This window comes from Oncorhynchus mykiss, chromosome 10 (assembly GCF_057628025.1).
Source record: "Oncorhynchus mykiss isolate SJ-2025 chromosome 10, ASM5762802v1, whole genome shotgun sequence".
NCBI classification, from domain to species: domain Eukaryota; kingdom Metazoa; phylum Chordata; class Actinopteri; order Salmoniformes; family Salmonidae; genus Oncorhynchus; species Oncorhynchus mykiss.
In genome coordinates, this window is record NC_143031.1 from 47,370,485 (window position 1) to 47,511,182 (window position 140,698).

At 44.4% G+C, this 140,698-nt stretch overlaps 4 protein-coding genes across 15 annotated transcripts; 2 read left to right on the forward strand and 2 right to left on the reverse strand.

The window, feature by feature from the left end:
• Window positions 1–1,414: 1,414 nt before the first annotated feature.
• Window positions 1,415–11,838, reverse strand: LOC110534115 (dnaJ homolog subfamily C member 18). Of its 3 annotated transcripts, none has more exons than XM_021618791.3 (8): window positions 10,860–11,838; window positions 6,135–6,309; window positions 5,837–5,982; window positions 5,357–5,563; window positions 4,240–4,352; window positions 3,637–3,746; window positions 3,077–3,249; window positions 1,415–2,922 (listed from the first exon to the last, which is right to left on the reverse strand). In XM_021618791.3, the coding sequence occupies exons 1-8, from the start codon at window positions 10,984–10,986 to the stop codon at window positions 2,798–2,800; spliced, it is 1,176 nt and encodes a 391-aa protein (XP_021474466.3). In that variant the 5' UTR covers window positions 10,987–11,838; the 3' UTR covers window positions 1,415–2,797. The 3 variants fall into 3 exon arrangements, 2 of the variants coding, with proteins under 2 accessions (XP_021474466.3, XP_021474465.3); XM_021618790.3 differs by having other exon boundaries at window positions 3,637–3,749; XR_016483767.1 differs by lacking the exons at window positions 1,415–2,922; window positions 3,077–3,249; window positions 3,637–3,746 and adding an exon at window positions 3,892–3,983 and having other exon boundaries at window positions 4,097–4,352.
• An 11,900-nt stretch (window positions 11,839–23,738) lies between these two features.
• LOC110534116 (protein phosphatase 3 catalytic subunit alpha) lies at window positions 23,739–77,100 on the reverse strand. 3 transcript variants are annotated; one of them, XM_021618794.3, is made up of 14 exons: window positions 76,698–77,100; window positions 51,306–51,506; window positions 41,213–41,337; window positions 39,675–39,786; window positions 38,621–38,766; window positions 38,266–38,405; window positions 34,313–34,390; window positions 34,024–34,118; window positions 32,016–32,141; window positions 31,518–31,601; window positions 28,181–28,265; window positions 27,930–28,027; window positions 27,287–27,337; window positions 23,739–25,667 (listed from the first exon to the last, which is right to left on the reverse strand). In XM_021618794.3, the coding sequence occupies exons 1-14, from the start codon at window positions 76,750–76,752 to the stop codon at window positions 25,471–25,473; spliced, it is 1,593 nt and encodes a 530-aa protein (XP_021474469.2). In that variant the 5' UTR covers window positions 76,753–77,100; the 3' UTR covers window positions 23,739–25,470. The 3 variants fall into 3 exon arrangements, with proteins under 3 accessions (XP_021474469.2, XP_021474468.2, XP_090043014.1); XM_021618793.3 differs by lacking the exon at window positions 76,698–77,100 and adding an exon at window positions 59,971–60,987; XM_090186888.1 differs by lacking the exon at window positions 27,287–27,337 and having other exon boundaries at window positions 76,698–77,076.
• Window positions 77,101–79,245: 2,145 nt separating this feature from the next.
• Window positions 79,246–83,343, forward strand: LOC110534117 (ubiquitin-conjugating enzyme E2 D2). Its single transcript, XM_021618795.3, has 7 exons — window positions 79,246–79,552; window positions 80,719–80,782; window positions 81,077–81,108; window positions 81,202–81,279; window positions 81,473–81,578; window positions 81,775–81,868; window positions 81,958–83,343. Exons 1-7 carry the CDS (start codon window positions 79,529–79,531, stop codon window positions 82,001–82,003), a joined length of 444 nt encoding a protein of 147 aa, XP_021474470.1. The 5' UTR covers window positions 79,246–79,528; the 3' UTR covers window positions 82,004–83,343.
• A 4,048-nt stretch (window positions 83,344–87,391) lies between these two features.
• Window positions 87,392–107,035, forward strand: LOC110511048 (CXXC-type zinc finger protein 5). 8 transcript variants are annotated; one of them, XM_090186894.1, is made up of 4 exons: window positions 87,496–87,628; window positions 87,744–88,036; window positions 96,763–97,789; window positions 105,298–107,035. In XM_090186894.1, exons 3-4 carry the CDS (start codon window positions 96,983–96,985, stop codon window positions 105,337–105,339), a joined length of 849 nt encoding a protein of 282 aa, XP_090043020.1. In that variant the 5' UTR covers window positions 87,496–87,628; window positions 87,744–88,036; window positions 96,763–96,982; the 3' UTR covers window positions 105,340–107,035. The 8 variants fall into 8 exon arrangements, with proteins under 8 accessions (XP_090043018.1, XP_090043020.1, XP_090043017.1 ...); XM_090186891.1 differs by having other exon boundaries at window positions 87,744–87,816; window positions 105,295–107,035; XM_090186890.1 differs by having other exon boundaries at window positions 87,744–87,812; window positions 105,295–107,035.
• The last annotated feature ends 33,663 nt before the right edge of the window (window positions 107,036–140,698 follow it).

Below are 140,698 nucleotides of genomic sequence, written 5' to 3' on the forward strand. Positions count from 1 at the left end.
GTTCAAGTTGATGTTGTGTGACTTTATGCCACTCCTGGCGCAAAAAGCAGCTTGGCTTTGTTTGATGCCTTTTGACCATCTTCCTCTTGATCACATTCCAGAGGTTTTCAATGGGGTTCAGGTCTGGAGATCGGGCTGGCCATGACAGGGTCTTGATCTGGTGGTCCTCCATTCACACCTTGTGACCTTAATTGCCTGCCGTCTGTAAGCTGTTAGTGTCTTAACGACCGTTCCACAGGTGCATGTTCATTAATTGTTTCTAGTTCATTGAACAAGCATGGGAAACAGTGTTTGAACCCTTTACAATGAAGATCTGTGGATTTTTATGAATTATCTTTGAAAGACAGGGTCCTGAAAAGGGATGTTTATTTTTTTTGCTGGGGGTGTGTGTGTGTGTATGTATATATAAGATCGTACGTTTTGGAGAAATGTCCTCTGGTCTAATGAAACAAAAATATAACTGTTTGGCCATAATGATCATCGTTATGTTTGGAGGAAAAAGGGGGAGGCTTGGAAACCGAAGAACACCATCCCAACCGTGAAGCACGGGGGTGGCAGCGTCATGTTGTGGGGGTGCTTTGCTGCAGGAGGGACTGGTGCACTTCACAAAATAGATGGCATCATGAGGAATCAAAATTACGTGGATATATTGAAGCAACATCTCAAGACATCAGTCAGGAAGTTTAAAGCTTCGTCCCAAATGGACAATGACCCCAAGCATACTTCCAAGGTTGTGGCAAAATGGCTTAAGGACAACAAAGTCAAGGTATTTGAGTGGCCATCACAAAGCCCTGACCTCAACCCTATAGAACATTTGTGGGCAGAACTGAAAAAGCATGTGCGAGCAAGGAGGCCTACAAACCTGACTCATGTACACCAGCTCTGTCAGGAGGAATGGGCCAAAAATCACCCAACTTATTGTGCGACGCTTGTGGAAGGCTACCCGAAACGTTTGACCCTAGTTAAACAATTTAAAGACAATGCTACCAAATACTAATTGAGTGTATGTAAACTTCTGACCCACTGGGAATGTGATGAAAGAAATAAAAGCTGAAATAAAATATTCTCAACTATTATTGACGTTTCACATTCTTAAAATAAAGTGGTGATCTTAACTGACTTAAGACAATTTTTACTAGTATTAAATGTCAGGAATTGTGAAAAATTGAGATTAAATGTATTTGGCTAAGGTGCATGCAAACTTCCGACTTCAACTGTATATGAGAGAGAGAGTGAGTTGTATTTCTATTTTATTTCACTGCATGTTGAAGCTCAAAGCCGAAGATTTTCACTGTACCCTGCAATCACACCTGTAACCCTGTACATGTGACTATTAAACATTCTGAATCTGAATCAGTTGGAAAATGGGAGTATAGCATCAGGAAACAAAACAAAAGCTCCCCAGAGACACCAATAGATTGTTTTAAGATTTTATTCAACCAGCTTGAAAACCTGCTCTGGCAGCACAAATCAACGGGACACCAGAGTTTAGCCAAGGGACCACTAGGTTTCCAGTTAACATCAGGTCTAATCTGTAATCCGTTTAACGCCCCCCCCAGCCCCATCCTGTCGGTCTGCCACTAGTTTGGCCGTTAACCCTCCGTCTGCTGGATTTATGATCTGACTAAAATGAAAGGTCAAGCATTAGAAGATTGAAACTATTACTGAAACAACTGTTCCTTTTGGAGAAACCCAAACTAAAGCATGTTTAAAAGCTCTTTAGTAAAGTTAGTCGATTACATGAAATGGGCAGGATGTGTGGATTGCTCTTAATAATAGTCCTTCACAGAGAGTTGCGGTGTAGCGGCCGACTGAGCACCTGATGTGTAACACAAAAACCTGGATCAACTATGCATGCATCAGGGAATAGGGACATCGGGCTCAGAATTAAACAGCATCAAAAATGTGCTCGAGAAGGAAATGACCAAATAACGGACAATAAATACAACTAACAGCAACGCTGTCTGGCAAAGTCTTAATGCACGGCAAATGAAAAGGAGAAAAAAAAAAAGGGATCAACGCATCGGTCTTCGCATAAAACAGAGATCCGCAGTTAAATTGTACGTGGATCTAATACGCTAGAGATGTATAGCTCTTGCCTTGCTTTGTTTCTCTAACGAGCAGGCGTGACAAATCTACACATTTCTCCTTCACAGTTTAAGACCCTATAGAGCGGTCTTTTCAAATAGAATCTCTCACATCGTTTGCCTCTGTATCTGAACCTTGCCTGCCTTCGCAATTAAAACGTTCTTCCCAGTTCAAAACTAAGTCACGGCTCTAGCTATGCTCTTTCCCAATACCTACTCAATATACTCAAATGTAACCCACGCCACAGAAATCCAGATAAAAATGAGTAACCCACCAGTACTAAACATGCTTCAAACAGGTGACTAACAGAAAGTGTACGTATGAACAGAACCATATTCTCAAACCTTGTAAGCAAGCCCATATTCCTTAATGTAAGGAAGTAGAAACAAGGCTCCTGTACATCAATACAACAATCCCAGAGCCAGCCAGGCAGGGCTTCATGTTATCTACAAAGAGCCAGGCTTGGCAGCTTACAGTACATGCTCCTCCACTTTCTTCCATCCGAGAGGAGAGAAGGCACAATGTTTCAATTCAAAATGGCTTTGGCTGCCACGGTGCTCTAACCAGAGAGAAGAGACAATTCTTCTTCAAAAAAAAAAAAAAAAGTGACCCGATTTTGAATAAATAAATAAAATTAAAATTTTAAAACGAGTAGTGTCAAATTCCCAGCTGCAAAGAGATGCCTCCCTCTCCTCCTGTCTTAAGCCCCTCATTCTCCTCTCTGTCGGCCCACAAAACGGTACAGCTTGTCACAGTTGTCCAGCTTTAGAGACTCAGCCTTCGCCTTCAGCCTGTCATCACGGTACAGTTGGGCAAGGTTCGCCAAGTCCGACTCTGGAACGAGGATGGAGAGAAAAACATATCAGCTTATATATGGATCAAATTCATACTCTGCAACATGGATAAACCATGCGTGGCTGCCTCAGTCAACATGTCTCCAAATGGGGACCGTGCCAAGCTGCCAGGATCTGACTGCAGCTGGACGTACTCTGCTGTTTCTCCTTCCAGCAGCTGCTCTGCAGGTGTTCAATGTAGTCACTCTCTATGGTTTTCTCCAGCTCCTCCAGGGACTCCCCACTGTACTCCTTCTGGAAACCCTTGTCCACGTAGTAGGGCACACCCATATTCTGGGTCTCCCGGGAGACCACCAGACCCATGGCCCTGAAAGACAAATATACAGTCAGTCCCACTATAGGCAGACTTAAGGGGGAAATACACCTCACCCGCAAACGCAGGGGTGGGCAACTCCAGTCCTTGAGGTCCTGATTGGTGTCACAGTTTTGCCCCAGCTCTAATCACCTAATCATGATCTTCAGTTTAGAATGCAATTTGATTCAAATCAGCTGTGTTTGCTAGGGATGGAGAAGAAGTGTGACGTCAATCAGGCCCTCGAGGACTGGAGTTGCCCACCCCTGCTCTTAAAGGGTCCTCATGCACTCTGCACCCAGTTGTTACCATGGAACTAGTCTGAATGAGGCTCATACGCATGCAGTCTACTTTAGAGGCAAACGTGTCATCAAGAAGCTTGGTTGATTGTGGTTGACTCACGGTTTGTAGAAGAGACTGTAGGGAGGGTTGGTGGCCATCAGTTGGGTCACAACAGATATGAGGATCAGCACCAGCACAGGAAGAAGCTGCAGGAAGGCAGTGAAGGTGTTCTGCTGAGGAAAGGCAACGCCAGAAAGATATGTTAAAGCAAAAGTTTACACCAAACCATATACCTGTAAATACATGTAAAAATCAATCTGCAGTAATGTTTCTAGGACTCTATTGCAACAAAAAGAAAAAGAAAAGCTTGTTTACTCATTTTCACAGCTGGTCCGTTTCATTGGTCAACCTTTAACTGACCCTCTTGGAGCAGCATAAGGTTCTCATTTTTATTGCCTATTGTAGCACTGCATAAAGGGAAATAATATCCAAAATGGCAGAAACAGGATCAAAAACCCAATCTTAAAGAGATCTAAATGTAAGGCCCAGCATTAATTGTGAACACATAGGAAATACATACGCTGTAGCCATGCGAGTTAAACTGTGCGCCCATAGAAAAATCCGCTGTAGCTCTGTTGGGTTAATCACACAGCTACAGAACATCTATGATGTGAACTGGCGGGAGTTTCTAGGAGATTCCTCCTGATGTGGGCACTGACTGACCGGACTGCGGTTCTCCTCCACTTCCTCATCGCGCCTCTCATATGCACGTCGCCGACGAGGCTGGTAGAAGTTAGAGTAGGTGGCGCCTCTGTTTGTGTACACATGGATGTTGCCTGGGGGAGCAGAACACACGCGTAACTACTATGCAACAACCGACAAGGTGACTAATCCAAAATGAAAGGAACAAGAGAGAGAACGCACACGCCATCTCTCTTTCAGACACATACATGCACACAGTTCCACCAAGGTTATTATCGGTTTTTATTTCTATTCGTTTTTTTCTATGTTTATTTGAAATGTGAGTTTAAGTTTGTTTTCTGACTTGATTTACTAGTTTTAGTTTTCATATTATTTAGTTTTAATGTTAAGGACAAAGTAGACTAGGCGTGGGAGGCTAAGAGACATTTCAGTTTTGTAGGCCTATAATTTTGGGGGATTTGACTTCTTGCCACAGGGGCAGTAATACATAAATTGATAGGTTTCCGGCGGGAATGTTTTACACTTGGGCAACAAGCAGATACGGCGGTGAGACGCATCCCATTTGCGACTCCTCTTTGTTCCCAACTGACGCAGACACTTCTACAGACGTGTATGCAGGAACATCGGTACATTGTGGGAGGCAACCGGTCAAGTCTTGAGAGACTAGTGATGCACACGCTAGGCTTATTTCAACCATTGTCATCTCCTGGCGGCATTTACCTGCCAGATAAAGCAAGCATGAAAACGCCATTGGGGGAAAAAAAAGCTTGAAAACCCAATTTCATTTTTGCCCAAAGTTTAGAAGAAAACAAACTAAAACTGAACATAATTTGATGTTTTTCATATTTGAGTTAGTTTCAGTTTTTCAAATGGGTTTCTTCACTTTATTTCCGTTTACCAAAGTCTTCATGGTTTGTTTTAGGGCTCCATTCAATCTACCGCTGAAGCGTTACAGATTACGCAATAGAAATGTAAAGGTCATTCCCGATTGAGCCGAACATATGCAGCGTTTCCCGTGAATGCCGTCTCCGCTGACGCGGTAACGTTTCCTTTCAATTTCAATCACGCTGTAACCTTTACAGTCTACTCCTAATAACCTCGACTTCCCCCCACACACACACACACACGCAAATCATACCTGTGGGAAATCTTCCTCCAAAGAAGATATTGAAAAGCTCTTCAGGGGAGATGTCAGCCTCAAAGTTCCTGTTGAAGTTGCGGTAGTGTCCGTGGCGAGCTTGGGCTGAGGAGTGGGTGGTGCTCTCAGAGGGAGCCTGCTCTCCGTACTGGTCATACTTATGACGCTGCTCAGCATTGCTCAGCACTGCATACGCATTGCCTATGGCTGTAGAGAAGAAAAAAAAAAAACACTTATCAGGCCTATGATTGATGCTCTTGGTGTGTCGTCTGACTCGATGCACATGCAGGGCCACAATAGCATGATCATTAAGGAGCTAATTATCTGCACCAGCAGTCCCACAATATACAGAGGCCCTATTTATTAATCTATTTTGTTGTTAGAATTTTTTTTTAAATGCTCACAGAGGAGAAAGATGTGACTCAGATGAGTCCTGGATCAGGTCAGGGAAACACAGCACTAACAGAGGCATCCCTTTACCTTTAAATGCATCTGTGGCTCCCGGGGCACAGTTCTTGTCAGGGTGGAACTTCAGTGCCAGCTTCCTGTATGCCTTCTTCAGATCTTCATCGCTAGAGTCTTTAGGAACGCCCAGGATCTCATAGAAGTCCTTGCATTTCTTTATCCTGCAATGGATCAAACCCCACAAAGATTAGTACGAAATCTGATACCAAAACAGGACAATGTGCATTTGCCCTGTCACTGGGCGGACATCTTGACAAAATGTAGCGAAGGTCTGTAAGTGCTCAAAATGAACGTAGGCCTATCACTCAGGTACCTGAGAACACCCTGACGCTGATCCTCTGTGTAGGTCTTCTTCTCCTCGTTGGCCCCTTTGCGCGCTTCCTCTCGATCCCCGTCCTCTTCATTGGATCGAAAGCCACGCGGTGGGGGTATGTGGGGCTCCTCTGGAGCAGCAGAGCTTCCATTCCTCACTATGGCATCAATCAGCACTGATGGAGATATCAGGCATGGGTGCAAATATTAATAGAAGAAAACAGCCAGTCTGGACAGGTGTGTACCTGAAACATGTATTCCAGTAACCTAGTCCCTTCTTGTCAACAGAAGATGAGTTACTTATACTGTGTGTACAAAACATTAGGAACACCTTCCTAATATTGAGTTGCACCCACTTTTGCCCTTAGAACAGCCTCAATTCGTCAGGGCATGGACTCTACAAGGTGTTGAAAGCGTTCCACTGGGATGCTAGCCCATGTTGACTCTCGCAGTTGTGTCAAGTTAGCCGAATGTCCTTTGGGTGGTGGAACATTCTTGATACACACAGGAAGCTGTTGAGCATGAAACACCCTGCAGCGTTGCAGTTTGACACACTCACACCGGTGCACCTGGTATCTACTACCATACCTCATTCAAAGGCAATTTGTCTTGCCCATTCACCCTCAATGGCACACACACCATCATTGTCTCAAGCCTTAAAAGTCCTTCTTTAATCTGTCTCATCCCCTTCATCTACACCAGTGGTCACCAACTGGTAGGGATTCCTAGTTGATCACCAAACATTTCTGTAAAAACCCAACGAAAAAGCCTTGGGCTCCTATTTTATTTCTCGCGCTGTTGCCGGTAGGTGCACTTGATTCAGCCCTAGCGCCGGCAAGGCAAAGTGTTCCCATTTTGAACCATTTCATGTGTCCTACCCGGCAGGCCCAGAGAGCAAATCAAGTGCACCAGAAGGCCTACCGCTGGCCAGTCAAATAGCTCAGATCACCATGTCTGCACAGTTTGCGCCTTAAGACTGTAAAAAAAAACAAAAGCCTTGAACGCACAGCAAAGTTGATACTGTGAGATTTCAAAACCATCACTAGAGAGACAATGAATACAGCAGAGAGCCGGCTGCTGTTTTTATGAGTAACTTCATGTTCAAGTTGTTACTCAGCACCACCAACACCTTGTTCAACACATAAAATGCTACAACCAGCTAAATTGTAATGAGTATAGCAAAGAGACAATTTATGCTTGATCCGAAAATGTGTTCGGAGGCGCCGTGTGGATGGTGTGACGCAATTGCGAAGCCCCCGGAAACACGCAGAGGCCAAACGGAGCTCCTGTACCGCATGCTCTGCTCCGCTCAAATGTTTAAACAATGCGGAGGGCTCCGTATAGACATGATTGGTTGTTGGTAGGTGAGAGCGGATGGGTCCTGAATAAAACACAAACTCACCTCCTTGACAACAGCGCAGCGCTGCTCGGCAAAACACAAGTAGTACGAATGCCCAGAGTTCTGCAGAGGCCATACCACCATAAATGCTACACGGCCAATGCGGATGTCAGAATGACCATGCAGAGCCTGTAAGTGTTCCGATAACCTTGCGTTATCATTAGCAGCTTGTGTCTTTTTTAATATTGAGGACTATTTCATTTTTTGGGGGGGGGGTCATAGGAGTAACATGAATTGGTGCATGAGGGTATTTGGAGCTCTCAGCAATGTTACAAAATTTGGGAGGCGCACAGCGATGCTGGAGCTCAGTTTGGCCTCTGCATGCATCTGGAGGCCCCGCGATTGCGTCACACCATCCACACGGCGCCTCCGACCACATTTTCAGATCAAGCTTAAATTGGCTCTTAAGTTTCGCCATCAGCTGGAAGACTTGTGTCCCCCTTTTCTCAGCAGAAGGAGGGAGAGAGAGACGGTGAGAGGCAGCCTCACCACTGCTCCCTCCCCTCAGATGCAAGCCATCAGCCCAGCTCACTTAGCTGTACCTCACAAGTAATACAACAAATGATCTATGAACAGTGTGATCATATAAAAAATATTTTTAAATATAATTTCAAAATGATCTGAGAAGAACAGCATTGGCAGGGCAATTCCGGCATAGCCAATATGTAGTGATAATGTATTGGGCTTATAGCCTACTGCACAAATCTCATTGCTACAGAACAGTTTTTAAATGGTTAATGTTAAATAGGCTTACGTTTTTTATTATATGACTGATCATGGCCTGGTTTAGATCTTATCTGTCGGAAAGATATCAGTTTGTCTCTGTGAATGGTTTGTCCTCTGACAAATCAACTGTAAATTTTGGTGTTCCTCAAGGTTCTGTTTTAGGACCACTGTTGTTTTCACTATATATTTTACCTCTTGGGGATGTCATTCGAAAACATAATGTTAACTTTCACTGCTATGCGGATGACACACAGCTGTACATTTCAATGAAACATGGTGAAGCCCCAAAATTGCCCTCGCTAGAAGCATGTGTTTCAGACATAAGGAAGTGGATGGCTGCAAACGTTCTACTTTTAAACTCGGACAAAACAGAGATGCTTGTTCTAGGTCCCAAGAAACAAAGAGATCTTCTGTTGAATCTGACAATTAATCTTAATTGTTGTACAGTCGTCTCAAATAAAACTGAAGGACCTCGGTGTTACTCTGGACCCTGATCTCTCTTTTGAAGAACATATCAAGACCATTTCAAGGACAGCTTTTTTCCATCTACGTAACATTGCAAAAATCAGAAACTTTCTGCCCAAAAATGATGCAGAAAAATTTAGCCATGCTTTTGTCACTTCTAGGTTAGACTACTGCAATAGTCTACTTTCCGGCTACCCGGATAAAGCACTAAATAAACTTAAGTTAGTGCTAAATACGGCTGCTAGAATCCTGACTAGAACCAAAAAAATTGATCATATTACTCCAGTGCTAGCCTCCCTACACTGGCTTCCTGTCAAAGCAAGGGCTGATTTTAAGGTTTTACTGCATACCTACAAAGCATTACATGGGCTTGCTGCTACCTATCTCTCTGATTTAGTCCCGCCGTACATACCTACACGTACGCTACGGTCACAAGACGCAGGCCTCCTAATTGTCTAATTTCTAAGCAAACAGCTGGAGACAGGGCTTTCTCCTATAGAGCTCCATTTTTATGGAACGGTCTGCCTACCCATGTCAGAGACGCAAACTCGGTCTCAACCTTTAAGTCTTTACTGAAGACTCATCTCTTCAGTGGGTCATATGATTGAATGTAGTCTGGCCCAGGAGTGTGAAGGTGAACGGAAAGGCTCTGGAGCAACGAACCGCCCTTGCTGTCTCTGGCTGGCCGGTTCCCCTCTTTCCACTGGGATTCTCTGCCTCTAACCCTATTACAGGGGCTGAGTCACTGGATTACTGGGCCTCTCTCATACCGTCCCTGGGAGGGGTGCGTCACCTGAGTGGGTTGAGTCACTGATGTGATCAGCTTGTCAGGGTTGGCGCCCCCCCTTGGGTTGTGCCGTGGCGGAAATCTTTGTGGGCTATACTCGGCCTTGTCTCAGGATGGTAAGTTGGTGGTTGAAGATATCCCTCTAGTGGTGTGGGGGCTGTGCTTTGGCAAAGTGGGTGGGGTTATATCCTTCCTGTTTGGCCCTGTCCGGGGGTGTCCTCGGATGGGGCCACAGTGTCTCCTGACCCCTCCTGTCTCAGCCTCCAGTATTTATGCTGCAGTAGTTTATGTGTAGGGGGGCTAGGGTCAGTTTGTTATATCTGGAGTACTTCTCCTGTCCTATTCGGTGTCCTGTGTGAATTTAAGTGTGCTCTCTCTAATTCTCTCTTTCTCTCTCTCAGAGGACCTGAGCCCTAGGACCATGCCTCAGGACTACCTGACATGATGACTCCTTGCTGTCTCCAGTCCACCTGGCCGTGCTGCTGCTCCAGTTTCAACTGTTCTGCCTTATTATTATTGGACCATGCTGGTCATTTATGAACATTTGAACATCTTGGCCATGTTCTGTTATAATCTCCACCCGGCACAGCCAGAAGAGGACTGGCCACCCCACATAGGAAGAAACCTAGAGAGGAACCAGGCTGAGTTGTTCCTAGCCACCGTGCTTCTACACCTGCATTGCTTGCTGTTTGGGGTTTTAGGCTGGGTTTCTGTACAGCACTTTGAGATATCAGCTGATGTACGAAGGGCTATATAAATACATTTGATTTGATTTGATCTTCACTCAAAAGGTTGGTGACCAATGATCTACACTGATTGAAGTGGATTTAACATTCGACATCAATAAGGGATCCTTATTGGTCAGTCTGTCATGAAAAGAGCAGGTGTTTTGAAGAAAAAATAACATTTATTTTTAAATTTAACCTTTATTTAACTAGGCAAGACAGTTAAGAACAAATTCTTATTTTACAATGACGGCCTACCGGGGAACTGCCTTGTTCAACGATCACAACCAATTTGGCTGGCTGACAGCTGCACCTCCAGGTTGAGTAATAGCACGGCAAGTAAAGTCAAATAAACATTACTAGTTACAGTAACAATACATTGTAGTGTGACCTACAGGTTATAAAAAGTAAATCCACTTACAGGCACAAACATGCTATCTAAAAATATTGTTTATATTATAAGCCTGACCATGTTGTAAATATTCAGATGACATGCATAACACATTCGCTGATTCGAGGATACATTATGCAATTCACATTCACAAGATACAGACGTTGCACTTTCTATTTTAACATTCAAGTTGGCAAGCAAGGCTAACAAGACGGCCATTACTGGACACTTACCTCTGGCCCGAGTGCTGGGAAATATTTTCTGGGCTTCATACAACAGTTGAAGGGCCTTTTCTCTCCGCCCTGACCGCAAGCACAGCTTTGCTTTCTCTATCAACCGATCTGATTCCGCTCTATCCATTTTGACAGGTGTTCGATAGCTAGCTACTGTAGCTAGCTTTTTACCGTTAACTTGTTCTCACAGAGGCCTGCAACCCCAATTAGTTACAGTACGCTAGCAACACAATTGCGGTTGACTGCCTGAAATTGTAAGATTTTAGTTAAGCTAGCAATCTTATGTTCAGAATTACCTGGACGTTGTATGTCAACTCAATTAACGGTAACGAACTAGCTTTGTTTACATCCAGATAACAAGCTAACGTTAGCTAAGCTAGCCAGCAATCGGTTAGCTACGATATTTCGCCGTAACTATCAGGTATCATAGCGATGATGACGACTGCCACAATTCAGACACGAACACGGGTGCAAGCGCGCCTATTCAAGTCGACATACAAAACTGAAGTAGTACAAATCCGTGCATGACTGAGAAATGTAATACCGACATTATAGAACTGGTGTGATTTGTTTCAGGTTACCACAACACTAACCAATCACTTCCGGTGTACGGAATCTTTTAAACGTTCTAAAAAAACTCCCCGAGATGAAAGTAGAAAAGTGCCAATAACCTGTATTTAATAATTGTCTAAACAGTCAATCACATTTGATCATATGCAATTGAAATTTACTGGGGGAGGTGGAGACTGGTCCAACTCAACATATCATTAAAAAAATGCACCCCCCTCCCCAACGTAAAACCTACTGTATAAACACAAATCGTTTAAAAAGTGATCGGAATTGTGCAATAAAGTTGAGATCTTATTTCCATTGTGGTCCCTAATTTTGCAGCAGCATATGCTACAGTAATATAAGGACTGAATGCAAGTTTAATGTACACATCTCCACCTGGCTTTCCAGGGTCATCTTGTTTTTTAACATGGCTACATCTATGGGTTTTTCTGACGTGCGAAATTTGCGGTAGCCTATAACATAGTATTGGATAAGGGCACAATCATTTATTTTTTATTTTTTACTTGGGCTCATAAAATGTACTTAATGTATAGCTCATCAGGCTCAGGTAGCATCAGATTTGAATTATCATGCCGATCAAAGCTCTAATCAAATCAAGACATATGTTTTAGAATTACATTGGGATAATGTTCAACTCTAGTCTGTAGTTTATTCTTTAGATGTTTGGGGCTGCTGGTGAACCATGATGTGCAGGCATAATGAAAGTGACACTGGACTCGCGCATTTATAGTTTTTAGTGTGTCTATAGGTTTCCATGCAGTTGTCGACAGATATTCATGCGAATATTCTAAAATATGCATAAAAACAATAGGCACATTTAAGGAGTTCCTTCGGGGAGATTTTACATTGGACAACGTGACCGGGAATATTTTAATTTAACAGACATTTGGGAAACGATGGATATTGTCCAAATTAACCACATTTACGTGACATTAAAAACGGATTATAACACATGAAAAAACACTATTCATTGTTATTCGATGTGTAGCTAACTTTATAGCCTATTTTTTGGTTCAGCTGTCGGAGATTTGAGTGCTAAATGCATCAGGGCATTGCATGCATAGGCCTATAGGCTTAGATGTCCACTGTAGGATATTAATATTTACAAAAAATGATATAGTCTATATAAAGGAAGAGACGCTTAGGCCTATCCTAAGAGAGATAGATCGAGATATGCAAACTGCTTGCTAAGACACCGACATGCATTTATTTTTGTCAGATGGCTACTGCGTCTGCCATACATATATAGATTTACAGTAAAAGGTTAATTCGTTCGTTTTTGATCAGGATATTTTGCATACAAATAAGCATTATATTATAGGGGTATCTCTGATAGGCCTGAAACGTTTTTCCTCACCTCAAATTTAACTGTCAAGAGTCAGCTGGAGCCCAGTGCCAACTGCCTTCATATCATAGGCTTGCAGTAGCTAAATTGTAATATAGCCTGTCGTGGTAATTTCCTGAATTACTAAGTGAAAGGAGAGTTTACAAACCACACACAAGTCAGAGTTATACTTTGAACTTCATCTTTTAATAATATGAGCTTCACCATAGCCCTTTGACTCTCAGATCAATTCAGTGTCTATAAATGAATTCTCTGAGAGTGTCAACATAACGGCAACTGAGATATTTTATAGCAAAAGATACACCCCTCTCAACTCACAATGACGAACCACAGGTCTTAGGAAAACTGCACAAAGGAAGACTTTCACTTGAGAGAGGAGTATCCCATAGCCAGACAGCATTAGCTATAAATTATCGTTCAGTTTGCTCACTAAGACAAGGTTCTACTTCTCATTCTTGGTACTTCATATTACCAAAACATTACCTCATCCAAGGGCACATATCAATTGTCAATTCTAGATACTCCCATCTCAAATACAACCCACCCCTGGACAAGCTCCCTGAGAGGAGAGTGAGCCTCTCGGTCATATACTAGGTCAAGATAAGTTTCGACATCAGAAGGGACATACAATGGTTCCAGACACTGCCATACTCCTCCCCCCAATGGGAACAGACATTGTGGAGCCCCTCACATGGTTTAACAGATACCCTCACATATGAAGACAAGCCTGACCTCTCCCCTCTCTGGGGCCCAAGTGACTTTTCCCACATAAGCATATTTATGAAAGTAGATAAAACATCTTATATATCAATGTTACCTAACTAATTCTGATTCTGCAACGACAAGCCACACCACACCAAACATTCACAAAAGTTTCTATACTTTATTAGGGTAATATTACAAGTAAGTCAAGCCATTGTTTATATGGAATATATCTGCAGGCTATTATATTGCAGAAAACACAACATTAAACTTAATTTGGACACAGAAAATGGTTCAACTGAATGAAATAAAACAATTGCGAACAGGTTTAAACCTTCACAAAAGTTTTTAACTGACTATATTGCAGTAATTACCATCAAAAGCAAGGGCCTACCATACCCAACAAATGACAGAAATAGGCTAATGTTATTTATTTTACAACAGACCTACTTAAAATCTATCTTAAACTAAATATGGATCACAAAAGCCTGATCAAATTTATTTTAGCCAATGAAAATGTCTCAACAGAATTAAACCTTTTACCTCAGTGGGCTAAATCAGAGTCACACAGTGTTACTTGGTAGTCTTAAAAAAAAAATCTACATTGAAACCAAAGTATACACCTCACACACATGGTTATGGGCTTTAAAAAAAGAAGACACACTTATTGAGTTTGCAACCAAATATTACACTTTATATACATCAGAGAAGACTGAAATATAACAAAACTGTTTGACATAGAAATACCAGATTTCCAGCTGTTTAAAAAAAAAGGTGTATTAATCAAATCAAATTGTATTTGTCACATGCATTGAATACAACAGTGAAATGCTTACTTACATGCCCTTAACCAACAATGCTATAAGAAGTTAAGAAAAACGTGTTATTTTATATATAATTTACAAATAATTAAACAGCAGCAGTAAAATAACAATAGCTTGGCTATAAACAGGGGGTACCAATACAGAGTCGATGTAGGTAGAGTTAAAGTGACCTGCATAGATTATAAACAGAGAGTAGCTGCAGTGTAAAAGAGGGGTCTGGGTAGCCCTTTGATTAGCTGTTCATGAGTCGTATGGCTTGGGGGTAGAAGCTGTTAAGAAGCCTTTTGGACCTAGACTTGGTGCTCCGGAACCACTTGCCGTGCGGTAGCAGAGATAACCGTCTATAACTGGGGTGGCTGGAGTCTTTGACAATTTTTATGGCCTTCCTCTGACACCGCCTGGTGTAGAGGTCCTGGATGGCGGGAAGCTTGGCCCCAGTGATGTACTGGGCCGTACACACTACCCTCTGTAGTGCCTTGTGGTCGGAGGCCGAGCAGTTGCCATACCAGACAGTGATTCAACCAGTCAGGATGCTCTCGATGGTGCAGCTGTAGAACCGTTTGAGGATCTGAGGACCCATGCCAAATCTTTTCAGTCTCCTGAGGGGGGAATAGGCTTTGTCGTGCCCTCTTAACGAATGTCTTAGTGTGTTTGGACCATGTTAGTTTTCCCATCAGGCAGTCCAGGATCCAGTTGCAGAGGGAGGTGTTTAGTCCCAGGGTCCTTAGCTTAGTGATGAGCTTTGAGGGCACTATGGTGTTGAACACTGAGCTGTAGTCAATTAATAGCCTTTCTAGGGCAGGCGTTCTGCTAACGAACCCCTTGACAACATTCTGCTGAAAAGGCAGCTCGCGAAATTCAAAAATATTTTTTTAAAATATGTAACTTTCACACATTAACAAGTCCAATACAGCAAATTAAAGAAAATCTTATTGTTAATCTACCCATCGTGTCCGATTTCAAAAATGCTTTACAGCAAAAGCACAACATATGATTGTTAGGTCACCGCCAAGTCAAAAAAACACACAGCCATTTTTCCAGCCAAAGATAGGACTCACAAAAAGCAGAAATATACAGTGCCTTGCGAAAGTATTCGGCCCCCTTGAACTTTGCGACCTTTTGCCACATTTCAGACTTCAAACATAAAGATATAAAACTGTATTTTTTTGTGAAGAATCAACAACAAGTGGGACACAATCATGAAGTGGAACGACATTTATTGGATATTTCAAACTTTTTTAACAAATCAAAAACTGAAAATTGGGCGTGCAAAATTATTCAGCCCCTTTACTTTCAGTGCAGCAAACTCTCTCCAGAAGTTCAGTGAGGATCTCTGAATGATCCAATGTTGACCTAAATGACTAATGATGATAAATACAATCCACCTGTGTGTAATCAAGTCTCCGTATAAATGCACCTGCACTGTGATAGTCTCAGAGGTCCGTTAAAAGCGCAGAGAGCATCATGAAGAACAAGGAACACACCAGGCAGGTCCGAGATACTGTTGTGAAGAAGTTTAAAGCCGGATTTGGATACAAAAATATTTCCCAAGCTTTAAACATCCCAAGGAGCACTGTGCAAGCGATAATATTGAAATGGAAGGAGTATCAGACCACTGCAAATCTACCAAGACCTGGCCTTCCCGCTAAACTTTCAGCTCATACAAGGAGAAGACTGATCAGAGATGCAGCCAAGAGGCCCATGATCACTCTGGATGAACTGCAGAGATCTACAGCTGAGGTGGGAGACTCTGTCCATAGCACAACAATCAGTCGTATATTGCACAAATCTGGCCTTTATGGAAGAGTGGCAAGAAGAAAGCCATTTCTTAAAGATATCCATTAAAAGTGTTGTTTAAAGTTTGCCACAAGCCACCTGGGGACACACCAAACATGTGGAAGAAGGTGCTCTGGTCAGATGAAACCAAAATTGAACTTTTTGGCAACAATGCAAAACGTTATGTTTGGCGTAAAAGCAACACAGCTGAACACACCATCCCCACTGTCAAACATGGTGCTGGCAGCATCATGGTTTGGGCCTGCTTTTCTTCAGCAGGGACAGGGAAGATGGTTAAAATTGATGGGAAGATGGATGGAGCCAAATACAGGACCATTCTGGAAGAAAACCTGATGGAGTCTGCAAAAGACCTGAGACTGGGACGGAGATTTGTCTTCCAACAAGACAATGATCCAAAACATAAAGCAAAATCTACAATGGAATGGTTCAAAAATAAACATATCCAGGTGTTCGAATGGCCAAGTCAAAGTCCAGACCTGAATCCAATCGAGAATCTGTGGAAAGAACTGAAAACTGCTCTTCACAAATGCTCTCCATCCAACCTCACTGAGCTCGAGCTGTTTTGCAAGGAGGAATGGGAAAACATTTCAGTCTCTCGATGTGCAAAACTGATAGAGACATACCCCAAGCGACATACAGCTGTAATCGCAGCAAAAGGTGGCGCTACAAAGTATTAACTTAAGGGGGCTGAATAATTTTGCACGCCCAATTTTTCCGTTTTTGATTTGTTAAAAAAGTTTGAAATATCCAATAAATGTCGTTCCACTTCATGATTGTGTCCCACTTGTTGTTGATTCTTCACAAAAAAATACAGTTTTATATCTTTATGTTTGAAGCCTGAAATGTGGCAAAAGGTCGCAAAGTTCAAGGGGGCCGAATACTTTCGCAAGGCACTGTAGATAAAATGAATCACTAACCTTTGAAAATCTTAATCAGATGACACTCATAGGACATCATGTTACACAATATGTATGTTCAGCCCAATATGTATGTTCAGCCCAGTAATCCATCTTCATGAGGCGCGAGCACTTCGTCCAGACAAAAACTTGAAAAGTTCCATTACAGGTCGTAGAAACAAGTGAAACGATGTATGGAATCAATCTTTAGGATGTTTGTAACATGAATCATCAATAAGGTTCCAACCAGAGAATTCCTATGTCTGAAGAAAAGCACTGGAACAAGAGCTAACTCTCTCGTGACCATGCGTCATGAGACCAAGGCACTCTGCCAGACCACTGACTCAAACAGGTCTCATGAGCCTCCTTTATAGTAGAATCCTAAGACAAGTTTCTAAAGATGGCTGACATCTAGTGGAAGTCGTAGGCAGTGCAACTTGACTCCATAGACACTGTGTATTCGGTCGGCCAAGCTTTGAAAAACTACAAAACTCAGATTTCCCACTTCCTGGTTGGATTTTTCTCAGGTTTTCACCTGCCATATGAGTTCTGTTATACTCACAGACATCATTCAAACAGTTTTAGAAACTTTCGAGTGTCTTCTATCCAATACTAATAGTAATATGCATATATTAGCATCTGGGACAGAGTAGGAGTCAGTTCACTCTGGGCACGCTATTCATCCAAAAGTGAAAATGCTGCCCCCTATCCCAAAAAGGATAGCATTCTCACATAGGTTTTCCTTTTGTCCAGGTGGGAAAGGCAGTGTGCAATAGAGATTTCATCATCTGTAGATCTGTTGGGGAGGTATGCAAATTGGAGTGGGTCTAGGGTTTCTGGGATAATGGTGTTGATTTGAGCCATAACCAGCCTTTCAAAGCACTTCATGGCTACAGACGTGAGTGCTACGGGTAGTCATTTAGGCACATTACCTTAGTGCTCCTGGGCACAGGGACTATGGTGGTCTGTTTGAAACATGTTGGTATTACAGACTCAGTCAGGGACAGGTTGAAAATGTCACTTGCCAGTTGGTGAGCACATGCTCGGAGTACACTTCCTGGTAATCCATCTGGCCCTGCGGCCTTGTGAATGTTGACCTGTTTAAAGGTCTTACTCACATTGGCTACAGAGAGCATGATCACACAGTCGTCAAGAACAGCTGATGCTCTCATGCATGCTTCAGTGTTATTTGCCTCGAAGCGAACACAGAAGGAATTTAGCTCGTCTGGTAGGCTCGTGTCACTGGGCAACTCACGGCTGTGCTTCCCTTTGTAGTCTGTAATAGTTTGCAAGCCCTGCCACATCCTACGAGTTTCTGAGCCGATGTAGTACGATTCAATCTTAGTCCTGTATTGACGCTTTGCCTGTTTGATGGTTCGTAGCGGGATTTCTTATAAGCTTCCGGGTTAGAGTCCCGCTCCTTGAAAGCGGCAGCTCTACCCTTTAGCTCTGTGCAGATGTGGCCTATTTTTTTATATATTTTTTTATTTCACCTTTATTTAACCAGATAGGCTAGTTGAGAACAAGTTCTCATTTGCAACTGCGACCTGGCCAAGGTAAAGCATAGCAGTGTGAACAGACAACACAGAGTTACACATGGAGTAAACAATTAATAAGTCAATAACACAGTAGAAAAAAAGAGAGTCTATATACATTGTGTGCAAAAGGCATGAGGAGGTAGGCGAATAATTACAATTTTGCAGATTAACACTGGAGTGATAAATGATCAGATGGTCATGTACAGGTAGAGATATTGGTGTGCAAAAGAGCAGAAAAGTAAATCAATAAAAACAGTATGGGGATGAGGTAGGTAAAAGTGGGTGGGCTATTTACCGATAGACCATGTACAGCTGCAGCGATCGGTTAGCTGCTCAGATAGCAGATGTTTGAAGTTGGTGAGGGAGATAAGTCTCCAACTTCAGCGATTTTTGCAATTCGTTCCAGTCACAGGCAGCAGAGAACTGGAACGAAAGGCGGCCAAATGAGGTGTTGGCTTTAGGGATGATCAGTGAGATACACCTGCTGGAGCGCGTGCTACGGGTGGGTGTTGCCATCGTGACCAGTGAACTGAGATAAGGCGGAGCTTTACCTAGCATGGACTTGTAGATGACCTGGAGCCAGTGGGTCTGGCGACGAATATGTAGCGAGGGCCAGCCGACTAGAGCATACAGGTCGCAGTGGTGGGTGGTATAAGGTGCTTTAGTGACAAAACGGATAGCACTGTGATAAACTGCATCCAGTTTGCTGAGTAGAGTGTTGGAAGCAATTTTGTAGATGACATCGCCGAAGTCGAGGATCGGTAGGATAGTCAGTTTTACTAGGGTAAGTTTGGCGGCGTGAGTGAAGGAGGCTTTGTTGCGGAATAGAAAGCCGACTCTAGATTTGATTTTCGATTGGAGATGTTTGATATGAGTCTGGAAGGAGAGTTTACAGTCTAGCCAGACACCTAGGTACTTATAGATGTCCACATATTCAAGGTGGGAACCATCCAGGGTGGTGATGCTAGTCAGGCGTGCAGTTACAGGCAGCGAACGGTTGAAAAGCATGCATTTGGTTTTACTAGCGTTTAAGAGCAGTTGGAGGCCACGGAAGGAGTGTTGTATGGCATTGAAGCTCGTTTGGAGGTTAGATAGCACAGTGTCCAAGGACGGGCCGGAAGTATATAGAATGGTGTCGTCTGCGTAGAGGTGGATCAGGGAATCGCCCGCAGCAAGAGCAACATCATTGATATATACAGAGAAAAGAGTCGGCCCGAGAATTTAACCCTGTGGCACCCCCATAGAGACTGCCAGAGGACCGGACAGCATGCCCTCCGATTTGACACACTGAACTCTGTCTGCAAAGTAGTTGGTGAACCAGGCAAGGCAGTCATCAGAAAAACCAAGGCTACTGAGTCTGCCGATAAGAATATGGTGATTGACAGAGTCGAAAGCCTTGGCAAAGTCGATGAAGACGGCTGCACAGTACTGTCTTTTATCAATGGCGGTTATGATATCGTTTAGTACCTTGAGCGTGGCTGAGGTGCACCCGTGACCGGCTCGGAAACCAGATTGCACAGCGGAGAAGGTACGGTGGGATTCGAGATGGTCAGTGACCTGTTTGTTGACTTGGCTTTCGAAGACCTTAGATAGGCAGGGCAGGATGGATATAGGTCTGTATAATCCATGGCTTCTGGTTGGGGTACGTACGGTCACTGTGGGGACTACGTCCTCAATGCACATATTGATGTAGCCAGTGACTGATGTGGTGTACTGCTCAATGCCATCGGAAGAATCCCGGAAGATATTCCAGTCTATGCTAGCAAAACAGTCCTGTAGCTTAGCATCTGCTTCATCTGACCTCTTTCTTATTGACCGAGTCACTGGTGCTTCCTGCTTTAGTTTTTAGTTTGTAAGCAGGAATCAGGAGGATAGAATTATGGTCAGATTTGACAAATAGAGGGCGAAGGAGAGCTTTGTACGCATGTCTGTGTGTGGAGTAAAGGTGGTCTAGAGTTTTTTGCCCCTCTGGTTGCACATTTAACATGCTGGTAGAAATGAGGTAAAACGGATTTGAGTTTTCCTGCATTAAAGGCCCCGGCCAATAGGAGTGCTGCCTCTAGATGAGCGTTTTCCTGTTTACTTATGGCCGTATACAGCTCATTGAGTGCGGTCTTTGTGCCAGCATCGGTTTGTGGTGGTCTGTAGACAGCTACGAAAAATACAGATAAACTCTCTTGGTAAATAGTGTGGTCTACAGCTTATCATGAGATACTCTACCTCAGGCGAGCAAAACCTTGTGACTTCCTTAGATTTCGTACATCAGCTGTTGTTTACAAATATACATAGACCGCCACCCCTGTTCTATCCTGCCCAAAAATGCTTAAAACCCGGCATCTGTATGTTATTCATGTCGTCGTTCAGCCACGACTCGGTGAAACAAAAGATATGACATTTTTTAATGTCCCGTTGGTAGGATATACATGATCGTAGTCTATTTTACTATGGATTGATTGTACGTTGGCTAATAGGACCAATTATCCTCTCGGCAACGGATCCTAACAAGGCACCCGGATCTTTGTTTACGATATCTCTGTCTCTTTCTCCTGCGAATGACGGGGATGAGGGCCTTGTCGGGCATCTGAAGCAAATCCTTCCTGTCCGACTCGTTGAAGAAAAAGTTTTCCTCCAGTACGGGGTGAGTAATCGCTGTCCTGATGTCTAGAAGCTCTTTTTGGTCATAAGACACAGTGGCAGAAGCATTATGTACAAAATAATTTACAGATAACGCAAAAAAAACATACACAATAGCACAACTGGTTACGGGATCGTAAAACGGCATCTTTTTCGGCACCTTTCAAATCTATTAATTAAGAAATTATGAACAATATTAATAACATTCCACCCATGAGGCCACTAGTCATTTGAACGCAGGAAAGGGTTACACAAAACAGGTTTTGCGTGTATATATTTATTTTTTTGATTTGTTATTAATAAATAGGCTTACAATAATAACAACGATATACAATAATGATAAAACAACTGATTATAAATAAGTTCCAAAACTGCTTCCTACCTGAATAGGGAGTTGCACAGTAGCAGTAGTACAATCAACAGTGGCCTAGGGCAAGGATGCTCTCTTGCTCCTCAGCAGCAGGCTCACTTGCCCTCAAGGCATGAGAGAATGGTGCTGAAGCACAAATTCAGTGTAGGCTATGATAAACAGCCTCTCCTCGATAATTTGGCCAACTACAATTGTATTCATTGGCTTTTCATTTTTTTATCGGCCAAATGCCGCAATTCCCGGCTAAGGGAAACCCTGGCGCATTTTACCATCAGAGTTGTGTTTCCATCAAATTTACTTGTTGTAGATCAAAGTCTGTGCATAAATATGACATCATGACATCACGGGAAAGCATGAATCTTGATAGGCTACAGATTAAATAAATTATGATGAACTTCACAGGGTGGTGAAAGTGCATGGCGATGAGCTTAATGCTCCTTTCCAATAAATATCGAAGGTCTTATTCTGGTGACGTAATAATCGATGCTTGGCTGCTTTTTGACAAACAAAAATAATCTTGCTCTTTTGTCCATAATAATAATCTAATCATGTAGGCCAGTGGCTCCTTGTGGCGGGCCGGGCACCTGCCAGCTGGGCGGTGTTTCCTCTGAGACATTGGTGTGGCCTCTGGGTTAAGTGAGCAACTGTGTCAAGAAGCAGTGCGGATTGGCAGGGTCGTGATTCGGAGGACGCATGGCTCTCGACCTTCGCCTCTCCCAAGTCCGTAGGGGAGTTGCAGCGATGGGACAAGACTGTAACTACCAATTGGGGAGAAAAAAAGGGTAAAAGTAAAACAATTATGACAATTATTGAAATCTAAAAGAGAAAATGAAACCATCGAGCAAACTTCGATCTTGGGAAAAGGCAGCCCCTGACTGTTTTACTTGAATCATTCTCACGGTGAATGGCTAGGCCTGCTACGCTATGAAACCATAAACTGTTGCAGAGACTGATGTTACCGGCCGCAATTGATGTGGGGAGGCAGAGGCACAGAAACTCACATCAATACCTTTGTCAGATAACCTGTTAAACGAATAATTGATGCTTCTAGCAATCAAGGGGAAACTTACTTCTAGAGGGCCTAGATGCACATGCATTTACTTTTGTTCGCCATACGTGTCGGGGGATGCTATTCACGAGGACATATTGTTCTGTCTCACGATTCCCAAGCATGAAACGGCACAGTGTGCTGCATGGCTATATTCACGAAAACAGTTTACATGGGATCGAATGGTGGGCTTTTGCACAGATGGGGCTTCATCTATGGCGGGACGGAGGGCCTCTGCACCCTAGTTATGAGTATGTCTCCCTCTGCCACATGGATGCATTGTATGATACACCGAAAACATCTGGTGTCAACAGAGCTGAGCACAGAACTAGGAGATATACTGCAGCAGGTAACTTCTATTGTAAACTACATCAAACCACACTCACTGCGCCTGTTCACAAAACAATGTGGCGATATGGGATCAGAGCATGTTCTATGAAATCGAGCTGTCATCTGAATTAATGCATTCATGGTTCACTAAGGGGGAGTTTTGTTTCCTAACTCAAAAGGGAATACCCAGCAGACACGGAACCGTCTCCCTCTGAGCATTAATGCCGCATTCAAAACAACTGGGAACTCGGAAATCTCCAACTTCCGACTTCAGTGGAAAAATCTAGTCAGTTGTACAACTGAATGAATTAAACTGAAATGTGTCTTCCGCAGTTAAGCGTTCAAGTCAACTGGGAACTTGAGTAGTATGTCTGTCTGTAAGGCAGCTGGCTCAACTTGTGGCCTGAGTCTGGGTGTATGTGTTAATGAGTATGGTTAAGGTCCTGGTAGCAGGATGTTACCATCTTGATCCATATACTTGCCCCCTACAGTGGGTTCAGTGTGAGGTGGGAGTGGTTGCCATGGCCTGTGTGATGCTGTTCCCAGAGTTTCCTGTGGAAGAATGACGGGAAGCAGACCGAATGCCCACATGGAAACTGGAGAGAAAAGCACATTCGCCCACTGTATGGGATCCAAGTTGGCTGTGAAAAGCAGCTCCCTTTGAAAACAGTGAAGCTGCCCATTTTACATATGCGCAGCAGACACACACACTTCGTCCCGCAGAGCATACTGTTTAGGTGTGGCTTAAATTGTGAAAAGGCATCCTATTTACATCACGTTGCACACATTTCCTATCTATCGATAAGAAACTGGAAGCCACACTACTGATTCATGCATATTTTATTCAAGAGTAAAAAATGTGATTTGTCCCATAGGGCATGCTTACCATATGTGTATCATTTAGGAATTCAAATGCCAAAAATTAGTTCCAGAGAAAATTACAAGAAAAATTGTCACAAGTTAAAATCCATGAAATTCCTTCTTCGAAATAAACCATGTCTAGACCAATCAAGGATCAGAAAACAGTGGAAGGGTGGGGGAAAAACTGTAAGCTTAAATCGTTAGAATCATAGGAATATCATCAAGAACTAATGAGAATATACATTTTTTTCCTTTTAAAAGAAAGTGAGACACAGGATTTTCATTATGTCCAATTTGTTTACATTTGAACAAACCATGCGAGCATGCTTTGGTAGCCTGAATGCTGCTTATCACGGAGTAATAAGTTCATTCAAAGGATTGAATAACTTCTGTACACCAACAGAACAGAAAAAAAACACAAGGCTTCACACCTTAAAGAGAGCATCTGTGTCTGTAGAGCGAAACAATATAAAAATACAAAACCGTAATAAAATTAAAAATAATATTGATGACAAAATGTACAAAAAACAAATCAAAGGAAGCAAGAATGAAAAATGATATGTAAAAAAAAACAAAATATCTTTGAAGAGGGAAATAATTCAAGTCTACTCTATTGAAACACATCACAATAAAAATTGTACATATCAATAAGGAACTTAATTGCATGCATTGATGCGTTCCGTAACGTAGATGCTGTTAAAAATCATTGTCTTTGTTATTGTCCATCTTTATAATTAATTATATATATAGATATAAGATTTTTTTTTTTTTTACTGCGACAGCAGATTTGACAAACCGTGTGCATTCTCTCTCTTTAGTTACAGGCAAGTGAAAAACAATCAGGTAGAAGGTAGGTGGAAGGTAGCTGGAACTGCAGCCCCTAAACATGACAGACTGTGGCTTTGGTTGGTGGAGAGGCCACAGTCAAGCCCACGTTCCACCCCTACCCTCTGCAGGCTCATGGCGTCTTACCACAAAATAAATCAAGAAATAAGTTCTCCGGGTAAGATTGCATTGCAAGTAGTAAAATGTACATATTTTTTCTTCTCAAATGCCCTTTCTTACAAATAACATTTTCTCTTTTTGGATTTGTTTTTATTACTACTAGTAGCAAAACATGTTGAGTAGCGAGATTATTTCTGTATGAGATGAGTTCACGAGTGAAACTTAATCAAAAATGGTAAAATGTGTGTGTGGCATGGGTCTCGTATCAGACCCTTTGAGGATGTAGAGGACATGGGAGAGAGTTCGGGACTCTAAACCCTGCCTACTCGGGTCTGTGATTGGACTGAGAAAGGGACCAGCAGACACACCCACAGGACCACACCCCCTTGACCTCATCCCAACTAGTTCCATCCCGCCCCGCTCGCCTCCTCCATGTCCAATTCCCTAATCTCTGACCCCACTACCCCCTCCCAATCCACAGACCAAAGAGTGGGAAAACCTCCCCCTCTGAGCTCAGTTCCCCCCCATGTGGTGACCTGGCGTCAAAAAATATACCACCTTACCCATTTGTACAAGAGACTTAACATTTGATTCGTTTCTCTAATTGGATGTAGGAGCAGCAGCGGTAGATGCAGATGTGTTGTGTCTGTGTTTTGTTGTATCTTTATTCGGAGGTCTGATATCACGATTTGGCGATGTCTTGTCGCACAGCGCAGCAGTCGCATGAGCTCTGGGGCGGGCCTCAGCATCACTGGACGTTGCTGTTGTCATTGTCATTGTCATTGTCTTCCGTGCCGTTGGCCTCGGACATGTTCATCTTGCCCATGGACTGTCCCACGTGGTTGACCCCGACTCTGCGGGGTGGCATGCGCTCGTTGATACGGTCTAGCCCCTTAGCTTCTGCGAAGCTGGCGATCTTATGCTGGGGAGAGAACCCACGGATGGCTGAGGGGAGGGACAGGTGGGAGGAGAGAAGGGGGACACAAGGGGTCAGAATCACGGTCTCATGACAGCATTCATAAATAATAAACCTGGATTTTAAATCCTTTGAAATTCCTCTTTGTGTACGCTCATATGATACAAATATTATTGGGAAGTACCACACTGGGCCTCAACATAATAGAACATTACAATAGTTCAGTCCCTTAAACATAGCGTTCTCATGTCACATAGCAGTACAAGCTAGCATTGTGATTTCAAAGATCATTTGACACGCGTCTAGAGAGAACATCTGAACACAGCTTTGAGTAAGACAAAGATGATTTGAATAAGATTTAATTGTGGACAGAGTGATATCAGAACCCTTGGGATGTTCACAGGCTCTTCTAAGAGAAACATCTGGGATAATGAGTCATTCGACTCACCCAGCCACTCAGAGAAACAACCATGGCTATAATACCACCCTCGTGTCCTGTACTAGAATGACACCCTTGTTTACTACAATAGCACCCAGCACCCTCCTTTACTCAAATGGCATCCTCGTTTACTAGAATAGCACATTAGTTTATTAGAATGGCAGCCTCCTTTACTAAAATGGGACCCTTGTTTTCTACACTAGCACCCTCCTTTACTAAAATGGGACCCTTGTTTATCACTATAGCACCCTCCTTTACCTGAAGGGCACCCTTCTTTTACTGTTGTTATTATTATGCATCATGAAGCCAACGTGACATCACAGTACCAGCTACATGGCATAAGCATGTCATACTACATACCAGTGGAGGCTGGTGAGGGGAGGACGGCCCATAATAATGTCTGGAATGGAGTCAATGGAATGGTATCAATCACACCAAAGACTTTGGTTTCCATGTGGTTGATACCACTCCATTGACGCCATTCTAGACATTATTATGAGCCATCCTCCCCTCAGCAGCCTCCACTGCTACATACGTAGTCCTGATAGTTTATCACAACTCTGCCATGATGCAGGCAGTTGTTTAACTGCAGCTGTCAAATGGGTACTAAGTGTCCAGAGACTCTATGGTTCACACAGATAGCATCACGCTCATGATATCATTCAGTTGACATCATGATGCATACTGTATTTCACCTTTAGGGCTCACCTGTGTCCTGTTCTCCCTGCATGCGATGCATCTTTCAACCAGATGGGGGCGGAAGATAAGCCAAATCCCCCAAAATAAAAAGAAGGAATCATGCCTGAGCATAAAAAGGCACCCGAAACCATCATGCATCTCTTGGTAGCACCTCACTTTGCATGGCTTAAATTACTTCCATACAAATCCATGCGTTTATATGTACCGGTATATTTGTTAATATATGTGCATTTGTATTTTTACGTAAGGTATCAAACTTGTGAAAAAGCTTTGTTTTTCATTAAGCACACTATGTAATTATTGTTATATATCCTGGCCCTTATATCATAACTGATATAGTTGAGATATCTTGTAATCAAGGTACTGCAAAGTTCCGTGCTACCCACTCTAAACCAACTGTCCCCCTGAGATGTTCGATGCAGGCTGAATATGAACTGCTATTGTCACCGATGGGTAGTCGACCCAATGCATGTCCTGCTGAAAGGGGTGGGGTGGGGGACGCAGCTTTACCTTCTCCGTCCTCAGTGTCTGTGTCGATGGCTTCGATGGCCTCGGTGGTGGCTGGGGGGAGGGGGAAAGGAGGGGAGCGAGTTACTTCTGACAAAGCCATGCAGAATGCAGCCCCCCGGCGGTAGGTAGGCAGCTGGCCAGAGACCAGCGAGACACACATGTAACCCAGCAACACAGCCAGGCAGGCTGGATCAGCAGCCCACTCCAGTCTCTGTAGAACACAACAGACTGAGTGACCAAAGGACTGGGGAACACCCCAGGGCTGGGCTAGAGTGACTCTGGAGGCCCACAGACACCTCACCCAGCTTTTCAAATAGCAACTCGAAGGGAGTGAATGCAGGTGAGATGACTGTCTCTCTCTCTCTCTCTCTAGTGTCGAGCTATAGCTAAAGCGGGCAGAATCTGCAGTCCTCCAGAGTGGCTGCACAAAACCTGGGTCAGAAACAAAGGGACCAGAGGACGGATACGAAGACAAAGACCCAGGGAGAGATGGAGAGCGACGGAGACTGTGACAGAAAGAGAGTAAGAGTCACAGTGATAGAAAGAGGAACGGATAGACAGGGTGGGAGACGAGGAGAGGGCAGGCGGGACGGAGGGAGGGAGGATAGAAAAAAACATGGCCTGGCTTGGGCCTGGTCCTCACCACTCTGCAGGGTCTGTTTTCCCCCAGAGAGCACCCCACTGGGCAGCATGCCAGTAGGCGTCAGGCCCTTCAGCGTCAACACGTTCTCACTCTCCTCCCTGCAGGACACACACAGGTCAGAGGGCATCCACAAAGATCACTCATGTCGGCTTCTACTGTATATATATATATACACTCAATCATAATAACTCTATATTCCACATTAGAGATGTGTAACAGCTCATGTGAAGTGAGGTGAAGAACATTCTCACCGAAGCACTTTGAACATCGTGGCCATTTTCCCGATGGCGCGGATCTTGTTCCTGATGACCTCCTTCCGAGCTGCAGCTGCGTTGGCTAGAAAGAGAGAACACTCATTTTCAGATCTCAGGAGTGAGTCTATGGGCCACATTGAAGTGATCCATTGATATTCTTTACAGGTCATTCAAAGAGCCCCTCATAACAAACAAATACCCAGAGGACATTTAATAGACTGTACACATACATTGTTTTTAAATTGTTTAGCAGGATCTATGCCAGGGAGGGGAATGTGATACACTACAGCACGAATGGATTCTTAAAGGCCTAGTGCAGTCAAAAACTTGATTTGTCCTGTGTATTATATACTCTATCGTTCGAAGGTTTGGAATCACTTAAAAATGTTCTTGTTTTTGAAAGAAAAGCACTTATTTTTGGTCCGTTAAAATAACGTCAAATTGATCAGAAATACAGTGTAGACATTGTTAATGTTTAATGTTGGAAATGGCTATTGTAGCTGGAAATGGCTGATTTTAAATGGAATACATAAGCGTGCAGAGGCCCATTATCAGAAACCATCACTCCTGTGTTTCAACGGCATGTTGTGTCAGCTAATCCAAGTTTATCATTTTAAAAGGTTAATTGATCATTAGAAAACCCTTTTGCAATTATGTTAGCACAGCTGACAACTGTTGTGTTGATTAAAGAAGCAATAAAACTGGCCTTTAGACTAGTTGCGTATCTGGAGCATCAGCATTTGTGGGTTCGATTACAGGCTCAAAATAGCTAGAAACAAAGACCTTTCTTCTGAACTCGTCAGTCTATTGTTGTTCTGAGAAATGAAGGCTATTCCATGTGAGAAATTGCCAAGAAACTGAAGATCTCGTACAACGCTGTGTACTACTCCCTTCACAGAACAGCGCAAACTGTCTCTAACCAGAATAGAAAGAAGATTGGGAGGCCCCGGTGCACAACGGAGCAAGAGGACAAGTACATTAGTGTCTAGTTTGAGAAACAGACGCCTCACAAGTCCTCAACTGGCAGCTTCATTAAATAGTACCCGCAAAACACCAGTCTCAACGTCAACAGTGAAGAGGCGACCCAGGGATGCTGGCCTTCTAGGCAGAATGTCCAATGTCTGTGTTCTTTTGCCCGTCTTAATCTTTTCTTTTTATTATCCAGTCTGAGACAAGGCTTTTTCTTTGCAACTCTGCCTAGAAGGCCAGCATCCCGGAGTCGCCTCTTCACGGTTGACGTTGAGACTGGTGTTTTGCGGGTACTATTTAATGAAGCTGCCAGTTGAGGACTTGTGAGAGAAACATTGTTAGTCTTGTGGGGGTGCACATCTTGATATGTGTTTGCGTGTGAGAGACGGACACAGAAACGCAGGGACAGACAGAGACAGACACAAAGAGACAGAGACATACAGAGGCAGAGTGAGAGGGAAACAGATGCAAAGAGACACAGAGAGACAGAGGCCGAGGAAGAGACAGAGTGAGAGGGAAACAGAGGCAGAGAGACACAGATAGACAGAGGCAGAGGAAGAGACAGAGTGAGAGGGAAACCGAGGCAGAGAGACACAGAGAGACAGACAGAGAGAGGCAGAGGAAGAGACAGAGTGAGAGGGAAACCGAGGCAGAGAGACACAGATAGACAGAGGCAGAGGAAGAGACAGAGTGAGAGGGAAACCGAGGCAGAGAGACACAGAGAGACAGACAGAGAGAGGCAGAGGAAGAGACAGAGTGAGAGGGAAACCGAGGCAGAGAGACACAGATAGACAGAGGCAGAGGAAGAGACAGAGTGAGAGGGAAACCGAGGCAGAGAGACACAGAGAGACAGACAGAGAGAGGCAGAGGAAGAGACAGAGTGAGAGGGAAACCGAGGCAGAGAGACACAGATAGACAGACAGAGAGAGGCAGAGGAAGAGACAGAGTGAGAGGGAAACCGAGGCAGAGAGACACAGAGAGACAGACAGAGAGAGGCAGAGGAAGAGACAGAGTGAGAGGGAAACCGAGGCAGAGAGACACAGATAGACAGACAGAGAGAGGCAGAGGAAGAGACAGAGTGAGAGGGAAACCGAGGCAGAGAGACACAGAGAGACAGACAGAGAGAGGCAGAGGAAGAGACAGAGTGAGAGGGAAACCGAGGCAGAGAGACACAGAGAGACAGACAGAGAGAGGCAGAGGAAGAGGGAAACAGAGGCAGAGAGACAGAGGCAGAGAGACACAGAGACAGCGGCAGAGAGACAGAAACAGAGGCACAGGAAGAAACAGAGACAGGCAGAGACCCATAGAGAGATGAGATTATCCAGTCTGAGACAAGGCTTTTTCTTTGCAACTCTGCCTAGAAGGCCAGCATCCCGGAGTCGCCTCTTCACGGTTGACGTTGAGACTGGTGTTTTGCGGGTACTATTTAATGAAGCTGCCAGTTGAGGACTTGTGAGGCGTCTGTTTCTCAAACTAGACACTAATGTACTTGTCCTCTTGCTCAGTTGTGCACTGGGGTCTCCCACTCCTCTTTCTATTATGGTTAGAGACAGTTTGAGCTGTTCTGTGAAGGGAGTAGTACACAGCGTTGTACGAAATCTCACATTTAATAGCATTAATTTCTCAGAACAAGAATAGACTGACTAGTTTCAGAAGAAAGGTATTTGTTTCTGGCCATTTTGAGCCTGTAATCGAACCTACAAATGCTGATGCTCCAGATACTCAACTAGTCTAAAGAAGGCCAGTTTGATTGATTCTTTAATCAGAACAACAGTTTTCAGCTGTGATGGTTGTTGATAATGGGCCTCTGCACGCCTATGTAGATATTCTATTAAAAAACAAAAATCAGCCGTTTACAGCTACAATCGTCATTTACAACATTAACAATGTCTACACTGTATTTCTGATCAACACGATATTTTAATGGACACAAAAATAGCTTTTCTTTCAAAAACAAGGACATTTCTAAGTGACCCCAAACTTTTGAACAGTAGTGTATATATTTCCACACTCTGAGGTTGGATAATATAACTGTGAAAATTATGACAATGCTCGTTAAGTGTAAGAGCTGTATGAAAAGACCACCTGAATTCAATTCAATTCCTTAATAGACCAATAAGAAAGAGTTCCAAACCTCTCTGCCAATAACAGCTAGTTCTCAGTTCTCCCCTCCCCACTCAGACCACTCCCAGACAGTCCTAGCAAAATACTTACTTGAGAAATTGCTCTTTGCTAAGAAGCCATTTTTGTTTATTTTTGACCAGTAAGGTACTTAATTGATACCCAGAAATTATTTGATATTGAGATTTTTTTTTTTTAAATGGCTACATTGGACTCTTAACAGTACAGTATATGAGTGACTCACCATCAAGGATCTCTTGGTCGTCTCCGTCATTCATGAGCTCGTCATCAGAGCAGATGCTCAACACATTCACCAGCATCTCTGTGACTGGACAAGGGTCAAAGGTTCTCAGATGAGGGTGCTGCCGCACATATTTGTTTATGATAAAATGTAGTAAGAGGGTAAGTATAGGAAGGACACAGTCATTGCATATCGTAGCAGTCTAAGAGCCTGCATATGTCACGCTGAATGTTAGTCTATACAAACATAGTCTATACTATCAAAATAAGATGATTTTGTAACACCAAACTTGGGGTCAGGAAAATAAATATACATTTTCCAAAAGTGATCCCCCCTGCACATTTTTTTTTAGTGTGTCAATTTGGGGTTGTGTGCAGAAAAGGTTTGGGAACCCCTAACTTAGCTCAGTGTGATGAACCAGTATTAAAACACCACTGTACTCATTAGTCATTACGCTGATAAATGCGCTACTAATGAATAAGGAAAGGGTGGTAGTGGCACCTTTCTCCCCCACAAAGGGCAGGGACCAGGTGAACACGTCCATGAAGTTGGGCAGCCAGTAGGGATGAGGGGAGCAGTTGAACTGCCGGATGTTCATCACGTTGTTCTCATACTTCAGGACTGCAGCTGTGGAGGGGGAACAACTTGAGAGGGTCCCGGTAACATAAAACATTTCAGCATGGATACACACATTGCTAGACAAAACATAGATGTGCAGAAACGACACAGTAAAAATGACCATCGGTGTGTTGAGTGATACATTGCTAAAGCTCTGTATGTCTTCCAGGCTCACGGTTCAATGTCACATTCTCCATGTTGAGCCCCCCCCCCCCCCCCCCCCTCCACCCCTCTCACACCAGCGTTTCATGCCTTCCGTTGCAGACAGAACACAAAGCATCGGATGTACTTCTTCTACCAGGGATATATTCATAGTGGCAAGGAGATACTAGGCTGGAGCAACATTCTTAGTCTTGTGGGGTTGCACATCCTGATATGTGTTTGCGTGTGAGTGAGAGAGAGACGGACACAGAAACTCAGGGACAGACAGAGGCAGACAGAGGCAGAGAGAATCAGAGGCAGAGGAAGAGAGAGTGAGAGGGAAACAGGGGCAGAGAGGCACAGAAACAGACAGAGGCAGAGACATACAGAGACAGGCAGAGGCAGAGGCAGAGGAAGAGAAGAGTGAGAGGGAAACAGAGGCAGGGAGACACAGAAACACAGAGACAGACAGAGGCAGGGACACAGAGGCAGCGGGAGAGGTAGTGAGACAAGGGCAGACAGAGTGAGAGAGAAGCAGAGGCACAGGAAGAAACAGAGACAGGCAGAGACCCATAGAGAGAGATCAGATCAACCACTAGGTGCCCCTCTTGAGTCCCAGAAATGCCGTGGAGAAACATTGTTAGTCTTGTGGGGGTGCACATCTTGATATGTGTTTGCGTGTGAGAGACGGACACAGAAACGCAGGGACAGACAGAGACAGACACAAAGAGACAGAGACATACAGAGGCAGAGTGAGAGGGAAACAGATGCAAAGAGACACAGAGAGACAGAGGCAGAGGAAGAGACAGAGTGAGAGGGAAACAGAGGCAGAGAGACACAGATAGACAGAGGCAGAGGAAGAGACAGAGTCAGAGGGAAACCGAGGCAGAGAGACACAGAGAGACAGACAGAGAGAGGCAGAGGGAGAGACAGAGTGAGAGGGAAACCGAGGCAGAGAGACACAGATAGACAGAGGCAGAGGAAGAGACAGAGTGAGAGGGAAACCGAGGCAGAGACACACAGAGAGACAGACAGAGAGAGGCAGAGGAAGAGACAGAGTGAGAGGGAAACCGAGGCAGAGAGACACAGATAGACAGAGGCAGAGGAAGAGACTGAGTGAGAGGGAAACTGAGGCAGAGAGACACAGAGAGACAGACAGAGAGAGGCAGAGGAAGAGACAGAGTGAGAGGGAAACCGAGGCAGAGAGACACAGAGAGACAGACAGAGAGAGGCAGAGGAAGAGACAGAGTGAGAGGGAAACCGAGGCAGAGAGACACAGAGAGACAGACAGAGAGAGGCAGAGGAAGAGACAGAGTGAGAGGGAAACCGAGGCAGAGAGACACAGAGAGACAGACAGAGAGAGGCAGAGGAAGAGGGAAACAGAGGCAGAGAGACAGAGGCAGAGAGACACAGAGACAGCGGCAGAGAGACAGAAACAGAGGAACAGGAAGAAACAGAGACAGGCAGAGACCCATAGAGAGATGAGATGATCAACCACTAGGTGCCCCACTTGAGCCCCAGAAATGCCGTTACAGTTCCATCAGGAGAGATAAAGCCACATGGAGATAGTCAGTCATACCGACAGTCCCTCCTACGCTCTCACCATGTCCCACGATCCATCTCCACAAGCCACACATTGAACACCACCCACCAGCAAACACTTGCTCCAGCATACATTCACTACAAGTATTTACTGGTTCACATAGATTCATAAAGTAGCACCACAAATACATGGAGCAGATAGACTGACCTTTGTTGTTGTAAACATCAAGGTAGTTTGGCGCTGAGAAGATGGTGATTAGGGAGGGGAAGCCGGTGGTTTGGCTCTTCCGGTACATCCGGTAGCTATAGGGCACCACAGAGAGAGTGGGAGGTGTTTTCAGGTTGATCATCTGGATGAATCATCAATTGTGTAAAAGCTACTGAAAAGTGTGTGTGTGAGAGAGAGAGGGAGAGAAGTGTGTGTGAGAGAGAGGGGGAGAGAGAGAGAGAGAGAGAGAGAGAGAGAGAGAGAGAGAGAAGTGTGTGTCGGTACATACCCAGCATCTTGTGCTTCATGTGCTCGGATGACTGATAATAAGTTATTGTTCTGTAGGAAATCACATACAGCTGGATAACTGCAAGGCAGAAAGGAGAGAGGGTTTAGGGATGTCATATACACATTCACACTGTTTGACACATATCACAGGGCAACACAGCCTGACCTATGGAATCGAACAGCGTGCCCAAAGCAGAGGTATTGTGTAACAGAGCATACACATTACATTCAACTGAATACAAACATTATTTTCTGCATATTACATTCACGAAACGGAGCATGACCGAGCATGACACCCCTGGTCCAGCCACAGAGTAGAACATTGACATTGTCCGAAAACAAAACAGAGCAGAGCACCAGCAGTCGTCAGTGTGCTGTTATCAGATTACTGCTCAGCATGATGCAAGACGTAACAGCCCATCCCAGCCCGACACATGGCTCACAGGTCGCCCAAAGCAACTTAATGCCACTCACTGGGCCTTAAAGAACACAACAAACCATCATGTCAGCTCTCATTTGACGGCTAACTGGCTGCCACTTCTACCCGACAGGAAGTGTGAGGATTAGGACATTTTCCCCATCCTTTAGGCATACTGTTGACGAGACGGCCTGCTTGACAGCGTTGGTTCTCCGCCTCTCTCTCTCTCTTCACAGATCACTCCTTTCCTTGTAGCTCTCCCTCTTCCTATCACTCGCTCCAGTTTGGTCTGGAGGAGTGAGTTGTCATAGCAACAGCTCATTGCAGAGCCCCAGGGGGGTTGTGGGATAGACGGCAGTGTTGAGTTGATACTGGCCCTTCTTTTATTCCACGCTCGACTCCGCCTCACCCACGGTGCATTTCAACCGCCTGGTTTGGAGTAGGAGATCCCTGTGTACTTGTTCACGCCCCCTCTCATCTCCTCTACATTCCTCTCCTTTAACCTCACAACAGCAGCTGCAAGTGGAGTTGATACCCCACTAGCAGCATCTAATATATCCCCCCCCTCTGTATCTCACTCCATCCTGCTGATCCAGACAGACAGAGATGCTGATACAGATTCAGCTCGATTCCATTCCAGTTCCCAAAGCTCCAATTTGACCAATCTATAAGCTTAACAGACGTCAAGAAGCCAGGATGTGTATACGGTTAATAAATCATAGTGTGTGTCGGCGTGAGGTCAAATGTCTTCCAATCAATGTCCCCAAGACGGCATTGTTTTCCCCCCACCCTCTCACACCAACGCGTCCTGCCTCCGGTTGCAGACAGAAAAACGGAGCATCCGACGTGTTTCTTCTGCAGGCATATTCACAGGGATTGAAAGGACCAAAGGTGCCAATTCTGAAAACAGCAGTGGTTGACGTTAGCAGGGCAAGATTAACGTAGGGGCTGATTAAGGAACGATATACAGTATGTATTATATACAGTGCCATCTGAAAGTATTCAGACCCCTTGGCCTTTTCCCACATTTTGTTACGTTACAGCCTCATTCTCAAATGTATCAAATGCATTTTTCCCTCGTCAATCTACACACAATACCCCATAATGACAAAGCGAAAAAAAACGGTTTACCTTTTGCAGATTTCAAAATGCAGAATCAGGAAAAACGTACAGTTTGGAAAGCAAATGCCTACTGCTGAAAAGAGAAGACTAATCTGTCGAACCAATATAACTTTTTGTTGTAGCTAACAGCAACACTGTTGTTCAAAGTAGCTCATCTTGAGATAGGCTCGTTGTGGCAATAGCCTATCTTCATCGTGAGTTTTTTTAAAACATTTTATTTATTGAACCAGGCAAGTCCGTTAAGAACATATTATTTACAACGATGGCCAAACCCGGACGACGCTGGGCCAATTGTGCGCCGCCCTATGGGAATCCCAATGATTCAGCCTGGATTCGAACCAGGGTCTGTAGTGAGGCCTCTTGCACTGAGATGCAGTGCCTTAGACCGCTACGCCACTTGGGAGTCAATGTACAGCTGGAATTTTGATTTAGTAGCCAATATATACTGTATATACAGTATATATTGCCTCCTAATATTGTACATTCTGTGTGTCGCTTCATTGGCCTGGGCTATTGTTTGTTAAATTCAAGACCAGATTGTCAGTCTGTCAGTGTCAGTGTAGCCAGTCATTTCGGTCATTTGTGTGGTATTAGAAAAGATTCCGCTAGTGTCTTCTGTCATGTACATTACTTAGAACTGCATGAAATGCGTTTATAAAAGGCAGATTTTTTTGGAGGGGGGGGGGATCCTAAATATTCCTCTGCTCAACTGTAACCTATCTGTGTCATGGCAGGTAGCCTAGTGGGTTGGGTATTGGGCCAGCGTTGGGCCAGTAACTGAAAGGTAGCAAGATCGAATTCCTGAGCTGACAAGGTGAAGAATATGTCGTTCTGCCCCTGAACAGGCAGTTAACCCACTATTAGTAGGCCTTCATTGAAAATAAGAATTTCTTCTTAACTGACTTGCCTAGTTAAATAAATAATGGTTTTATTATATCGTATTTTTTTTTTCCCCTTCCCTTCAACAGTAAATTTACCACGCATCCAATTGCATCTCGGCGCAAGGATTTGTTTACAGAACATGATGGTGGGCCGGTTAGGGTGGAAAGGTTATAAAAAACAAAGCCCCGGGGCCTATGATTTCTTAACCTGCCCCTGGTTGCTAGCTAGCTCTCGGACTAATTATGACAGTGCTTCCCTATGCTACTTTCACTATATACATTGAGATCATGAACATGAAAAGAGACTACAATCAGCATGAATAGAACCTGCAAATTGCTGTGGTAAATGATTTTTTAAAAATCTGAAAATAACAGTAGATTACTTTCACCATGGTTATGAACAATTTTTTTATGCACATACTGATGACTCAAGCCTGCATATTGATTGTGCATTTGTACCCAAATGTGCTGCAGTTTTTTAAAATCCATGGCTCAGTTGGTCAGAGAAGGCGGTCTCTCGTGTCTGTGTCAGATTTGGCTCCTGAGGCGTTTCTCTGGACCACTGTAGTGCTGAAACCATCAGGTGCTGAAGCCGTCGGGCTACAGAGTGACGGATGAGAAGCACTGCTGAACTGTTCCCCTGAAGACACTATTGTAACTCCTCAGCGACAAACCAGACCGTAGGTCTTTCACCTCATCACATAAAAAAAAAGCACAGTCCACCACCTAACAACAAGGATGCCGGGTGGGACAACATACAGTGTTATGTGGCTGTCTGATAGTTCCCTTCCATGTATTGCTGTGGTCATTCAGAATGATACAGTCCACAAAAGGACACAAAGCCTTTACAACATGGACATAAGCCAGCTGAGATCCACCAATAACACCTACTAATCATCAGGGATCCCATATGCCCCCTCTCAAACTGACAGACCAATGGCCTGAGGTGTGCACTTGTTTATGTGTGTAAAAAAAAAAGCCTCTTATGAGGATGTGTTCACCTACCACAGCCATGTATTGCACCAAAATCTCCATCCACCCTATCCTACCACCACCATCCCCTCTACCCCTCCCTACAGCCACGCCCCATCTAAGTTGTCATTGGCGTGTGAAATATTAAAGTGTTCAAAGATTTGGGCAGGAAAGAAAATACACGAATAACGGCCAGGCTCTGGGCACCTACCTAGAGCCTACCGAATGCAGCCCCATATACATCCAAGGCTTTCTGCCCAAATACCCTCGGCCCCCAGAATGTAGGTCAGTGCAGCGGCTGTATCTCACACCGACATGACATATAAACGGCACACACTATGGCTGACAGGATACAGAACCACGGCAACACAGATGCACATCGGGGCTGTGTGCGCGCTGCATTTCCCTGTGTGTGTACAAATAGAGATTTGGATTCGTGCCGTTTGGTTTGGAGGTAATTGTTTGGTCGACAGATCCAGAGTGGGATAATTGACGACTCAAAAACACGCGGACTAGTTATGAAAGAAAGTAAGTGTTGAGGTGGAGCGAGAGAGAGCTGACCTGTAGAAGTAGGAGCAGCCTCGGACTGTGTTGTGGCTGAAGTACTCCTGGGTTTTCTCGTTGCCAAAGTCCTCCAGAGGGTCAGACCACAGTAGGTCACACATGGGCCCAAACGCTGGAGGCTCCTTGAACCGGTCTATCTACAGCAGAGAGAAACGTACTGAATTCAAACACGAGCAAATACGCAAATATTCAAAACACAAAAACAACACTCTCTCGCACGTACACGGGTACTCACGCATGCACTCACACACAAAATGCACGAGTGCTGTACTGAAGTATGCGAAGACGTGAAACACAGTTGATTTGATTTTCCTAAGCATGGCTTGTCAGTGCCATGGTGGTAGTTCAATACCTTCTTTATGTCATCTAAGTTGTGTATTTCTGGTGAGAGTCCTCCATGGACACACAGAAACTGCTGGTTCATGAGGGCAGCCAGGGGAAGGCAGTCAAAAGCGTCCATGCATGAGTCATACACCTGCTCCGAGTACTTGATTTTACCTGTCCACCACAGAGACACAACTGGATCAGTGCAATGATACAAACAGGGACCTCAGGGACCACACAAGTCATCCATCAAGGTGGAATCCTGACGTGAGATACGAGCTAATAGCTTTGACTGTTACATAAGCTGTCCGTTGACATTAATGCATGATTCACGCTTAAGAGAGATTTCAGCCTGGAACAGATAGTCCAAGTAAGAACAAACACAATATCTCACAGTCAAAAACATTTACATTTTAGTCACTCTTAGCCAGAGCAACTTACAGTAGGGAGTGCATACATTTTTGGATGTCTTTTCGTAATAACATCCAACCATCCTCTCTCAAGAGGATATACTGTATTGTGTGATCCGACTGAGCAGAGAAGAACAAGATGACTCCCGTCATGCACTTCTCCATGGATGTTAAGAGACCCAGAGAACTATAAAAAATAAAATTAAGAGTCGCACACTTCCTTATAAACTCCCAGTAATTTATTGGGTAAATCACCTAAGACCCAGAGAACACCTCTACCATCTGTCATATTCCTTCCCAGCTAAGGGATCTCGGATATTCATCACAACACCTTCTCACACTTCTCCCCGGGCTCACCCGATTTCATCTTTGTTTGTGTGTGTCTGTATGCCACGGCAGTCTTTTTTCATTAACTCCTAATCCCCAACCTTTCACAGCATTGGTAACCATGGTGATGTGCCACCGGAGAAGATACGGAAATAGGTTCCAGGTCTACCTGTACTTGTAGTACTTGTAGTACTGCTTCTCCTCGTGGGATACCTCGGCTCGAACCATCCATCCACTACTTTTCGCTAATGTATCACGCTTTCATTTTCAAGAATCCTTTCATAGCCTCTCAAGGAACAATGCACGAGATGACACAGAAATAGAACATCTCTGGAGAGTACTCACATTCTTGTTTGAAGGTGAAGTATTCTGTCAAATGTCTACATTCATGGTTTCCTCGCAGTAAATATAGCGTCTTTGGGTAGAGGATTTTCAGCGACCAAAGGTACAAAACACACTGTCAAGAGAGTAGATAAAGGGTTATTAGATCAGTTTACATACACACACAAAAACTGAATGATATGATACACTGTTCAGGACCTAAAAAAAAAAGGCCTGCATCAGGCTGCAGCTTGACGATAACAACGTCGGCGTTATATAACATTGGATATAAAATCAGACCGTATCACGATCAATGACTGCCTCGAGCTCAAACCAGAAAAGGCCTGAAAATGGACCTTTATTTGAAATATATGAAACGCAACAAGCAACAATTTCAACGATTTTACTGAGTTACAGTTTATATAAGCAAATCAGTCAATTGAAATAAAATTCATTAGGCCCTAATCTATTGATTTCACATGACTAGGCAGGGGCGCAGCCATGGGTGGGCCTGGGAGGGCATAGGCCCACCCACTTGGAGCCAACCCAACCCACTGGGGAGCCAGGCCTAGTCAATCAGAAGTCGTTTTTCCCCATAAAAGGGCTTTATTACAGAAAGAAATACTCCTCAGATTTATTGACAGTCTGTTTGGCTGGTATCAGACAATCCCCTAATTGAAGAAGCCGGATGTGGAGGTCTGGTGTGGTTACACATGATCTGTGGGTTGTGAGGCCAGTTCGGCGTGCAGCCAAATTCTCTAAAACGACGTTGGAGGCGGCTTATGATAGATTAATGAACATTCAATTCCCTGCCAAAAGCTCTGGCGGACATTCCTGCAGTCAACATGCCAATTGCATGCTCCCTCAAAACTTGAGACATCTGTGGCATTGTGTGACAAAACTGCACATTTTAGAGTGGCCTTTTATTGTCCCCGGTACAAGGTGCACCTGTGTAATGGCCATGCTGTTTAATCAGCTTCTTGATATGCCACACCTTTCAGGTGAATGGATTATCTTGGCAAAGGAGAAATGCTCACTAACAGCGATGTAAACAAACCTTTTAGAGAAATACGTTTTCTGTGCGTATGGAACATTTCTTGGATCTTTTATTTCAGCTCATGAAACATGGGACCAACACTTTACATGTTAGGTTTATATTTTTGTTCAGTATATATCAGATGAGGACCCCCAGCCATTGATTTGGTGACAGCTGATAAAGATAGTATGATAATCATGAGAATTGGTGGAGCCAGTCTGTTTGCGGATAATCAACCCCTCAGGCCAGCGGGAGAGCCTTCCTTTATGCAAATGCAACTTGTCAGCATCGATTGCATGTGATTGGATGATTCCTCCTTCCTCCTCACGGAAGATTCCGGGGGAAGCTGGCCACGTGGTGCTTTTGCGGTGCTTCAGTGCACTATAGCTCCTCCAATATAGCAGCGCAGGGACATAGCACAGCACACGGAGAGGCACAGGGAGCGAGGCAGCAGGACAGAGACGCCATTTGTCTCTCATTCCATGTGGAAACGGCAGGAATGCCTCCCAGTCTAAAGGTCTCTTACCTCGATACTGAAGTATCCCCGGTCCACATAGTCTCCCAGGAAGAGGTAACGCGTCGTGGCCGGCGAGCCACCCACCTCAAACAGCTTCATAAGGTCAAAGAACTGCCCATGGATGTCCCCACACACTGCAAAACATCAAATCCCACAGCATGAGAAAAGATCAGCACATTATTACTGGATCTGTTAGCATTACATCAAGTACACAGCGGACATTTTATATACAGTTGAAGTCGGAAGTTTACATACACTTAGGTTGGAGTCATTAAAACTTGTTTTTCAACCACTCCACACATTTCTTGTTAACAAACTATAGTTTGGCAAGTCGGTTAGGACATCTACTTTGTGCATGACACAAGTAATTTTTCCAACAATTGTTTACAGACAGATTATTTCATTTATAATTCACTGTATCACAATTCCAGCGGGTCAGAAGTTTACATACACTAAGTCGACTGTGCCTTGAAACAGCTTGGAAAATTCCAGAAAATGATGTCATGGCTTTAGAAGCTTCTGATAGGCTAATTGACATAATCTGAGTCAATTGGAGATGTACCTGTGGATGTATTTCAAGGCCTACCTTCAAACTCAGTGCCTCTTTGCTTGACATCATGGTAAAATCAAAAGAAATCATCCAAGACCCCAGAAAAGAAATTGTAGACCTCTACAAGTCTGATTCATCCTTGGGAGCAATTTCCAAACGCCTGAAGGTACCACGTTCGTCTGTACAAACAATACGCAAGTATAAACACCATGGGAACACGCAGCGGTCACACCGCTCAGGAAGGAGACGTGTTCTGTCTCCTAGAGATGAACATACTTTGGTGCGAAAAGTGCAAATCAATCCCAGAACAACAGCAATGGACCCTGTGAAGATGCTGTAGGAAACGGGTACAAAAGTATCTATATCCACAGTAAAACGAGATATATATATCGACATAACCTGAAAGGCCGATCAGCAAGGAAGAAGCCACTGCACCAAAACTGCCATAAAAAAGCCAGACTACAGTTCGCAACTGCACACAGGGACAAAGGTTGTACTTTCTGGAGAAATGTCCTCTGGTCTGATGAAACAAAAATGGAACTGATTGGCCATAATGACCATCGTTCTATTTGGAGGAAAAAGGGGGATGCTTGCAAGACGAAGAACACCATTCCAACCGTGAAGCACAGGGGTGTCAGCATCATGTTGTGGGGGTGCTTTGCTGCAGGAGGGACTGGTCTACTACACAAAATAGATGCCATCATGAGGGAGGAAGATTATGTGGATATATTGAAACAACATCTCAAGACATCAGTCAGGAAGTTAAAGCTTGGTCGCAAATGGGTCTTCTAAATGGACAATGACCCCAAGCATACTTCCAAAGTTGTGGCAAAATGGCTTAAGGACAACGAAGTCAAGGTATTGGAGTGGCCATCACAAAACCTTGACCTCAATCCCATAGAAAATTTGTGGGCAGAACTGAAAAAGCATGTGCGAGCAAGGAGGCCTACAAACCTGACTCATGTACACCAGCTCTGTCAGGAGGAATGGGCCAAAAATCACCCAACTTATTGTGGGAGCTTGTGGATGGCTACCTGAAACGTTTGACCCAAGTTAAACAATTTAAAGACAATGCTACCAAATACTAATTGAGTGTATGTCAACGTCTGACCCACTGGGAATGTGATGAAAGAAATAAAAGATGAAATAAATAATTCTCTACTATTATTCTGACATTTCACATTCTTCTAATAAAGTGGTGATCCTAACTGACCTAAGACAGGGAATGTTTACTAGGGTTAAATGTCAGGAATTGTGAAAAGCTGAGATTAAATGTATTTGGTTAAGGTGTATGTAAACTTCCGACTTCAATTTTATGATAAAGTGTGTGTGTCTGCAGTCTTGTAAGTCTGCGTGTGTGGTACTGAGAAAAAGAGAGTGCCTGTGTGATGCATGCTTTTCCTGTGTAAATTAGACAGTAGAAGATTTATGCTGTTTCTCGGTTCAGTGATTTTCTCAGAGAGTGTAAGAGAGATGAGAGAAGTTGCAAACTCCTGTTGCCATGGCGATATGATTTTTATGAGAATAAATAATTAAATAAATGGAAGTTTCTATATATCATCTCGCCCTCGCGTGGTGTTGGCATAGCGATGCTACCCCCAGTAGGAGGTGGGTGTGGCTCAGGGACCCTGGGCCTGGGGGAGGGAGCCTGGGAGGCTGGGACTCTGGGACTCTGGCTGGCTGGCTCCAATCCCCTGGAGACAATAACAACTGGACCCTGGATGCTCAACACTGTGGCTTTACAGACTAAACCTGCATCTCATTTCGTCATCTTTCCACATCTCCTCTCTTTCATCACCACTCTCTCGCTCCCACTCACCCTCCCTCTCCTCCTTCCGTCTGCCTCGGTCTCCCTCTATCAGCTCCACTGTGGCCTTTTGTCCACTCAAAGCTCAGAGCAATGCGAGTGGGAGCCTCTGCTTGTGTGAGTAAAGCAATCAACACACGCACACATGCTTGCACGCACACGCACAAATAGCATATGCACACTGCACATACAGTAGTAGTACATGAATGCATAAATACACACACACACACAAACGTAAGACTAAGCACAGACACTCTAAAACAGTGCTAGTAACAGCAAAAATACAGTCGTCTTACATAGAGATCCACACTTTGCAACTCTATTCTTAAGAATGTTGTTGCACTGATACCCACATCATCATCCATATTTCATGCTCAACAAATGAAGCATAGGACCCTCATGTTTGTGGCGCTTGTTCACCAGAGGGTCGAAGGACTACCCCATTGTACTGTAACTAAGGTATCCCGTCCCCATTTACCATCTCCCACCAACCAATCAACCATTTCGTCAGTCCGTCCACCAATCAATCACTCAGTGCCAGTGGAGGAGCCATCTGTACATTGGGATATGTCTATTTATCATGTTCCCAACTCCTAGTATATCTTGGTAACACATGCTGCACAATGGCAACCAATGCCTTTTTCAGAGCAGGAATGAAATGAAAATGGATACTAATACCAAATGAAATGAAACTAGAATTAGAAGAACCTATGACCCCTAATGTCGGTGACACACAGTGTGCCTATTTCTAACTAAATTATAGCACACGAACAAGGACAGGCAGGCACCAGCGTACAAATAGATTTCTAATCTCAATGTAATCACCTGTATAAACACGGGATAAATGGGCAGTTATCTGACAAAGCAAATGGGTCGGGACTCACATTACAGCCCAGTCCAAGTGAACACTAGCTGCTGATGTAGTATGGTAAACGGTGACTTCCTGTGTCCTCTACTGCCTTACTCCAGCCTTCCTCTCCCTCCATGGCCGTAGTATGACAGGGGATCCAGACATGGGGGAGAGTAGAACAGGCTGATGTGTACAGAAGAGAACCTCGTCTCTCTCTCTCTCTCTCTCTCCCTAAGGAAGTATTATGTAAGTTAGTCTGCATCTAGCATCCCATGAATGCTGTTCTTAATGACAGAGGCAAGACTAAATCCCGAAAAGGATGTGTATGTGAATGAACCAGCAATGTCCAATGAGTGAGTGTGCTTTTGCTGTGCTGTTGTGTTTGCAGGTTTGTGTATGCGTGCGCGCGTGAGACTCGTGCATATGGGAGTGTTTGTACAGTAAGCGACTTTGTGTGCTGGTTGTTTGGGTGCGCGTGTTGTGAGTTAGTATAACCGTATCTGTTCATAATGACTTGGTAAGATAAGCCAAAATGAAGACGAATAAAGTATGCGTGAAAGTGGTCTATTATTAATGTCATGTCCGTATCAAATAAACAAGTAGCTTTGAGAATGCTTATGGTAGATAGGTCTACCTGCTATGTGATTAGATGTAATGGTAAATAGGTCTACCTGCTATGTGATTAGATGTAATGGTAAATAGGTCTACCTGCTATGTGATTAGATGTAATGGTAAATGGGTATGCATGCTATGGGATTAGACGTAATGGTAAATGGGTCTACCTGCTATGTGATTAGACGTAATGGTAAATAGGTCTACCTGCTATGTGATTAGATGTAATGGTAAATGGGTATGCATGCTATGGGATTAGACGTAATGGTAAATGGGTCTACCTGCTATGGGATTAGATGTAATGGTAAATAGGTCTACCTGCTATGGCATTAGACCAGTGGAGGATCCTGAGGGGAGGACGGCTCATAATAATTGCTGGAACAGAGTTCATGGAATAGTATCAAGCATATGGTTTCCATGTGGTTGATACCATTCCATTGACTCCATTCCAGCCATTACTTTGAGCTGTCCTCCCCTCAGCAGTTTCCACTGGATTAGACGTAATGGTAAATAGGTCTACTTGCTATGGGATTAGACGTAATGGTAAATACTATTACTTGTATTATTGTTCTCCAGTACTACCAGAAAGCTATTTCACATGTCTATCTACAACAAACACACGCATGCACACTCATGTAAACACTCTCTGTCTCTCGCAATTGCTTCTCATGTTTACAATATCAAAAAAGGTGCCTAGTGTTTTGAAAGGGTATCTTATTCCATTTGAACCACCTGGGTGCTCCAGCAGCCAAGCAGCTTTCGCTGGGATGTGTTCATGCTCAGTAGTGTGGATTTGTCTGGACTGTCGGGCTGTTCCGCTCTACCATTGCAGTGGGCTGAGTGGAGTCACTGTACAAAAGAATGAACACTTATGAATATAACTATTGTTCCCTGAAGGAGGGAACGAGGTATAACATACCTCGAAATCAACGAGCAATCATATTCACCTGAAGAAAACTGAAATCACGCCCTACGGACCAATGGATGCTAAGCCCGCCCTCGGAAGCCCCGCCTTCCTGGCTATAATACTGGGGCTGCCAGTATTCCTCAATTGAGCCCAAATATGCCCAATTCAGTGAGCCCAAATATGTTGGACCAAAATATGTTATACCTCTTTCCCTCCTTCAGGGAACAGTAGTTATATTCATAACCGTATGTTCCCTTTCAATCGGTCACTCGGAATAACATACTAAGGGACATACAATCACGCCCCAAGCCGGCTCAGATGATACCAAACTAGGAGGCCCGTGGCAGCCCAAGCACACACACGTTTCACCGACTCCAAAAAGGGGTTACGGAAGCCATCCTTTTCCCTAATACTTACCGGAGAAGCCTGAACTGTCAGAGCCTGATGAGGACTGAACTGTCAGAGCCCCATATTAGGGAACAAGAACCTGCTGCAACTTGGCTATGTGTACTGACACGCTGCCACCACAGCCTAAGTCCACAGACCCCACGGTTCCAAGAACAATACTTCCCTTGTGAGCCTGAAAAGCCAGAACTCGTACAAGGAATCGCGAGTCCCCAAAAAAACAGAACACCTGTCGTGACTCGGTGAAGCGCAACACATGCTCTGCATAGCATCGACCGGAGTCGATGAACCACGGCAGCTGGAGGCTCAAGCCCACAGGAAACCTGCAGTAACTTGTGTACGCGCGCACTGCCACGGCGCACGTCCAAAGGAAACTATGGTAACCCGGAAAATGCGCACTTTACACGCTGCCGCTCCCACGGGCAGCCCAAGGCTCAATGACATGGGGAACTGTGGTAACCCGGATAAATGCACAACCTGCACGCTGCCTAACACCCACTCCCGGAGCCAGCCATAAGAACCCTAGGAGCCACACTAGGAGCAGTTACATCCAAGTGATAAAACCTCACAAAAGGTATGTGGGGAAACCCCAATTTACTGCAGCACAGGTATCCCCACTTGTCATGCTCTTGAACAATGCCCAAGGAGCTGTCACACCCCGAGTGGAGTGAGTATGCATATCGCTAGGCAACCATTATCCTTTGGTGTCATATGCCAGGGACATAGCCTCCACAATGCAATGAGAGAGACGCGGCTTAGAAAGGGCCCTACTCCGAGCTAGATTAGCAAAAAAAAATACAAACGCTGCTCACAATGCAGATATCCTTGGTCCTATCCGTATACACTATATATACAAAAGTATGTAGACACCCCTTCAAATTAGTGCATTTGGCTATTTCAGTCACACCCGTTGCTGACAGGTGTATACAGCCATGCAATCTCCATAGACAAACACTGGCAGTAGAATGGCCTTACTGAAGAGCTCAGTGACTTTCAACGTGGCACAGTTATAAGATGCCACCTTTCCAACAAGTCAGTTCGTCAAATGTCTGCCCTGCTAGAGCTACCCCAGTCAACTGTACCTGCTGTTATTGTGAAGTGGAAACGTCTAGGAGCAACAATGGTTCAGCCGCATAGTGGTAGGCAACACAAGCTCACAGAACGGGACCGCTGAGTGCTCAAGCGCGTAGAGCCTAAAAATGGTCTGTTCTCGGTTGCAACACTCACTAACGAGTTCCAAACTGCCTCTGGAAGCAATGTCAGCACAATAACTGTTCGTCGGGAGCTTCATGAAATGGGTTTCCATGGCCGAGCAGCCTCACACAAGCCTAAGATCACCATGTGCACTGCCAAGCGCCGGCTGGAGTGGTGTAAAGCTCTCCGCCATTGGACTCTGGATCAGTAGAAACGCGTTCTCTGGAGTGATGAATCACAGGTCACCACCTGGCAGTCCGAAAGATTAATCTGGGTTTGGTGGATGCCAGGGGAACACTACCTGCCCGAATGCATAGTGCATACTGTAAAGTTTGGTGGATGAGGAATAATGGTCTGGGGCTGTATTTCATGGTTCGGGCTAGGCCCCTTAGTTCCAGTGAAGGGAACTCTTAACGCTACAGCATACAATGACATTCTAGACGATTCTGTGCTTCCAACGTTGTGGCAACAGGTTGGGGAAGGCCCTTTCCTCTTTTAGCATGACAATACCCCGTGTACAAACTGAGGTCCATACAGAAATGGTTTGTCAAGATCGTTGTGGAAGAACTTGACTGGCCTGCACAGAGTCCTGACCTCAACCCAATCGAACACCTTTGGGTTCAATTGGAACGCCGACTGTGAGCCAGGCCTAATCGCTCAACATCAGTGCCCGACCTTACTAAAGCTCTTATGGCTGAACGGAAGCAAGTCCCCGCAGCAATGCTCCAAAATCTAGTGGAAAGCCTTCCCAAAAGTGTGGAGGCTGATATAGCAGCAAAGGGAGAACCAGCTCCATTTTAATGCTCATGATTTTGGAATGAGATGTTCGACAAGCAGGTGTCCACATACTTTTGGTCATGTAGTGTACATGTGTAAAGCGCACAACAGACACAGATCCCATATCTGCGGTTGTGGGTGCCAAACTCTCCCGTGCGCCGGGGACAATATATCCCTCCACGGGTCCCCCGCCCAACAAGCGGATGATCTCCGGGAACCAGGGTTGTCTGGGCCAACGGGAAGCGACCAGAATCAACAACAGACCCTCTCCACGAATGAGGTCCACCGGAAGAAACGTATAGAGCAGGGTCAGAGGCCACTGATACGCCAAAGCCTCCATTCCCAACAGAGTGCCCAGATCCTTCATTGAGAAGAACAGATGACAATGCACTTTTGCACGCGATGCGTAAAGATCTACGTCGCCCGTGCTGAACTGGTCCCATATCTGGGCAACCACCCAAGGGGTGCGGTCTCCACTCTGTAGAGAAAGGACTCCCCCGGAACGTATATCTGCATCCATGTTGAGGGACCTGGGAAGATACGTCAAATTGAGAGATCCGAAATGGGCACTGCTCCATGCGAGCAGATAATGGGCCAGGTTTGAGACAGAGAGACAGACACAGAGAGACAGACACAGAGAGACAGACACAGAGAGACAGACACAAAGAGACAGACACAAAGAGACAGACACAGAGAGACAGAGAGACAGAGAGAGAGAGAGAGAGAGAGAGAGAGAGAGAGAGAGAGAGAGAGAGAGAGAGAGAGAGAGAGAGAGAGAGAGAGAGAGAGAGAGAGAGAGAGAGAGAGAGAGAGAGAGAGAGAGAGAGAGAGAGAGAGAAAAGTTAGAGGTTTTCACAGGTCTAAAAAGATGGAAATGGATCTCCCATATGCATAGATACATTTTCAAAAAACAGAGACACGTTCCAAATGGACCCCAGGCGAGTCAGCCCCGTTCTGACAAGGACCGTGGAAAACAGACCGTTTGGGTCTGGTTCGCATCCGAGTGACCCGTTCAGATCCGAGAGTAGAAAAAGAGAAAAACAACAACTGTAAAACTACAATTGGGCCCTGCCAGCGCCATCAATTGACAAGCGATATTGGCCAAATGATCCACAGTTACATCTCCTTAAAAACAAAAACAAATGATAAAAAAATGATTTGTGTGCCGGTGCGCACTGCCTTTGGAACTTAATTTAGCCAACAAAAATGTCCCAACAAAATCAAACAAAACACTTTTTGCACAGGCTATTTAAAGAACTGGTTTAGATGATTAAATAGGCCTACAATAATAATTACAAAGATAATAATTTGCCAGCAGCATACCACCCTGCATCCCACTGCTAGCTTGCTTCTGAAGCTAAGCAGGGTTGGTCCTGGTCAGTCCCTGGACGGGAGACCACATGCTGATGGAAGTGGTGTTGGACAGCCTGTAGGAGTCACTCTTTCCTCTGGTCTAAAAAAAATATCCCAATGCCCCAGCATTTCGCTACACTCGCATTAACATCTGCTAACCATGTGTATGTGACAAATAAAATTTGATTGGGGACACTTCCCTGTGTAGGGTGCTGTCTTTCAGATGGGATGTTAAACGGGTGTCCTGACTCTTTGAGGTCCTTAAAGATCCCATGGCACTTATTGTAAGAGTAGAGGTGTTAACCCTGGTGTCCTGTCTAAATTCCCAATCTGTCCCTCAAACCACCACAGTCACCTACTTAATAATCCCCAGTTTACAATTGGCTCATTCATCCCCCTCCTCTCCCCTGTAACTATTCCCCAGGTTGTTGCTGCAAATGAGAATGTGTTCTCAGTCAACTTACCTGGTAAAATAATGAATAAATAAAAATGACTAAACAATTGATAATAAGTAGAAAATTGCTTCCAACCTCAATAGTGAGTTGCACAGTCCATTTGTTCTTCTCATCCACTACAATACAGAAACATTCCCCATCTTTTCACTATACTCTTTCCCCTCTAACTTTTGTTAACTTCAACAAAAAAGGACTCCATCTTCACAATCAACAGTAGCCTAGACCAAGGCTCCTTTCACACACATTCTCTCTCGCTCTCGCTCTCTCTCTCTCTTCAGCAGCAGGCGTAAGTGAGATGAGCAGCCGGAACCAGTTTCAGCTGGACATAAGCTATACGTTTTATTGAGTTTCAATTGGTTTATTATTGCGTTTTGGAGTCAAACCCTTTAAATGCAGGTGAGGTGACAAACCTCTGTACTTCTATGATTGGTTGAACAAGCCTCAGTATACTCTGGTCCTCATCATGTATAAGTGCCGCCTGTCAGAGGAATCTTCAAACAACACTCAACATTGATGCTCTGATACTTGAAAAGAAAGATAAAGAGAGATACAGTGCGCTTGAGGTGCTTGAGAAATATATTATTCTTACATGCCTGTAACACTTGAAAGTGACAGCTACCCGATATGGGACTCTGCATATAGAGAGTCCTGCTTTGCCGTCTCTACTTTTCATCTTCATTTCAACTCCAGTCAGGTGCTTTGTAGTTTATTTTTGTATTTCAGGTCATTCATTTGCACACTCACTCCCAGTCTCGCTATGCTTGTCTTCCTGTTTCACTTTCAGACACTCTACTTGCCCTCAAATATTTGCTTATAGACATAGTACAGTAAGACACCTTCACACACATACATTTATACATCAAATGAAAGTACATTCTCCCAGATAGCCAAAATACCAAGTTCTCTACAGTGCAGGTTTAATCCAGAGCTCAGACTCACTCTCACGTTAACCTGCTTATAAAAGAGTCCCTCAGTCTGAAGCACTTTAGACCCACAGACCCACTCTCACAGCAACCTAGTCACTCATAATACTCGTTCTCACTCGCCACTGGACCAAGTAACCAGAAGAAATCATATCTATTCTTCAACAGACAGGTCTGTCTTCCTTCCACCCTGTTGGACCGTGATATGAACGTTAGTCAACGTTTGTTTCGCCAAAGTCAAAAAGGTAAAAGTGATCTCTATTCCTCACCTGTGACTGGTGCTTCTATGTCCAGCATGGTTTTCTCCTGGCGCAAGATGGCGGCGCCCTCGTTGACGATGCGCAGTGCCACGGCCTCCTCCACGCGGCCCTCCTTGGTGAGGTGGGCTTTGAGCAGGTCCACCCTGGGCTTCCCCTCACAGTCAAAGACCTCCTTCAACGTGAGGCGATGACTCAGGGGGAAGGGCACGGCTGTGGAGACAACACAGTGAGGTGAGACAACACACCCCAATGGGACGTCAAGACAGTCCGTGATCACCTGCTCTGAGGCTAGGACACAAATACTTCAGACTTAAAGTTAAGCACGGGGAAAAGATCCCAGAGAATTCTAATCGCATAATGTTTTGTTACATTTTTTTTATTTTTTATCTTACTTTATGTGATAATGTTTGCAAGCTACTTTAACTCTGGTCCAGACTGATGGTGCAGAGGATTATTCTACATTAGCTAGCTTGTCCTTCCTATCACATTAGTTCCCTCTGCGGGATGTATTGTACCAGGGAACATGACTTCATGTAGTACAGTACAATCCAATCAAAACGCTGAGGGCCCCAGATATAGGGGGCGGGGCAGATGAGAGCCAATGTGAAGAGGAAACAGACCCATCAAATCAAACCATCATGAGACAGGGAACAAAGACCACTCCTCTTAGAGACCCTCACACGGTATATCAGTTGAACACAGAGCCTCAGTTGTACAGCCAGCTCACAGGGGGAAACCGTTAGACATCCTCAGATGCCGGATTCCAAATAGTCTGAGAGCAGTATGGCAATAAAAGCGTCACAGAGTGTCTATCACAGCAGACCTGCAGACAGAGCCCAACACAGGTGCGTTGAAACATTTCCTTATGAGCTGCCTGGCGCTGTTTAACGGCCGTGGTGCTGAATCAGCGACCAGCTTCTTGTTTTGGTTCGTGCTGGTGCTGAACGTTTGCGTACCACCGTAAGGACACAACAAGGGATTGCCGCAGGCTAGTTAGATGTCTTCATTGTACCGGCTTCTACAATTCATGTTACAACTAATGCCTAAAACAGATACTCTATCCTCCAATACGTTGGTTAAACTTGCTGAGCCCGTTCAATTATGGTGCTTACAGTATATGCATAAAGCTAACCCCGCCCTTCAAGACACCTAAAAGAAAGTCTAACTTTGTCTTCTTTATGCAGAAATGGCAGAGGGGAAAGGTTCTGTCAACAAATTCTTCCAAAATGTGGCCTACTTTAATTATGGATGCTTCCACAGTCTATTATCATTTATGAATCGCTGTAAATGTACAAATCGGATGTGTGGAATAAAAATATCCACGTGATTTTTTCCCCAGATAACACAACCTCTTTTTTTAGTGAGAGACAACAATCCAGTATGTATAAACATCTTAACAAATGTTTGCTCAACATAGTGATGGCAGATAAAGCCCTCTATCTGAGTAATTACTATATGTCTCTCCGATCCCTATAAAGAGGGAACAGATTGTGTTGTGTTCCAACCAGAGGGTGCCATCATTTCTAATGAGAAAGCCAATAATACTGTAATACGACAGGAAACAAAACTTTAGCCTGAAGGAATAACTTCACTGGGTCGTTAATACAAATCTAAACCCATGAATAAGACCGCACCTGTCTGCCAGACATCCTCTGAAAACATCCCATCCATTGCTTTGGGAGCAACAAAAGGATTTTTTTTTTTGCACTGAAGCTAATCTGTGTCAGTGGTCGAAAGACTTTGGTCGAAAGACTTTACCCCCTTTTCATTTTTTAGTAATTACTATCTTGTCTCATCGCTACAACTCCCGTACGGGCTCAGGAGAGACGAAGGTCGAAACACAACCCAACCAAGCCGCACTGCTTCTTAACACAGCGCGCCTCCAACCCGGAAGCCAGCTGCGCCAATGTGTCGGAGGAAACACCTTGCACCTGGCTACCTTTGTTAACGCGCACTGCGCCCGGCCCACCACAGGAGTCACTGGTGCGCAATGAGACAAGGATATCCCTACCGGTCAAACCCTCCCTAACCCGGACGACGCTAGGCCAATTGTGCGTTGCCCCACGGACCTCCCGGTCGCGGCTGGCTGCGACAGAGCCTGGGCGCAAACCCAGAGTCTCTGGTGGCACAGCTAGAGCTGCGATGCAGTGCCCTAGACCACTGCGCCACCCGGGAGGCCCGCAGCAGCCTTTCTTACTGCTGGACCTGTGGCCTTACTATGAAAGCAGGTTTGCATTCCAATCAATCGGTCGTAGACAATTATGTTTGATTCAGATTGGATACTAAATCCAACACCATTGTGCTCTTACATCACAGACCAGTTAGAATGAAAACACCACACATCAGGCAGGTCCTTTGACCCATAGGACAATGCACCTGTGAACTCACAACTATATAGGCAATATGGCCAAGTTTGTCGGCTAGAGATTTGTGTTGCTCAGTGCATGTGGCGATGGGGAGCTGCTGAGCTGAGCGCTGGGGGAATAGAAGAGAGAGAGCAGAGAGTTCTCCGAGCTGAGGCCCAACGTGATCAACATGCTGTTAAATAATGGATGCTTGACTAGAGGGGGAAAAGAGAGAAATCTCATGTTCCTGCTGCTGGGATAATGAGCCCAGGCCTGGCATGAGATTTTCACTGGGGTAAATTAATCCCATTCAACAGTGTGTTTGTGTTTTATCTGTGCGTGTGTCTGTGTGTGAAAGTTCATGTTAGTATATGTCCATGTGCGTACGTTGCACCTGAATGTTAACGCGTTTGTCTCTGTGCTTACATATATGGTAGGTGTGTATACCTGACTGTATTGTGTTTCCAAATATACACAGTGTACAAAACACTCGATGACCTAGACTGACCAGGTGAAAGTTATGATCCCTTATTGATGTCACTTGTCAAATCCACTTCAGTCAGTGTAGATGAAGGGGAGGAGATGGGCTAAAGAAGGATTTTTAAACCTTGAGACAACAGAGACATGGATTGTGTGTGTGTGAATGGGCAAGACAAAAGATTTAATGGTGGTAATCAGAGCAAATAATGTTCACTCCTCAATGCTATGAACCAGATTGTGTTCCCACAGCTAGCAGGAGCGAGATGAGGCAGAGCTGTGTGATCAAAAGAACAGTGTCACAATCTCAGTGGCCTGTCTGGTGTGTTTATATCTCAGTCTAACCTACAGGCGTCACTGAACAGCCACTAGAATACACTCAAAAAGAGCCCTAATGGTAGAACTGCAGTGGTAGGTACTGTACCTAATAAAGAGACTAGAGATACTTAATGCCCTGTATGTTTGTAGACATGTCTGTATGCGTTTGAGAGTGTGCGTCATTTCCTTCAGTGTGCGTTTTTACACAACAGACAGTACTGTGCTTCTGATACTCTCCGAAGCTAAAAGACTGAGAAGTCAGGGAGATTACTGGTGGACATTAGAGGGGGGGGGGGGGGGGGGAGAGAAAGAGGGCGAGAGGGAGAGAGATGAGAGTGTAGAGGGGAGCAAGAGAAAGAAACCGAAAAAAGGAGGGAGGATTTCGAGGGAGAGAACACCAGGTATGGTGAAAACACACGAGAGAAAGAAAGAGGGGGAGGTGGGGGGTTGAGATGGGAGACAGCTCACTTCGACTGGGCGCCCAAGCTAAGTTGAACTGTGGTGTACGTTGCCGGGCAACAGCAGCTAACTTTTGAAGTACAGCCAGTGTCAGCGCGAAATACTGCGATTTGCATGGGAGGATCAGAGACGCATACAGTATTCCCTCGTTCTCTCTCTTTATGAAGCACAATTTCCCCAAGACAATGCAGAAAGGGCAGGGAGCTTGATAATTGAGTAAGGGTTTCAATAAACAGGAGACTAACAACACAAATAATGCTTCTCACCCATTCTGCTATTCCATGGACTTATCGTCATTGCACAGCCTACAGTAATTACCACCAGACACATGTACCGTACCTTCATGTATGCCTTGTTGCCTAGGTCCTTTCTTTTTTTTTTTACAGCCACTCTACTGTATATCAACCTGTCATGAAACATTGCCAGGCTGGATGCTGCAGAGAGAGAGACGGGGGGGGAACTGTTGGTCGAACACTGCCCAGGTTTCTACCTAACTAATACAACAGCAACAGTGAATACTCTCCATCCAGCCCTGGCATCCTGTCAATCTGTCCACACGTACAGCACAATACTCATCCTCTAGGTGTGTAGCTACTGTCCGTCTGGATCTATGTGAACCTGTCTGTCTGTCTGTCTGTCTGTCACGTCTCTGGCCCAGGCTTGTGTTAGCTAGCGGCACCTGTCACTTGTCTCAGCCCTGCTTCTACCAAACCTGCTGTCCCCCCTCTATCTGGGCCTGTGACCGTCTTCATTACCACACAGGGATATGCGGCAGGGAGGAAAGTTGCTCCAGGACTAGGGCTTGTGGTTTATGTCATCCTAACGTTGTAATGGACATTGCACATAACTAAAGAGTAGAATTTACTACCTAAGTGCAGATTCCCGCCTAAGCCATATGCAGTGTTGCCAGCGAGCTTTTCTTTTATTAAATAGACAAGACTAGAGACACGTGGAGATATTGTAAATAACATGGCAAACAATGTTGCCTAATCATTTGGGTGACAAGATGTTGTGTTTGGTTCCTGTGTGCACTGTGAATAACTCTTGACCTTTAAAGAGTCCATTCAATACCAATGTTGACATTCGTCTCGTTATTATTGTTGGGATTATCACTGTACTCTGTACTCCATTTAATTGAGATTGTGTAGCTGTTGGGATAACTGAAGGGTTTGTTATCATAGCGCTCAATAGCCTGTGATGCGAATGTTAGAAATGTCTAAATGAGTGTGTTCACTGATTGGACCTACGTTGACCCTGTTTCTTTCCTGTGCAAAACCCCAAATGTGCAGAGCCCTAAAGTGCATTCTGACTGTTTGCACGGAGTCTGCCAGGCCGTATGGCAGCTTGCGGCCCACAGATCAGCCCATGCATGAAAACCCAATATGCTAAAGACTGGGAAGAGAAGGAGCCAAGGAGGAAGCCATGTTAGCGGGGATCTGAACAGAGCAGCCAGGGTAGACACTAGGCAGTGTTTGTTTGACCAGTCTACAGTACTGATGATGTCCCAAAACCACAACAGGTAAACTCAGTTGAAATTAGAGCTGCACATTGCTCTTCAGTTATGCGTAGAGCATACATTTGGACATTCACAAAATGGCAGAACTCAGTCATCGGTTCATGTCTCTTTTTGTCACCACCCCATGATGGCTCTAGGAGTTGGTTCTATGACCCATCTTCTAGGTGCTATGTTCTAGGCGTACCTTTAGTGTTCTGTCCCCTACTAAACCATGTAGGGTAGGCCTATGTCCACTGGCCATAATATGTCTCCCCCTCCAAACTGTATACTTTAAGTAGCACATTTCAGCCATCTAGTTATTGTGTTTGTGGGGTTCACTTGTCACTTACATTTCGCTGGATTGATTGCTTTCATTTCACTCCTGAGACTCTTTCATACTCTTGCTTGTGCCTGTCATTTTTTTTAAATAAACATTGCGACCGTGGAAATGTTTACCATGACCTGCCAAACACATCCTGGTAATGGCTGAAATGGGCTCAATTAAATGCATTGTTTTCCGGTTACATCTATAAGAATGCTAACACTTTGTCGGGGGTGTAACGTATTGTCTCGACACCTGCATCACAAGAAAGAAAGATTATTTTGGGTGTTCATTTTTTGTGCAAAAAATATATATAATACAGTTGAAATGTTTCCAAATTAGATGCGCTGAAATGAAAGCAACCTCCCAAAAGGAACACTTGGATTATAGTGATATTATGTGTGATTTTACAAACAATGTAAAGTATGTATAGATAGGTGTAATCTGGAGCCAAGCTTGTTGATTTTTAATCCGAGGGTATCCTGCTATTGACACACTTGTTGAATAATGCAACAGAATTAATTAACAGTAATTATTGCAGCAGTCTAGACAGCGCAGGTGAGGGCAGGTTGTCCTGTTAAAATCTTCATGGTGTGAAATAGTTCCCGATTGTTCTGATTGTGACATCATGTTGTAAACATTTTCACAGTGCACGCGCGTTTGTGTGGATGGCTGAGCTCGTGCAGATGTTTTTCTCACACCCCCTCGCCCTTGCTAGCTAACTAGCATAATTAGCTGTAAACTGGTCTTAATAATGGCTTGTTCTCAGAAGTGTGCGATTTTAACTTGTTTGTATTGCTAACAAACATTTTATTAATCCAGATTACACCTATCTATAAATATTTTACTTTATATCACAAAAAAAACTTTCACATCAACCCTCCGCACTTCGCCGCGCGAGTCCGGGTATTTATATGCTGACCTCACGTCTCAACAAGCTTCTGATTGGTCAGAGTCAATACTCCTGGCCACCATTAATTGGCAGACGTGTGAAGAAAATTGCACGTGCCCACAGAACAATGTTTCTAGGTGAAGGAGGGTGTGAGAGAAACATCCGCACGAGCTCAGCCATCCCACATAAAGAGCTGCGCGTCCAATTATTGAACTGGGAACTGGGAGACGTTTTATAGCATGATGTCACAACCAGAACACCGAACGATCAGAACTATTTCACGCTGGGGAGATTTTTTACATGACACAGGTAGGCCTAGCTCTCGATCAATGGACACCAACCTTTTCTGAGTCAAGATGACTTTCAAAATGCAAGCGATATCTACTGTTGAGATTATTATTACTATTTTTTTTTACATGATTTAAAAAATATAAGTATATGCAAAATGAATCTATTAAAAACAGTACTGTAGTAATGAGGTAGTAATTTCAAAATATACAGTACCAGTCAAAAGTTTGGACACACCTACTCATTCCAAGGTTTTTCTTTATTTTGACTATTTTCTACATTGTAGAATAATAGCGAAGATATCAAAAATATGGAATCCCACTGCTGGCTTGCTTCTGAACAACCCTAAACAGGGTTGGTCCTAGTCGGTCCCTCAATGGGAGACCAACTGCTACTGGAAGTGGTGTTGGATGGCCAGTAGGAGGCACCCTTTCCTCTGGTCTAAAGAAAATTTCCCAATACCCCCGGGCAGTGGTTGGGGACATTGCCCTGTGTAGGGTGCTGTCTTTCGGATGGGAATTTAAACGGGTGTCCTGACTCTGTGGTCATTAAAGATCCCATGGCACTTATCGTAAGAGTAGGGGTGTTAACCCTGATGTCCTGGCTAAATTCCCAAGCTGGCCCTCATACCACCACGGTCACCTAATCATCCCCAGTTTACAATTGGCTCATTCATCCACCCTCCTCTCCCCTGTAACTATTCCCCAGGTTGTTGCTGTAATTGAGAAAGTGTTCAGTCAACTTACCTGGTAAAATAATGGTTAAATAAATGTACTTACTTTAAGATATGAAGGTAAGTCAATCAGGAACATTTTAAGAACTTTGAAAGTTTCTTCAAGTGGAGCAAAAACCATCAAGCGCTATGATGAAACTGTCTCTCACGAGGACCACCACAGGAATTGAAGACCCAGAGTTACCTCTGCTGCAGAGGATGAGTTATTCGATTTACCAGCCTCAGAAATTGCAGCCCAAATAAATGCTTCACAGAATTCAAGTAACAGACACATCTCAACATCAACTGTTCAGAGGAGACTGAGTGAATGAGGCCTTCATGGTTGAATTGTTGCAAAGAAACACCTACTAAAGGATACCAATAAGAAGAGACTTGCTTGGGCCAAGAAACACAAGCAATGGACATTAGACCGGTGGAAATCTGTCCTTTGGTCTGATGAGTCCAAATTTGAGATTTTTGGTTCCAACCTCTGTGTCTTTGTGAGACACAGAGTAGGGGAGTGGATTATCTCTGCATGTGTGGTTCCCACCGTGAAGCATGGAGGAGGTGTGATGGTGCTTTGCTGATGACACTGTCTGTGATTTATTTAGAATTCAAGGCACACTTAACCAGCATGGCTACCACAGCATTCTGCAGCGATTTGCCATCCCATTTGGTTTGCGCTTGGAGGGACTATCATTTGTTTCTCAACGGGATAATGACCCAACACACTTCCAGGCTGTGTAAGGGCTATTTGACTAAGAAGTGGAGTGATGGAGTGCTGCATCAGATGACCTGGCCTCCACAATCACCCAACTTCAATCCAATTAAGATGCTTTGGGATGAGTTGGACCGCAGAGTGAAGGAAAAGCAGCCAACAAGTGCTCAGCAGATGTGGGAACTCCTTCAAGACTGTTGGAAAAGCACTCCAGGTGAAGCTGGTTGAGAGAATGCCAATAGTGTGCAAAGCTTTCATCCAGGCAAAGGGTGGCTACTTTGAAGAATCTCAAATGTTAAATATATTTAGATTTGTTTAACACTTTTTTGGTTACTACATGATTCCATATGTGTTATTTCATAGTTTTGATGTCTTCATTATTATTTTACAATGTAGAAAATATTACAAATAAAGCTTACTTCGTTGTTTTATTTTTATTATTTTCATTTTTGTAGAAAATAATAATAACAAAAGAAAAACCCTTGAATGAGTAGGTGTGTCAACTTTTGACTGATACTGTATATATTTCAATATTTGAGGTAGGCTAAATGTTCACACTAGTTGTTGAATTACTTGTCGGGCACAGCTGAGTAAGAAGAAATGTTTATAATTAATAAATAAATAGTTTAAAAAATGTTTTTATCTTACTGGGCTGATGGAATCTGCGTCTGATGGTCAGTCTCAGTGGAGGGAGAGTGCAGCAATATTGTGCAACTGCAGCCTGCAATTTGGGGTGTTCCTGCATGCATCCCATTGGTTCCTTCATGAACCCCCCCGAGCATCCCATTGGTTCCTGCATGAGTTTTTTCAATCCCACCTGCCGGAGTCCTCCTTGCTACCTAGCGGGACACCCGCCCTCACCGTCATTAATAGAACTGTGGGAAAACAGTGCCCGACAGGTGGGGGTAAAGGACACTGTCTACCGGTGTCGCCACCGCCTACCGGTAGCACAGCAGGTGAGAGGATAGGGAGACATTGTGTGCTAGCTAACTTGCTAGTTAGGGACACTGTGTGCATGCTAGTTATCTAGCCAGTACCCGGTGTCGCCACCGCCTACCGGTAGCACAGCAGGTGGGAGGATGGGGAGACATTGTGTGCTAGCTAACTTGCTAGTTAGGGACACTGTGTGCATGCTAGTTATCTAGCCAGTACCCGGTGTCGCCATGCCTCCCGCCTGGTGTGTATTGGACTGGCTGGTGAAGCTAGAACACAGTGTCCTTCGCCTCCACCTGCCAAACAACTGCCATCGCCATCATTAACAGGACTGCAGGAAAATAGAGCCCGACAGCTAGCTAAAAAACAATACTGGTGTACAGCTAGCCAAGTACCGTTGTCGCCCCTGCATCTGTGGGTTTATCGGGGACTGGCATCCAACATTATTGTGCATTAACGCCACCTACTGTACTGGAGCACCATCGCCTCCTGCCTGTCCTAGTTTAAAAAGTTACCAATTGAAGTAAAAAAGAGGGGTTATCGGAGATGCAGGAACAGCCACATGCAGGAACGCCGCCGAATTGCAGACCCCAATTGCACTCTTCGAGGGGAGCAGACTGAGGGTCTGCCTCTCAACGTCCCTCTACTCTCCCTTTCCTCCACTGACACTAACCAAAAAGGGACACCGTCTTCAAACTGATGGCGAAACTCGAGTTGCACCGCAATTTCTGCCTTGTGCACAAATTAATGTTGTTACTCACATGACCAGAGAATGTCACACCCTGATCTGTTTCACCTGTCTTGTGATTGTCTCCCACCCCCACCAGGTGTCTCCCATTACCTTGTGTATTTATAGCTGCGTCTTTTGTCTTGTCCCGCCAAGTCCTACCAGCGGGATCCCGTGTTTCCTCTGCTTTAGTTTTTGCTTTTCCTAGTCTTCCTAGTTCTGGTCTTTCTGCCTGTCCTGACCCTGCCTGCCGTCCTGTACCTGCCTGACTCTGATTTGGATTATGACTCTTTGCCTGCCTTGACCTACTGATTGCCTGCCCCTTGTACTGTAATAAACTCTGAGACTCATATTATCCACCTCCTGTGTCTGCATCTGGGTCTCAGCCTGAGCCTAGACAAAGTGAAGTATTCCACAATATTAAAAAGACCCAATAATAACAAGGTAAACCTCTCCATACACATTCCTACTCATTCAGTGCAACTTCACTGCTGTTTGTAGCATGAGTGGAAGTAGGTAGAGCGCGTATTTTATTGGCAGCTCTTTGCTGTAATTCGTTAACAGTCTCTTCTTAGTCATGGTTTTAAAAGTCTTGAAATCTCAGTCTCAATCGTGCAGCGTTCTTTTACGCCTGCTACGTTACTGCAGACACGGTAGTCTGAGCCATCCGATTGTCCATTGGTAGACCTACAGTGCATTTTATTTCCTGCTGGGCACGTGCACGCTGACTTCGGTCGCCAGGCTGTATGGTGTTTCCTCTGACACATTGGTGTGGCTGGCTTCCGGGTTAAGCGAGCAGTGTGCCAAGAAGCAGTGCGGCTTGGCGGGGTCGTGTTGACTCTCGACCTTCGCCTCTCCCGAGTCCACAAGGCAGTTGCAGCGATGAGACAAGACTGTAACTACCAATTGAATATCACGAAATTGGGGAGAAAAAAGGGGTGAAAAATACAATTACAAAAAAATTGATATTAAATGGTTCAAAATGGGAACACGTCACGTGTACAGGGCACCTACCCGATTCTTGGGGTGTTTACGTTAACCCTTTACATTAATGAATTCATACAGTATATGCAAATACACATTGTATATTTATGCAAATTAAGAACATATCATTTTCTTTATTTTTACACAAAATATTAGAAAATGACAACGTATACCTTAGTATATTCTTAGAACAAAAGTTAAATTTGACAGGAATTGAACACCTAAATCCCTGAACTCCATTCATTATTTGTCCGTGCCAGTAAAATGTTTTATGTGCCATAATTCAGTCAATATCTGATGGATAAAATAAAATAAACTTGTTGATGACTGTTGCTACTGTAAGAGCTCTCATGCGTGTGTGCAATCATGTGCAAGTGTCTCTCTCCTCCACCCCCCCCCCCTTACTCTATCCTTTAGATTTGTCCTCTCCACTACACTACTCTCCCTGACTCCATCTCCCACCTCTACCCCCTCTCATCGCTAGACCTCAGGGAAGTTTCATTATGTAAGAGGCCTGTGTGCAGTAAAACACTGCTGCAAACCAATCCTTAAATAATTCACCCACACTGCTATATAAAGCTTGTGAGTATCATGCATGCAGATAGCCTTCAGAGGGGGCGAGCTGGGCGCAGGGTATTACACCATCAAGATCCACCACATCCACACATCTCAGGGGGTGGGCTCTACGCTGTCTGGCCAATGAGCCAACCATGTCACTGATATTCTCAAAAACAAACAAAACGCACACACACCCTCTTATATAGCATCCATCATAGTAATAAAACACACAAACGCTTATGAGAACAGGACAAGCATAGGCATAGCAGAATGGTGAAAGGCCTCTTCTCCCACAGACCCTTATACGTGAACACAACAACTAGCTGTGCATTTTCACAGTGAATGTCAGAAATCTAATTGTGGGTGTAGAGAAACGGATCAGAAACGGCTGAATGTTTATTGTAAATATGGATGTCTAAAGGATGGTCACCATTTTTTAGGCAGATCTCTATCCAGCCTAAGCTTTGGGAGAGAAAAACTGAGAGACTGCATGTGTCATAATCATATTTCAGAAGAGAGATTTCCCCCTGTGTGCTTACTGACTGGCTGTCTAAATCCAGAAGTGCCTCTACTGATAGGTCAGCCCTTTCCATGATTGTCTCCGTTTTGTTCTGAAAATAAATTGGGTATTGTGAGGGTTCCCTCTCTCAGACAAAAGGCATTCGATCCACAGTGATTTACCGAGCCCCACCTGAACTAACACCTATAATGTCCTAGAATCACTCTAAGAGCCTAGCTTGCTTGTTCACACTCTCCAGATATGCCCTGACATGGGACCAGGCCAAGTGGCAGACACAGTCTCCTCTCCTCCAATAGCCAGTTCATGTCCTGGTCACAACAACCCTACTCATAGGCATCACTAATATCCTCATTCCTCTATACAAAGACTAAAATCCCCATGATCCCTGGTGGCCACCCACCCTCCAACACAGAGAAGGTACAGTAGTCCAGCTGTGTGACAGAGAAGAACAGCACCTAGGGCAGCTTTTTCAATGAACCCTCTTCCCTCTCTGTTACATTTCCTGTGTGGACCAATCATGTATCACAGTGCTGAAGAGTGAGGTCAATACACACTCCCGAGACCCTACTTGTAAATAGAGGGCTCTCCTTGAACCAATAAAACAGTACTCATGCCACTGTGAATGTAGCACATGCCATTGTGACGCTGTCCTGTTAGGTGGGAGGATGTAGGAAATGGACATATGATAGTATCCATCACTGAGTACCAGAGGGAAATGATGTGACAACATCAGAGGTTAACATCTTACCACCTGATATATAACTCTAAGAGAACATAAGATTAAGTGTGACATCGTAAAAATAAACGCTGAGTAAAATCAAACAGGAAAACAAACGCTTAAACACACAGGTGAGTCATTTATAGGCCAGTATGTTTAGCTATGTGCTAAGCTTTGCTTCAGGGCAATTCCATGTTAACTGAATGACGCAGACTCACCTTTTTCACTTTATCACTCTGCCAAACAAAAACCATTGGTTGCAAAGTTAAACGAACCATACAACTCTATGCACAAGGACTACTTTGAACCATTTCCCCCTGAACATTTTAAAACAACACATTTATTACTAGAAGAACCTGCAGATGTAAGGTTTGGTAACAGAATGACAATCAAATTTCCCTCCGATTTTTATGCGACTGTGTTTTTCAAAAACTGTTAAATATCTACTCCGAATTAAGATTCCAAGATGTCGGTAGAAAGAATGGGGTGTCAGCTATCAGCTAAATCTGTTTTGTTTATTGTACTACATTAAGTGTTTGAATATTGTTTTTACACACTGGCTATTATTCTAATGAGCTCCGCACCCAAACAAGACCAGATCAAATCAAGATTTGGTTGGTGCGGAGTGGACCAAATCTTTACCAATCATAGAAATCTGTTTCACAAGTTTGGACATTACAGCACAGTATACAGTATATAAAGTACAATAGAGTACAGTAGAGTATAGTTCAGTAGAGTTCAGTACAGTATAAAATACAGTAAAGTACAATACAGTCAATTATACTGTACTCTACTCTACTGTGAAAACAGCACCCTGCACGCTATCCCTGATGCAGTGAAAATAATAAAAATAAAACAACGAAGTAAGCTTTATTTGTAATATTTTCTACATTGTAAAATAATAGTGAAGACATCAAAACTATGAAATAACACATATGGAATCATGTAGTAACCAAAAATGTGTTAAACAAATCAAAATACATTTGATACTTTAGATTCTTCAAAGTAGCCACCATTTGCCTTGATGACAGCTTTGCACACTCTTGGCATTCTTTCAACCAGCATCACCTGGAATTCTTTTCCAACAGGCTTCAAGGAGTTCCCATATATGCTGAGCACTTGTTGGATGCTTTTCCTTCACTCTGCGGTCCAACTCATCCCAAACCATCTCAATTGGGTTGAGGTCGGACGATTGTGGATGCCAGGTCATCTGATGCAGCACTCCATCACTCTCCTTCTTGGTCAAATAGCCCTAATACAGTCTGGAGGTGTGTGTTGGGTCATTGTCCTATTGAAAAACAAATGATAGTCCCACTAAGCACAATCCAGATCTGATAGCGTATCGCTGCAGAATGCTGTGGTAGCCATGCTGGTTAAGTGTGACTTGAATTCTAAATAAATAACTGACAGTTTTACCAGCAAAGCGCCCCCACACCCCACACTGACCTTCAGTCAATCAGGAAAATGAATGATGGACTGTCGTTTTTCTTTGCTTATTTCACCTGTTCTTGCCATAATATGGACTTGGTCTTTTACCACCCCTACCTTGTCACAACACAACTGATTGGGTCAAACGCATTAAGAAGGAAATAAATTCCACTATTGAACAGGGCATACCTGTTAAATGAAATGCATTCCAGGTGACTACCTCATGAATCTGATTGAGAGAATGCCAAGAGTGTACAAAGCGGTCATCAAGGCAAAGGGTGGCTACTTTGAAGAATCTCAAATATAAAATGAGTAGGTGTGGCCAAACTTTTGACTGGTACTGTATTTGCCACAGCTGCAGCTGTGTAGGGTATTAGGATCTCAAAACAAGCACCAAGTAGTACCACAATTCCTCAATCTTCAGCCACCTCAAAATAGATGTTTTTGTGAGCAGCATGAAGATATTACTCAAATTGATTGATCGGTTAATGCATTTCTAGTGCTATGAGATTGCTGCATTTACCAGACCTGCCAGGGATGGCACAGGCATTGACATGGGTGTGGTCCTCCTGAAATCCCTTCACATTTAATACACAGTTGCAGGGGTTCATCCAGCATATCCCTCCTCCCTTACGATGCAACTGACCCACAGAAGACGGATGTTCCTGTATTAACAACTACAGTCAACTTTGAGTGAACCCATTCCACTGTCAACCCTTTGTCCTCTCTGCAAAAACACTCACTCGTTGAGATGCAGAGATGATCTCTGTATTGTCACCTGTTCAAAACAGTCCCTTTCCAAAACTACTTAGCTATACCCTCTCAGAATGGAATTGAGTACGAAGGGATCCATCCTTGCAATGCTTGCTGACTTACTATCATGCAGCACATTCTTTTGCTAACTCATTACAACTTAAATGTGTTCTGCTTCTAAAGCGATTATTATTAAATTCCCCTATTGGCAATAGCCCCAAAAAGATTAAACATATGACAAATAAATGATGATGTCTTCAATGGAACTGGTTACTTATTGTACTAACAAGAAGTTAGATAGTATGCAGGAATACATTACAAGAAGACAGCCTATGCATAATATTCACCCCAAAAGTTGATATATCCAATACCAGTCATATATGTGTAACACCCTGATCAGTTTCACCTGTCCTCATTATTGTCTCCACCCCCTCCAGGTGTCGCTTGTTTTCCCCAGTGTATTTATCCCTGTGTTTCCTGTCTCTGTGCCAGTTTGTCTTGTATGTGCCAAGTCAGCCAGTGGTTTTCCCGTTCACCTGCTTTTTGCTATTCTCCTTTTTCTAGTCTTCCTGGTTTTGACCATGAGCTGCCTTGACCATGAGCCTGTCTGCCACTCTGTACCTCCTGGACTCTGATCTGGTTTTGACTTTTTGCCTGTCCACGACCATTCTCTGTCCTACTCCTTTTGGATTAATAAACATTAAGACTCCAACCATCTGCCTCCTGGGTCTGCATCTGGGTCTCGCCTTGTCATGATAGTACGAACTGGCCATGACCGACCCAGCAGACTTGGATCAGCTCCTCCACGTTGTCTCCCTGCAGGGAGCCACCATTGGAAGACACTAGTTGTTACAGGGCCTTTTAGAAGGGCTCAGTTCCTTGAGGGAATGCCACAACCATGGGTTCAAGGCTATTCTGGAGCAAATCAGGGAGTTAGCTCAGAGGCTGCCTGCCACCTCTGGGGAAAAAAACAATCACCCAGTAATTTTTTTCCCCTATCTGTGGTGCGTTTGTACAGCCTATCCCAGCTCCCCGAGAACCCCGCTTACCACCTCCGGAGGGATATTTGGTGAATCCTGGTACCTGCTGGGGTTTTCTTGCTCAGTGCTCGCTTATTTTTGAGCTACAGCCATCTTCGTTTCCTTCAGACCGCTCAAAGATATATTATTACGCTAATGTCAAGAAGGGCGCTCTCCTGGGCTACGGCAGTTTAGGAGCAACAATCTGCCATTTGTGGTCATCTGGAGGAATTTATGGCAGAGGTGAGAAAGGTATTTGAGTCTCCGGTATCCTGGAAAAAGGCGGCCAGTAAACTGCTTGACTTACGTCAACTCCCGTAGTGTGGCAGACTACGCGGTTGATTTTCACAAGTTGGCCCCCAAGAGTGCCTGGAATCCGAAGTCCCTTTTCGATACTGCTCAGGAATTGCCGGTGGCCCTCGACTCCCATATTGCCCTTACCATTAAAATCGATGGACGCCTAAGGGAACGCAGGAGTAGGAGTTCTGGTCTCGGGCATATTCGTTCACCTCGAGGCAATCGGGAAGTTTCCGAAGGCAGCTTTTCCGAGAGGATTCGAAGCCATCCGAGCCCTCTGGTGAATCTATGACAGGTGAGTTGGATACTCCTGCGCCTATGCAGTTGGGAAGAGCTAGGTTATCAGTTGAGGTAACGCTCAGGGAGGATGAATAGTAACTGTTGTCTGTACTGTGGAGGGGCAGGACATTTTATAGCTCCCTGCCCTATTAGGAAACCCTTGTCTCTAGTGGGTACCAGTACTATGGTGTGTCAGACTGGGAGTTCCCTATTCCCATCACCCGCACACCCTTTTTTGTGCTTAGGCTGTGGGGAGACCAGTCTAAGTTTGAGTGCTCATTGACTCTGGGGCTGATGAATGCCTTATAGATGCCACGATAGCTACGGAGCTTGGTATTCACACTCAGCCTCTCTCTGTTCCCATGGATGCTAGGGCACTGGACAGACGCTCTATAGGGGAAGTCACTCATAGTACTGTGCCCGTTCAATTACGGGTTTCTGGTAACAACAGTGAAACCACGGTTCCTCCTCACATCTCCCCATGTTCCAGTTGTTTTGGGATTTTGCTGGCTCCAAAAGCACAATCCTGTAATTGACTGGACCACAAGCTCCATCCTGGGTTGGAGCCCATTTTGCCATTCCCACTGCCTTCAAGCAGCACAGCCTTCCCCAAGCCGTCTTCCTCAGGATGTTGGCAAGACTGTGGATGTCTCTGGTATTCCCACTGAATACCATGACCTCCTGGAAGTGTTCAGTAAGGCATGTGCTACTTCCCTTCCCCCACACCATCCTTATGATTGTGCCATTGATCTTCTCCCAGGCAATACACCCCCCCGGGGTTGGTTGTATTCTCTGTCCGGACCAGAGACCAATGCTATAGAGGAGTACATAGAGGAGTCTTTGGCCACTGGGACCATCCTTCCGCATCTCCTGCTGGCGCAGAGTCCTTTGTGGAGGAGGACAAGACCCTGTGTCCTTGCATTGACTACTGGGGACTTAACGACATTACTGTTAAAAAATTGTTACCCCCCCACCTCTTCTATGCATTTGAACCTCTCCAGGGGGCCACCATGTTTTCCAAGTTGGATCTTTGGAATGCCTAACCTTGGTTCGGATACGTGAGGGGGATGAGTGGAAGACAGCCTTCAACCCAGCCAGTGGACATTATGAGTACCAGGTCATGCCATGTAGACTTACCAACGCCCTGCTGTTTTCCAGGCTTTGGTAAACGATGTGGTCCGGGACATGCTAAACCACTTTGTTTGTTTACCTTGACGACATCCTGTTTTTTTTTACCACTGCCCAAGAACATGTACTTCATGTCAGACAGGTCCTTCAGCACCTCATGGAGAACCAATTGTTTGTGAAAGCCAAGAAGTGAGTTCCATCGCTCTACTATCACCTTTCTGGGATATGCCATTGCTGAGGGCGATGTTCAGATGGATCCTGGATAGGTGAAAGCAGTGGTGGATTGGCCTCAACAAACGTCCAGGGTGCAGTTGCAATGGTTTCTTGGTTTTGCTAACTTCTACCGCCGCTTCATTCAGGCTTACAGCACCCTGGTGGCCCTCCTCTCGGCACTCTCCTCTCCCAAGGTACCGTTCAAATGCTCTGCAGCTGTCGACAAAGCCTTTGTGAACCTGAAGCATCGGTTCACAACAGCAAGCCTGATGCTCTCTCCTGTCTATACAGTTAACACCCTTAACCTCGGAAACTATTCTCTCTACCTCATGCCTTGCTGCCACTGTGGATTGGGCTATTGAGAACCTGGTTCGCGAGGTGCAACGCTCCCAGCCTGGACCTGAAGGGGGTCTGGCTAACCGGCTGTTTGTCCCTAACCCAGTCTGGTCCTGGAATGGGCTCATTCCTCCAGGCTGACATGTCATCCAGGGTCCCGTCGTACACTAGCCTTCCTCCGACAACGTTTCTGGTGGCCCACAATGGTTCCTGACGTCTCTGCCTTCATTGCCGCATGCACAGTGTGTGCTCAGAACAAGACTTCACGGCAAGCTCCTTTTGGCCTCCTTCAGCCACTACCGGTCCCTCATCGTCCCTGGTCTCATATCTCTGGACTTTGTCACTGGGCACCCTCCATCTGACAGCAACACTGTCATTCTGACGGTAGTCACTCGGTTCTCCAAGACTGCCCATTTCATCCCTCTCCCCAAACTACCTTCTGCCAAGGAGACAGCCCAGCTTATGGTGCAGCATGTTTTCCGGATCCATGGTCTCTTGTTAGACATGGTCTTCGATCGGTGTTCTTGTCTCCGTTCTGGAAGGCATTCTGCACCCTTATTTGGGTTGTCGGCCAGCCCTCAAAACAGGAGTCAGCCTCTACTCTTCCCAGAACAAGAGTAGGAGGTCAGCATACCCTCGGCCCAGATGTTCGTCCGCCGCTGTCGACGTACCTGGAGAAGAGCCAGGGTGGCTATTCTCAAGACCAACTCCAGGTATCGTCGACAAGAGGACCGTCGCCGGACCCCAGCCCCCACTACCGCATTGAGCAGAAGGTATGGCTTTCCACTCGGGATCTGCCTAGGGTAGAGTCTGCCTAGGGTAGAGTCCCGCAAGCTGTTTTTGTTCATTTTGTTCATCTGTTCATTTGTCCTTTTCCCATCTCCAGAGTCCTGAGTTCCACTGCTGTCCGTCTTGTGTTACCTCGTACCCTCCATATTCACCCTACATTCAATGTGTCAAGGATTAAGCCCGTGTCTCAGTCCTTTGTCTTCTGTTTCCATGCCCCCCCCCCCCAGTCATCATCAATGGATAGACAGCATATACAGTGAGACGCCTCCTGAGGGTTCGATCCCAAAGCAGGGGTTTTCCAGTACCATGTTAACTGGGAGGAGTATGGCCCGGAGGAATGGTGCTGGGTCCCTGCTAAAGACATCCTGGACCTGGCCCTTATCAACGATTTTGACCACCAATATCCCAGTCAGCCAGGTATGCACCCAGGTAGGATGCCAGGTGGTGTCCTGGGTGGGGGGCTACTGTCACATCCTGATCTGTTTCACCTGTCATTGTGATTGTCTCCACCCCCTCCAGGTGTTGCTTGTTTTCCCCAGTGTATTTATCACTGTTTCCTGTCTCTCTGGGCCAGTTAATCTTGTATGTTCCAAGTCAACCAGCAGTTTTCCCGTTCTCCTGCTTTTTGCTATTCTCCTTTTTTTAGTCTCCCCGGTTTTGACCCTTGCCTGTTTCTGGACTCGGTGCCTGCCTTGACCACAAGCCTGTCTGCCACTCTGTACCACCTGGACTCTGATCTGGTTTTGACCTTTTACCTGTCCACGACCATTCTCTTGCCTACTCCTTTTGGATTAATAAACATTAAGACTCCAACCATCTGGGTCTCACCTTGTGTCACGATATATGCCATTTTTTCCCAAGTACCTGTAGGCAATATTAATGTATATGCCTGAGCCTGTATGACATATTATAGGCTACATCTGTGTTTTTGTAGCTTTGACCTATTGGATGTGGGGATGGTCCCACCATAGCATCATCAAATCATTTTGCCCTGCCCATTGTAGTACTGTAGGCGCACTGGGACAATTTGAAGAGCCCACTCATTCTGAAACAAATTGCAACCCTTCGCCTACCAATCCTCCATGAGGAGAGCAAACCCGAGGCGAAATTCAAGACTGGAAAATATTCCCATGTTGTATAGGCCTATCAATTTATATCAGAGGAGGCTGGTGGGAGAAGCTATAGGAGGACAGGCTCATTGTAATGGCTGGAATGTAATTTATGGAACTGACTCAAACGTGGTTTCAATATGTTCGACACAGTTCTATTTAATCCATTACAGCCATTACAATGAGCCTGTCCTCCTGTAGCTCCTCCCACCAGCCTCTGGTTTATATGTACTCTCGGTTAACCCAGAACTAAAGTCTCATGTAATTGGTCAGCTGCTTAAGTTCTGGGTCAAGAACTTAAGCTGTACCATAGAGGCACAGAATACGTTAGAAGAAAAACTAAGAAATGGAGGAACTTATTCAAGAAAGACCCAGTGTAATATATTATACAAATAAAGCCAACTGGATGGACTATGGGGAAAAATGCACCAAATTCTTTTCAATCTTCAATATAGAAATGCTACCAAAATGTGTTAACTTGTTACAAATGGAGTCACGCATAATTCACCGACTGATATTTAGAAAGGGGAAGTAAAGTACTTTAAGAATGTTTTTGTTTCAGTCTCCATCTCCACTAACTGAAACTAATTGTATGGATTTTTTTTCTAATAATGTAAAATTAACATCTGTACAGAAAGACTCATGTGAAGGCCAAATTACAGAGGAACTTCTTGATGCAACTAAAGCCTTTAAGGCTGGGAACTCCAGGGCTGGATGGCATACCAGTGGAAGTAATTTTTTTTTATATACTCAGAGGACCATTATTAGCATGTTTTAACCACTCCTATATATAGTGGGGCAAAAAATTATTTAGTCAGCCACCAATTGTGCAAGTTCTCCCACTTAAATAGATGAGAGAGGCCTGTCATTTTCATCATAGGTTACACTTCAACTATGACAGGCAAAATGAGAAACAAAATCCTGAAAATCACATTGTAGGATTTTTTATGAATTTATTTGCAAATTATGGTGGAAAATAAGTATTTGGTCACCTACAAACAAGCAAGATTTCTGGCTCTCACAGACCTGTAACGTCTTCTTTAAGAGGCTCCTCTGTCCTCCACTCGTTACCTGTATTAATGGCACCTGTTTGAACTTGTTATCAGTATAAAAGACACCTGTCCACAATCTCAAACAGTCACACTCCAAACTCCACTATGGCCAAGACCAAAGAGCTGTCAAAGGACACCAGAAACAAAATTGTAGACCTGCACCAGGCTGGGAAGACTGAATCTGCAATAGGTAAGCAGCTTGGTTTGAAGAAATCAACTGTGGGAGCAATCATTAGGAAATGGAAGACATACAAGACCACTAATAATCTCCCTCGATCTGGGGCTCCACGCAAGATCTCACCCCGTGGGGTCAAAATGATCACAACGGTGAGTAAAAATCCCAGAACCACATGGGGGGACCTAGTGAATGACCTGCAGAGAGCTGGGACAAAAGTAACAAAGCCTACCATCAGCAAGGGCATTGAAGATGAAACGTGGCTGGGTCTTTCAGCATTACAATGATCCCAAACACACTGCCCGGGCAACGAAGGAGTGGCTTCGTAAGAAGCATTTCAAGGTCCTGGAGTGGCCTAGCCAATCTCCAGATCACAACCCCATAGAAAATCTTTGGAGGGAGTTGAAAGTCTGTGTTGCCCAGCAACAGCCCCAAAACATCACTGCTCTAGAGGAGATCTGCATGGAGGAATGGGCCAAAATACCAGCAACAGTGTGTGAAAACCTTGTGAAGACTTACAGAAAACGTTTGACCTCTGTCATTGCCAACAAAGGGTATATAACAAAGTATTGAGATAAACTTTTGTTATTGACCAAATACTTATTTTCCACCATAATTTGCAAATAAATTCATAAAAAATCCTAAAATGTGATTTTCTGGATATTTTTCCGTCATTTTGTCTGTCATTGTTGAAGTGTACCTATGATGAAAATTACAGGCCTCTGTCATCTTTTTAAGAGGGAGAACTTGCACAATTGATGGCTGACTAAATACTTTTTTGCCCCACTGTAAATGGTAGATTATCAGACATGCAACAAGAAGTTCTGATAACATTATTACTGAAACAGGACCCAAGTGGTGTGTGTGTGTAGATATAAGAGCCAGTCCATTTAAAAAATTGGAGACCACTTACACTTCAGTGTTGTGATGCAAAAATCCTAGAAAAATGCTTGGCGCATAGAATTAAAGTATTGTCAGATATTATTCATCCTAATCAGACAGGTTTTTTACATGGAGATAATATAAAACATATAAGACATATACTGGAAACAATAGAATACTATAAAATATATGGGACAACAGGCCTGGTTTTCATAGCTGATTTTGAAAAGGCTTTTGAAAAATACGACTGGAGTTTATATATACATTTTATATAAATTAATATATATACATTTTGGGGAATCTCTTATAAAATGGGTTAAAGTTATGTATAGTAACCCAGGTGTAAATAATGGCTACATCTCAAAGTTTTAAACTATCTAGAGGAGTAAAACAACAAAACTTTAAATGTTTCTATTTAAATTACTATACAAAATTCTTGCAACCAATAGAATGTTATATATATGGGGGATACATTCTTCCCAGCTCTGAAGAGTTTGCTGTGAGGAGGCAGAGTCATTAGATCATTTATTTTGGTGTTGTCCATATGTAGCTCGTTTTTGGTCACAGGTCCAGGAATGGCTGAAGAATTGCAACATTTTTCTAGAACTAACACTGCAGATAGCAATACTGGATGGTTTGAAAAGCCATAGTCAGTCAATCAATAATATAAGAATTATTTTAGCAAAAATGTTTATTTTTAATTTACAATCTGTAGAAGCTATGAGAATAGAAAGGTTCAGTACTTTTGTCAATCATCACAGCACAGTTGTAAAATATATGGCAAATATAAATCCAAAATGGATGGGATTGAGAGAGAGATGGGAGGGGTTGAATGGAGCTGAAGGGTGGGACTCATAACAAGATAACCAAGGTAAAACATACCCCCTACACCCCTTTAAAAAAAGAAGTTCTTGGCCCATACCTTCTCAAGTTACCTTCCCTTCCCAATTTTATTTTTTTACCTTTATTTAAATAGGCAAGTCAGTTAAGAACAAATTCTTATTTTCAATGACAGCCTAGGAACAGCCTGTTCAGGTGCAGAACGACAGATTTGTTTGTACCTTGTCAGCTTGGGGGTTTGAACTTGCAACCTCCCGGTTACTAGTCCAACGCTCTAACCACTAGGCCACCCTGCCGCCCCAAATTTGAAAGATGCTAACACGGAACCCAAACCGGCTGCGCATGTGCTCCATCGTGCATAAATGTATTTTGTCCCACACAACAAACGTGATCCCGACATGCAGGTCAAAATATCAAAACAAACTCTGAACCAATTATATTAATTTGGGGACAGGTCAAAAAGCATTAAACATTTATGGCAATTTAGCTAGTTAGCTTGCACTTGCTAGTTAATTTGTCCCATTGAGCTAGCTTGCTGTTGTTGATTTGTCCTGGGATATAAACATTGAGTTATTTTACCTGAAATGCACAAGGTCCTCTCCACCCGCCTATTAATCCACACATAAAACGGTCAACTGAATCATGTCTAGTCATCTCTCTTCCTTCCAGGCTTTTTCTTCTCTTGACTTTATATTGCGATTGGCAACTTTCATAAATTAGGTGCAATACCGCCACTGACCTCATTCGTCTTGAGGAGATGGCACGTGGGTACCTGCTTCTATAAACCAATGAGGAGGTGGGAGAGGCAGGACTTGCAGCCCGATCTGCATCACAAATAGAACTGACTTCTATTTTAGACCTTGGAAACACAGACACTCATTGGTGCCACAAATAGAACTGACTTCTATTTTAGACCATGGCAACACAGACACTCGTTGGTGCCACAAATAGAATTGACTTGTATTTTAGACCTTGGCAACACAGACGCTTTCTACATTTATTTTGCGACGTGAGCGGTGTAGTCAGCCTGTAACACCTTGGAAATCGTGATTTGTCCAAATAACCAGTGAAGACAAGCAAAACACGGGAACTAGTGCTGTTCCTTATCCTACCATCCCATTAAATCCAAACAGATTAGTTTGGTTTACAAACAGAATCTTCCACAACAGATTAGCATATGCCAGATTTTACAATGCCTGGATAGTTATTTTACTTCTAAACTAACCACATGTTATAGCAATCTGGTGCCTGGCATAACAGTCGATGACGTGACACCCAGACATTGGTTGATGCATGCAACTTCTGAGCAGGGGCACGCGACCTGTATGTGACAGTTGTCAGGGGCTTGGTGGGTCTAGCAGGCAGTGATCGTCTTGAATTTATACTTTTCACATGTTCTGCAAGAGATTAGAGTCCCCTATGAAACACGGACCACATAAGGTTCCCACCCTTACATTACGATAAACCTAAGAGTAGATGTATAGCCCTATTTTCAATCAAGTGCTATAGTATTTTTATTCTAAACAATGCATATTCAATATATCACAATGCTGCTGTCCGGGCCTGGATAGCTGCAGCACCGAACTCGGGTTTACATTAGATTAAATTGCAGACAAGTGCCATGGGGTTGGGTGTGCAATTGAGACTCGATTTGTAAATAAAATGCGTCAGAAATAAACTATTCCAATATTGGAAAGCGGCAACCCCAAGGAGGAGCCCTGACGCACCACCGTAAAATGACTAAAACTGTATTATATCCCACGGGATGGCACATTTATAATAAAAAGCCATTTAACATGAACGAGACGGGAAAGACAGTGACTTATTATTGAAGCTCAGTCGACACTATTTTACTTGTAGCATAGCTCCTATACATCATTGCAGACGACAGCACTTTTGACGCCAGAAAATGATATTGCAGAGAAAATAGGGCTATTGAAAGAAAAGGCTACAGGTCTACATTATGTTATATGTTCTATGATATGCATACTAATAGCCTACATCATAGCAGCACAGACGTTATGGCACACGTGCCAAAGAAACGTGAATTATAGGCCTAATCGAAACGAGTGCGTACTTTCAAACTCAAGATCCAAGCAAAGATAACCTATATGTTTTACTCATCCACAGTGAAAAATGCCACATACAATTCCAATATAGATTGCAACCCTCCTCATCCCCCCAGTGAGTACGTAGATCCACGTATTCACCAAGCGCCCTCTATCACAGTGCCAGCGAAATCATGCTGCATCACTGCCTCAACCGCAAAGACCTCCACCGCAACACTGCCTCATTTAGTATCTTCTTCTGCCTGTCCATGACTAAATACAATCACATTGGGACAGTGCAAAACATATTGCCGTGACACGATTAGGAAGAGTACCCCCCCCCCCCCCCCCCCCCCCCCCCCCGACACACACAGTCTGTAGGCTATAGCTATTAATACAGTCACTGCCTTTCACTGTTTATCAACATCACAGGTCCCGAGCAAAATACAATTATTTATGTAGCACATCAGACATCCACATGACGCAATACCCAACCCTAAACGAGATCTTAAACGGCACACAATTAATAGCGTATAGCTCTTAATAGCCTATAAAATCATTTAAAAAAACAAAGAAAATGCACTCACTTTTTACTACCCGATCCGTGGCGTTTAAGACCATGTCAACGTTAGACATCTTCATGGGCAGTTGCGCTCTTGAGGCAAACTCGTTTTTAGTCCTCCTTGCGGAAGTGACTGTTTATTCTCGGTGTGTTTTCGCGGTTGCGAGATTTGGTTGGTGCAGTGGCATCACTTGGATACGTCCCTCAGTGTATCACTGCCTGCGCTGGGGATGACTACTGCTACCCAGTTAGGGTGGATGCTGCTGAGGAGGGTGCTGTGCTAAGCTGTCGTGTGGCGGAGGATGGAGGGAACGAATTAGGAGGGGGTGGCAGAGAGACAGAGTGGGAGAGAGAGAGCTCTGCTCAGGAGATCCTCACTGCGCGCTGCACCACCCCGACATGGCGTTGAGGGGAACTCCTACGCAAATGTTTCACGGGGCTGCCTGATGCTGCCATCAGGTGGAGGCAAAGCCGGGGATTCCCAAAAACACGCACGCGCCATGTTTTTGTATTCTATGCACTTGCTGAAAGGGGTGGGGATGTGCCCTGAGACGCATAGGTCTGTCGCCTACTGTATTTAGTATGGTTGTATCAGTGAAGGTTCCTGGGGTAAAACATTGTGCCATTGATTTTTTTGTGTGTGAGATGTTATTTCTCCAACATTTTCAAATATTCAGAGAGACCTATGGGAGAACAAGTGGCATCCATAGAGGAGATGACAAGCCCAAAATGTGTGTGTGTGACAAGAACACATTGAATACCTAACCAATCAACACAGAACATTTCCTGGAAGTGTTCACATAACCATGGCATGTGGTTGCGCAAACTGTTCTGCCTCTCAGACCAAATGTGTCTGGATGCCAAACAATCTTGGATCAGTAGGCCTGTTAGAGGAAAGTGGAAATCTTAACAGCAGAAGGTTTTCCTGCAGCCACAGGCCCATAACAGGTGGTTTGAATGAATATCCTCATTATATGAACTGCCAGAGCGCGGCGCTGTTCAGTGTCCGTGGTTCTGAAACCATCGACCTGTCAGACCGCGCTCATCGCAGCGCTGTCCGTAGTGCTGAATGTTTGGGCGCAGGTAGGGCATCTTCCCGTAGGCTCGATTCACTGCGGATTCTAAAATGTAAGTTACAAAAGACAGACAACTTGTTTTGCCACCTCAACAACACACTGTGCTGTGGTGTCACAAGCACTAGGAAGACTATTTTTTATTTATCTCAACTATCTTTTTAGCAGCCTATAGAGACCTACTTGTATATTGGGGATACGCTTTACAATAGCATTTACAATTTACATTATAGACAGGTGGTAGACATACAGTGCAGCCTATAATGTGGCCATATTGGCCATGACATTTTATTTTTGTTCTAGTAATTTCTAGAATTTGCAACTCATAAGAATCCATCTAGTGAAACAAAGTTTCATGACGTAGCTCAACCAACTTGGCTTGGATGCCTTACTCATTCCCAGTGGTGTAAAGTACTTACGTAGAAAGTACTTAAAAGCACTACTACTTTAAAGTACTACTTAAAGTACTTAAAGTACTACTTTTTTTTTGGGGGGGGGGGGGGGGGGTCTGTACTTAACTATTTATATATTTTTCCACAACTTTTACTTTTACTTCGCTACATTCCTAAAGAGAATAATTCTCTTTTTACTGCATACATTTTCCCTGACACCCAAATGTAGCCGTTACATTTTGAATGCTTAGCAGGGCAGGAAAATTCTCAAATTCATGCACTTATCAATAGAACGAACCTGGTCATCTCCCCTAATGCTTCTGATCTGGTGGACTCACTATACACAAATGCTTCGTTTGTAAATGAGGTCTTAGGTTTCGAGTGTGCCCGTGCCTATCAGTACATTTGTTAAAAAAAACAGGAAAATTGTGCTGTGGTTTGTTAAAGATAAGGAATTTGAAATTATTTATGCTTTAACTTTTGATAGTTAAGTATATTTAAAACCAAATACTTTTACAAAGGTAGTATTTTACTGGGTGACTAACTTTTACTTGAGTAATTTCCTATTAAGGTATCTTTACTATTACTCAAGTATGACTATTGGGTACTTTTCCCACCACAGCTCATTCCCATGTAGGCCTATGGCTACAATAGAAGTCGCGGATTGGTGGGTCTTCTCTTCATCTGAATTTTGTAGGCATGACGGGCGAGGACTTTGTGATGACTGTAGAAATGTATGTGCTTGGCTAAATGTTCTATGATGTAACTCTAACTCTAACCAGTTGCATAGTACATGAACAAAATAAAACTCTGAAAACAGTGAAACAATCTCTGTAGTGCTTTTTCTTTTTGACAGCTATAAGGTTGCAGGTCCATCCCTTGCACATATGGTTCCACAGTTATTACATATGCATATAAAGTTGACCATGACACGGGTAGGCCTAATTACGGATACAAGTGGGCTATCCTATTTATACATCTAGCTAATCATTAGAAAATATAGCACAAATTAATAAAATCATGGAGTCATATGGGAGGAACCAGTGGATTTGTGTAGCCTAAAGACTCAGAAATGATGTCAGTTGCATAGCTCTAACCTGTCCCACCGTTTCCAGCGGATGTAGCGTGTCGCAAGCAGACGATTGCGTCACAGTCTACCGAGAAGTGATGCGGTGCCCACTTCCCACAGCTGCTAGGAGGAGCCGGGTGAAGCGCACTGTATTTCAGTTTCGCTAGGCTACTCCGATAGTCAGTCGCCGCATTGTACTGTAAAGACAACCATTTAAAAACTAATTTTAAACTCCGGGGGGTAAAATCTGGGTGGAGAGGCAATAATCGTTGTTTCGCAGAAGTAAACCGACCAGTACATTGACAGCGGCACGAACACAACAATGGCCCTGAAAAGAATTCATAAGGTAAGGAAGTAACGTTATCTTGCTTCCGTGCTAGCTAATAGCTAGCCCCCTTTTGGCCTTCGCTTTTTGGCACAATTACGAGCTAGGCTACTAAAGCAAAACGTCTTGCTAGCCCACATTTAGACCGCTTTCCTCACCTGCCGCCTGGTCAGGTGGCTAACTTGTGATCAGATTAATTTGCTTTTGGAAACTAGCGTTAGCTAGCTGGCTACTAGGCAGTTAGCTAGCACAGTTTAGCGGCAGATGACATCGATAACAGTGCGCTATGCTAGCTAACAAGGTAACTAACGTTAACTACGAGTTATTGGCTACTAGCTAGTTAGCTAAATTGATTAGCAAGCTATAATTAGCTTACTATAGTTAGTTAATTAGGTAGTTAGCATACTGGCGGTGGTAGCTAGTTAGTTTGGCTAAATAGCTAACTAGCTTTAATCATAGCTTGCCAAGTGTAACTAGCTAGCTAACGTTTTTCGGGAAATTCCTTACTAGCTAGTACTACCTACTAACGTTACTTCCTTGTAGTAAACAAATGAACATCAGCTGCTGGTATCGTTTACACCCCAACAAAAATCACGTTTGGCATAACTACCATGGTCCTGACCTGTCTAATGCCAGTAGTTACTTCAGAAACTTGACTTGAACAAACCAGTTAGCTACTGTAACTAGCTATAAAATTGTTTTACCAGCATTGTCTTCAGTATCAAAATGAAGTTGCTCTGTTGCTTTCATCTGACACTGGCTGATCAATGATTAATGAAAACGATTGAAGTTGACAGAATGTTAGACTTTGAAAGGAAAATATGTATCCGTCCATGCTATTCTAAATCCAGTATTATTTCTGTTTCATTGAGGACATTTAACTGACTTACTTTCAGTTGTGGCGGAAACGATGCTCAGTAGTAAACATGAATCCCGCTAACCCGTACAAGACAGGTCTGACCACAATGTTATTTGTAGTCCTTGAAATTAGTTACATTTTGATAGGTCTTTATCTTCTGGCAACAAATCTGAGCCTAGCCTACTACATACCAGCCCACATTCAGCATTGGAGACATTGTATGCAGTTTGACTGAATTACTCATACAATACAGGCATTGTTCATGGAAGTATTATACTTTTTTGAAGAAATCAGAACTCTGTTTATTTTTTTATTTTTTTTCTCCTAGGAGTTAAATGATTTGGCTCGTGACCCTCCAGCACAGTGCTCCGCAGGACCAGTGGGAGATGACAGTAAGTCACCTCAACCTCTATCACACAACACCACCACCCGCAAACGACTTTCACCACCTATTTCAATCAATATTCATGATGGTTCATATCTTAATCACAGAAAACAGTATTTGACTCCCAAGAATACCGTTGATGAAATGTAGCCTATAGATGGGAGCCAATAAAGATTGATGCTGGTATTCATCAATGACACCAGTTGTCATTTGTATATTGGCACGGAAATCTAATTGAAACACTATTTACTTGTAATGGTGCTCATAGTGTATTTAAACAGTTTTCTCCTCTCTTACCTAGTGTTTCACTGGCAAGCTACAATAATGGGACCTGTAAGTATACCCCCCTGTTCTGCTCTTTAAAGTTTAGGGGTTCACAGCCTTTATTCTGGGACATATAGTAACCATCAATTTTCCTTTCTGCAGAATGACAGTCCGTATCAGGGCGGCGTGTTCTTCTTGACCATTCACTTCCCCACTGACTATCCCTTCAAACCACCAAAGGTAAGGACGTATCCTGGAACTTGTGGGCAGACTTTTAATGTAGCTATGAGCTAGATCTACATTGATCGTAAAATTCCGTCATGCATGACTGTTTGTTTTCAGTGCTTGCGACATCTCGTCATTGCGGTAAAGGAGATGGTGTAAATGTAATACATTTGCAAGATACAGAAAAAAAAGCATGTCCTCTCTATAGGTTGCATTCACCACAAGAATCTACCACCCAAACATCAACAGCAATGGCAGCATCTGCTTGGACATCCTGAGATCGCAGTGGTCGCCAGCACTCACCATCTCCAAAGGTAAGTCCAAAATGGTGCTCTTGGTTTATGTTTGTATGTTGGTCTAGATCATTTGTTCCAGTTGGCTTGAACCAGTATGGTTTGAGTGTTCACAACAGATTCTGGTAAGTATGTCCCGAATTATGCTCAGGAAGAGGTCCGAGATTTACGTTGATTGTCAGAACTGTGGTGACTCTTGTTGTTGGTCGTCCTACAGTCCTCCTGTCCATCTGCTCACTTCTCTGTGACCCAAACCCAGACGACCCACTAGTTCCTGAGATCGCCCGCATCTACAAGACCGACAGGGAAAAGTAGGCCTTACACATTTTCAACATTCAACACATTTTTGTATAGCCTGTGTGCTACAAGGAAAGTGATTTGTATCCTGCTGTCATTCCAGATACAACAGAATAGCCCGGGAATGGACACAGAAATATGCAATGTAGTCGCAAGGCATAACAGCAGATAATCTGCCTTTTTATATTCGAAGGCTTGGGGAGCTTTGAACGAAAAAGAGGGAAAAAGTCTTGTTGGTTTCCATTGGAGTGATTTCTTTGAGCCACACCCTCCCTCTCCCTACGCACTTGACCTCCATTCTCCTGCCTCACCCCCTTCAACCTGTCCAGCTGCGGTGTTGTACATATTTCAGATTGCATATTGTATACCCCACTGTCTGTTTCTGCCACTATGTCCACCGGCACCCATGTAGGACCACTCTTATTTGATTCCAAGAAGCGTTCCTTCTCATTTTTTTATGAACCCAAGGTTTGCTTTCCCAAGATTGAGGGATTTGTATTTTTTTTCAAAAACTTTTTTCTTCTTTTTTTCCCTCTGTGCTTCCAGCTATCCTGTGAGATGATGGTAAGGGTGGGGAGAGATGGGACTTGGAGAGTGTTTTTGGCTATGATAAGAAATGACTTTCAATCTGTCACTATGGTTCTGGAAACCACTAGGGGACTTTTTTCTGTTTGGCTACGGTATGCCCAGGATCCCGCCTCAGCCCCACCACAATATTAATCACTGTCATTAAGATGATAGTTAAGTACCCGTGGACCCATCCGCACTGTATGAAGTGGGACAATAGAATAATGAGACGGCGATCTATTGATGGAAGTATCTGAATATAACTTCCAAATGACTGTTTTCCCTCAACTTAGTCAAATGATATACTCCTTGTTGTTTTTGCTAAAAAAAAAATGTGTGCCCTTTTAGATCGACCTTTGAGAGCCTTCATTATACAATTTTTCTCTCAATGGTGGAAAATCTGTCTTTTTTGGTGTAGGTCTGATTTGGAAACGGCCAATGTTAGGCACATAAGTTGGGTGGTACAAGTAGTTTGTGACTGAAATGGTATTAATGCAGCTTGATCGTCCATTTGATCTAGCCTGAAAGGACAAAGATTTGACATGAGTATTAAATCATGTTTGAAGGCAACTTCACAAGACAAGCTCTAAAATGTTTTAAGCAACAGTAGCACTAGATTAGACGAATATGATGAGAGTTGAACTGTACCCTCAAGTGGGCTAAGTTGAAGGAAACAATCTGATTGGGGTGTATTTTCAGTTATTTTCATAAAAAAAAAAAAAATTGAACTCATTATTCTGTCTTCTCACTTTGTATATTTGAGCAGCCATTGTTGACTTAGCTCCAATGACTCATTGGCTGGATCTCAGAACCCTGGACTCAAGGACTTGAGTTCCAGACCGACAAACTTCTGTATATTTAATTGCCCAGGAGCTCATGGAGCTTGTCTTAATTAAACTGTGTAATAAACATGATTATTAAAGTTGTGGGTTTCACTGTTTTATTTAATATCCTTGCTCAAATATGTGCTTTTACAATTTTATCTGAAGACCTTGTCAATTTGAAAAGAGGAATGTCTTGTACGGTTTGTTTTAATATATATATTTTTTAACCTTTTTATTTAGCTAGGCGAGTCTTGCATGTGTCCTATTGATGTGGGAGACTTTTGCCGATGTTTTGATAGCAACAATGAAACCTACGTAATGAACCTTTTTTTATACAACTGTGAAACATGTAGCCTTCCTATTATTCCAACTGATTCATACCACCATGTTGTCTCGCTCAGGTCCCTTTTTACAGCAAACTTTACATTAAGACTTAGGACCTGGCTGTTCTTATTACTGCCAGCCCATTCAATGAATGATTTAAGCAAAGTTACAGAACCTGCAACTACACTAGACCTGAATTCCAGTCTTATGTATTTGTGCTACGCTGCTCCAAAGGTTGTATGGAATATTTCACACACAATACATATACATTATACATATATATATATATATATACAAATAAAGGTGTCTTTATTTCCAGGCCACAAATTAGATTTTTTATTCTCCCACTAGATGGCGGTCTATCATTGGGTTTGGCTCTAATGTTAGTTCGATTTTTTCATAATGTAGGCTTAACGGCTTGTGCCATTCATTTGAGGGCCACAATCAGCTAGTCACTGTGGCATTTACAGTGGCTGTAGGCAATTAAGAGGTGGATGAGATGTCTTAGTTAAATGCCATTAGATACCGCAAACATATGTTAAATCTATATAATGACTGTCCATTTTCCGTGAATCGCAAGGGTAGTTTGCGGACTATCACATTCTGAGTGCAGAGAATGAACATGTGATTGCTTGCGGTCTGAACAACAAATCCTTGAAATCGCGCCAGTGTTGACTGCCAGCAGCCCACTGCAGCTTGGAGCGATGAGGCGCAGGTAAAGTCTACTATAGTCTACTCTACTGCATATTTGAGTCATATACCTTGTGGTGAGGACATTTACCCACACAGAGAACCCATATCACCCACAAAACTATGGTTCTTTCTTTCACTACAGGGGCTTGAGGCAGGGCCCAATATCCTTCCACATTTTGTGTGTCCTTGAATTTGGCAATACTGAGGGGACTGATGAGTGGAGGGAGGCCAGCCAGATGAATGGGATGAGCCTCTGGACTAAAACAGGAAGTGTACGGTGGGGAAGACAGCTGCACAGGGAGGTGAGGTACTGTCTTCTCATAAGGGTGTGTGGGAGTGAGAAAGGGGAGCTGCACTGTGATGTTTGGAGAATGTGCGTGTCTTGCAACAGTACTCAGTGTCTGAGAAACCGGATGTTCATCTCTCTCTCTCTCCCTTCCTCTCACCCCTCACTCCTCTTCTAGGCTTCCTTTAGAGTCTCTCCTGTGGCGCTGGTCATGTGTGCAGCTGGAGAAAGAGGCCGTGTAACACTAATCCCCCGGCCAGCTCAGGAAAGTACTCTGCCTCGCTTAGCACAGAGAGAAAACAACAAAGAGCTGAGTGTGGCTGCAGCCCCAGGGCTCAGCGCGCCCACAAGAACGTCTCCTGTGTCACAGCTTGCTGCTGCCTCCTACCCATGGCCACTCTCTCACCCATTGCGCTCTCGATGTAACACTCTCTCTGACACACCCCATACCAGTGGAAAAAAATACAATTTCGGAAACTATGATGCCCAACCTATGTGTGTGTGTGTGTGCACGTGCGTGAGTGTGTGAGAGAGATTGACTTCTGAGGGTCCAGATCAGGAATGTAGACAAGCCTAGAGCGGACAGGAAAAATGTGGTCCGTTTTAAAATAACAAGGATGCACAGGCGCTCCTCTGCACTATATGTCAAATCTAAGTGAGGGACTCATGTCTGCGTGTTTTTAATCAATTTGAAATGAATAGTCCCATGTGACCAATTACAAGAGTTCAGTTATAAGTGTTATAACCCATATTTTGGTAACGTGGTAAATATTGACCCCTTGCAGTGCATACGCGCCGTTCCTCAAATTTCGTGCACACCCTACTCCACTATGCACATGCCTCGGAGCTTAGAGTTGGTATGGCTGATGGTCGGCATGAAAGTGATTTCCAAAGGCGCAAGGGATGACGAGGGGATTGACGTCTTCTTAATATGAGATAGGGTGAGACCCGGCATATTACCAGAGCCATGCCAGACACTCCAGGGATTACGGAGAAATGCGTGTCCAATTTATGCACGGCAATGCGTCTTGGGGGAATAGATGCGACCATTGTGCACTTACCTTGAACGGAACCCTTGCTTGTTATCCCACGGCCACTCTCAGTAAACTCAGAAGCCTACAGGTAAACATGCGAATAATAATTCTCGAATGATAATAAACCAAATGGCGGAACAGCACTATTAATTTAATAGATTAATGGTACATTTAGGCCCTACAGGTAGTCTAGCAACACCAACCTATAGCCTATATTCTACTGACATGGAGAGAATATAAACGTTTGGCTTGGCTAAATTACAACAAATGGCATGATGAGTTAAACAAACAAGGAATTAAGTAATCACAAGAGACCCAAACCAAGCGATTCACAGGTGGCCATCCATGCTTACCTGTCACATTAGTGATTCCTCCACAGAACGTGAGGTGTGAATTGAGCATAATAACAATTCAACTTTGGTTTCAAACCCAGTAATTAAGTACATGTTTGGTGCTTCAATGGATAGCTCTTAAGTGCCCAAATGTGCCCTTTTTTTCAGATTATGCGAGGCTTAAACATTGATGATAAAGTTGGTAATTTTAATAGGTCGTGTCATGGACATGTCAATTACAATTAGTGTTTACTACATACATTATTTTTTTTCTTTTTGAGGATGTGAACACAATTACACATTAATGCATTACTCATTACGCATGAAATTGCTCTGCGTAATAGTGACCGCAAGGCTGCGTTTGGTGACAGATTAAGGTTTACACTGTGTGTGTATATGTGTGTGTCCAAGTGAGAGGGTGTTTTTGTGTGCGGGAGGTTGGCTGACTACTGCCAGTGTTGAACACCCCTCCCTCTCTCTCCCTCTCTCAAGCTGCCGCGTTATTTTCCAGCTCGCAACCTCAACCGCACGGCTCGATCGATTCGCATTGATTGTCCCTGACGAGCTGCTCCACTTTCTAGCCAATGTCAGCCCGTCTGCAATTGGGAAGGAGAGAAATGAAGGAAAATCTCTGCCGCCCTGGCGGTGTCATTTCCACACACTTCGGTTGGCCGCCTGCCAGTAGACAGGACATTCGAAAGAGGTGGAGTGGACTCTTGGTTTGAGCGAGAAGAGGAGCCGAGCGCACCGGTCATGGGCGATAACATAGCGAGTAGCGACTGAGCGCCGTGTGGCCACTCCTGCGCGCACACACCGCTTCGAGTGTGAAAAACAACCCATCGTCTAATTACCTAATTACTCACCGTCAGCCGCTGCGTAAAATAAACATGGTTACCATCAGAAACCACCAGTGACATGCCACACGAAAGTGTTATCATCCTAAATTAGAACATTAAAATGTCAATGAAGGACAACATGATGTCAATTTATAATAATGAAGTTCTACCATCAAGACAATTATGTTGTTTTGCAAATCAGACTCATTGCTACTGGAAAGGGGAATTGCAATAGCGCATCTTACCATGCTTTGGTAGGCGATTTTAAAAATAAGGTAATAGCCTAGACCTTGACACTTCGCATTAACAGGCTAGGTTCACACACATGTGGATGTCCATCACTGAAAATCCAAAAAGAGAAAAATATTCGTTTTTGTCCGTGCAATATTAACCATCGGATATGTTTCCATATTGACGGATTGCACTGTGAAAGTTATCTGTAAACATGAATGTGTTAAAGGAAAGTTGAGTCTTAAAGAGGTATGGCGAAATATCCACTTGCGCTCACACAGAGAGAAACAAATCATAATGTGCCTACAGCCAGCACTGATGGGAGCCACAACAACCAGTAAAATGCATCTCAAAGTCATAAACACGTCAAGCTTTAATAACAAACATGTTCTTCATTACACGCCCCTTGAATATTCAAAGTCGAGCACCTGAAAGCCTCGAGAAGAGTAATACATCGCTATATTTTAAAAAGTATAAAAGGTATATTATTTTCTGTCGCCATGCTGCCGAAAGTCCAGTTCGGTTTTTCCGAGAAGCTCCAAAAATCGATGAAATGTGTTTGCATGTTCTTCTCGGCGAGCGGGGATGTAGGTGGGATTGCGAGAATCGAAAAGGTTGGAGATCCCACACGCTCAGCTTCCGAGAAAGTACGTTTTACAATCATTTCTTATTATACTTCCCGCTTGTTCTATACAGGCGAGGACTATGTTAATTTAATTGGTTTAGTGTAAGGTTTTTTCCCTTTATTTTTTTTACATCAAGCTCTACGGTAAGCTTGGAGACGGACGGCTTGGACAGTGGGAGCCCTCCCCTACACTCGGAACCGCTTTGGTAGGTGCGAACAAAAAAGAGAGAGTGTTTGCAAATATGCAGATACATAGGAGGGAGGGGGGGATCATACTTTGTTGAAGTCCGCTGAAAGTTGGGGATGTCATCTTCCTAACGATCAAGTTAACTGGGAGAATGGGAGAATGGTTCTTCTCAAACGTGCTGGTGCAGACCATACGCTGGCACCGCAGAGACCGGGGTTTCAGATCATTGAGTCCAGACAAAAGGTATTTTTTTTGTGCTGCTTTAATGTTAGATACAATTAGGATCCGCGGGTCTCGGATGCATGTGATGCATGCACGGTTATTGGTTTGATATTTTTGAATGGCCATAATCGTCATTCTCCTGTCACATTCTATCCTCATTTGTACATTTTTCATCGATCATTTGGCAATGCTCTAGAGGTTTGTAGAATTGTGGAGAGCTGTTCTTTCATTCAAAGATTTTTGGGGTGAATAATGAAAGTGTGAATCATCTGATCACATGCGCTCCAAGAAACTCTACGCTCTCCAGAAATATTTTCCATTGAAATTATGGCAGTTTGCGTTGGGTCTTGATGACGTTTCTGGTTGTAATATTTTTAATGTCAGGTGGTGATGAGGCATCTCTTTACCTAGAGATACATTTAAACGGAACTTTTATTTTCTGCAGTGTTCCCTTGAATCATCAACAAATGCTTTTGTGAAAATGAATAGGCTAATGGCTGAAAAACGAGCAAGATTTTGGGGGATTTGTTTTCGATTTAGCCTATAGCCGAGTCATCCGAAGAACAGTATGCCAGGTGTTCTCTGAGTGATTTTATTGTAGAGCGAACGTGTTTGTTCTTCATTGTTCCGCATGCGACGATCAGCCAGTCTCTTGCGCGCGATGTCTCTGTGCTGTATCGCGGCTGCAAGCCTGGATTTACCGCGACCCCCCTGGTACTGCCGCAATCCGCCACCGGTAGTGGCGCTCTTATGCTGCATGTTTATGCAAATAATTAGTCACGATTTTACACAAATAGTTAGTAACGATTTAACACACCATCGCACGGATATACTTTTGTTTATTTTAACTCAGGAATGGGAAGGAAAATAAAAACAGAGAGACGCAGCAGGTTGGATATTTAATTCTGGTCTTTATAAACTTCCTTGGGTCTCGTGCACAAATGTTCCTGACGGTGTGTGTGTGTGCGTGCTAGTGTGTGAAGGCGGGGGGGGGGGGGGGGGGGGGGGGGGGGTTGAGACCGAGGGAGAGGACTAGAAAGATAGATGTGCGTGTCTGCGTGATCGTGCGTTTGAAGGGAAGGGAAGTGTTGTCTTTGGTTCTGCATTACCTGAACCAAGAAGTAGCCTCTAGCTGAGCTACCTTGCAGCGTCCCACAACATAGAGTTGGCATGGCTTGTTGTTAGATGTTTTGGTGTTATGATTGATGTCAAAAATTAATATTTATTTCTTAATAGGCCTACATGTTATTTTTTAGACTGGCAGCAAATATGGACCAAAAACTATTGCAATAAATGCCCTATTTTGCCATATTGACAGTATTATCTATCCCAATTTTAATACCCCAAATAGTTTAGGCCTATCTGTTTATTTGTTTGCCTACTAGACCCATTCTTTTTATAGGCTGTGGTTATTTTTTCATCGGCCTAATGAGGATTTTATGAATACAGCAAAATACTTTGAGGAATATTCATTATATGTTCTAAAAATCGAAATGATTCATTAGGCCTATATCATACAAACTTCAGTATGACTTTTTCCACTTGCAGATTTCAAAGATTGTTCAGTTCCGCTCGTGGGTTAGTCCATTTTGTTTGTATATTCCAGACAGCTCCCTTTCTCGTTGGCCTTGGGGAGCCTGTATGGAAAGACTCCTTGGGATGGTTTATTCAGCAGAGAGGGCCCAATTACCGCTGCGCGCTGACCTCCAGGGATGAAGCACGAGCTATGTCTCTAGCAGCCCCCCCCCCCTCCCCCGACGTAATCAGTGTAGACCTATATGAGCAGGGAGAGTGGGTGCTTCAGTCAAAGTATAGTTGGAAAGTATTTTTATGTTTTATTATGGCAGTCCTATTTGTGATAGGAGAAGTTAGGAGAAGTTGAGCAGGAGGAAGAAGCTGTGATAGAAGTAATAATCTAAGGCTACCTTTGGCATGATGGGTAATGACGTCATTGAGGAAGATACATTTCCCCCCAGTAATATACGTATTTTTTTTCTTTTTTTCACCAACCTGTTCCTCATTGTGCATTCACCCTTGCTTTTCTAATCACCATCATCTCAACAGTATCAGCATTTGGGATAATTCTATTCAGAGAGAATACTTTGGTCACAGAAACTGGGGGACTGTTGAGTGACAGAGAAGAGATGATCAGTCTAGGGTCTGGAAGAGATATCATTTGTCCAACTGAATGTATTCAACTGAAATGTGTTTTCCCGCATTTAACCCAAATTTCTTAATCGACATCCACGTATTCTGTGCCCGGGGAACAGTGGGTTAACTGCCTTGCTCAGGGGCAGAACAACATCTTTTTTTACCTTGTCAGCTCAGGGATTCGATCCAGCAACCTTCCGCTTACTGGCCCAACGCTCTAACCCCTAGGCTACTTGCCGCCCCTGCACAGGGGGAGTGTGTGAATGACATGGCGGAGGAGCAGAGTGAGAGTGATATTAGGAGAACGGGTGAAAACAAGAAGGAATGTGGTCAAGGGGCAAGGAGTCACTGTGAATGATATGGAGGTGGGACAGAGACTATTAGAAAGGCATGGCCTTGACATTGGAAGACGGATGGTAGAGTGAGAAGAGGCACTGAGATGCTTGGGAAAGATGGACTGTGAATGACGTGTTCATGTTTGATGGAGATGGAAAGAGTGCGAAGGATGTGGGTCAGACAGAGAGACACTCTCAGCATAGACGGAGTGAGGCAAGGACAGGAGAAAGAGAGAGAGAGAGAGAGACACACACACACACACACACACACACACACACACACACACACACACACACACACACACACACACACACACACACACACACACACACACACACACACACACACACAGGCATAGACGTTAGTGGAGCAGGCGGGCGGCCCTGTAGCAGCAGCGAGAGAGAGCAGAGCCCTGGTCAGACTCAGAGCAGGAGAGCAGGGAGAGGAGCTGAGTTGCTGGCTCCAGTCCGCTGGCGCCACGGACCCCTGAGCTGGTGAGAATGCGGGGGCTGCGCTCCTGCCTTTGAAGCTTTACCTCCCACTAATTTTGGCCTTCCAATTTCCACACACTGCGCAGACCCCATCCTCTCTCCCTCCCCTTCCCTTTGTTTCCCTTATAAGGACTGGCCCGGCCATTTCCTCCGTTTTTCTCAGGGAGGTGCTTGTTTGTGAGTGGGGACAGGTCAGTGGGGTAGTGTGTCTCTTCATAGGAGGTTGGCCATTAGGATCTTTCAGCTGTACACACTCTGGATAAAAAGTCAAATCCATTTTAGTTCATTTTAATGTATGAATGAATTGGGAAAAAATACCCAACCAGCAAATTGGTTGTTTTTCAATTCTTAGATTGTGCAAATTAAATGGTCTCATAGAGAATAATAAGATGTTCCCCAAGAGAGACTGTCAAGCAGCATTTTAACCCTCCTGTTGTGTTTGTTTCATGTTAATTAATTCTGTGTTCCCGGTTCAAAATGACCGTCCCCATTATAGCTGATTATAAATCCATAATAATACATATATTATCGCCTAATCTTTTAGATCTTTTTATCAACTTGTGAACATTACTCGTTTTGAACTTCTATTTGCTATTGATGGCCGGTAGGCTTCATTGACCTGATCTCATACAACTCGTTTTTGAGTAAATAAAGCATAATGTATGGATTATTATGACTTCAACAAATACTCAGATGAAACATATTGTGCTATTTATCACAGACTACTTTGTGTCAAAGTTTAACAAGGACTCGCTCCTCCTCACCAGTGTCATGATCAAAGATATTATCAAGAGCCTTTACATACAGTATATCGTCTGTTTCATTGTGCTGCTGCAGAATTAATTGTGAGCAAGGCCTCAAAAAAAGCTTTGTATACCAGAACTGCAAGAAAAGTTCTATATATTATTGAAACAATGTTGCGATTGTTTGTGAGAATGCCAACAGGTGTGGTTCCCATGGGGGAAAAATTCTATTGGGGAAAGGTTCTCGTGGGGGGTTGCCATGGAAGCCAAGAAGGGGAGTGAGGTGTGTGTGTGTGTGTGTGTGTGTGTGTGTTTGCTCGCTCAAACACACATGTATGTGGGGGTCTGGGAGAGGAAGTGTGTCCATCTGATGAATGGGCATGTGCCTGAACTCAATTTTATACACTAATTGTAGTCTCACCCATTCCTTCCTAATGACGGGTCATTTTTGACCGGGAACACCACAGGTGTACAAAAGTTAAATAAAACACCCAAAATGTAATGAAAATCATCCAAATGTATTTTGTGTGTTCAGATGCCCTGAGTGGACAAAGTCATGGAACCTGATGACAATCAGTTTAAATGAACTACATGTTTCAGAGATAACTTGTAAATGGGACCAATTCGACCTTGAACACAGCAGGAGGGTTAAAAGAGACAACCAACTTGACCCATGCCATGACACTGTCCTCCACTATCTGTGCACATCCTCCATTCTTTTTTGAACACAACATTATTGTTTATCATAGGCGATACCACCCTTATATGTGAACACAGCTAATTGGACCGAAAGTAGGGCATCCAGGCATAATGATGAGTTCAGATTACAACATTAGCACCTTATCTTTTGTATATGTTATTTGAGGGTTGATGATATGAAGTATGACAACCAACAAACTTACAGTGTTTGTAACACAACCTGTGTTTGTTTGTTTTTCTAAATAGCTTTTTGTGTGTTAATTCAAAATCACATTTTATTTGATTGCAACAGGTGTAACCTTACAGTGAAATGCTTACTGACAAGCCCTTAACTAACAATGCAGTTTTAACAAAATTACATTTTAAAAGTAAGAAATGAAAGTAATAAATAATTAAAGAGCAGCAGTAAAATAACAATAGTGAGGCTATATACAATGGGTACCTGTACAGAGTCAATGTGTGGGGGCACTGGTTAGTCAAGGTAATTGAGGTAATACAGTTGAAGTCAGAAGTTAACATACACCTTAGCCAAATACATTTAAACTCAGTTTTTCATAATTCCTGACATTTAATCTGAGTAAAATGCCATGTCTTAGGTCAGTTAGGATCACCACTTTATTTTAAGAATGTGAAATGTCAGCATAATAGTAGAGATAATTATTTATTTCAGCTTTTATTTCTTTCATCACATTCTCAGTGGGTCAGAAGTGTACATACGCTCAATTAGTATTTGGAAGCATTGCCTTTAAATTGTTTAACTTGGGTCAAACGTTTCAGGTAGCCTTCCACAAGCTTCCCACAATAAGTTGTATGAATTATGGCCCATTCCTCCTGACAGAGCTGGTGTAACTGAGTCAGGTTTGTAGGCCTCCTTTCTTGCACACGCTTTTTCAGTTCTGCCCACAAATTCTCTATGGGATTTAGGTCAGTGCTTTGTGATGGCCACTCCAATACCTTGACTTTGTTGTCCTTAAGCCATTTTGCCACAACTTTGGAAGTATGCTTGGGGTCATTGTCCATATGGAAGACCCATTTGTGACCCAGCTTTAACTTCCTGACTGATGTCTTGAGATGTTGCTTCAATATATCCACATAATCTTCCTCCCTCATGATGCCATCTATTTTGTGAAGTGCACCAGTCCCACCTGCAGCAAAGCACCCGGGCCACTGCCTGTTCACCCTGCTATCATCCAGAAGGCGAGGTCAGTACAGGTGCATCAAAGCAGGGACCGAGAGACTGAAAAACAGCTTCTATCTCAAGGCCATCAGATTGTTAAACAGCCACCACTAACATTGAGTGTCTGCTGCCAACATACTGACTCAACTCCAGCCACTTTAATCATGGAAATTGATGGAAATTGATGTAAAAATGTATCACTAGCCACTTTAAACAATGCCACTTAATATAATGTTTACATACCCTCCATTACTAATCTCATATGTATATGTATATGTATATACTGTACTCTTTATCATCTACTGCATCTTGCCATCTTTATGTAATACATGTGTCACTAGCCACTTTAAACTATGCCACTTTATGTTTACATACCCTACATTACTCATCTCATATGTATATACTGTACTCTATACCATCTACTGCATCTTGCCTATACCGTTCTGTACCATCACTCATTCATATATCTTTATGTACATATTCTTCATCCCTTTACACTTGTGTGTATAAGGTAGTAGTTGTGGAATTATTAGGTTCGATTACTCATTGGTTATTACTGCATTGTCGGAACTAGAAGCACAAGCATTTCGCTACACTCGCATTAACATCTGCTAACCATGTGTACGTGACAAATACAATTTGATTTGATTTGAGGAGACAGAACGCGTGTCCTTCCTGAGCGGTATGACGGCTGCGTGGTCCCATGGGGTTTATTCTTGCGTACTATTGTTTGTACAGATGAACGTGGTACCTTCAGGCGTTTGGAAATTGCTCCCAAGGATGAACCAGACTTGTGGAGGTCAGCAATTTTGTTTTCTGAGGTCTTGGCTTATTTCTTTTGGTTTTCCCATGATGTCAAGCAAAGAGGCACTGAGTTTGAAGGTAGGCTTTGAAATACATCCACAGGTACACCTCCAATTGACTCAGATTATGTCAATTAGCCTATCAGAAGCTTCTAAAGCCATTACATAATTTTCTGGAATTTTCCAAGCTGTTTAAAGGCACAGTCAACTTAGTATATGTACATTTCTGACCCACTGGAATTGTGATACAGTGAATTATAAATGAAATAATCTGTCTGTAAACAACTGTTGGAAAAATTACTTGTGTCATGCACAAAGTAGATGTCCTAACCGGCTTGCCAAAACTATAGTTTGTTAACAACAATTGTGTGGAGTGGTTGAATAACGAGTTTTAATGACTCCAACCTAAGTGTATGTAAACTTCCGACTTCAACTGTATATACGTACATGTAGGTAGATTTATTAAAGTGACTATTCATCTACAAAGATTTGATGAATGCCTATATACACAAGATATGCAAACTATGTCAACATCTTTGCTCTAGTCAATTGAAGAGTTTTGTTCCAAAACAATATACACACACGTTTTTTTCAATCAGAATTTTTTTTTTTTTTGATGGGTACCTTCATGTGTTTGTAAAATATTACTGTTCTCATATTTTTAATTCATGGATTTTAGTATTAAAATGGAGTTTGATGCAAAACGCTATACATCCATTGTTGAGTTGGAATGGATCGTCCGTATCCTGTATATTTGACTGTGATATGTGGTTGTCTCACCTAGCGATCTTAAGATGAATGGACAAACTGCATCTCACTCTGAACAAGACCTAAGTCTGCTAAATAACAAAATGTACATATTTTACATACAGATGTCATATTACTTTATTGATACTTTTTTGTAAAACTGTGGGGGGGGGGGGGGGGGAGTTTGTCACAAATGTATCATTTGTACAGTTCTTTATTAAACATGTAGTTATTTGGTACATTCTACTGTGTAAAACCTGGCAATATTTCTCTGAGAGTGTGGCGGATATATAGCATTTGGCAACAGAACATGATTATTTGCCTCTCTGAAATGAATCCATCAGGTGATGGATTACAAACAAGCACATTTGAACCACCCCCGTGCCGTCATTAGATCAAAACACACCAACCTCTTTCAGAAGTTCTTTAAACAATAACAGTTTATATCCCCGTATTTCTAATACTGGATATATTGCATTTTGGAATGAAACTCTCCAATTAAACACATAAACAAATGTTTAACATTGTCACATGCCAGGAGATCCTTCAAAAACATGAAGTTTGACCCTCACCAGCAGCGGTACCACCACTAACACTAAGTCAACGTTTCTGGGAGTAGGAGAGCGGGATGGCAACGTGGGGATTGTTCATGGTCTGAAGTCTTAATTCATGTGAAAATGGATTTCAATTGTGTCTGCATGTAGTGTGTGGGAATTATTGTTACAAATCCCTTTGATGGAAAGAGTGAGTCTCCACAGGCCAGCTCTTCATGGTTTTCTCCTGGGAAATACTATGGCTGCATTCAACCTAAACCTAGAGGGTGGGAATTAGCTCATAAATTGGTGAAATTGGAGGAGAAAACATAGCGCTGTCTGCTCTCTTCTGTCGCTGTCGTTTAGTATAATTCATGTTTGCTGTGTTCTGAATGTTCTATTGTGGGGGGGGGGGGGGTGATGAACGTTTAGTTGTGTAAGTGGACACATCTTCCCGGGCTATTACACTGTGTTCATGAGCTGTTTAGATACATACTCTCTGAGTGAGCTGTTTAGATACATACTCTCTGAGTGAGCTGTTTAGATACATACTCTCTGAGTGAGCTGTTTAGATACGTACTCTCTGAGTGAGCTGTTTAGATACATACTCTCTGAGTGAGCTGTTTAGATACATACTCTCTGAGTGAGCTGTTTAGATACATACTCTCTGAGTGAGCTGTTTAGATACATACTCTCTGAGTGAGCTGTTTAGATACATACTCTCTGAGTGAGCTGTTTAGATACATACTCTCTGAGTGAGCTGTTTAGATACATACTCTCTGAGTGAGCTGTTTAGATACATACTCTCTGAGTGAGCTGTTTAGATACATACTCTCTGAGTGAGCTGTTTAGATACATACTCTCTGAGTGAGCTGTCTCGTTTTTGCAGTTTTCTTTTCTCTCTCCATCAGCCGTGTTCAATCTAAGAAACAGGTAACATTAAGGCATGGCAGAGTTGCTGTCCCATTTATATCAATGAAGTCGGTTGTTTACTAAGATGCTGTCTAGGTCCAACACTGAGCCTGTTATTGAAGGACCCTTCTCGCTCTCCTCTCTCCCTGTGTCAGTTTTGTAGGTTGCCAGTGAAAGGATGCGGATGAGGGCTGAGGTTTAGAGCGAGAGCCAGGGCTCTAGGGCCTGCCTGTGATTGGCTGGCCGATTCGTCCACAGCGGGGAGGTGCCACCTCACCTGGGCTCAGAGCAGACTGTGAGAACCTATCGGCTCCCCCTCCTCTGCTCGCCCCCTGTCCCCCCTCCCGCCCCCCCCAGCCCTGCACGCACTGGACCATGTCTAGCGGACGGTCGGAGGGAAGCCGAGACCGGACAGCCGAGGCCCTGGAGCGGAACAGCTGCACGGAGGATGTCCCTGTCGTCGAGCGCAGGAACCGCAGTGGCATCATCAGTGAGCCCCTGAGTAAGAGCCTTAAGAGGTCCCGCACCCTCTCCCAGTACACAGCCGCCTGCCCCACCAACACTAATGGACACGCACACCACAACGGAGAGGCCAAGAGCCACCCGGCCAAGCCCCAGCCGCCCCCACAGCCCCAGCCCACCGTCTCAGCGCTGGCGGCAGCCAAGCTGGACCGGACCCTGGAGCAGGTCTTGGAGGGACAGAACGGCCTGCTGCACTTTGCCCAGGCGGCGGAGCTGCTAAAGAGGGCTGGGATGGAGCACATGCTGCTGCCGGGGGGGATGGGGATGGGGATGGGGGGTAGCGATTCAGGCTCAGGGGCAAGCGACTTGGAGGGTGCGTCTGCTGTGGACTCTGTTGGCGGTGTTGCGGACTTCCCGTACGGTGTTGGAGGCGGCTTCCCGTTCAACCCGGGGCTGTTCATCATGACACCGGCAGGAGTGTTCTTGGCCGACAGCGCGCTGCACATGGCCGGCCTGGCCGAGTACCCGGCGCAGAGCGAGCTGGCCTCGGCCATCAACTCCGGCAAAAAGAAGCGGAAACGCTGCGGCATGTGCCCGCCCTGCCGCCGGCGGATTAACTGCGAGACGTGCAGCAGCTGCCGGAACCGCAAAACGGGCCACCAGATCTGCAAGTTCCGCAAATGTGAGGAGCTGAAAAAGAAACCGTCTGCCGCTCTGGAGGTAAGAGCTCAGTGGGGGGATAGAGATGACATAGAGGGTCATAGAGTGTCATAGAAGGGTCATAGAGGGTCATAGAAGGGTCATAGAGGGTCATAGAAGGGTCATAGAGGGTCATAGAGGGTCATAGAAGGAAGGGTCAGGCAGGATGGGCTCCCGAGTGTCACAGCAGTCTAAGGCACTGCATTTCAGTGCTAGAGGTGCCCCTACAGACACAAATCCAGACTATATCACATCCGGCTGTGATTGGGAGTCTCATAGGGCGGCGCACAATTGGCCCAGCGTTGTCTGGGTTTGGTCGGTGTAGGCCGTCATTGTAAATAAGAATTTGTTCTTAACTGACTTGCCTAGTTAAATAAAATACAGTTTGCAAAAAAGATGCAATCAAGAACCTAAAAGGGTTCTTTGGCTGTCCCCATAGCAGCCCTTTGAAGAACCATTTTTTAGTTCCAGGTAGAACTCTTTTGGTTCCAGGTGGAACCCTTTTTAGGTTCCATGTAGGACCCTTTCCACAGAGGGTTCTATATGGAACCCAAAAAGGGTTCTACGTGGAACCAAAAAGGGTTCTACCGGGAGCCAAAAGAGTGTAGGTGTGGAAAGAGTGTTGGGAGTTTACCTTAACCATACACACTTACAACTCAACTTTATGTGTGTATGTATAGAGCGTGACACTGCTCTGAAGGGTGTGGAGCGTCTTTTCGATGGGGTGAGGCTTTGAGCAGAGCAGGAGAATAACAGGTGGTGATGAGGGGGAGTGTGTGTGTGTGTGTGGGGGGGGGGGGGGTAGACATGCCCCATGGGGTCTCTTTAATCTGTCCTCCACACGCACTGAGCAAACCCCTCTCCACACCCACCATACACAGCTCTTATTTTATGCCCTCACAAAACAGGTAGATTGTGCATTTCTCGACTGGGGGGGGGGGGGGGGGGGGTCAATGCATGTTCTGTTAACACAAATGTGTGTGTGTGTGTGCGTGTGTGTGTGTGTGTGTGTGCGCGTGATGTTTTGTGTGATATGTTACTAAATCAGTGTGGCCCCGCGGGTTTGTGTGTAAGGAGGAATGAGGAGATAGAACGAGAGAGAGCTGGGCTTTTTTAGGATTGTAAGAGTTTCTGTAGATGTTTGACACGAGACCGTGTGTGTTGCAGTGCGTGACATTGTGGATGTGTTTGTGTGTACATGTTTTGGATGGGTAGTATGTGTGGCAAAGCATATGTGTGTGTGACATGGTCCATCTGGCCATGGGGTTGTCATCTGGAGCACCAGGTGTCAGTGTGGCACAGGCGCCCCCCACTCGACCGATCTCTCTCTCTCCTGTGGCACGCCTGTTTTGGCTAAATTGCCTGCAAACTTCTCATCTGGGTCACCTCAGTGGCACTGGGCCCAAACTCGAATCAGTGTCGCCCTTTTGTGACCTCAGAGAAGTTCCTGTGGGATATCCGATCGTGTTTTTAGGGCACCTTTGACAATTACATTCATGATGTCAGTACTGCTCCAAAAGCTCTGATAAACATGCGATGACAAATGACATAACGTCCCTGACAATATTTTGGTGTATTACCTCAATTGTCACGATGACATTACGCAATATTGAATCGCCGTTAAGAGGGGTAAAGCAATTGACCCCCGTTAATTGTACAAAAGAGGTGAGCATCACATTCAAAAGTGTATGGTTCCTTTCTTAGATGGAAAGACAATGGTGGTGTCTTTAGGTTCTGCTGCCTGGGTATCGACATTTTCTTCTCTGTCGGCCTCTGTTCCGCCAATAGCGACGCCGGCAATATCTTACGCGGACTCTGTACATGTGCTATGCTAGTACACAATCCTGTCCTGACCATAACAAGTGGGCTCTCTACCAATGTCTGTTGCAGAATGCTGTGATCCTGAATACAGTATCTCCCTGTTGCTACAGATACACTACAATACTCACGTTCACGAGACAGTGGGGTATCATCTGGTGTAATCTGGCCATTGTGCCCCCGAGCACACATGCAACAACTCAGATTACTCAGGGCTTGACCCGCATGTGTCCCCCCCCCCCCCCATCATCGCTTTTGTAATCAAGACAGGATTCCACTTCAGATGTCACGTCAAATGGTTGCACTGTGCACAGCCCTAACCTTACTCTGAAACGGTTCTCTTAAGTAATCAGATGCTTGTGGATGTGTGATAGTAATAGAATTTCCTGTGTGTTATTGATTGGTAGTATGCCATCAGTGGTCACATGGCAGAAAAGTCCACCAGTTGTTCACGGCATCAGATCAACAGCAGGTGATTGAATATGCGTGACTGCAGCCTTCACTATGAGGTCGACGTCTGCGTTTGTTTCGCCCCGGAACCACAAGAGAGAATCGCAGCAAACGAATCTCTGTTTCCCATGGATTTATGTCCGATAGTTGTAGGATTTTATGCTGCTAATAAAATCAGATTGCTTGTTGTCGTGCTTTCCACCTGCAGCGCATCAGCAGGACAGCCTTAGCAGGGCACTTGATGTGATGTTAACGGGGCAGCTATGTACACCTGTTTAGCATTTCCATTTGGAATAGCTTAGCATCGAATGAACTGTTGACCTCTCCTTCAGATTGGGTTAGTTCTTCTATCTTTAAAAAAAAAAAAATGGTGTGCCTAATCTGAACGGGCCCTCAGCAGGCCAATGCTGGCTAGAACTTGTTCTGTGTTAGTGCCTGCGTTGGTCCACAGGCCAGTAGGCCAGAGAGTCGACTCGCACAGTCAGTCAGTAGGTCAGACGAGTTGTGCCATCGTAGTGCGGAAGGTCAAAGGTGAGAACGATGGCACAAAACATATTTTGTACAATAACACATCTGATATTTGTCCCCCAGTATCCTACTTTGATCTTCCAGATGGGCGGGTTTATAATTTATTAGGGCTTGCCTGAGAGGACTGCCGTTCATGTTGTCAATGGAGGGGGTTCGGTCAGTCTTTACAGTAGATTACACTGCTTGTACTATCAACCTATGTTCCCCTGTTAAGTATCACCACACTGTGGACAGTACAGATAATATTATCTAGTTTACTCTGTTTTATGTTCTGTAAACTGGGGAATTATGGAACGGTTCGAAAAATATTGCCCAACCCACTCATTACTCTTGGTCACTGAGGATAGGACATGTTCAGTGACACCAGGGCAGCAGCACCCGGGACAAAATGGAGGGCCATGGTCATCTGGTCCGGCTCGGAAGCAGCACGCCACAGACAGTCGTCTGCTGTTTGCTTCAGCTGGAGTGTAGTGGAAACAGCCCCAGAGTGTCACATCTCACATACACACAGCCGGCTGTCTAACAGGGAGGCTAATGGATGGGGATCACTTAGCGAGGTGGCATAGACTGTTAGCCATAGTGCTTGTAGTGTGTGTGTGTTTCCCTCTCTCTCTCTCTGTGTGTGTGTGTGTGTGTGTATTTGGTCGTAAGGATGTGTCATGGTTTAATAAGTATTTTAATGCTTGGTTTGTTTTGACCTCTTCAGACGCCCGAAATCTGGGGAAAAACAGGTTGTTTTTGTGTTTTGTATACATTTTCTCAGAGACCTCAGCGACTATCACTGCTTTTGATAGCACATTTATAATTCCTTTATTACAAATTTGCAACAGATTTTTATGAAAGGTTTTAATTGTTGGTCTGTGTGTGTTAGTTGTTCGTTTTTGATGCACGTGAGTGGACATTAGTTGAAGTTTATACAGTCTGATGTGGTCTGTGTATGTGAGAATAGAAAGAGAGGCCGACGGCTCCATGTTTTGGGGGTGTTGAAGGTTTCCCGTCGAAACCTCATGGCAGACTAAAGATGGCTGTAAAAACAGAGTTAGGGGGAGGTAGCGTGACGAGGCCCTTGCCACCTCACACCTCGCTGGCTGGAGATGTCTGGATTTATTTTGGGAACGCTACATTTGAACAGAAATAAACGGAGCCCAGGAGAACTAGTCCCTTTCTGCAGCATGCTGCAGTCTCACTGTTGACTGGCTGCAGTCTCACTGTTGACTGGCTGCAGTCTCACTGTTGACTGGCTGCAGTCTCACTGTTGACTGGCTGCAGTCTCACTGTTGACTGGCTCAGTCTCACTGTTGACTGGTTTAGTCTCACTGTTGACTGGCTCAGTCTCACTGTTGACTGGTTTAGTCTCACTGTTGACTGGTTTAGTCTCACTGTTGACTGGTTTAGTCTCACTGTTGACTGGTTTAGTCTCACTGTTGACTGGTTTAGTCTCACTGTTGACTGGCTGCAGTCTCACTGTTGACTGGCTGCAGTCTCACTGTTGACTGGCTGCAGTCTCACTGTTGACTGGCTGCAGTCTCACTGTTGACTGGCTGCAGTCTCACTGTTGACTGGCTGCAGTCTCACTGTTGACTGGCTGCAGTCTCACTGTTGACTGGCTGCAGTCTCACTGTTGACTGGCTCAGTCTCACTGTTGACTGGCTCAGTCTCACTGTTTACTGGCTCAGTCTCACTGTTGACTGGCTCAGTCTCACTGTTGACTGGACCAGTCTCACTGTTGACTGGCTGCAGTCTCACTGTTGACTGGCTCAGTCTCACTGTTGACTGGCTCAGTCTCACTGTTGACTGGCTGCAGTCTCACTGTTGACTGGCTCAGTCTCACTGTTGACTGGCTCAGTCTCACTGTTGACTGGTTTAGTCTCACTGTTGACTGGACCAGTCTCACTGTTAATTGGCTCAGTCTCACTGTTGACTGGCTCAGTCTCACTGTTAACTGGCTCAGTCTCACTGTTGACTGGCTCAGTCTCACTGTTGACTGGTTCAGTCTCACTGTTGCTATTTGCTGTCTAGGTGAGAAAGGTATAGAATTTTAGGTCACAATCTGTGTTTATATTGTGTATTTATTTTTTAATGCTAGTGTGTTTCTGTACTATGGTCTGTTGTTTGGATTTGTTTGTCAGGGTCACTTGGGGCCTGGGGGGGATTGTTTTGTTTTTTGTGAATGTTTGTTTGTTTGAAGTTTATACATCACTGTTTGATGAACATTCTGCTATGGCTGTGTGTTTACCAATAACTGTGTGTCTGTGTTGGTGCGTTTCAAGTATCATATCCCTGATGACAGATCAAGCCGACCCACTACAGGCATTAGATGTCTGGCGATATGGCCAGTTTGAGGCATGCGGACACTGGAGCCAGAGAGTTTTCACTTAGTGTTGTGACCCCCCCCCCCCCCCCTCTCAGAAACCGAACGGCAGACTGGGAGAGCAGACTGACGCAGAGACACACAGGCATGCAGACTGACGCAGAGACACACAGGCATGCAGACTGATGCAGAGACACACAGGCATGCAGACTGACGCAGAGGCACACAGGCATGCAGACTGACAAAGAGACACACAGGCATGCAGACTGACGCAGAGACACACAGGCATGCAGCCTGACATTGAGATGCACAGATCAGTAGGCAAGTTGCCAGCCAGACACAGAAACTGCTAGGAGTAGGATAGACAGGTACGGACAGACAGATGTACTTGCAGACAGCTCAACCCACATACAGCAGTGGGGTTATTGACTCCCATAGCCTACCTACGAGAGGGGAGAGATGACATCACGGTCTAAAACTGTCCGAGGTCTCTCAGCATCAAGGCTCAGGGAGAAAGGGCTCTTGTGACAAGTGGACCTGGGGCTGTCCAGTGGGAAGTGATTGATGGGAGTCTTTAGCCTAATGCTCTGCTCTAAAGAGAACACTCCCCTATGGGCAGGTCCTGGATCAGCTGTCCCCACCACAGTCAAACTGTGCCAGGACAAATAAGATAACAAATTAGATACTGGAGCCATTTCAGAGTATGACCTGTTCTGCTAACCAATTCTCTCAGTATGTGTGCTAAAGGAAGGCTAGAAGGCCCCTGGGTAGGGGAAAGCATAGGCTATATGCAGCGTCCATTGAGGAAAGTAGCAGTAGCATATTCATAGTTAAATCAATAAACAGAGATTAAGATGCTGGACATTGAAATGGACCCCTGGAATGGATTGTGACCTTGGGAGTCCCCTCCCCCTAGGCCAGACATGACAAACAACCGTGTTTATGCAGAGTGGAGGTCACAGGTGTTGGCTCAGAGTTTTTTTTCCTTTTTAAATGTGTTGGTTCCCAGTGAAAAAGGGCTTGAGGTTAGCATCTATGTGCCTGAGTGTCATAGGTGAAAGGTCATTAGTGAGGTGCTTATGGACCTTGCACCACCTTGACCTCCTTGCTTTTCTAGTGTCCAACATTTGCAACCTTCTTACTATCTTAATGGTGTGTACGTCGTTTAGATTGTGTCTGAATCGTGTGCTTTTTGTGCGGTTGTGATTTGTGCCTGTGTGTGTGGAGGTGTGTGTCTGCATGTTCATATGCGTGAGTGGAGGTAGGCGTGAGTGTGTGTGAGGGACTGTGCTTGACTCGGGCAGGAGCTCGCTGGAGCCTCAATGTTCTACTGCTTCAGCTCCTGTTCCTCTTATAGAACATTCGCTCAACAGTACTGTGGAGCTCCTACACCTAAATATGAACAACAGTACCCAAATGGAGAACCGGCACCTATTTCAGTCCAAGTCAAGCCCTGGTGAGGGAATGAGTGTGTGTGGGTGCGTAAGTGTTTGTGGCGCTACTCCTGACTGGCCCCGGGCAGTCCTAGCTAACGTGAGATTCTGTGCCGCAGTAGAGTTGTGCTTTTCAGAATGCTTGCCGTGCTGCAGCTCTGGGGACTGAGCCTGAGCCCCAGTGGTCCTCTGTCTTCTGACTGGCAGGCGACCACTGAACCCCTGCAGCTGCATTGCATTGGTGCCTGCCCTGCCTAGTGCAATGCAGTCAGAGCTGGAGATCCCACACAGAGAGGAGTGAGGGAGGAACAGAGAGAGCAGTGTCACCCGTGAGAGTGGTGTGGTGTGGTGTGGTGGGAGAGGTCTGTGACTGCGTGGTGACTAAATAATGAATGTGCCATATCGAGTTTCGCGTGGAGCCAAGGCCATTGCCCATGGCTGATGAGGGAGGAGGGTGGGGTGTGGGCCAGAAGGCCAGAGAGAGGTGAGGGAGGAGGGGAGGGCTGGGGATATGTCTGTGTGGGACGCAGTGATTTCACTGATAGAGCCTTGAGGGGAGGGGAGGGGGACAGACACAGAGAGAGACAGAGAGACAGAGAGAGACACAGAGATAGACAGAGACAGAGAGAGACACGCAGGAGAGAGAGAGAGACAGAGAGACAGAGAGAGAGAGAGAGAGAAAGAGAGAGAGAGAGAGAGAGAGAGAGAGAGAGCAGAAGACAGGAGTCGGCAGATATGGAGGGTTATGGTGTCTGTAAATGTGTTTGATGTGGAGATTTGATGAGCATGTTGTTGTCTGAATCTATTCAATCATTAGTCTGGGGGAGAAAAACGTCCACAGAGAGAAAGAGAGAGCGAAAGAGAGAGAGAGAACAAAAAACTGCAGATGTTGCAGTTTACAATGGGTCTCGGGATGTGTTTTCTTCAGCCTGTATCTACTAACCCTCTCCTTCCCTCTGCTCTCTCTGTTTTTTTGTTTCTCTAAGAAGGTGATGCTTCCTACAGGAGCAGCATTCCGATGGTTCCAGTAAGACTCTGACCCTCCTCCACCCTTACCCCCTTACCCCCTTACCTACCCAAACCCAAAGCTCTGCGATCAAGTGCAATGCCAACTCTCGCTTGGATTGTCTCGGCAGGGACACTGGCTGACAAGCAAACAAACAACAAAAATATACAAAAGAACTCAACAGAAATGATACAAAAAAATAATCAATTGAGTAATGGATGCACCTGCTTATTCCTTGAACCAAAAATTGAACATAAAGAAAAATATCTATGGCAACTTTCATTCCCTTTTCTATGTTTCCATTTTGGTACCTTTTGTCCTTTTTCCAGCAGGTTTTTTCTGTCTCTCAGACATGGAACTGTTCGTTGCCAAACAGAAATGACGGACTGAGTGTGGACAATCAACTCATTTGTGTGTTTGGTGTTAATGTTGTTCACGTGTGGAAAGATACAGTACTTGTGTAGAGAATGTACATTTACGGCTATATTTTCAAACTAGTGGCTAACGGCAGGCACTATTGTAATTTTAGCTCCATTGTTCTTAAACTTAAAGCCTTGTCTATTTGATGATTTTGTTTTTTGTTTTACAAATATTGTTTTGGAAAACGGATCGCTGGTTGTCTTGTAAAAGAACAAGGAGATATTTCAAAATGTAAAAATACTTATCGAAATGAAATAGCAACTGTTATCCCATCGGGCAGAAGTCCAGAGAACTGGAATCTCCCCAACCAACAAACCAACCAACCAACAAAGCAACCAACCAACCAACCAACCAACAAAGCAACCAACCAACCAACCAACAAACCAACCATCCAACCAACCGTGTTTTCCACGCCTGTATTTCCAAGCTTTTTATTTTGTGAAACTGGCAGCCTTTACGTTCCTGTGGCCCAAACTAGTGTGTGTCATGAGGATTCCCAACGCAGAGGGCGACAGCACTAGGAGACAGCACTTCCATTTGGAATAGCACAGAGGGTGACAGCACTAGGAGACAGCACTTCCATTTGGAATAGCTTAGCTCTGGGTCTACCCATTTGAACGCACTGAAAAAAGATTTCTTTGTTTTTTTTTTCTTTGTTTTTTTTTGGATTATGTTGCTGGTAGCTACATCTTTTAAAACAACAGCGATGTTTGTATTCATTTAGAAAATTGGACTGGTTTTGTGAATAAAAACGAATGCATGTATTTTGTGTCAAAATTTACAGTTCTGATGTTTGTTTACTTGTCTTTGCATGTTTTTTTTTCTAAAACAATGACGGAATTTAGAAAATTCTGAAGTATGAAAATGTCCAGTAATATTAAACATTTGTTCCATTTTCATATCATTGGATATAATAATAAAAAATGGATGGGGTGGGAAATACAACTCATTAAAGCAGAATCAGGAAATGGTGAGTTTCACCATGAGTCCTTGGTTTCATTCATTCATAGATAGTCAATACAGACAACAACGATAGTGTGACAGGGTAGGAACCATGTTTTTGGTCAGTGTTTCCCAGGATGCCCTAAAAAGGGTTGAACAGCTCAAAAAATATAAAAACACACATTAGTTCTCCTCAGGCAAGCTTTGTACCTAAATTATCTATAGTGCCTTCAGAAGGTATTCACACCCCTTGACTTTTTCCACATTTTGTTGCATTTAAAATGGATTAAATTTAGATTTTTGTGTCACCCATGTCAAAGTGGAATTGTGTTTTTGAAATGTTACCAATTAATTAAAAATGAAAAGCTGAAGTATCTTGAGTCAATAAGTATTCAACCCCTTTGTTATGTCAAGCCTAAATAAATTCAGGAGTAAAAATGTGCTTAACAAGTCACATAATAAGCTGCATGATCTACAATAATAGTGTTTAACATGATTTTGGAATGACTACCTCATCTCTGTGCCCCACACATACAATTATCTGTAAGGTCCCTCAGTCAAGAGGTGAATTTCAAACACAGATTCAACCACAAAGACCAGGGAGGTTTTCCAATGCCTCGCAAAGAAGGGCACCTATTGATAGATGAGTAAAAAAAAAAAGCAGACATTGAATATGCCTTTGAACATGGTGAAGTTATTAGTTACATTTTGGATGGTCTATCAATGCACCCAGTAACTACAAAGATACAGGTGTCCTTCCTAACTCAGTTGCCGGAGAGAAAGGAAACCTCTCAGGGATTTAACCATGAGGCCAATGCTGACTTTAAAACAGTTGCAGAGTTCAATGGCTATGATACAGTATATGACCTACCACTTCACGGCTGAGCCGTTGTTGCTCCTAGACATTTCAACATCACAATAACAGCACTTACAGTCGACCGGGGCAGCTCTAGCAGAGCAGAAATTTGACAAATGGACTTGTTGAAAAGGTGGCATCCTATGACAGTGCCACGTTGAAAGTCACTGAGCTCTTCAGTAAGGCCATTCTACTGCCAATGTTTTCCTATGGAGATTACATGGCTGTGTTTTCAATGTATATACACTGCTCAAAAAAATAAAGGGAACACTAAAATAACACATCCTAGATCTGAATGAATTAAATATTCTTATTAAATACTTTTTTCTTTACATAGTTGAATGTGCTGACAACAAAATCACACAAATTATCAATGGAAATCAAATTTATCAACCCATGGAGGTCTGGATTTGGAGTCACACTCAAAATTAAAGTGGAAAACCATACTACAGGCTGATCCAACTTTGATGTAATGTCCTTAAAACAAGTCAAAATGAGGCTCAGTAGTGTGTGTGGTCTCCACGTGCCTGTATGACCTCCCTACAACGCCTGGGCATGATCCTGATGAGGTGGCGGATGGTCTCCTGAGGGATCTCCTCCCAGACCTGGACTAAAGCATCCGCCAACTCCTGGACAGTCTGTAGTGCAACGTGACGTTGGTGGATGGAGCGAGACATGATGTCCCAGATGTGCTCAATTGGATTCAGGTCTGGGGAACGGGCGGGCCAGTCCATAGCATCAATGCTTTCCTCTTGCAGGAACTGCTGACACACTCCAGCCACATGAGGTCTAGCATTGTCTTGCATTAGGAGGAACCCAGGGCCAACCGCACCAGCATATAGTCTCACAAGGGGTCTGAGGATCTCATCTCGGTACCTAATGGCAGTCAGGCTACCTTTGGCGTGCACATGGAGGGCTGTGCGGCCCCCCAAAGAAATGCCACCCCACACCATGACTGACCCACCGCCAAACCGGTCATGCTGGAGGATGTTGCAGGCAGCAGATCGTTCTGCACGGCGTCTCCAGACTCTGTCACGTCTGTCACATGTGCTCAGTGTGAACCTGCTTTCATCTGTGAAGAGCACAGGGCGCCAGTGGCGAATTTGCCAATCTTGGTGTTCTCTGGCAAATGCCAAACGTCCTGCACGGTGTTGGGCTGTAAGCACAACCCCCACCTGTGGACGTCGGGCCCTCATACCACCCTCATGGAGTCTGTTTCTGACCGTTTGAGCAGACACATGCACATTTGTGGCCTGCTGGAGGTCATTTTGCAGGGCTCTGGCAGTGCTCCTCCTTGCACAAAGGCGGAGGTAGCGGTCCTGTTGCTGGGTTGTTGCCCTCCTTCGGCCTCCTCCACGTCTCCTGATGTACTGGCCTGTCTCCTGGTAGCGCCTCCATGCTCTGGACACTACGCTGACAGACACAGCAAACCTTCTTGCCACAGTTCGCATTGATGTGCCATCCTGGATGAGCTGCACTACCTGAGCCACTTGTGTGGGTTGTAGACTCCGTCTCATGCTACCACTAGAGTGAAAGCACCGCCAGCATTCAAAAGTGACCAAAACATCAGCCAGGAAGCATAGGAACTGAGAAGTGGTCTGTGGTCCCCACCTGCAGAACCACTCCTTTATTGGGGGTGTCTTGCTAATTGCCTATAATTTCCACCTGTTGTCTATTGCATTTGCACAACAGCATGTGAAATTTATTGTCAATCAGTGTTGCTTCCTAAGTGGACAGTTTGATTTCACAGAAGTGTGATTGACTTGGAGATACATTGTGTTGTTTAAGTGTTCCCTGTATTTTTTTTGAGCAGTGTACTTTTCTGCAACTGGTGTGGCTGAAATAGTAGAATCCACTCATTTGAAAGGGTGTCCACATACTTTTGTATATATACTGTAGGGGAAAACTGAGGATGGATCAACAACATTGTAGTTACTCCACAATACTAACCTAAATGATAGAATGAAAAGAAGGAAGCCTCGACAGACTAAAAATATTCAAAATATTGTGTCCTGTTTGCAACAAGGCACTAAAGTCAAACTGCAAAAAATGTGTCCTGAATACAAATCATTATGTTTGCAGCAAATCCAACACAACACATCAATGAGTACCACTCTTCATATTTTCAAGCATGGTGGTGGCTGCATCATGTTATGGGTATGCTTCTCATCAGCAAAAAATAAATAAAATGGAAACAGCTAAACACAGGCAGAATCCTAGAGGAAAGGCTAGTTCAGTCTGCTTTTCGACAGACACTGGGAGACAAATTCACCTTTCAGCAGGACAATAACCTAAAACACAAGGCCAAATATACACTGGAGTTTCTTATCAAGACGATATTGAATGTTTCTGAGTGGCCTGGTTATCAGCTTGAAAATCTATGACAAGATTTGAAAATGGCTGTCAAGCAATGATCAACAACAGAACTTGACAGAGGTTGAAGAATAATGTGCAAATATTGTACTATCCAGGTGTGCAAAACTCTTAGAAACTTAACCAGAAATACTCACAGCTATAATCGCTGCCAAAGCTGATTCTAACGTATTGACTCAGTGGGTTGAATACTTATGTAATCAAGATACAGTGGGGCAAAAAAGTATTTAGTCAGCCACCAATTGTGCAATTTCTCCCACTTAAAAAGATGAGAGAGGCCTGTAATTTTCATCATAGTTACACTTCAACTATGACAGACAAAATGAGAAGGAAACAAATCCAGAAAATTACATTGTAGGATTTTTTATGAATTTATTTGCAAATTATGGTGGAAAATAAGTATTTGGTCAATAACAAAAGTTTATCTCAATACTTTGTTGTATACCCTTTGTTGGCAATGACAGAGGTGGAGGATAGAGGAGGACAGAGGAGGACAGAGGAGGACAGAGGAGGATAGAGGAGGACAGAGGAGGACAGAGGAGGATAGAGGAGGACAGAGGAGGACAGAGGAGGACAGAGGAGGACAGAGGAGGATAGAGGAGGACAGAGGAGGATAGAGGAGGACAGAGGAGGATAGAGGAGGACAGAGGAGGATAGAGGAGGACAGAGGACAGAGGAGGATAGAGGAGGACAGAGGAGGATAGAGGAGGACAGAGGAGGATAGAGGAGGACAGAGGAGGACAGAGGAGGATAGAGGAGGACAGAGGAGGACAGAGGAGGACAGAGGAGGATAGAGGAGGACAGAGGAGGATAGAGGAGGACAGAGGAGGACAGAGGAGGACAGAGGAGGATAGAGGAGGACAGAGGACCCTCTTAAAGAAGAAGTTACAGGTCTTATTTTCCACCATAATTTGCAAATAAATTCATTAAAAATCCTACAATGTGATTTTATGGATTTGTTTTCTAATTTTGTCTGTCATAGTTGAAGTGTACCTATGATGAAAATTACAGGCCTCTCTCATCTTTTTAAGTGGGAGAACTTGCACAATTGGTGGCTGACTAAATACTTTTTTGCCCCACTGTATATTACCATTTTATTTTTCAGATGTTTTTTTTATTTTTATTTTATACAAATGTTAGAATTTTTCTTCCACTTTCATATTACAGAGTATTTTGTGTAAATTGTTGACAAAAATTGACAATTAAATACATTTGAATCCCACTTTGTAACACAACAAAATGTGGGAAAAGTCAAGGGGTGTGAATACCTTCTGAAGGCACTGTACATAGACTGTGTGGCCCATGCAACGGGTGGATCCATACAGTATTGTAATGTTAAAGTAGAACCAAAATCTAAATGAAGAATAGAGGAGAAGATTCTGTCTGGAATGTCCCTCCAAATCTATGGAGTCACCAGCTCCTCCACGCCTCTCAGCTGTCCTTCTCTCCTGCTCCCCTGCTGCCGCATGACATTTACAGGTAAAAAAAAAACACAATTAGAAAGCTATGAATAATTAATATTTACTCAATAACGCTGATGGAGAGCTTTGTTCTCAAAGCCACGAAGGAGAGGGCTGTTGAAGTGCAAAACGGAGGCTTTTTTTTGGATGGCAGGAGTCAGCTTCACTCTAGTGACTTCACGAATGCTGCTGTGACACAGGTCTGGCGTCACCTATAGACGGGGAAGCAGCAAGGGGAAACAGGAACATACTAAAACATGACTTTGTTCTTCATGGAGCAGCTGTATTTAAAGCGAGTCAACAGATCCATTCAGTACATCTCTGGGCATACCAACAATACTCTTACTTACGTTTGACTTAAAGGAGCACGTTGAGCTTCGCTTTGCATCCGACAGGGAGAACGTCCGGAAAACTAGGGATTGCCATGCGTTGTAAAACAGTGGGTTTTGACTCTTTTGCGAAAGTCGGTTCATTTATCCAGTCGCAAGCTCTTCATGAACCCCAATGTAGGCTGCAAGGCCACAGCTGATGTTATTACATTGGATTGGAGGTAATGCATATGACAGGTAAAATGAGGCTTTGATTGCGATGATGATCACGAAGCTTTGCAGAGCATATCTTAGTAGGCTGCATGGGGGCAGAGGGCATGAAGGTGAATTTCCAATTCCTGAGAATTAATTAAAAATATCAGATCACTGCAAACCCTGGCTAGAGTTAGCATTAAGGACGTAGATACAGGTTTCTACAGTGGTTATAATGGTCAGTTTTTCTAATGAGGGAGTATCCACGGCGGCGGCCCAGAGTGGTGGGCTAGCTAGTGCGCGTGTGAGCGTACGTGCACGTGTGTGTGCGTGAGCTGGTGAGCAGATTGGCGTTGCGAGGGTTGGAGAGTGTGTATTCCCAGCTTTCCCCCCCCTGGTGCCAGCGCTGGGCTGGTGCCATCGCCGTGGCTCTGGGGCTCTGGGGCTCTGGGGGGGGGGGGGGGGGGGGGCTGAGGCCCTGCATTATTAATGTGCGTCGCGGGGTCCTCCTCGCCTCCTCTGCTCCTCGCCGCCCGCACCGCTCCGCACAGCACTGCTCACTGCCCAACCTGTCATCATTGAGGGGGGTGGAGGGGAAGGGGGGGGGGGGGATAAAGAAAGGCAGCAGAACGAGAGAGCAAAAAATGATTGCGTGCCTGTGTGTAGGAGGATCTGAGGTGGAGTGGACTCACTGTTTAATTCTTATACTCCTATGTGATGCCTGCTGCTGAGAAAAACACTACTTTATGGGTTTAAATCGTGGTATGACCCAGGGTTGGGTTAAATCCCATTTGAATTCTGGTCCATTCAGGAAGTACACTGAAATTCCAATTCCAATTCTCCAATGAAAAAAAATGTGGAATTGGAATTTGGTTTACTTTCCGTATTGACTGGAATTCCAAAATGGAATTGACCCCAACCTTGGTACAAACACAAACCACTAATGGTCAGAAATTAATCGCCCCCCCCCATGTGTCCAAAACCACTAGGTGTGGTGAGAGTTGATTGAGGTTGGTGAGGTGGTACAGTATAGTTGTAGTTGAGGGTTAGGTGGTGGTAGTGGTGGTGGTGCAGGTGTTTCTCTACAGAGGGGTGGTGCTAGGGTGGGTGAGTAGGGCCTGTCACAGTGTAAGAACCCTGGAATCTTATCACCGCCTCGCAGACACTGAGCTGCACTGATCTGCTCCCCCTCTTGACCGGCAGACGTGCCCTTCCCCCATCCAAATGCCCCTGCACAGGCAGACCCCTTCCCTTCTCTCTCCGCTCCGCTCGCCTCCTGCCTTGCAAGGGGAAGATAGTCGGAGATGACGCAATTCCATTGTTGTGAGTAAAGGAAATGTCTTAAAAGAAAGAGGAAGATGTAGGCTTCCAGAATAAACAGATATTTAGGAATTGAAAATGACTATTCGGTGTGATGAAATGACTTACCTCCGTGAATATACCTGGCTGGTTTGAGAGCTACTGTGCACGAACGTCAAACTTGGCTAATACTCCGCCAATGGTCGACAGGGGCAAAGGAAAAGCCTGATTTCACTGTGACTGCTCAGTATGTGAGATGTTATGCTTTTACCGGGACCGACTTTGAACGGACCTTCGGTTAGGTGATGCAGGCGGTGGGAACTCAGTTACATCTTGATGATTGACGCACATCAATTTAACAGTGATGACCGTTTCCTCATCTCTCTTGTACCTTTGTTTCTGCTGTGGCTTTGCGGTCTGTGCTATTGGCCAGCAACACCGCTCTCCCTTATTCTTCGTGTGCATAACGGTGTCTGCTATGAGGACAAGAGGCGTCAAACTCCAGCCTCAGAATGTATCTGTTGTGATGACGAGCTTCCAGCGGCTGAACGTACCCAATTATACATACTGTGTGTGTGTCTGAAAGCTTGGGGGGGGGGTAATGCCTCATCTCTGGTGGTGACGTCATACACACCTCCCTCCCCACTACCCAGGGGACCTCCTGTCCTGTGTTTGTGTGTGAGCTGTGAGGGAGCTGCTGCAGTGAGATAGAATGGCACTAAGGCATAATGCCTCAGTGACACACTCAGGCTATTCCTGTATCCTGTTAGTTAGCAAAGATCATATTGACAAGCCTGACTTATGTAACAAGAGGACATTGACAGGCCAGGGATTTAAAAAAAAACACCACTCTGCCATATCAGTCACAGAAATGAATAATAATTCACTGTTTACAAGGACATACACAACAATATCTTAACTACTTGTTCCGGTTGTAGAACTTTGATATGGAACCAAGGACCAACTTAATGAGGAGGGACCAAACCTGGGCGTCGATAGACATCCACCATAGATGGAAATATAGATGAGACAAAAGGCAGCCTACCTGATGAATATATTAGTCATCCAAAAGCCAATCACTACGTTACTTAAGTCTGTTATGTCATGTCAGCGGTGATTTGTCATTTACAAGGAAGGAATCCGTTTCGGACATATGTTACCAAACATCTTAGAGTAGAACATTGGTGCTGAGAATATAATAGACATTTTATTCCTGCTCTTATGGGTAAAAATAAAAAAGCTATACATGAAGCCTCTTTAGTCATAAGAGTCCCACTCAGTCGACAGGTATTTAGGGGACCTCGTGAGCTGTCCTAACCTGTTACGAGTTACCAGCAGGTGTGTCGACAATGGGGAAAATGCAGCGATTCAGTGCCTCCTGCGCCGTAGACCTGCAATCACTTCTGGAGTTGTTGAAATAAAGTTTTTATATTTCAAAATGATCAACCCATAAATAATCTACACCTACATCCCACTGGGTACAGACATCAGTTAAACGTCTAGTTTTGATTTACATTCATTCGGGTTGAGATGTCAACAAATGTGAATTTAACTTGAAATCAACAACAATAAATGTCCCATACGTCATTGTATTTGGGTTAGAAGTAGGGTGGGGGAAAAAAGACAAATTGCCCTCACGTTGATGACTTTTTACAAATCCAACCAATTTTCCACGTTGATTCAATGTCATCACATTTATTTTTTTTGGGGGGGGTTGAAATGATGTGGAAACAATCCGGTTTTTTGGGGGGCTCAGTGGGATGCAACAGTATCTATTGCACTTTTGACAATTATTTTACAAGGCCTTTATTCACATGATATGCCTAAATACTGAAACCACTTTGCTAATAAATAAATCACTTTAAAAAATATATATATATATATTTCATTATAGGCCTACATGTTATTTCACGTTATCCCTTTTGGAGTGCAATATCATGTTGTTCAAAAAATATATGTCTGAATTGGGTCTATAAATTGGGCAATTGAAGGTACTGTATCCAGGGCCTGTGTTGACTTCGATTGTGATGGACCCTTCAAACGTTTTATGCAAAGTGACTTGATGCCCACTGTGCCAAAGCAATTGAGAGTTGTTGAACAGGAGTGACAAGTGTGTTGATATAACAGTAATATTATTACAAATCTGCTTTTAACATCAACCATCCCGCTGGGCACACACTGGTTATATCAAAAAGGTTGTGCATGCCAACATATTAGGCAATAATTAAGAATTGGCAAAGTGACCGTGTCAGGCGAAAGTTAGATCAAATGTTTTACCATTGCCACATTTGATGTACAGTTACATTCACCGTGATTGGGTGGTATAGTGTCCACAGATGGCGATGCCTCACCGTGATTGGTTATTCCCCATCACTTGCAACAATGTCAATGAACGTCTATCACCACTATCTTCCGTTTGCTGTACCTCAAGCTGTCGTGATTACCAACCGAGATCAACTTTTCGGAGTTGATATTTCTCCTGGCTCAGTTTGCCTGAGCAGTGTGCTAATATCCTAAAACCTACTCTGAGCTGGGAGTTATTTTAGTCTTAAAACCGGTTTTAACAGGATTCCTAGAACCTTTCCTGGACGCTTTGTAGATACGGCCACAGACCACATTGGAAACATTGATTTAATGCTCAAGCTGGCCACTTGGGACTTCTTAGTTCTTCAATAGGTTGGTGTTTATTTACATCCAGACCAATTTATCTTGTGGTTGTTATTTGAGGATCACTTGCATACACAATGATAACATAATAGTTCACCGTTAATACCTCATGATGGCAGGAGACTTTTCAGTATTGATGTCAAATGTATTTTTTTGAAATAGATGTAGTCAAAATTGGTAAGCAGCAACACCCTAAGCAGACAAACAATGCTGCATTCTAAATAGGGCATCATGTGGATGGTTTACTTCTTCAACATAAATAACAGTGTAGGTTTGCAGGAAAGGAATTAAGTATCAGGTACATGCACACCTGTTAAAACAGAGAGAGAGAGAGAGAGAGAGAGAGAGAGAGAGAGAGTAGAGAGAGAGAGAGAGTGTAGAGAGAAAGAGAGAGAGAGAGAGTGTAGAGAGAAAGAGAGAGAGCGAGATGATTTAAGATTTACCCACCCACTAAAACACGTGCAAATCTAAGCTCGTCTTGCGCACGAGCCAAACACACACACACGCACACGCACACGCACACACAGAAACAGATTAAGCCCAAATCAATGGCTGTAGCTCGAAAGGGAGAGAGATTTCGCCCAGGGTTCTCGTTAAGGCCTGATGCAGGCGGCTGAGACACGGGGGAGTGTTATTACCAGGGTGATGGCTGATAAGACGCTCGTTCCTCCATGGTGCATCCCGTGGGACAGATGCATGCATCGTGCAGCCATGGTAACCGCAAGGCTAGGCGTTATGCAGTAATTGGGCCAGCATCTTCAAATTAGAAATGTAAAAAAAAAACATGGACCTTCACCTCCCTTTCTGTTCCTGTGTAATTTGTTACGTCCAGTAACAACCGACAGGTACAGTATAGTCGGAGGATTCTGTTGGGGAATTTCAGAAATGTCAAAATACAAAATGTTGAAAGGTAAAGTCTACTCTCTTCAAAATATGACACAGAAAGATACCCGGCACAAATATCTGTATTTTAATATTGACAACAGCATAAATCGGCAACAGTCATTCAAGCATAATGATGTTCATTTGTCTGAATAAGAAATTAAAACAGACACACACAAATACAAGCTAATATACATGTAAACACACCGATGCACCCCTTTCCACATCACAAGGTTTCTCCCTGGTTTACATTTCCTTTGAAATCAAGAGAAACGCACATATGGGGAGACTGGTTGGGGATGGAGAGGAAGGAGAGTTGATGACCGTGCTCTGCTCACTCTCTGCAGCTCGCTTGATTACGATCAATTTCCCTGGTATCGACGGCTTCCCTGGCCCTGAGCTACATTGCCTCCTGCATTTTGCATGGCACGTGCTTTGTGTACCATGACACATCTTCCACACCAGTGGTTCCCAACCATGGGTACTGGAACCCTTGGGGGTACTTGGCCAATCCACAAGGGGGTACTTGAGAGGACTCATGAGACCATAGGCTTACCGGCAAAAGGGGGGACTTCGGGGGTACTCCGGGCAGAGCAAAATTCAGTTGGTGGTACAGTGACTGACAAAGGTTGGGAACCACTGTCCCTCACCATCCACCACAACCAATCCCTCACCAGCCGCCAGGCAGCCCTCAGCTTTCCCCACCTGCAATCCAGTTCAGTCCCATGCACATTATGGCCTAGGGGAGAACAACATGGAGGAACATGGATGACTCACCAACAGGGTGCTCTGCCAAGATACTGAACAGTGCATTTGGAAAGTATTCAGACCCCTTCTCTTTTTTGACAGGGCGAAAACAGGTTTTTCAAAATTATTGCAAATGTATAAAAAAAAATTCAAAAACAGAAATACCTTATTTACATAACTATTCAGACCCTTTGCTATGAGATTCAAAATGGAGCTCAGGTGCATCCTGTTTCCATTGATCATCCTTGAGATGTTTCTATAACTTGAGTCCACCTGTGGTAAATTCAATTGATTGGACAAGATTTAGAAAGGCACACACCTGTGTATATCAGGTCCCCCAGTTGACAGTGTCTGCTAATATACACACAGTGAGAGTTTGACGAGCCTTGCTCAGATGCTCTACACTAACCTATATATGTTTCCTATTATACTTTGATATTTTTTGGTAGAACTGTTTTGTCCCCTGATATAGCTTAGTGGTATTGATGTAACGGTGTTGATGTACGTTTCTGTGTGTGTGTGTGTGTGTGTGTGCGTGCGCGTGTTTACTGTGCAGAGAGGCGTCTCTCCCAGGACTGTGTGTAGATCTGTTGTATTGAGCCTGCTCTGCTCTTCTTCTCAGACACTGGGAGACTAGGGGAGTTGCAAGGCCTGGAATGAGAGAGAGGGGGAGGAAGAGAGGGGGGGTGGGAGAGGGGGGGAGGAAGAGAGAGAGGGGGAGGAAGAGAGGCGTTTGTGATGTCGCGGACTCGGAGGAGACGAAGAGTCTGGTTCTGTGTCTGTGACTGTGAGACCATACTCCCTCCTGCGTGTGTGAGGGTGCACCCCGCATCCCTCTATCTCTGCACTCTTGGCAGGCTCTATCCAAATTAATTGCATTTCCGAGAGGGAGAGAGGGAGTGAGGGAGAGGGAAAGAGAGATAGAGGGGTAGAAAGAGTGAGAGAGCAAGAGAGAGGCAGTGAGAAAAAGAGAGGTTTAGTTGTACGTACTGCTGGGCTGGTCTTGCTACGGGGGGGAATCATTTAAAATTCTACCTCCCATGTGGTTCCTGGTTTCCAGTTTAATGACCCCCCTCCTCTCCCGACTTTCCTGTGCTTGGAGCTCAGAGCTGTTTCCTCGTTCTTACGTCTCCATTGTCTTCAGAGAACACCCCTCCCCCGACACACACACACACACCACCACCACCACCAGCGCTATGACTCTCTGCTGCAGTTCCACGTAACGCCCTGCTCGCCAATTATCAGCAGTAGATCCTGCACAGCCCCCGGGGAGCATGGCTGCTGCTGCACCTGTTGTCAAGGTTTGCTGAAGGATCTCTGAACTAAAAACCTGTTACAGGGCCATACACACAGTGATATTTGTGCACCGAGATGGATCATGAAGTCTTTGGATTGTAACTTTTTATATGTCTTTGTTAGTTACTCCGTGGAAGGGACTGATAAGGGACTCATATTATCCAGGGGGTTTAATGAGAGAGAGAGAGAGAGAGAGAGAGAGAGAGAGAGAGAGAGGTCCCCTACCCTGGACTTGAGCTGGCCCACCTTGACAGTGTGAGGGGTCTGGGACCATCTGGCCTTTGCGTGTTTGCCAGGTCTCCCGTCACTTGCACCAGTGGACCTGGGTTCAGGCTGAGTGGACAGACAGGAAGTGTAGTGTTCCCCTCGCCACGCTCCCTAACTTCCATGCCAAGCAGAGAGGGGGAAGGAGGAGTTTTTGTTGTTGTTGATATGATTGCCTTTGGCAAATTCAGTCTCAGACCTTGTATGGCCAGCCATAAGACGCCAGTAATTTGTTTTGTTTCGATAAACGGTTGAGGCGGCACACAGTCCTGTGTTGAGAGCATTGCTGCAGTGTTAGTTGTCAGCAGCAAAACTGTATGTAGTCTCGTAGAGAAGACAGGGCAGGGTTAGTGCTATCCAGCACTAACCCTTGGGATGTCTCTACCCTAAACGCTAACCCTAAGCTTAACCCCTACCATTACCCTTACCCTAACCATAACCTTTATCTCATCCTAACCTTAACCCTTACCATTACCCTTACCCTTACCCTAACCATAACCTTTATCTCATCCTAACCTTAACCCTTACCATTACCCTTACCCTTACCCTAACCATAACCATAACCTTTATCTCATCCTAACCTTAACCCTTACCATTACCCTTACCCTTACCCTAACCTTTATCTCATCCTAACCTTAACCCTTACCGTAACCATTTTAAATGTCAACATCAACGGGGTGACGTCAGAGTTGGACGTCCCACGGTCCCCGGATAGCAAGGGCCGACAGGGCAGGGAGCCTCTCACTAGTGCATGATGGGATATGCCCTCGGACACCGGCGAATGAGCCGAGCCCTCCTGCCAGCTATTTGTAGGACACACACATACTGAGAGAACGCTTGTAGGACAGCGACGGTCCGCAAGGTCAGACTAGGCAGCAGCGTATACGGTTGTTTTTCTCTCAGTGTTTCTCTCTCTCTGTATCTCGGGGGGTGGTTGGACGCAGTGTGCTGCCTGCCTCCCCAGGTCTCTCCCCTATCTGGTCAATATGAGCACGCAGCTTGTGAAGATCAATTTGGGGGTCAATACCTCTCAGGCGCCTGCCTCTTTGTGTTCTCACTGATTTAGCTACCTCCAACCCCCGGCCCTCTTTTTTTACTCTTTTTTTCCCCCTCCTCTCTTTTCTCTTAACGACCCGGGCTCTTAAATACGTCGCCTTGCTGAAATTAGAGACGCAGTAGTAAATCTGGGACGCTGAGCGCCCACTCTTTCCGCCAAACACTATAAACCTAGCCCCTCATCAGGAAAGCACACAGCTGTCTCTGCTGCAATACACCCCAACAAGCAGGCAAACGCACGGACACAGACGATAAGATGGCGGCACTGAGGAGGGCACGAGCCTTGCCGGTTCCTGCTCGACTTTGCTTATTTTAATGGCTATTTTGCGTTAATTATTCCTTCGTTTGTTCAGAATGTTCGTGTAATAATTTCCTACTTCCGGATCATGAATTGGAAGCTACACACTTGTCTCTCAGCCTCCCGGGTCAGGAATACTACCTTCGCTCTTTTGTTCCGTTCCACAGCGGGCTTACCTGTTGCTCCTGGCCGAGATGACCGAAGGCTATGACCGAAGACAAAGAAAGAAAATAGGGACTTGTGAAGCTGGTTGAGAGGATACCAAGACTGTGCAAAGCTCTCATCAAGGCAAAGGGTGGCGATTTTGAAGAATCTCAAATATAAAATATTTTTGGATTTGTTTAACACTTTTTTGGTTACTACATGATTCCATATGTGTTATTTCATAGTTTTGATGTCTTCACTATTATTCTACAATGTAGAACATAGGGAAAATAAAGAAAAACCCTTCAATGAGTAGGTGTGTCCAAACTTTTGACTGGTACTGTATGTCACAGAGGACCAACAACACCACCACTGTTGTCAAGAGGGCAGCGTCTCTACTTCTTTAAGTCGGCTGAAGAAATTTGGAATGCCGCCCCGGGTTCCTCGCCAAATATTACCGCTGCACCATCGGAACCATCCTGGTCGGTTGCATCACAGCCTGGTACGTGAATTGCTCCGTCCATGACCACAAGGCCCTCCAGCGGATGGTGCAGACTGCCCAGGTCATTACTGGGACCGTGCTCCTACCCATCCAGGACATCTACTCGAAACAGTGCCTGAGGAAGGCCTGCAGCATCATTAAGGATCCCACACACTCAAGCCACGAGCTGTTCTCTCCCTTACCGTCGGGCAGATGGTATTGAAACATGAGGTCTAATACCAACAGGCTCAGAGACCGTTTCTATCTACAAGCCATCAGACTGCTGAACACTTGAACTGGACTGAACACCTGCTCGGATTCTCCACACATTAGCAACACATGCACTCACTCATGCGAATACACACACACACACACACACACACACACACACACACAGATGCACACTTATACATTCATGCTACACACACACATCACACACTGCTGCGACCAGACTCTTACTATACTGCTCAGTTTATCCCCCTCCCCCGAAAAACAGGTGTAAATATTGGACCATAAATTGTGCCTTCCTGCATTATACTCGTATTAAGATGTTTATTCTATTCCACCGAGCCATTTACTTTGTGTTCGTTTGCTCATCTCGTATGATTTCTTATTGTTGCTGCGTTGTCGGGAAGAAACCTGCCAGTAAGCACCGCGTTGAGCCGTGCGTATCCCGCACCTGCGGCGAATAAAACGTGAACGCAGCAACAACACAAAGTTTGCCGTGTTGACATGATCCTGTTGCGAATGATGGTGAGGGTTTATTGTCATCCCTTGATACTTCCTCACACGTCACTCTTAGCAACAACAACAAAAAACAGAAATACTCAAGCAGGAAGGAACCATTAATCACAATTCTACAACATGACAGGTATAGATCTACTCATTTGCTGGTCATTGCCTGCTATAATGATAGAGATCTGGATGTTTTGGCACTCACCACCTTCACCTGTAGGTGGGGCTAGATTAGGGTTTGCCAAACCCCCCCCCCCTCCGCCCCCCGGGGGAACGTTTTTTGTTTCCCCCCCCCTAGCACCACACAGCTGATTCCAATAATCAACTAATCATCAAGCTTCAATCATTTCAATCAGCCGTGTAGTGTAGGCCCCGGGGCCTAGATTAAGGGCCCAAGTCCAGGCCATATGTATTGCTGCTTAGCTGTATGCACGATGTTCCCGAGGTTGTTTGTCAGGGTTCATTGGCAAATTGCAGGCAACCGTTTGCGTCACACATCAAACGACAACACATCACAAATAGTGCCAGATACACGTAGCCACTCCCAGACAGACAGAGGAAGGACCTGTAGGGATGACGTGTTGCAAAACACATAAAGAGACGTGTCACTCATATCACTATATAACCACTGGTATTATTGTCTCGTTCAAGTTCTCGGAGCGTGTATTGAAGGGTTTTAGGTTAATTTATATGATATTTTTGGAAGATAAAGCGGCCAGAGGTTTCACATTGGGTGTTTGGATTGTTCCTGATTTCTAGAGATGTTTGGAAATGCCAGATTAGAAGTTCTGGGTTCGGTGACTGAGGGCATGGTAGCGTGCTGGCAGGTTAGGTAACGAAGCGTTAGGGAGCGGCGGGGTTGTCAGGACTTGTCAGGGTGGCACGGCCACACTTGCAAAAGCTAGAAAAACGCTTCACTTTCAACCGTTTCTCCGTCTCAAAATTGCGCATCGGCCAATTCAAATCGTTGATTTACTTTTTATTTATTTATTTCACCTTTATTTAACCAGGTAGGCAAGTTGAGAACAAGTTCTCATTTACAATTGCGACCTGGCCAAGATAAAGCAAAGCAGTTCGACACATACACATGGAGTAAAACAAACATACAGTCAATAATACAGTATAAACAAGTCTATATACGATGTGAGCAAATGAGGTGAGATAAGGGAGGTAAAGGCAAAAAAAGGCCATGGTGGCAAAGTAAATACAAATAGCAAGTAAAACACTGGAATGGTAGATTTGCAGTGGAAGAATGTGCAAAGTAGAAATAAAAATAATGGGGTGCAAAGGAGCAAAATAAATAAATAAATTAAATACAGTAGGGAAAGAGGTAGTTGTTTGGGCTAAATTACAGGTGGGCTATGTACAGGTGCAGTAATCTGTGAGCTGCTCTGACAGTTGGTGCTTAAAGCTAGTGAGGGAGATTAGTGTTTCCAGTTTCAGAGATTTTTGTAGTTCGTTCCAGTCATTGGCAGCAGAGAACTGGAAGGAGAGGCGGCCAAAGAAAGAATTGGTTTTGGGGGTGACTAGAGAGATATACCTGCTGGAGCGTGTGCTACAGGTGGGAGATGCTATGGTGACCAGCGAGCTGAGATAAGGGGGGACTTTACCTAGCAGGGTCTTGTAGATGACATGGAGCCAGTGGGTTTGGCGACGAGTATGAAGCGAGGGCCAGCCAACGAGAGCGTACAGGTCGCAATGGTGGGTAGAATATGGGGCTTTGGTGACAAAACGGATTGCACTGTGATAGACTGCATCCAATTTGTTGAGTAGGGTATTGGAGGCTATTTTGTAAATGACATCGCCAAAGTCGAGGATTGGTAGGATGGTCAGTTTTACAAGGGTATGTTTGGCAGCATGAGTGAAGGATGCTTTGTTGCGAAATAGGAAGCCAATTCTAGATTTAACTTTGGATTGGAGATGTTTGATATGGGTCTGGAAGGAGAGTTTACAGTCTAACCAGACACCTAAGTATTTGTAGTTGTCCACGTATTCTAAGTCAGAGCCGTCCAGAGTAGTGATGTTGGACAGGCGGGCAGGTGCAGGTAGCGATCGGTTGAAGAGCATGCATTTAGTTTTATTTGTATTTAAGAGCAATTGGAGGCCACGGAAGGAGAGTTGTATGGCATTGAAGCTTGTCTGGAGGGTTGTTAACACAGTGACCAAAGAAGGGCAAGAAGTATACAGAATGGTGTCGTCTGCGTAGAGGTGGATCAGAGACTCACCAGCAGCAAGAGCGACCTCACTGATGTATACAGAGAAGAGAGTCGGTCCAAGAATTTGCCTGTGATAGTTACAATATGGCTGGTCCCTTCAGATAGGCTGGGACACATTAGTCCTATCAAGTGGCAGTGATTATATCTGTTATCAAGTTCTGCATCAGATCATTCCAAAGGTTTCTATAGGTGGACATGACCGAACACTTTTTCATGAACGCGTCGTGCGTAAGGACAGGCCCTTAGCCGTGGTATATTGGCCATATACCATTTAAGGACGTCATTTAAGGACCTCCTTTATATTTCTTCGTAAAGGCACATGGATGTGTGAAACGGATGTTCCAGTCCGCGTGTGGAACAAAAGTCAAGCTGGAATTTGGAGGTTTTAAAATACACCCTCTGGTGGCCAAGTTGACTCATTTGAAGAAACCCCATTGGTTGGTGGATATAAAGTCTTTAATAGGCTGTTACGGAATTTTGTTACAGGAAATAATGACTGTCATCTGGCGAGGTTAACATAGGACTAACCTGTGCCAGGTTATCTGATGGGACCATCTACAATGTAGTGTTCATATCATTTGCAAGTAAATCAACGATTTTAATTGGCTGATCGGCATTTCGAATGGATAATGTTCGCAAGTGTGCCCCTCCAAAAGCTTTTGATTGCAGAGGGATGGGCTGCAATTACGGAGAGCCACTTGGTGAGTTGAGCAGGCATGGGTTAATTTTACAGTGCATTCGGAAAGTATTCAAACCCCTTCCCTTTTTCCACATTTTGTTATGTTACAGCCTCATCAGCCTCATCAATATACATACAATATCCCATAATGACAAAGCAAAAACTGAGTTTAAGAAAGGTTTGCAAATGTATTAAAAATGAAAAACTTAAATATCACATTTACATAAATATTCAGACCCTTTACTGAATACCTTGTTGAAGCACCTTTGGCAGGGATTACAGCCTTGAGTCTTCTTCGGTATGACGCTACAAGCTTGGCACACCTGTATTTAGGGAGTTTCTCCCATTCTTCTCTCCAGATCCTCTCAAACTCTTTCAGGTTGGATGGGGAGTGTCGCTGCACAGCTATTTCCAGGTCTCTCCAGAGATGTTCGATCGGGTTCAAGTCTGGGCTCTGGCTGGGCCACTCAAGGACATTCAGAGACTAGTCTCAAAGCCACTCCTGTGTGTTTAGAGTCATTGTCTAGGTTGGAAGGTAAACCTGAGAGCTCTGGAGCAGGTTTTCATCAAGGATCTCTCTGTAGTTTGCTCCGTTCATCTTTCCCTCAATCCTGACTAGTGTCCCAGCCCCTGCCACTGTAATACATCCCAACAGCATGACACTGACATCACCATGCTTCACCGCAGGGATGGTGCCAGGTGTCCTCCAGACGTGACGCTTGGCATTCAGGCCAAAGAGTTCAATCTTGGATTCATCAGACCAGAGAATCTTGTTTCTCATGGTCTGAGAGTGCCTTAGGTGCCTTTTGGCAAACTCCAAATGGACTGTCATGTGCCTTTTAATGAGGAGTGGCTTCCGTCTGGCCACTCTACCATAAAGGCCTGATTGGTGGAGTGCTGCAGAGATGGTTGTTCTTCTGGAAGGTTCTCCCATCTCCACAGAGGAACTCTGGAGCTCTGTCAGAGAGACCATCAGGTTCTTGGTAAACTCCCTGACCAAGGCCCTTCTCCCGCGATTGCTCAGTTTGGCAGGGCGACCAGCTCTAGGTAGAGTCTTGGTGATTCCAAACTTCTACCATTTTTAAGAATGATGGAGGCCACTGTGTTCTTGGGGACCTTCAGTGCTACAGAAATGTTTTGGTACCCTTCCCCAAATCTGTGCTTCGCCACAATCCTAGTCTCGGAGGTCTACGGACAATTCCTTCGACCTCATGAGTTGATTTTTGCTCTGACAAGCCCTGTCAACTGTGGAGCCTTATATAGACAGGTGTGTGCCTTTCCAAATCATGTCCAATCAATTGAATTCACCACAGGTGGACTCCAATCAAGTTGTAGAAACATTGATGGAAACAGGATGCACCTGAGCTCCATTTTGAGTCTCAAGCAAAGGGTCAGAATAGTTATGTAAATAAGGTAGTTCTGTTTTGTTTTTTAATTATAATTTAGCAACAGTTTCTAAAGACCTGTTTTTGCTTTGTTATTATGGGATATTGTGTTTAGATTGATGAGGAAATACATGTATTTATTCAATTTTAGAATAAGGCTGTAACATAACAAAATGTGGAAAAAGTCAAGGGGTCTGAATACTTTCCGAATGCACTGTATATAACCATACCTGTCCTGTCCTGTCCTGTACCGTCGGCTAGCCAGTGACAGCTCGAGTCCCAGTCCCAGAGACATAAACAGACCAAAATGACGCGACGTCGTTCCTCATCTCCCGCGCGGCATCTGACAAACGTCCCCTCTCCCAAAGTGTCGTGTGATTGAAAGGCCCCCGTGGAGCCCAGTGACATTATGGTAATTGTCATTACCGGGGCTGGAGTGCGTGCGTGACTGACGCCATTAGAGCGAGCGCAATTACAGTAGGCTTTGGCGACCTTGCTGACTGGAGGAGGTCAGGGCTTCTCATTAGAGTGTGGTGGAAGGCAGCCCAGTGTCTCCGCTATGCCAATCAATAAGAGCGCAGCTCAGCCCGCACTAATCACGGCCGCCACCAACCCATCACCCCGCCCCCCACCACCCCCACTCTACACCACTACCCTCCCATCAGTACCCGGCACCGCATTCCCTCTCTCTCCCTCACACACACAACTCCTCTGACTCACCATTCTCTCTCTCTCTCCCTCACACACACAACTCCTCTGACTCACCATTCCCTCCCTCTCCCTCACACACACAACTCCTCGGACTCACCATTCCCTCTCTCTTCCTCACACACAACTCCTCTGACTCACCATTCCCTCTCTCACCCTCACACACACAACTCCTCTGACTCACCATTCCCTCTCTCTCTCTCCCTCACACACACAACTCCTCTGACTCACCATTCCCTCTCTCTCCCTCACACACACAACTCCTCTGACTCACCATTCCCTCTCTCTCCCTCACACACACAACTCCTCTGACTCACCATTCTCTCTCTCTCTCCCTCACACACACAACTCCTCTGACTCACCATTCCCTCCCTCTCCCTCACACACACAACTCCTCGGACTCACCATTCACTCTCTCTTCCTCACACACAACTCCTCTGACTCACCATTCCCTCTCTCACACACACAACTCCTCTGACTCACCATTCCCTCTCTCTCTCTCCCTCACACACACAACTCCTCTGACTCACCATTCCCTCTCTCTCCCTCACACACACAACTCCTCTGACTCACCATTCCCTCTCTCTCCCTCACACACACAACTCCTCTGACTCACCATTCCCTCTCTCTCCCTCACACACACAACTCCTCTGACTCACCATTCCCTCTCTCTCTCTCCCTCACACACACAACTCCTCTGACTCACCATTCCCTCTCTCACCCTCACACACACAACTCCTCTGACTCACCATTCCCTCTCTCTCCCTCACACACACAACTCCTCTGACTCACCATTCCCCCCCTGTACCTGAGTAAGACCACCAGACCTGGGTTCAAATACATGTGTATTTGATTATTTGTTATTTAATTACTTATTATCTGTGTATTTTCAAATAATATGGCCCGGATGAACTACTCCTATAGCCAATCCTTATTTCAAAATACATTTCTTCAAATACCAAACAGACCTGGGCCCATATCCACAAAGAGTCTCAGAGTGGGAAATTGGTCGTAGCTTAGGGTAGACATTTTACTCCTACTCTAATGGGTAAAAATAAAAAGCTATACATGAAGCCTCTTTAGTCATAAGACTCCCTCCTAGTTGACAGATATTTAGGAGACCTCGTGAGCTCTCCTAACCAGTTAAGAGTTACCAGCAGGTGTCTTGATAATAGAACAATGCAGTGTGTCAGTGGTTCCTCCTGGGCCACATGCAATTGTTTTGGAGTGGTTAAAAGAATGTCTTAATATTTCTGTTTTGATTTAATCAATCCATAAATAACATAGTCCTACGTGTAACAGTAGGCTTGTTTCCACGTCAATTTCAACTAAATAAATCAATGTGATGAAATTGAATTAATTTAGAAAACTGATTGGATTTGCAAAACGAAATCAATGTAAGGGAATTTCATGTTTTTTTCAACCAGCTTTTAACCTAAATCCAATGGCGTGGTGATTTTTATGGTTGATTTCACGTTGAATTCATGTCAGTTGACAATTCAACCAAATGTAAATCAAAACTAGACGTTGAACTAACATCTGTGCCCAGTCGGCTATCTCATGCGCTTTTGACAATTATTGTCACGAGGCCTATTTCACGTTACATGCTGAAATACTTAGAACGTCTAGGCTAATACATTTATTTCAAATTACCTGTTGGAGCACAACATCAGATTATTTAAAAAGATGCCTACGTTGGGTTTACCTATAAATTGGACAATTGAAGGATTGAATTATGCTAACTTTGATTGTGTTCAATGAAAATTATAGATCTTTCGAACCATGTATGCAACATTATCGGCAAGTGACTTGATGCCTACTGTGCCAAAGCGATTTAGGTGTTAAACGAGTTACCAAGTGTGTTGATATAGGTAATATTGTCAAAGTTCCGTTTTTAACAACCTTCAGAATTAAAAAAATTTTTTTTTTAAAGATTGTGCATGCCAACATATTAGGCAATAATTAAGAATAGGCAAAGTGACCGTGTCAGGCGAAAGTTATATCAAACGTTTTACCATTGCAACATTTGATGTACAGTTACATTCATGTGTTTGTCTGAAGCGTGCTATAGAGTTCACAGCTGGCGATGCCTCATTGCGATGGGTTATTCCCCATCGTTTGCAACAATGTCAATGAGCGTCATCACTGTCTTTGCTCTGTGGTACGTCAAACATCGTGATTACCAGCTGAGATAAACGTGAATGAGTTGATTTTACTCCTGGCTCAGAGTTTTGTCTGGGCAGTGTAGTAAAGGCCCAGTGCACTCAAAAACATGATTTCTTATATTTGAAATATATTTCCACACTATGAGGTTGGAATAATACGTTGAAATTGTGAAAATGATAATGCCCTTTAAGTGTTAGAGTTGTTTGAAAAGACCCCCTGAAACAGCTAGTTATCCCCTCCCGCTCAGACCAGTACTAGACAGTCCTAGCAAAATTCTTGCTTGTGAAATTGCTATTTTCTAAGAAGCTTTTTTTTTCTTCCATTTTGACCATTTAAATTGAAAACAATCACAGTAAGGTACTTAATTGTATTCCAGAAATGATTTGATATTAAGATTTTTAAAAAACGGCTGCATATATTTTGTTTTACCCAGGTCTGAGGACCACCACAGCCCTCATTACTAAAGCTCTATACGGAAACACACCAGATATAGCAGTGTGTGAAACACACTGGACATGCTATGCCCAGACATATAGTGCTGTAGTGCTGTTTGTATTACAGTGTTGATTGGGATACAAGAGTGTTGTATGTCTGTGTGTTAAGATGTCTTGGAGGTTTTTGTGTGTAACACAGTAGTGTACTTTGTGAGGCAGTGTGAGGTATGGGGTGTGACTGTGTGTGAGGGTGTGTAAGTGTGCTCTCTGTGTTAAGTGCAGTATAATGTGCTGTGTTGTGTGTCCCAGGCGGTAGAGCATGAATTACTGGAGGGCCGTGGGGGGGGGGGGGGGGGAGAGACATAAGAGACATAAGCTCTCCTAAAGGCAACAAAAATACAACTTTGGAGGGGGGGTCTCTAAATATCGATAATTTGACCTAGATGCACACGCAAGACGCATCAACGTCACTGCCGAAAGCATCCGAGCGAGCGAAACAGTGCAAATCTCAGTGTGTGCAGACAATGTGTAGCTCCCTCAAATGCTTTCTCCGGTAAGATAGATTCAGCTACTTGAGGATTGAAGGAAAATGATGAAACATGGAGAGACAAAAGAAAGAAAAAGGATGTCATTGTTTTGCTTCTGTTTTTATGACTAAAATGTTTGGGGAAGCATGGCTTCCTTTGGCATCTGTGAACACACACCACTGTATAGGCCTAATGTCATTACACCTTGAAGGTGTTTGAAACAGATTCATCCAATGGCTGTTTGGATGCTGGAGTTCTTTTTGGAGTGGACAAATGTGCGCAGGTAGCCACACTTGGAAGTGATTCGTTTGACAATCAGATGAAGACATCGTGACTGACTGTGTTCATGCCACATTAAAATGTAATACATTTTTACCTTTAAATGACGTATTCATTTGTAGGCCCATAAAAACCTTTCACTCAATAGAGGTATAATTCACACTCTGCAGGGTGATGTGCAGTGTGTGTGATGTGTAGCACAGTTCGCTATGTGAGAGTGTGTGTGGATATACGTGTGTGTGTGCAGTTTAGTGTGCTCTCTGTGTGAGAGCGTGCAGTATAGTGTGCTGGGCTGTACGGTGTGAGGTATGCGGTGTGGCTCGGGGCAGGCAGTCAGGCAGTCAGGCTGTGAGTCAGTTGTCCTCGGAGACCGAGGGGGAGGGGTGGCCGGCCGGAGGGCTCCAGGCACCAGCACATTTCCGCACTCCAGTGGTTCAGTCACCAGCCGGGCCTATTAAATCAAGGGCCCCTTTCGACAAAGACTGCCAATTATGCCCTGCCGAGACGCAATTCTCCCCCTCGCTTGCTCTCTTTCTCTTTCTCTTTCTCTCTCTCTCTCTCTCTCTCTCTCTCTCTCTCTCTCACAGTTTCAATCCCTCCCCTGCTTTCTCTGCCTCTCTCTCTTTTTTTCTGTCCTTCTCTCACTCGGCCTGCCTCACTCTCCCGGGCTACTGTCCAACGGGAAAACCTGATCTCATCTCTGCCAATCCCTGGTTTCTGTGCGACTCACACAGCCGTGGTGGAGAAGGGGAAAAAAGCCCCTTACGTGGGCTGATCTTTGCGGTGGTGGCTGCAACTGCGGCCTAACGCTGGTGCCCCATGGCTGTTCTGGTTGGCTGCCAATGTGCCTCCCCACTCTCCCTCTCTACAGCATGTCTCCCTCCCCCCTCTCTCTGCAGCATGTCTCCCTCTTTCTCTCTCTCTCTCGCTCTCTCTCTCTCTGTTCTCCCCCTCACTGACCCTCTCTCCTCTCTCTGCCTCACTTGTCCCCTTGCTAGGATGGCCTTTAGTCACTTTGGGGACAGTGTTCTAGCATCAGGAGGGACATAAACAGGAATGGGCTTGACTTCTAGCTGTCCTCTGCAGCGTGCAGTGTATGCTGTGCTGGGAATTCGTCCTCAGTGTTTAGAAGACGTGATCAGTCTCTGCCTTGTGTTATTTTCCTTACCTGCTCAGTAGCGGTACAAAAAAAATCTTCTGCCAGGTTTTTTTTTTTTTTTTAAGATCTGAGGTTCAGCCTTTTTTTCTCCCCCAAATGACATGGAAATGACTGTACTGATATGTGAGAATCAATCAGCCTCTTTGCAAATTAGGTTTTTAGTCCCTGGGTCTCCCTTATACTCTCTCTGTATCCAGGTCCACTACACCAAGGCAAGTGGAATGGCAGTGGAATGGGGATTATGGAATGAGGTAGCCCCTGTCTGTCTTTGCCCTGTGTGTGTGTGTGTGTGGTGTGTGTATTGCGTGGTGTGTGTGTGCGGTGTGTGTATTGCCCAGTGTGTGTGCATGTGTAAAGGCAGTGGGGGGCTGGGGGGGATTGGCTCTGACAGAGATGCCACAGGGAGGTGACCTCAAGCTGGGCGCTGCTGTGTTTCGTCAACACGCCTTCCTTCTGCAGAAGACACGAGTCCCTTGAGATTGCCCCAAGCTTTTCTCCCCCCAGCTTTCACTCTCTCCCTCTCCCACTCAGTCCCCTCCTCTAACCCCTCTCTGTTTTTCTATTCCTCCACAGTCATTCTGGACAGAGAGGTAAAGGACAAAGAATACGTTTGGAGCTTTTTGCTTCATAGATTTCTTTTGAAAACGATCAAAAGAGCTCTATGTGACATGCCACTCACTCAACTCAGTCCTGTGTCAGATGCTGTCATTGTTTCCAGAGGACGTGTCTCCAATAATATCTCCCAGTTTGACCAGTTGCCGACGTGTTGATTTGATATCAGTGGGCGGTGGACCATGGCAATGGCTCAGTTGACAGAAAGGGTTGGAGAGATGGAGAAAGAAGGGAATTTAGACAGAGAGAGAGAGAGAGGGAGAAGGAGAGGAAGAAGACAACAGTGGGTAATAAAGAGCGGTATAGGGAGCTGTGTCTGGGTGAGTGTTCTCTTCCTCTCCTCTCCTTGTAGGTGGGGATGACAGATGCTTGTTTACCGGCCTCATTATGTCAGCGAAGGGCTGGCTGTCCTCGGAGGCTGTGGCAGGTCACGCCATGCCCCTCCGTCCGGCTCTCTCCCGTCGTCCACCCACTGAGACCCTGCTACCCTGACCACTCTGCCCAGACACACTGCCCTTAGGACAGAGTGAAGGGGAATGACTGTCTGTACCATTACATAAATGAACAGACGTTACCTGCACACTGTTAATACTCCCATGGACGGCAGATTCTATTGTGAACTTTGCCAACATACTCGATCAGGTGAGGCTTTTTCGTCAAGGTAGACTACCGGCCTCATGATCAGAGGTCCAAGAGCGGAACATGGTGAGAAGGATTCTTAGTTGAAGTTTGATTTAGTGGCAATGGGATGCAGTTGCTGATATTTTTGATGCAGCGGAGGCTGGTGAGGGGAGGACGGCTCATAATAATGGCTGGAATGGAGTGAAATGGAATAGCATCAAACACGTGTCTTTGACGTATTTGATACCATTCCACATTTGCCGCCCCAGCCATTACCACGAGCCCGTCCTCCCCAATTAAGGTGCCACCAACCTCCTGTGTTTTGATGAAGCGTCATTATGGGCACAATATCTAATTGTCTCCAAGGATTCTTCAGAGTTTCTCTCCCTAGAACGCCATCGTTTGTGCGGTATGTGAATGCACAGTATGCATAAATGACAAATGGTGTGATCATTCATATGAGCATGTATCTACAGTATACACATGTATCCGTGTGTGTACATTACCGAGGAAGCCTGTGTGTGTGTGTGTGTGTGTGTGTGTGTTCCTCTCCGCAGTCCCCACATCTATAATCCCTTTTATTGAAATCCGTGTCACCTGCCGCCCGTGCAGTCCAGCGCCCTGAAGCGCCAGTCTGCTGGCATAGTGACGGGCACTGCGGCGAGAGACAGAAAGAGAGAGATGGAGAGAGAGAGACAGAGAGAGATGGAGAGAGAGAGAGAGAGAGGAGAGAGAGAGACAGAAAGAGAGAGAGAAAGAGAGAGATGGAGAGAGAGAGAGAAAGGTATAACACAATTATACTGCAAACGTGTCAGTTATCACACATATAGGGAAACTTAGTTGCAAAATGTGATTAAATATTCCGAGACTACCGTCTGTGCGTGTACATAAACATTTGTATTTCAGTGATGTTAATATGCAACAGAGAGATGACAGGTCACAGACGAGAGCAGGGTTGGAGTTGGTCAAGTGTGGGACACATGACCATAACATTCAACCAACTGTTCAATTAATTTCTCACTCTAATCATGTGAGGCATGTTTTTTTTTAGTTTGTTGGACAAAACAGTCAATCCAGCGTGTATGGATAGTCCCTGTTCCTTTGTCCTGTGTAATGAAATCTGCGTGTGTTTCACATTCCCCTTTCATTGTTTTGGTAGAGTCCTATGGGCCATGTACTATTGAGGCTGTCTATAAACTGCCCACTCTCTGTTCGTCTTCGTCTAGTATGGGCTGTAGAGTCAGGGCGGCCATCTTGGATGTGAGAAAAGGTAGAGCTTGTTGTCCCTCTGGTCTCTCCCCAGTGTGTTTTACCTCCGTGCTTCTGCTCGCCTCTCATATACACCTGGGAGTTAGGCTGGCTATATATTCTGTAGAGGGAAGGAGAGAAAGATGGAGAGAAGGAGGGAGGGGAGATAGACAGTGGGAGGGAGGAAGGGAGAGAGGGAGGGAGGGAGGGAGAGAGGGAGGGGAGATAAAGACAGTGGGAGGGAGGGAGGGAGAGAGGGAGGGAGAAAGCGGCAGGCAATCTTGCAAACCTGTGACATATGAATTATTAACAAACTCAGACTAAATGCGTAAAGTCTCTCCCTCTTGTTCATTCTCTCTCCTCTTCCCTCTCTTCCTCACTCTCTCCCTCTAATTTACCTCCTCTCCCTCTCCCTGGAAAACACTCACTTTTTTCCTTCTCTCCCCTACACGCAAGCACACACACACACACACACACACACACACACACACACACACACACACACACACGCACCCCCTCCTAGCCTGCCTCTATTTTGTGGAGTTCTTCTTATTTTTTTTCACGGTGAGGTGCCGTGTGCTGCTCGTAAAATGAAGTGGAGCATGTCGGGGGGGGGAGGGTGACAAAAGTGTCAGGCATAAGGCCCATAGAGGGGGACTGGAGGGAGAGCGAGGGAGGACACAGTGAGGGACAGAGAGAGAGGTAGAGGTGGAGAGAGTGAGGACTGGGGGAAAGTGAGATCGAGCGAGGGGGGAGTGAGAGGAAGTAGGAAGAGAAAAATACAGGATGGAGGTAGGCTGAGAGTCCAAAGGCAATGAGCGAACAGAGAGGGAGAGAGAGAGAAGGGAGGCAGCGCCAGTCAGAGTGAGTTTCAGGTGCTGTTTCTCAGGTGTGGATCAGTTCATTAGTGCAGGAAACGGGCCTTTCTGCAGCTCAAAGCACAATCCAAGAGTTTCAACACACCAACACAATATAAACAAAGAAAGTATACTCCATATCTTGAGGGTGTCTGCAACAAATAAGTGTGAAACAATGAATTCATCAAAGCCATGGCTTTCTGAATGGAGGTTGTGTTGCAATTGATGTTAGGTAGCAGAGGACTGAATAGGTGAAGATCGTTGTCACTGGAATGTAGGGTTGTCCTCACTTAGAAATATGATGTGCTCCCTGATGATGTCATAGTCTATGAAATGACAAATATGGTGCTCCCTGATGATGTCATAGTCTATGTAATGACAAATATGATGTGCGCCCCTGATGATGTCATAGTCTATGTAATGACAAATATGATGTGCTCCCGGATGATGTCATAGTCTATGTAATGACAAATATGATGTGTTCCCTGATGATGTCATAGTGTATGTAATGACAAATGTGATGTGCTCCGTGAAGATGTCATAGTCTATGTAATGACAAATATGATGTGCTCCGTGATGATGTCATATTTGTCATTACATAGATTATGACATGCTTCCTGATGATGTCATAGCCGACGTAGTCTATGGTTGTCACGTGGGACTAGGTGGGTGAAGGAATCAGATGCAGAGAGAGAGAGTAACTGAGTAAAGTGCTTTACTCTTGCACACCAAAATAATAAGCCCAACACAATACAAGACAACCCAAAAACCACAGGGTGTCAAGTAAAGAAAAGACAATCCACCACGACCTAACATGCACACACGTAACATTAAGACAATACACCACTACCTAACATGCACACACGTAACATTAAGACAATCCACCACTACCTAACATGCACACATGTAACATTAAGACAATACACCACTACCTAACATGCACACACGTAACATTAAGACAATACACCACTACCTAACATGCACACACGTAACATTAAGACAATACACCACTACCTAACATGCACACACGTAACATTAAGACAATCCACCACTACCTAACATGCACACACGTAACATTAAGACAATCCACCACTACCTAACATGCACGCACGTAACATTAAGACAATACACCACTACCTAACATGCACACACGTAACATTAAGACAATACACCACTACCTAACATGCACACACGTAACATTAAGACAATACACCACGACCTAACATGCACACACGTAACATAAAGACAATCCACCACTACCTAACATGCACACACGTAACATTAAGACAATCCACCACTACCTAACATGCACACACGTAACATTAAGACAATCCACCACTACCTAACATGCACATACGTAACATTAAGACAATCCACCACTACCTAACATGCACACACGTAACATTAAGACAATCCACCACGACCTAACATGCACACACGTAACATTAAGACAATCCACCACTACCTAACATGCACACACGTAACATTAAGACAATCCACCACTACCTAACATGCACACACGTAACATTAAGACAATACACCACTACCTAACATGCACACACGTAACATTAAGACAATCCACCACTACCTAACATGCACACACGTAACATTAAGACAATCCACCACTACCTAACATGCACACACGTAACATTAAGACAATCCCGCACAAAACAAGGGCGGGTCAAACTACTACATATAGGGAAGCTAATTAAACCAAAAATACACACAGGTGAAACTAATAAGACAAAACCAACAGACAAACGAAAAAGGGATCGGTAGCGGCTAGTAGGACGGCGACGACGACCGCCGAGCACCGCCCGACAGGCAGGGGAGCCAACTTCGGCGGAAGTCGTGACAATGGTGTGCCCCCCCCCCCCCCTCCTCCAGTAAACACACACATATCCCATAAGCTCCTTCCATCCACAACCTGTCACACATAGATAACCATAATAGAGACTTTGTACTTGGACACAGCCGCTATGGGCGTTGTCTCCACGGACACGGTCTCCGTGGACATGTTGTCCGTGGACGTCAATGCTTCTTTCTCAGTGGGATGAGGCAGGAGCTTCCCCAAACACACGCTGCTTGCTCTCCGCCAGATATCCTCCCTCTGTGATTGGACGGCCAGGGGCCTTTTGTGACAGGCAAAGTAAAGGACATCAGAAACACCCCCACTCATCTGTCCCTGCTGAGAGCAGAGAGGCCCAGCTCCCCTCCCGCCGCTGGGACAGGAAGCCTGGGGCAGCAGGGTCAAGGTCCACCTACAGTCCCCTGAAGCCGCTGGTCACAGGAGCTCGACTGGTAATATGGAGGGTTGAAGACCAGTGGCAGACCCCTCAGGACAGCTGGACTAGAACCACAGGGCTGATGGGCATAGAGGGCATGACATTTGATGGTCTACTATGGGGAGGAAACCACAGTGAACAAGGTGAGAGAGATCTCGTCATCTTTAGATTATTCAGCATTCATTGGATCACATGGTTTGTAGTGTTTTGATCTTCATATCAAGGGTGGACATTCTGGGGTATGGACAAGAAGCTAGGGTTAGGGTTAAGGATAACCATGATGCAACCTAACCATGATACAACCTCAGTTGCCATGGCTGCATACTTCAAGCACAGCGACAGTCATCATTTATTACTGATTCATAACGATAGGTTAAGGAATGACTAACAGTCCAGAAACAAACAGTAAACACTTTACCCTTTATAAGTGTTAAAGGACAGATCATTTGGTAATCTAAGAGCCAGTCAGAAGAGTGGATGCACATGACATCAGGTAGAGAGAGACTATTGAATGTATTTATGTTTACAAAAAAACACAGAGGCCGGGTGCACTTAGTGACAATCACACATTGATGACACACGTTGCAGGGACAGCTGCAGTGACCATACAGTGGACCAGGGAGGACAGTCTCTCTGGCCCTGACAGCCTGCCTCACCATGGCAACACTTCCCACTGTGCAGGCCCTGCAGCTGTATCAGCCGCCTGCGCACTGCATGTAAACCAGGGCTGTAGCCTTACACACACACACACACACACACACACACACACAAACACACACACTAAGAAATACAGAGTTGTTCGGAAAGGGATACAACTGCTTGTCACAGGGGTGGTACTCTGTAAGGTCATCGTTTGTAGTCCACAGGTACAAAAGTGTACTTTTAGAAAAGGTAGGATTTGCCTTTATAGGGAGCCATCACAGTGACAAAGCCATATGTAGGTGACAAAAAATGTACCTCTACCATAGACCACAAACTGGTACAACACTTCCACTCACGGGTGGTCAAAAATAACTAACTGGAAGCCACACCCCCACTATAATCTCCTAGTGAATTGTATTGTAGCGTTGCCACCTATGACTGTATTTGTTAGTGACAGAGAGACGTGGCTGTTGAATTCATTAATTTTTAGTCCTGTGGCCGTCACCAAGTGAGTTCCTAGGCATATGTTATGATAACAATACATTAAATACAGTGGTGACCCATCCTCTTTAAATACATTTCTATACTTTTTACATTTCTATTCTTTTTAAATACATTTTAATTTTTTGCATGTTATTTTGGCATTAATTTGCGTCGCAAACAATTTCAAAACGAATTTATTGAGTGTATAAAGCCACATACAAACATGGTCTCTTTCTTGCTTTCTTAAGTAAGGTAGCTTCAAAATGCAGGTGTTTCCTCCTAGCTCAGTGCTTTCTGTGGTGGAGGGGCAAGCCAGCAGAAAATACAGAGCGCAGGAGTTGGTAATCTTCTCTGTAGCGCTGTGATTGGCTCAGTGTTCTGTCACTCATGGGGACACTACGTCAGAATCTACTGGGAGAGCTAGGCAGTTCAAGCCCCCTTGGGTGCTGCCATACATTTACATTAGAAGTGCCCATCCAAGAAGGCTTAAGGTCATTGGCCACATATAAAGTCAAATCATGTTATAGCTACTGTAGCTTTGATTGGACTGATCCTGTCAACATCATACTTTCAAAATCTCAGCTAACAAGCTAGACAAGCAGTCATCATCATGAATCACGTCAATCTACTGGCATATCCTTTTCAATCCTTGTCATATGAAGAGAAATTATAGATAAAACGTACCGGTGGTCATCGGCCACTGGACATAAACATTACACAACAAGTCAGAAATCACAAATTCAAGAATGAGTGGTTTGGAAGGAGTCAGTGGCTAACTGCAAGCGTTGCAGTTTTTTGGTTCCCCTGCCTGCTATTCGGTGGGGAGGGGGTTTGGTCCAAGTCTGGGTTTGAGGATTTAAAAAATCTGTCTGAAAGGGTCTCTTTTCCAAGCTTAAAAGGACAAACATTCACACACAACACCATGGGCCAGAAAAGGTTGAATACAATGACCATGCTGTCAATCCAGCATGACTTCTGCCTCGTTCAAAACAACTGGAGACTCAGAACTGGCAAATCTCAGACTTCAGTGAGTTCAAGACAACTGGGAACTAAGAATAAAACGAGCTCCGACTGGGAAAATACGTTTTGAACAGAACTTGGGCATCCTTCTAGAGCTCCGACCTACAAACTTGATGATTTCAGCGTTCCCAGTTGTCATCCAGACAAATCTCTCTCTCTCTCAAGGCCTCAACATTGAATAGGCCGACCTGGTCGTAGCTCGTTTGCTTGCACTTGCTTATACTTATAGAGCTAAGTGTTAATGATATAAGTATAAACATTGTGAATTTACTGAACATAAATGCAATAATGTTTGTGTATGGTTCAAACCTCATTTTGGCGTTGGGTATTATTGAAGGAGAATGTGGTTCTTATCGACTTACACAAAAAAAAGCAGTCAGTGGTAACCACATTTATTTAAGCAAGTCAGCCATATCAGCTCTGTTTTAAAAAAAAAGGCAGTACATGAGGCTGAATGAACTGTTTGGCTGCCAGACAAGGCTCTGCTGATAGCCAGGTGTAGCGGTGGTAAGGATTCACTCCATTGTGCTGGAAAGAAAGCTCTGCTGTTGGGACAGCTTTACGTAATAGTTTTGGAGGCACTGTTTGTCACCGTTATATTGCATTCATAATGATTGCCAGGGTTAGAAAACACTGATTGATTGTTAATCATCTTTCATCATAACATCAATCAATCAATCACTGTACATGCAAAAAAACATTTATTTTTATCTACCTGCAGTAGAGCATGGTGGGAACTATTATAATGATAATTATTATGGTACAATTTTACCTTTATAGGGAACCACCCAAGAGACAAAGCCAGTAGTTCCTTTTAAGTGACAAAAATTATACATTATATGTAGGTGTTGAGGCTACATTTTTTACCCTGGGAAACAGAAATGTACCTTCACACTGTACCCATTTTTCTGAGAGTGAGAGTGTGATTGTTGTACCTTTTTACATTGAAAATATTGTGTACAAAAAAAAATGTACCATTATACTCTTTATCCAAACATGTACCCTAAAAGTTACTGAACAGTACCACGTGAGATCATTGTGTGTACCTCTGAAGGTATTATTATGTGTATTTTAATATTTTTGTACCCCAGGGAACGATATTGTACCCTACATCCAAAAACAGACACTCAATTCACAGAATCCAGGAACTAACTGCACATTTTGGTCTGTGCGGCAGAGCTCACACGCAAGCAACAGGGACACACCTTGTAAACTCCCACTACACTCGTACATACAGACGTTAGCTTGACGTTACCATGATGAGTTGTACTCTCATCGTGTCCGTTGGTGAACATGCTCCGTGGAAAGAATTACAAAAGAAAGATTCTTAGCATGTTGTTTTCTAAATCATTGCCCATCAGTCAAGCCTTTCCTTTAAACCTTTCTGGTCGCCATCATCACATTTCAACCTGGCTCCTTCAATAAAGATCAAATCTGCATTACTAATATAACGTTTTGTCGTGTTTTTTTCCCCCTGTCTCCCTGGGGTGTATATTACATCTACAGATATTAGTATACACAATGTAAACAAAGGATCGTAACGTACACACGCTTAAACCATTCATGTATATATATATATATATATATATATATAAAAAATACATACTATTGACATCTCCATA

Coding starts and splice junctions, on each gene's coding strand:
- LOC110534115 (XM_021618790.3), bottom strand. CDS start 10,986: ATGGATAGAGCGGAATCAGATCGGTTGATAGAGAAAGCAAAGCTGTGC. Junction 3,750..4,239: donor TGGAGGAGAACCGCAGTCCG/GTCAGTCAGTGC, acceptor GCCTTTCCTCAG/CAGAACACCTTCACTGCCTT. Junction 3,250..3,636: donor TACAGTCTCTTCTACAAACC/GTGAGTCAACCA, acceptor TTTGTCTTTCAG/GGCCATGGGTCTGGTGGTCT.
- LOC110534116 (XM_021618793.3), bottom strand. CDS start 60,121: ATGCAGGAACCAATGGGATGCTCGGGGGGGTTCATGAAGGAACCAATG. Junction 34,391..38,265: donor GGCTGCTCCTACTTCTACAG/GTCAGCTCTCTC, acceptor TCTGCCTTGCAG/TTATCCAGCTGTATGTGATT. Junction 32,142..34,023: donor TGATGTTTACAACAACAAAG/GTCAGTCTATCT, acceptor CCCCCTCCACAG/CTGCAGTCCTGAAGTATGAG.
- LOC110534117 (XM_021618795.3), top strand. CDS start 79,529: ATGGCCCTGAAAAGAATTCATAAG. Junction 81,280..81,472: donor ATCCCTTCAAACCACCAAAG/GTAAGGACGTAT, acceptor TCCTCTCTATAG/GTTGCATTCACCACAAGAAT. Junction 81,869..81,957: donor TACAAGACCGACAGGGAAAA/GTAGGCCTTACA, acceptor CTGTCATTCCAG/ATACAACAGAATAGCCCGGG.
- LOC110511048 (XM_090186892.1), top strand. CDS start 96,983: ATGTCTAGCGGACGGTCGGAGGGAAGCCGAGACCGGACAGCCGAGGCC. Junction 97,790..105,294: donor AACCGTCTGCCGCTCTGGAG/GTAAGAGCTCAG, acceptor TGTTTCTCTAAG/AAGGTGATGCTTCCTACAGG.